Here is a 144,179-nt window from a genome sequence, read left to right as displayed (position 1 = left end):
CAAATAGGGTAAAGTGACTTGTCCAAAGTCACATAGCTAGTAAGTATTTGAGACCAGATCTGAACTCAGGAAGATGAGTTATTCTGACTCTGGGCCTGGAGCTCTATCCACTATACCATCTACTACTAGAAGGGACCACAGATGTGACCTAGTTAAACCCCTTCATTTTACAGGCCAGAAGAGGCTAAGTGAACTGCCTAGCATCATATGGTTAATGAGTGTCAAAGGCAAGATTTGAACCTTTGACCCCAGGAGCCAGTGATCTTTTTACAATACCACTCTGCCTCTCCAATTAAGTCAGAAAAGGTAACTATCGGGTAGGTAATGATGAAGGTATGTCCTGATATGATGAAGGAATGTCCAGAACCAGGTAGAAATATGTGCCTCAATCCTGGGAAAGGAGTAAGTTTTGCACAGATCCCACTCACAAATCCCCTGACAGTTATCACTGGAAAAAGGCTGTTAGGTTATCCAGGGAAGGTCCAAATGGCAATTAAATCCCCTGAATGGTCCCTTTCCATTTTCTGTTTGATTCAATTACAGGGCATCTCATTTAGCTTGGGGAAGAATTGGCTGGAGATGTGCATGTCTCCTTAGTGCCAAAGGATATTAGGCAATAAGAAATATTCTTCTACCCACTTTGTTTTCATTCCCATTGCCCCTGACCAGAATGCTAATGAGCGGATGAGAAAAATGATTCAGTGCCTTTGAAGCACAGACATGTCATCTGGACTAAGATGTCAGATCCCTAAGTGCTGGCTGGAAGTGAAAGCTTTAATTTTGAAAAATTTATAAGGCCCAAAGTGCCCACTGCTTCATCAATCTGTGAGCTTCAGGTGAAGAGGCATTGGATTTATTCATGGTCATTTGCATTCTCCCCAGCAAACACAGCTGTTAGCCTCCAAAAGGCCAGGGGCAACCCTACTGGAAATCTCCAGCTCTATACCCTTAAAAGGGTGAAAAATATAACTAGGGTGGGGCCATCAGACTTTTTCTCAGAAGACCAAAGATAAAGTGTTAACAGCAAATCTTCAGAAACTCAGAAATAATAGAATAATGCAGAAAAAAAAGTTAGAGAGAAGACTAAACCTGTGTTTTCACTGGCATTAGGAATTCCTGGGTGAGAAAACCCTCTCTACCAAAGCTGATAGGCACATTCTTTGGAATTTATCATCTTAGATTGTTGCTGGGGACCCTAAGAAAGTAAATGATTTTTCTAGGGTCACATAGCCAGAAGATGACAGACCCAGGACTTTTCCCTACATCTTACTGACTCCCTATTATTTTACATACCTTGTCTCTAGCAAGAATAAATAACTAAAATAGGAAACTACTAAAAGTGGAATGGACTGACTTCCTTCCCTGTTCTTTGAGACATTGTTCTATCTTAGTCCCCCCCCCCCAGAAATAGCCTTTTGTTGCTGTTTTAGGGTCCCTTGTTTATAGGATGGCATCCTATCATTTTACTCAATTGAAGACATGCTTCACTCCATTAGAGGTTGAACCAAGGCGAGCCCTGCCCTTTTGGAGGAGGGTCACAGTTTTGCTTGCTAGGGAACATGCAAATGACCATAAATAAATCCAGTGTCTCTTCACTTGGAGCTCTCAGATTGATGAGACAGTGAACACTTTGAAACTTATACATTTTTCAGAATTAAAGGTTGCATTTAATGTATTTTCCCTGTGTGCAAAAATTCCTAGTTGTTGCTCTGGGTGGAGGGGTGCTTTGATTGGTGGGGGCAGCTCCTAAATCCAACTGTGCCACTGATTATTTCCACTTCCCACAGTTTATCCTTTGGCTGTAGCTACCTCCAGAAACTCTGCCTCCAGTAGTGGGGGAGTTAATTTACTCAGTGGAACTATTGCCCTTGGATTGGAGTTAGATTGATTGATGAATGAGTGCAAACTCAACCAGATTATTATCTTGGGGTGAATGGGATGTTCAGGAAGAATTAGAACCTTTGTTGAGAAGACGTACTGAGCCTTTTCAGGGCTGCTCACCCTCCTTTGGTGACTATTTGTCACTCAACCCTCATTTGTGGCTCCAAGTAGCTGTATCATTGCAGCATCCACGCATTAGTAAAACAATTTTGCCAGATGAGCTAAACCAGGCTGAAGGTAACTAACAGGCTTTAAAGCTATGTGTAGTCTAGAGAGATGTCTACTCCAAACATAAGAAGATCTCTCCTAGTGGATGAGAATAATTTGTTCCAATAGCCATGAAGGTGACTGAAGCAAGTGTGGTGGAGCTTGGTCAGACATCAAAGTTGCCAAAATCATACACTGCAACCCAGACCATTACCAGTATCCTGACTTTGGTCTTGCAATTGCACTTCAAGGACTCTGGAAGACAGAATGAAGGTGATGACTTTGTGCAACTCTGCCTCACTTAAATCCATTTGACAATTAAAAACCACTCTTTGTGATATGATTGGTCTTTGAAAAGGAAGAACCCACAACAAATAACTCATTATGTCTTGGTGGCTCCAAATCATCCCTTCTGGCTAGCTACCTCAGCCACCCAGCTATCTGCCTTGATGCCACATATATGCCCTCCACCTTTTACTTCTTGCTCTAGGCAGTGTAATCAAATAAATAATATCATTTCATGCCAATCGACTGCCCTGTGGACCAATTTAACATTCCTGATTCTGCTGAGTAAGATTCCCTTCACCCAGCCACCATTCCCCTATATGTGTTATTTCCTTCCCTAAGATTAAGCTCCCTGAGGACAAGGAATGTTTCACTTTTCTATTTGTAATCCTAGTTTAGCACAGTATCTGATGCATAGCATGTAGGTAAATAGTGCTTTTTCATTCATTCATTCCTATGAAATATTCATTCACTTCAAAATCATGATGTGTTTTATAATTCTGATACTATATTGAATCTCTTCTTCTCTAGGACATCATAGCCTTAGCATTAGAGAAGCATTTCTCTTTAGGACCCAAATACTCTTAGTTAATAGTATGATACTTAACAATTAAGACTTATTTGTTGACTACTTGTGTAGCAAGGCACTATGGGAAGAGATGGACTACAAAAAAGGATATGAGACACATCCTGTGGATCTGGAAAGGATATTAAACTAAAATGGAATCTTATCTTATTCCCAGTAAGAGCAGTGGATAGAGGACCAGTCTTGGCATCAGGAAACTTTGAAATCAAATACTGCATCTGATATACACTAGCCCTGAGAAAGTCACTTAAACTCACATGCACCAGGCAACCCTCAGACCATAAATTGTAGACAAGATGTTGATATACATCAATGGAGAAAGCAGGCTTGGAAAGGGATGAAATGTCTGGTCTAGATCAAAATAAACAATGATTGAAAACTTTAATTCATATTGATCTAAAAAATTGAAATAGATATTATTTATTGGGCAGCTAGGTGGTACAGTGGATAGAGCTCAAGGCCCAGAGTCAGAATGATTCATCTTCATGAGTTCAAACGTGGCCTCAGGCACTAAATAATTATGTGACCCCAGGGCAAGTCACTTCACCCTGCTTGCCTCAGTTTCCTCATTTGTGAAATGAGCTAGAGAATGAAATGGCTAACCACTCCTGTATCTTTGCCAAGAAAACCCCAAATAGGGTCATGAAGAAAGAGTAGAATGTGACTGAACAACAGTTACCCATTATTCCTTGTGGGTCAAGAAATTTTTTTTAGTGGGAGAATAGAGAATATATATATGGGTCACAGGGACAGTGGAGATGACAATTTCTTAGGACAGAATTATACATGTAAAGGATTTGTGAAAGAGCAATGAAGCCCATATGTTCTGGCATTGTTTTGTATTCTAGGAACTGTGTAACCCTTATTCCTTTATACTTTGTAAGTTCCATGAGAGTAGGGATATCATTTCCAAGCTTTGTATACTCTCATACTCAGCCCAGTGTTCTGCATATAGAGACTTAATAATTATTTATCACATTAAATTTAATGTATTAGAATAGGCAAAAACATGGGAACAGGAAAGATCTAGCTTTGGCTTGAGTACTGGGAACATAAACATTTTTATGAGTCTTAAGGCTTTGGGGTGGCTTAGGATTGTTTAGGCCTTAAAAATAATGCTTTGAAAATGTTTTCAAAGCCATAAATTAACCAGGAAATGGATCAGATTTATTAATTCAACAATTGCTCCATGAGTGCGCCTAGAGGCCTAGAGCTGGGCTCATGCTATAAATCACAAATAGTAATAAAAGGAAAACTCTATGTTGGTTGTTGCCTTTGGGGACATCTGTCTCTTTGTCATGAACACCTAAACCATGGAGCCCTCTCTTGTCTGGATCACTGATGTCACGATCAATCAAGCAGTTTCCCTCAGGTGTCCTTGCACCTTCTACACTTGCCTTTCCTGAGCATCAGGGAGTTTGGCAGCTTCCATGCTTTCCCCACATTTCCAAAATCTCTCTCTCTGTCTGTTTCTCTGTTTCTCTCTCTGTCTCTGTCTCTGTCTCTGTCTCTGTCTCTGTCTCTGTCTCTCTCTGTCTCACTCTCTCTCTCTCTCTCTCTTTCTTGCTCTGTGTGTCTCTGTCTCTCTATCTCTTTCTCTCTGTCTCTCTCTGTCTCTCTGTCTCTGTCTGTCTGTCTGTCTATCTGTCTGTCTGTCTGTCTGTCTGTCTGTCTGTCTGTCTCTCTCTCTCTCTCTCTCTCTCTCTCTCTCACACACACACACACACACACACACACAAACACAAACACAGTTTTTTCCAGTACAAAGAGGTAATAGAACTGCCCTGAGAGAGATTTCAATCTGTGGATAAGAGAATACTTTAATAAAAAAAACACATTTTGCCCCTCAGCAGTGTCCTTCATCTAGCTCCTTATTCTGCAACAGACAGTGGCAGGCATGGTGGAGAGGAGGCAGAGCACACAATAAGTTTTTCAGGATATATGTGTGAGGCAGCATCAATAGTAGAAAGAAAACAATACAGCTGAAAGACAGGAGGCCTGTGATAGGGTGGAATCCCAGCTCAGTTAATAACTTTCAGCATGACAAAAGGCATTCGGCTTCTTTTTGTGCATGAGAGTAGGGTTAGATGAAAATATTTGACTTTAAAAAATATTCTGTTGAACAGAAGAAAAACAGCTGCTTGAACACATGGGCTGATGGGGATATTATTGGGGATGTAGATACTAAACGATAACTGTAATGGAGGATTACCAGGGAAGTTAACTAAATTATCTGTGGGTTCACAATGGGGTGAGGGAGACAGGAATGACAGATGGACAGGACCAAACAAGGTTGGGAGACCAGGTTTTACTGCCAAGGAGGTGACAGCTACTGAAGTGGCAGTTGGGCCCAACCTGCTACCCTGCAGAATCTAGTCTAGGCCTATGGAAACCAGCAAGTAAAGGCAAGAGTTTTATAACACTTTTAATCGGGGACAACTAAGAATAAGGATGGGAATGGGGGTTACTACACTCTTGAGACTAGGGGCAAACCCCAGGGTCAGGGTAGGGACTTATCTACACTAACTGAGACCTAATCAAGACAGGGCCCAGGGAAAAGCAGGATTGAAGTGGATATCCTCACAGTATAGTGTCCAGCTTCACTCCAGTGGTGCTTCTGCTCCTCCAGGACCACCTGCTGTACTCTTCCAGGTGGGTAGACTCTGGGAGCTGACCCAGCCCAAGTTGACCTGAAACTCAGGTTGGGATTAGCAGTCTCTACCAAAATCTCCCACAAGTAGGTCTTTCCACAGGATCTCTGGCAATCTGGTGTCTCCTAAAGTCAGTTGCAACTTGCCCCAACCACCATGGAGTCCTTCTTAGAGAGCAAGAGCCACTTCCTGCTTCCCCATTCCAACTTGGAATTCTCCAGCCCTTCCTGCTAGGTCTAATACTAATACTAAGCTAATAACTAAATAATCCTCACAACATAACTCTAGTCCAACTATCAATAATATAGAATTAGGTCTTAATCAATGAAGCATGTAAAACCCAGTGGAATTGTGCATTGGCTAAGGAGGGGTTAGGGGGGCTTGGGGGAAAGGAAAAGAACATGAAATATGTAACTATTCAAAATACAAATTAAAAAGATATTCTGTTGAAACTTTTAGTTTATTATACCCCAACCTTTTCCAGATGTACCCCACTCCTAATAAAAGCGCCCTTGTCACAAAGAAAAAAGTTGAATAAAACCGACCTTTAAAGCAACCATCTATTATACAGACATATTATTCCTGTATATGTACATAGATATATGTGTATATAGATATATATGCATATACATGCTGTTCAGTTGAATCGAGCTCTCTGTGATCCCGTTTGGGGTTTTCTTAGAAAAGATACTGGAGCAATTTGCCATTTCCTTCTCCAGCTCATTTGATAGATGAGGAAACTGAGGCAGACTTAAGTGATGTGCCCAGGGTCATACAATTAGTATGTATCTCAAGCCAGATAAAACTCACAAAGATGAAGCTTCCTCTATATTTCAGACAAGTATACACACATAATCTATATCTATATTTCAGATTTATATACATACATGTATATATATACAAATATCTATATACCAGAATATATACATGTATATATACACATCTACAAGTCAGGCATATGTATACATATAGATATCTATATGTCAGACAGATATAAACAAATATATCTATATATCAGAATGTTTACACGATGATGCATCAGATATTTAAATATCTTATATATTTACAAAACCATGTCTATATGTCTGTCATATGTCGGCCCTCATTTCTCTACCAAGAATAATGTTTCCTCTTTTGCCTCTCAGACCAAGATTGTAATTGCAATTGGCCTGAATTCACAGAGATCATAGAATTTAGAGCTGAAAATAGTCTGACAGCTTCCCTTTCCAGACAGAGACTGAGTAGGCAAATAGAGGGCAAAATTATGCCTGTGTAAAACTAGAAAACCTCAAAGAGTCAGAAAGAAACTCATTTAGATGAGTAGCTTCTGTAAAGTAACCAATAAATTCACAAGAATCATAACAATCTAACCCCTACATAAGGTAAACAGATAAATTAAGACAAATTCCATTCAGAATAACTATAAAATATAAAAACAGTTTTTGCACAAATTAATGAAAAATATAAACATAGTGATATTCACTGCACATGGTTGGGCTATGCCAATATAATTTAAATGACCGCATTTCCTAAATTAATTTACATATTTAGTGCAATGCCAGTCAAACAACCTAGGGAATACTTTATAGAACCAGATGAAAAAACAAGAATCACTCAGATATACGAAAGTTAGATCAACAAGCATTTACTAAGTGCCTACCATGTGCCACTGTACTTAGGACTTGGAGTACAAAGAAAATTTGAAAGAAAAAGCTCTACTTTCAAGAAGCTCATAGTCTAATGAGAGAAATAACAATATGAACGCCAATAGAAAAAAACAGATTGGAGGGAATGATAGTGGGAGAGCATCAGAATTTGATGAGATTTTTATCTGGAACCAGAAAGAAGCCAGAGAAGGCAGAAGTTGGAGATGAGGAGGGAGAGCACTCCAGGCTTAAGGGACAATCAGTGAAAATGAAGGCAAAAGATAATCATGTCAGGATCAGACAGATGATTTAGCAAATAGAGAGCCAGGCCTGGAGACAGGAGGTCCTGGGTTCAAATCTGCCTTCAGGCACTTCCTAGCTGACCCATGGGCAACTCATTTAACCCCCATTGCCTAGCCCTTACCATTCTTCTGCCTCAGAGCCAATATCTAGTATGAATTCTAAGGCAGAAGTTAAATGTTAAAAAAATAATAATAACAATATCTAGGGGTGAGGAACATTAAGAAGGCCAGATTTACTGCATAATTGGGAAGGGAAGCACAAAGGGGAATAAGATCTAAGAAAACTGGAATGTTGGGAAGGGGCCAGGTTAGGAAGATCTTTCTAAGTCATATAGAGGGTTTTGTACTTGATCCTGGGGTTAATAAGGAACTATTGAAGAATATTAAATTGGGGGCAGAGCAGGTAAAGTTTGACATATTCTTTTGGAAGATTAATTTAATAACTGATTGGAAAATGGCCTGGAAAGAGGAAAAACTTGAGGTGGAGAGACCAACCAGAAGACTATTGTAAGGGATTCAGAGTAGAGGGATATTCCAGGGTGAGATAACTCTAAATCTGTTTCAGGGTAGGAGGCACAAGGGTATAATAAAGTCACTAGAGAGAAGGGGAACATATACAAAAGATGTTAGGAAGGTAGAATCAATAGGACTCAGCAACTAACTAGATATGGAGGGTGAAAGAGATTGAGGAATCAAGAATGAAAGTTGCCTGGGAGGATTGCAATGTGTATCCTAATTGAGAGGAAATTAAGAAAAGAGGAGAGATTTTGGGAAAAGATAATAAGCTCTGTTTTAGACATATTGGATTTAAGATATCAACATGTGTCCCTTCTCCCCCACCCTTTTAGCCCCCTTTTATGTGCTATTTTTCTATATTTGAATGTAAACGCCTTAAGGGAAGGAACTAATGTCCTTTTTACTTATATTGTAAGATATCCAGTTTAATATGCCAAATTGGTATTTGGAGATGTGGTTTTGGAAGTCAAGAGAAAGTTTAAGGCTAACTGAATGAATGGACCTAAGAATCATCTGCCTAGAGAAGACAAATGAATCTATGAGATCACTATAAGAAATAGTATGGAAAGGAGAAAAAGGCCCAGAATAGAGCTTTGAAGCATACCTGGACTTGAAGGATATAACCTGGATAGAATTACATGAGAAATAATGAGGGTGGGGGAGTACAAAGGAATGTATTATCAGATCTCAATCTCAAACCAGGCCTTCAAAAAAATGTTTAAGCAATTATTAAAATGATACGATATTAGCTTAAAAAAACAGGCAAAAGACGAACACTAAAGAACCTGAGGGTCAAAGAAAGGAAATGATTTGGCTGAGGTATTTGGTTTAAATAATTTGTGAACCTAGAGTCCTTAGGCTCTAAAATCAATACCACAAATGACTTGTGAAGTGATTTTTAAGGCAGCAGAGTACAATGGGAAATATAGCATATTTGAACTCAGAGAACTTGGGTTCATATTTTGCTCTGCTAATTACTACATTGTTTGTTCCTGAGAAAGTTATGCAATCTCTCTGGGGCTCAATATCCTTATCTGTAAATTAAGGGGACTGGGTAGATGGCCTCTGAGAATTCTTTTAGCTTTAAATCTGTGATCCTATGGCCACTAAATTCTAGGATCTTAGAAAAAAATTCTCAGAGGTAGTCTTGTTCCTCTTGGACACACTCAGGGGATCTTGAGCACTATAAGATTTGCCAAACTCCACCTCCCCAATTCCCTTATAAATCTGTCCTCCCATAGAGTAATCTCTAGCCCGGATTCCAGATTTTTTCACCAACCAGTTCTGGTCAGCAGAGGTCCCCACAGGAGCAGTTATTAGCAGCAGGTCAGATTCTTCAGAATTGTTAAGCAGCTGGAGTTTCTGGCAGCCCTCCCATGATCCCTATTTCTTAGGCTGTGAAGAAGTGGGGTGGAGGTAGACAATGTAAAGTCCATAGGGAGAAGGTAGTGGCAAATCACTCTAGTATCTTTGCCAAAAAAATTCCAAATAGGGTCATGAAGAGTCAGGTACAACTGCAACAAACAAACAAATTATCCTTCTGATAATGCTACAAACAGCATGACGGAGATGTCTTGGGTAAGAATTTAAGTTTTCTTGAACACAACTAGGAAGTTTTACAACCCTTCCTTGCAAGTGTTCAAAACAGACCCTTTTAGAGGCAGCTAGGTGTCTCAGTGACTGGACTGGAGATTGCCTTGCTATGTGAGGAAGTCAGTTTACTACTCTACAGGACAACAAATTTACTAAGGTCTTGGGGAAGTGGGGTGGGACAAATTGTTGTAGTGCTCAAGACCCCATGGGTGTGTCCAAAAGGGGCATAACGATTTCCAGAAAACTTCTAAAAGATCTCTCTCTGTCTTTGCCTCTCTTTCCCTCTCTCTTTCTCTAACAGTAAAACAAAGATGAGAAAATCGTAATGCCCACCTCCCATGAGGATCAAATGAGATAATATATATATATATATATATATATATATATATATATATATATAAAGTGCTTTGCAATCTTAGAGCTTTATGTAAATGCTAGCTATTATTATTACTCTTATAGATGAATTGAACATAAATATTCCTCAGACTTGCCAAGTTCAGTTTCATGCTTAAGAATTTGTAATCAAGAGCACACATGCTGTTAGGTGGGATCAGTACATGGCTGTTCAGGGAAATCTGCCTTCTTCTGGGGCCACTTTTCTCTTGCCAGTCAGTAGTTTTATTTCCATTTTAATTTTCAGAGAGTTGGCCTCCCAGGAACAGCTTCTCGCTTGGAATCTGCGACTCTGTTGTGTGTTTATGCACTAAGCTTGCATGTAATTGACAAATTTAAATTCTGGTCATATTTCATTTATTACACCAACTCGGGAAAAATCCTGGGCGAAAACCTAATTACAGCGAAAGTGCCATGAGGTAATTGCTGTGAAGGAACTCCTCCAGCAGCCAGGCTGCATATTTCATCCACCCATAAGATGATTATGCTGACAAGGTTTTGAAAAATAATAAAATCTGTTTAATAAAAAAGAAACAAAATACCAGCATTTTCACACACAAAGTATTAAAACATCCTTCATTTTAGACAGATTCTAAGTCATTTGATTTTTATTCAAATAATGATTCATGGTCAGGTTAGTTATTTTATCGAGGACCAAAATATCATTATCCTTCATACAGATGGCATTCTGAAAGTCTCTGGCCTTTTTCCATTTAGACCAGCAATGTATCTGCTCCTCATTTGTCCACTACCTCCCTAGTCTATTCCACAGTCAAAAACAAAACAAAGCAAAGCAAAACAAAACAAAACAACAACAACAACAAAAACAGATTCAACCTTAAAAGAAGCATTGAGAATAAGGCGATAGATGTTTTCTTGATTGGTTGAAGCTCCTATCCATTCTCCAGGTGTATAAAACAAAGCAAGAATATCTCTGTGCTCACAATCCTGTTAAATTATTTCTAGGATAAGAAGATTTTTTCAAAATCTAAGCCAAAACCTATGTCCCATATATAGTATTCATGCATGCATATGAGCATCCATCATCCACTCATTAATTAGATAAAAATTCATCATCTGCATACCATGTGCTATGGGTGATACAAAGTTGAATGACAAGACCCTTGCTATTTTTTTTTTTACATCATTCCAAACAAACCTAGCCGCTCTGGAAGACTTTCATTTTTGGAATCTCAGAATTAGCTTTATATATGTACACAGCATTATATAATAAAAGTAGACTTGGAAGCTGGAAGTCGGAATTCTAGTCCTGGCTCTATCACTAACTAGCTATTTGGTTATTCGCTTGTCTCATTGTATTCTTCTGTAAAACAAGAGGGCTGAGCTAGATGATCTTTTAGGTCCTAGATTGCTCTGAAAATCTGATTCCATGAGTCATAAAAACACTTCAAATGATATGTATATACATATGTTTGAATATATATGCACACATATGTTTATGTACATGCACATGGGTATAGGCAAAAAATAGACCAAGGGAAATATTTAAATATAGAAATATATTTTTGTTGTTTTCAGAATTTTCAGTCATGTCCAAATCTTTGTGTTCCCATTTGAGGTTTTCTTGGCAAAGATACTAGCTTGGTTTTCCATTTAGATCTCCAGCTCATTTTATAGATGAGGAAACTGAGACAAACAAGGTAAAATGATTTGCCCAGGGCCACACAGCTAGCAATGTCTGAGGCAAGATTTGAAAGTAGGTTTTTCCTGACGCCAGGCCCAGTGCTCTATCCACTGCACCAGCTAGCTGACCTGTGGAAATATAATTTATGTGTGTATATATTTATACATACCTATATATGTGTACTAAAAAAAACAGAAAAAACAAAATCATTTAAATGTGAACAACTGATGTACACATATCTTGCCTTCCACTTCAGAACATGTTGATATTAATGGAATCAGGAAAAACACATGATTGCTAGGGTGCCAGGAAAAGGCTTCAAATCAAATCAGTTTCCCTTTAATTAGGTGAACTTTTTTTTTATGAATTCAAGCATATTTCTCTCTAAACTAGAAGTTCTTTACCCAAGGTCTGTGAACACTTAAAAATGTATTTAAATAATTGTATTTTAGTAGAATTATTTTCCTCTGAAATTATATGCTTTTTATATATTAAAAACATTACTCTGAAAAGGGGTCATGGGTTTTATCAGACTGTCAATGGAATTTATGACCCAGAAAGATAAAGAAGCTCCAATCGAGACCCTACCTACTTTTAGCCCTAGCTTTAATCATTCCAAATAGGTTTCATTTCAGTTCTGAATGAAGAGTTTATGGGTTCTAGAAGAGGTAGGATTAACAAGTAGTCCTCAGCTAAGAGATTTTTCGAGTTTAAAAAGGAGGAGAAATAGAGTTGGTATTAATTAATGAATAGGAGTCAATTATATTCAAATAATAGTAAACATTAGGAAACCTATGAAATAGTATAAGTAAGGACAAGACTAAAAGACATATTATAACAACACCAACATCTATTCATGTTCTCTAAATCAACATTTTCCTGGAGAAAATTAGTGACACTTTCCAAAATGCACTTTTTTATGTTTCATTTAATAAACTGTCAGGATGAGAGGGATGTAATATCAGCCTCAAAGCTCAATATTTTAAAGTCAAGGGAAAATATGTTGTAGTTTTAGAGAGCGAATGATAGAATTAGGAACATATTTTATTCTGAGGCAGAAAGAAAGAAATTTTCTGATTGGTGAACTGATAGTTATAAACACAGCATTGTGGAATGTAAATCTTACCGAGGAAGAAAGATATTTTCCAAAGAGAAAGTCACTGAGGAAATGGAGGTTACAGTGACAGTTAGAAAGCATTAACCTACTCCTCAAGCTGAGTCTACAACCTAGCTTACTTTTGAGTTACAGGAGGGAAAGAGAGAGGGAAAAAGGACACTTCTGTTTTGCCAAAGGATGATAGATTACTTATAATCAATTGTTTTAATTTGAACCTCTGGATCTAGAAATTGAAGTTATGTTGGATGGAACTGTCCAGGTACTGAACCCGAATGCATCATGTGCCGCTCCTCCTATTTTTGGTGAGATGGGTTTTGTTAGCACCAGATGTTTTCAAACTGCAGATAACATTTCAAAGTGTGTCTGTTGGGATGGGGTGGGGTAGGGTGGAGAGAAGTGATATAGAATGGTGCATATTTTCCTCCCCCCCAGGGGCCATATCATTTTAGGGGACAATGATCAGTTTTTAGATCTTTTACCAATTATTTCTTTCATAATTTTAAGAAATATTTTTTCCCTGAAGAAGCAACCAACTGTTTTCAACATAAAATGTTTTTAAAGAAGAAAATCAAGTGAAGATTACAATTTTGAAGTATGTTGTTCTTCACTCTGGGGCTGGGATCAAAATTTTGATGATGATATTGAAATCTTAATTTCTCTGGCTAGAAAGAAGACATTGGCCAGAAACATGAATCTCCATTCTTCCCAGCAGCAGATCTGTGGCACGTGCAGCAGCACAGGTAATGAGAAAAACACATGCTTCTGTTGTTATGTCCCAGACTGTTAAATATGAAAAAAAATTCTTCTAATTGTTCGCTTCCATAAAGGGTATTTTCAAAAAGGGAGTTTATGTTCAGTCAGGAAACAAGTCTGTCTCTGAGGCTTCCAAAAGTCTGCACTTTTAATTGGTAATGAGCAGACAGATGATGTAAATGAGAGCTCTGAGAGTCAGTGAAAGAAGAAGAAGAATTTACCCCAATTTGTTTTCCTGGAAACGAATGTTTCATGTCAAGAATGTGTAATAAAAACAACAAAGGCATTCCCATACCGCACCATAAACAGCTTAATTACCTTGTTGCTTCACAACAGATTTGCCCTTTATGGGAGAATTTACCAGCTCTTTAATCCCTCTTATTTGATTAACATTAGAATCAATGCTTACAACCTGTGTGGATGTCAGCAACACACTGAATTTGCAAAGATAATGGAAGATGGATTTTAGAGCATCATATGTTAGAGATATATTCTAAGGACAGCAGAGTATCTTTTAAGGCTCTCCTTTCTTGGAGGGAAAAAATGTTCATTCGATTTCAAAGCAAAAAGGGGCACTGGAAACTATGTAATTTAACCTATTCATTTTACACAAGAGAAAAGTGAGGTCCAAAGAAGTTAATTGTATATTGGACTTAAGAGTTGGGAAAGATCTTAGTTTGAATTCTACTTTTGACATGTAGTAACTGTGCGGTTCTGGGAAAGTCTCTTAATTAACTAGGCCTGTTTTTTCAGCTTTAAATAGTAATCTTTCCTTTCTTTCTTTCTTTCTTTCTTTCTTTCTTTCTTTCTTTCTTTCTTTCTTTCTTTCTTTCTTTCTTTCTTTCTTTCTTTCTTTCTTCTCTCTTTCTTCCTCTCTCATCTAGATATCTATGTCTACATAATTATAGATAGATGTAATATAGATACTTATGTATCTCTATCTCTATCTTTATATCTTTATATAGTTCCTATTTTACAGAGTTATTGGAAGTGTTTTATAAACCTAAAGTGCTATGGAAATATAGTTGATAATAATAAAGATCACACAAATAAAAAATAGATGCAGGATTTGAATTGTTGTGCTTTGATGGCAGAGTGTATTAGTTTTGCTGTAAAACCTTACTTGAAAATATAGTTATTTAAATGTCCATCTGTTTAAATGTGTTATCTCCCAGTAGAATTTCAGCTCCTTGAGGATAGGGGCTGCCTTCATTTTGTCTTTATATCACTTAGCTAACACAGTATATTTTTGCATAATAAATGTTTGTTGAATAGAATTGGAAGGGGCCAGAAGTTACCATCCTTCCCCCTGATATTTTTAGAAAAAAAACCCTAAATGATCTAAATATGTACAACATTCAGAGAACATCATTATGTTCAAACATATACTTGTTCACAGGGAACAACATTCTCTCTCCAAAAAAAAAGGCATGTTTTCACTTTCAAAAACTGTCCCATTTGAACAACACCTTATTTTTCATATCCTCCATTATGGTCATGTCTTGTTGTACCCAAATTTTAATACCTAACCCAGGTTCATGGCCGGAGGAAGAATCACACTGACAATGCAATATGCAAGAAGAGGCTCATTCTTTATTAGCAATAATAGCTAGGGTCGCTAGGCAGAGAGGAGTGCCTGAACGACCCCTTGGAATTCTCAGCCAAGAGTTTATATAGAAATGTTTGGGGAAGGGGGTTGGTACATACATAATTATCAAGATAGTGTCAGGGACAGGTGGTCAGGAAGCATCTGGGGAGGGGGGATTTCAGGGACAGGGGTCTGGAAGCATTTGGCAAACATACATTAAATAGGCAAATATTGTTAAGCAGGCAAACATAGACAAACATTCCTCAAGAAGGTTAATATCCATCAGATAAGATAGCTTCAGTTTTAGGTTTATGATAGGGAGAGATAAGGAAGACTGTGCTGGGAAACCTTGGGGGCTGGGGGTAGCTTGTCCAGGCCAGAAATAGTTCAGTAGACTGCCAGACTGATTTTTAAATCCAACAGTCTCAATGATTATAATGGTGTCAGTAAAACATTTAAGAAATGATCATCCATTTGCATATATATGGCAAAAGGAGAAAGATTCTACCTACTAAGTGATAACTTTACAAAATACCTTAAAGATTTGCAAACTACTATATATGTAAATGTATATATATATGTATATATATATACATACACACGTACAAAAAATCTCACTTGATATTTGTAAAATAGTAAAGTCATAACGTATGAATATATGATAATATTCCATGTACTTCTCTCAAGAATCATGTGACTAGGCTCCTTGGGAGAAGGAATCATTTTTCCTAAATCTTTTGTTCTTTCTAGCTCCTACAATAGTTCCAGACACACAATAGTTACTCAGTTAATATTTATTTATTGGTGGAAAGGGACAGTGGATGTTTGGAAAACTGATCAGCAAAGTATAAAATTCTTTTCTTAAACCTTTACTTTCTGTCTTAGAATCAATACGGTGTATTAGTTCCAGGGCCGAAGAGCAATAAAGACTAGGCAATGGGGGTCGAGTGGCTTCCCCAGGGTCATATGGCTGAGAAGTGTCTGAGGTCAGATTTGAACCTAGGACCTCCAATCTCTAGACCTGGCTCTCAACCCACTGAGCCACCCAGCTGCCCCCAAAGTATAAAATTCTTTAGGCCCACTTTAGTGTCAGTGTGGTACAAGGGAATTGGAGTCAGAGGAGTTGGATTTGAATCCCAGTTATTTACTACCTTGCGTGACCTTGAGAAATTGCATAGCCTCTTTTGGTCTCCTAAGTAAAAACATAGGTTAAACTAGATGATAATTAAATTTCCTACTAGTTTTTTTAACACTTACCTGTTGTCTTAGAGAAAGAAAAGCATTAAGGGCTAGGGAATTGGGGTTAATTGCCTTGCCCAGAGACACATAGCTAGTGAATATCAAGCTGGTTTTGAACTCAGGTTTTCCTGACTCTAAGCCTGGATCTCTCCCTGTCTACTGAGTCATCTAGCTGCCCTGCTTTTTCTGTCTTTTTTCTCCTCCTCCTCCTCTCCTACTAAGTCTAAGTCCTATGTTTTCCATGTAAAGAAGTGGCATGATATGGAGTTGAGGAAAGAATGCTAGCCTAAGTAGCAAAAAAGTCCAGATCTAGGCACCTCAATAGCATAATGGAGAAAGCACTAGACAAGGAATAAAGAAGATGAGTTCAAATCCTGCCTCAGCTACTTACAAGCTAGCTGTGTGACTCTGAACAAGTCATTAGATTTCCTTCAGCCTTAGTTTCCTCATTTGTAAAATGGAGGTAATGATGCATCCACCTCATACGGTTGTTGTGAGGATCAAATAAGATATTTACAAAATGCATTTTAAACTTTAAAGAACTATATAAATGCTGGTTATTATTATTTCATTGACCTAGGCATCAGTTTCCTAGTGTACCAAATAAGATGTTTGCTAGAATGTGATGAGAGAGAGAAAAAAGAGGGAGGAGAGAGAGAAAGTGACAGAGAAAGAGAGATGGGGAAAGAAAGAAAGGGAGGGAGAGGGAGGGGAATAAAGGAAGGAGAGGTGGGGGAAGAGACAGAGACAGAGAGTCAGAGAGAGTAGGAAGAGGATGAGGGAGGGAGGGAGGGAAGAGGGGAGGGAAAAGGAGAGAGACTTAAGAACTCCCACACTCAGTTTCAGACAATGGGCAGTATGGGAGCTTGTTTTGTTTGACTATGCATATTTGTTATAAGGGATTATTTTTAAATTGGGGCTAGTGGTAAGTAGAAGAGGAACAAAATTCTTAGAAGTCTTTAACCACGTATAAAATTCTCAGAGTTCATGTTCTGCACAAATCCTATTATTGCACAATATCAAAGCTGAAAGGGATCTCCGAGAGCACTCTGAAACCATTTTTATATATAAATTTTATTTAAGTTTTGAATATTTTATTTTCCCAATTACATGCAACAATAACCTTCAAAAATGTTTTCTGAAACTATAATATCCAAACTCTCTCTCTCTCTCTCTCTCTCTCTCTCTCTCTCTCTCTCTCTCTTTCCCCCTCTTCCCATCCTTGAGATAGTAAGCAATTTGGTCTGGGTTATACCTATATTTTATTGTAAAACATACTTCCATATTTGTCATTGTTTTAGAGAATACTCATATAAAAAACCAAAACCCTAAAATAAAAACACAAATTACCTTCCGTCTTGGAATCAGTGCTACGTATTGGTTCCAAGGCAGAAGAGTAGTAAGGGCTAGGCAATGGGGGTTAAGTGACTTGCCACATCAGGCCACATCACTAGGAAGTGTCTGAGGTCAAATTTGAACCCAGGACCTCCCATCTCTGAGTCTGACTCTCCATCCACTGAACCACCCAGCTGCTTCCCATAGGTAAATTAAAGTGAAAAATAATGTACTTTGGTTTGCATTCTGACTCCAACAGTAGTTTCTGTGGAGGTCGATAGTATTCTTTGTCATAAGTCCTTTAGAAATGTCCCAGATCATTGTGCTGAGAGTAGGGAAGTCTCTCTAATTTGATCTTAGCACAATATTGGTATTTTTTATCAGATTTTTATCAGAGAAATTTGCTGTAAATTCCCCCTGCAGTTTGTTGTTTCTCTTCTAATCCTGGTTCCACAGGTTTTGAAATTATCATTTTTAAGGGGGAAAAATATCTTAAATTTAAAACCTGCCTCATTACCAGCCCTATACTCCATTTTTACCTATTCTGTTAGGTTTTATCTGATATTCCCTGTTCTTGTCCCTCAAGACAAAAAAGTGAAAAGAGACCATGCAATCTCAGTTCTGCAGAGACTTATGTACTAATTAGGAAAATAAATGAATCAGATATGAAAAATGCTGTTAAGTGGAGGAGGGGGGTGCAGCTAGATGGCACAGTGGATAAAGCACCAGGTCTAGAGTCAGAGAAATCTTTTTTTCAAATTTATCCTCACACATTAGCTATATGACCATGAACAAGTCACTTAACTCTGTTTGCCTCAGTTTCTATAATGTGAGCTGGAGAAGGAAATGGCAACCCACACCAGTATCTCTGCCAAGAAAACTCTCAAAAGGGTCATGAGTTCATAGACTGAAATGACTTAGCAATAACACACATAATACACATGTGCATACATATACATATATGTAAGTACGCAATGCACTTGTATAAATGCACATATATCTGTTAAGTTGGAAATAACACAGAACTACTAAAATGGTCAGAAAAACCAAGTCTTTAATCAGGAAAGAGATAGGTGCAGGAAAGAGATAGGTGCAGTAATCAGCGGCTATCACAGAGCTCAGCACCAAAAACTATGCACTGTGCTAGATGATTTCTCCAAAGAGTGACAGAACTTGGGGGTCTTTCACACCCTCTGGAGAACTTGGTACAGCAAGCATGCATAGATGAACTGCAAGCAAGCAGCAAAGGGTAGTAGCCAGCAGCTGGAGGACCAGGGAGTGGTCAACTGTAATGAATACAAAAGGAAAGAGTCAAGCCAAGAGTTGGGATTCTGGAGAGAGGACTTTAAAACAATGGGAGAAGCTACTAAGACAAATAAGAACTCAACATTTGACTGTGTCTACTAATCCCACCCAAACTGGGGTCCCCAAAAACTTTAAGGTCTATAGTTCAGTCCAAAACAGGTATGCTTGGTACTTGAGTTCTCGAGGGGCAGGGGCAAACTTGGGGTCTTCAGATTTCAAGTTGACATACCCAAGAGTGTATGTTCATATATTTATCAACACCTATGAATACAAACTCATCCATATATGAATACACACTCATTCATTTACACGCATAATTTTCCTCACACCTCTAGGAGGAAGGTGCTATTATCAACCCCATTTTATAGATAAGGAAACCAATTCCCAGAACAGTTAAGTGACTTGCACTCAGATCTTCCCAACTGAAAGTCCCTCCCTCTAAGCATTGCACTTTCTTGCTTTAAGTTATTTTCCCAGGCAAAAGGGCTGGATAGTCCTGTCCTTGTAGCAATCTCACAGGAGCATTGGGATGAAAGCTGATTCCTTGCCTTGGCACTTCACTACTTTGGAAGCTGCAGGGATTTTGTCGGAAGAGACCAGAAAACTGACACTCTCTCCTCTTGTCTCTGATACTCAAAGATGCACTCACTAGAAAAAGCCACTTGGCGCAAGTTTTTAGACTACAAAGCCCAGCATGCATTGGGGAGAGTGAGCGACCAATCAGAAATTCTCAGGCCGTCCTGGATCCGGACTTGCTCGGACGAGGTTTGTTCAGTTCTCCCCTCAGCGTGGGGCGGGGCAGCAGGTGGTGGCTTTCCCTGAGTGGTGGAGGTGGGGTTTAGTGGGAAACGTCGGGGAAGTGGGGTCCGGTCCTGGGGGCGGGAATTGATTCTTTTGGGGTTCAGATTATCTGGAGAAAGCGTAAGCAAATTTCCCAGATTTTTCTTTCCTGATGGCTTCCTTTTGTGCCGGGACGTGCTCCGTGGGCGGGCCTGTGTGGCCAGGGCGGGGCTCTGCCTTTAGTCATCTGGTCCCGCAGTTCCACGTTCTCTCTCCTCCACACACCTGCTCCCTTTCCCGCTGACACCAGTTTATCAAATTCCTCGTCCTTTGGATTAACCTTCTGGACTCCTATACCCCTAGGTTTTAGAAAGCGCTTTTTCTCACAACTTTATCGTGAGGTATTTATTGTGAGGTAGAGCGAGTAAAGTTCATTTATAGGTTATAATTTTGAGAAACCGATAAGTAAAGTCAATTGGCCACAGCCCAATTATTACTAAATGTCAGAACTATTACTTATCAGATCTTCTTGACTATGGTTTGTTTTGTTTTTTAGTTTCTTCCATTCTTGACCTGTGGTGGAACTTCTGGTGTGGAAATTACCTCCACCCATGGAGATAAACAACTCAGTTAATTTGTAGCTTTATTTGCCCTGGGGTCTAGGAAAGGATGTTTCTGAGGAAGTACTTGAACCCAGATTACAAGACTGGAGAGTTTACCAGAGGCTATGCAAATCCTGAAATAGCTAACAACTAATTTAGATTTGATCTAGTAAGAATCATCTAGTTCTGAAAAGTACCTGCCTCAACACTTAAATGCTTAGTGACTAAAGGGAATAAAAGAGAGAAACCGATGCTAGAAGCTGGAAAGGAGGGAGTTAATTGTTTCAAATCAAGAATAGGATTATGTGTCAAATGGATTAGATTCCCGACTGATTTTTAATTAAATATCATTTCCTTTGTTATATATACATTTTATCCTTCCATAGGCTTCAGTACACATCGGATGTGCAAATCTCATTGCTGTCTGCACTAACTGCCCTACAGAGTTGAGGAAGTGTTTTCTTCAAGTGCCAGGTGCTATATAAATATAAACTATTGTTAACCAAATTCTCTGGACTGTTCCCAGATATAGGTAGAGAATTTAGCTGGCCTTTTGTGGCCTAGCCTGGTATCAAAGCATGAGACTACACACTTTCATCTCACTGTCCTCAGTTCTGATTAAAGTGTATTCAAAAGTGGGAGAGAAATAAACCTGTAATGGACCCCAGGGGAATTTTTCCTCTCCAGCCCATTTTCTCTCTCTGAAGCTAATTTTCCTTATGTGTTCTTCAAATTGTATGATAGGATGGTTAATGGAAAATATATTTGGGCTGGGAATTAGATCTAAGTTCTATTCTAAAGTGGCACTAATTAATATCGAGCAAAACACTTAATTATTTTTGACTCTGTTTCTTCATCTGAATTAATGTCAATTATATAATAGCACTTTTAAAACATCTTTTCTCACAGCCAACCTATGAATAGGTAGTACAGATAGTAGTAGTATTCACAAAGAGATTCTGAGAGCTTATGACCTTGGTTATACAAATATAAAAGGAAGATCCAGAATTCAAACTCAGGTCAGCTGACTATTAAGTCTACTTCTATTATCTCATCTTATCTCAAAAATAAAAGTGTTGGAGTTATATAATCTCTGAGAGGCCCATTTGGTGCTTTCATACTGTGAGCATCTGTAATAATTTTTCTGATCTAGTATGCAACAGAGGTAAATTGACTGTTAGTCCTCTGTTGGTTTTTAAGGATCCATTAGTGTGAATACTTTTTTAAAATAGTGCTGTAAAAACCCAACAATTAATTTCTTTTCAGATATACTTTGACTTGAAAATTGTGTTCTTATAAACAGTGGACTATATATTATATATGCTCAGGAAGACTACTTCTGAGAGAGGCAGAAGATAAAAACACCAATTTTTTTGTACTATAAATTTGTTTATTTTCACTATTTCAAGTAACAATCTTGGACAAGAAGCCTGAAACTGCTCCTTTTGCTCTTAATGAAAATATTTTCCAGCAGAGAAGATAAGACTATGTCTTGTACTTTAAAAAATATTTATTCCTGGGGGCAGCTGCGTAGCTCAATGGATTGAGAGCCAGGCCTAGAGACAGTAGGTCCTGGGTTCAAATCAGGCCTCAGACACTTCCTAGCTGTGTGACCCAGGGCAAGTTACTTGAAGACCATTCCCTATCCCTTACCTCTCTTCTGTCTTAGAACCAAAACAGGTATTGATTCTGAGATGGAAGGTAAGGGCTTAAAAATAAATGAATAGAAATTTATTCCACATAACTAAGGATAGTGTTTGTACATAGTAGGCATTTTTTGAATGCCTGCCAAATAATTTCACTTGAAATTTTTATATTTTATATTTATATTTACCAATTTTATATTTATCTGTTATGTTTATATTTGATAAATTAATTAGTATAATTATATTTATGTTATAACAATGGTTATATTATGAATAATATAATACATAATGATCTTAACAGTGAAATTAATAAAATATTTATTATATTACTGGATTTTTTGCAGTTAAAACATTTACAAATCTATAAATTATGCTCCAAAATGGAAAATACTAGATTAAATATAATTGAGCCATTCATTATATGAATAAAGTCTTTTTTCCATGCTACTCAGAATTATAGCATTCAACTATAATAGGTAATAGTTTATAATAGCATTAGGTGTTTATATCATTAGTATCTTAAATCAAAACTATTATTTTTAATTTTTACATTATGTTTCCATTGTAAGAGCCCCATCTTGTGGCGATAGTTTGATTTAGAAAGAACTTCATTAATAGCTTTTATTGAACGCTTCTCTCTTCTCCCAGGTGCCAATACCAGAAAACTAGATAGCTATATTTGATTCTTTTCTCTTCTTTACTTCCATTATCTCATTGATCATCAAATCTTGTCAATCCTTCCTCTACCTTTTCCTTCATACTGCCACTAGCCTAGTTGAGACCCTTATTTCCTTTTGCGTAGACTATCTGAAATGGTCTCCCAATTGCACTTTGCCTTTGATCTCTACTTTCCCGGCAATTTTTCACATAGCTACTAAAATAAATGTATAGATAGGACCATTTCACTGCCATATTAAATCCATTAGTGACTGTTCTTTAATTTCATCTTGCCCTTTCCCACTTGTGTATCCACACAAGCCTGGAATATTCTCAGGGCTATACTGAAGCCAGCTCTAAACATTGTGAGCATTTGTATTTCAGGAATCAATAGTAGCTACAAAGACAATTTATTGCTTTGTTGATTGTCTAGACTTAAGTTTTAATAATGTAGATTTACCGTAAAAGTGTGTGTATACATTTTCTCCTCGGAGAGCCTAACTATTAAACATCTTCCAGCACACTTCTGAATATACCTATAGTATCTTGCCTGTTGGAATTTGTCATTCCTTTTATGGCTCAACCCAGAAACCATTCTTCTAGCAACCTTCCCTTGACCTCTTATTGAAAGTGATTTCTCCTTTCTCAAATTTTCTTAGAGCACATTGCCCCAATTTTTAATTTTCCCTTAGTAATTCTACTCTGTATTGTATTTATTTGGGTATTTCTTTTTTAAGTAGTAGATTTTTAGCTCTTAAAATTCAAAAGATCATGCCATTTTTCATCTTGGTATTCCCCCATATATGAATGCCTTTCACAGAATAGATGGTTAATAAATGTTTGCTGAATTGGATAACCTATCTGTGGTAGGTATTTTGACCTGGAAAAAAATACACAAAAAGATGAAATATATCAGCTTCTAACCACATAATAGATGTTGCATCAGTTTTTTCACTTAGATTTCAAAGAAAAACCAAAAATTTGGTTCTAAGTTTAAAAATTAAATTTTATTGATATCTTTTGTTTTTATAGCATCTTCATTTGTGAATACATCTCTTCTTTCCTCAACCTAGAGAGCCATCTCTTTTAACAAATATTTTTAAAAGATTAAAAAAAGCCAGTTGGACAAAATTAACCAGCATATTAACCATATTTGATAATATATACAGTATTCCATACCAATAAACCCTGCCAGTACTAATACCATAGTTGCCTTATATAGTCCTGAAAAAATGTAAGGAGGTACCAGTTTTCATTTCTTCTTTAGGACCAGGTTTGATCATTATAATTGGACAGTATTCAATTTTATTTTTGTTACTCATTCCATTTACATTGCTACTATTGTACATTCTAAATAAGTTCATATATCTTCCCATATTTACCTGAATTCTTTGTCATTTCTTAGTGTATTATTCTATTACATAAATACACGTAGTTATAAATATATCTTTACATATTCCACAATTTCTTGGCCGATTATCCAATTAATGGGAAACTGCTCTAAAAAGATGTAGTATTAATATAGTGAAAATGAACATTTTCCAAAAATAACTTTGTAGTATTTTTTATCAGTTTTTGTTTTATTTTTCAGTGAAATGTTTAAGAATAATATTGCTAACCAGCAGTTGAGCCTGAAAGCTCTAATTAAAAATGTGGAGAAAATGTCTTCAGATCTGAAGAAGATGGATGGTAGGTATTTAATCCCTGGAAGTTAAATTGTTTGCATATTATTGTTATTTAAAGAAGAAGAGAACCAGTGTGTAGCTCTGTTCTGCTTAATTAACTTATTCCCCTTTCCTACCATTGACAATTGAGTTTTGGGGTTAGAAAGTATGCTTTTTTTTGTGGCTAACACAGTGCCACAAATGAAATCATGCCAAATTAATCATGTGATCACTAAATTTTAGAACTGAAAGGACACTAAGATATATGATATTTGCCTTAAAGTTAGGGGTCTGAGTTCTAATCCTGTATTGGCCACTAAATAGATTATAACCTTGTCACTTAAACCTGAACTTTACCTTCTTCATCTTAAGAGACCAAATGCTAAGACTCTATTCATTTTTAATATTCTGTCATTCTCTTTTATTAGTTATATATTCTCATCTCACATAATAGAACTGTTTATTAAAATGTCTATACAAAATTTTAGTAGATCAGATTTTATACTTATCAGGTTAGCTAGATTAAGACAAAACTTACATTAAAGTACTTCTTTTGGTAATTCTAAATATTATTCTTGCCCTACTTTTTCTAAATTAAGATTCATATAAACCTGGTTCCCCCTACCCCCAAACTCTTACTTCCCATCTTGGAGTCAATACTGTGTATTGTCTCCAAGGTAGAAGAGTAGTAAGTGCTAGGCAATGGGGGTCAAGTGACTTGCCAAGGGTGTGTCTAAGGCCAGATTTGAACCTAGGACCTCCCATCTCTAGGCCTGGCACTCAATCCACTGAACCACCAAGCTGCCCCCTAACCTGGTTTTCTTAAGAGTTTCCCAACCAGAGCCTAAAGCAGGAGAGGCTGAACAAATACCTAGCCAGAACATCCAGAAAAAAGACAATGAGCTCTGGTTTTCAACAGGAACAAGATTTAACCTTGATGCAGTGGAGTTGCACTCCAGAATTGAAGGAGGAGACAGGAACTTTCTCCATTACATCCAGGAATTCAAGATGGGGGAGAACTTGAAACTAAATTAAAGTCTCAATCTAGAAACTGAAACTGAAGATATGAATAAATAGAAGGAAAGTGATATAATTATGAAATACTATGGATTAAGAAAATTGCAAGCTAAAACCCTAGAAGAAGAAAGCAACTCTGTAATAATTGCAACTAGAGTCTCAGAACAAAGAATAGACTGGTCACAAGAACTCCAAGAATGGATGGAAGAGATGAAGCAAGAATTGAAACAAGAAATAAAGAATGAAATTAGAGCATTCAGAAAGAAAAAAAAGAACAGAAAATCTTACCAAAGAAGTGGACACTCTGAAAAATATAATGGGGCAATCAGAACTCAACAATTCAATAAGACAACAAAAAATATTTGAGCAAAGTCTAAAAATTGAAAAATTAGAAGAACAAATGAAGTATCTACTAACAAAAACAACTGACCTAGAAAATGGATCAAGGAAAGATAATTTAAGGATCATTGATTCTTAAATATATTTCTTAACTATATTTCAAGAAATTGTAAAGCTACCCAGAACTTTTAGAACCAGATCGTAAAATAAAAATATAAAGAATTCATAGGTCACCTCCAGAAAGAAACCTGAAGTTGGATACACCCAGAAATGTCACAGCCAAAATCCAAAACTGCCTAATCAAAGAAAAAATATTGCAAGGAGCCAGGAAAAAAGAGATCAAATACCTCACCTCAGCACCACACAAGATTATGCAGCCATTAATTTTATGAAAAGAAAAACTTGTAATGCAATATACCAAAAAGCCAAATAAAAAGATTTGCACCCAAGAGAAATAAAATTTGGTATAAACATACAGGGCAAAAAATGAGTATTTAATAGAATAGAGGATTTTCAAGTATTCCTATTAAGAAAATCAGAGTTGGGCAAATTTTTCAAAACACAAACATAGGAGATGGATACTTAGAAGGGTAAATTCATTTGAGTAGAATAAATGATCAATTTTATTTATTTTTTAAATTTTAACTTACTAATGAGGGAGAAAAGACATTCAGAATCCTCTTATTTCCAAGGAACAAATTTAGAGAATGGATGTGGTTTTACTAAATTTTTGTTTGTTTGTTTACTATAAGAATTAAGAGATGAAAAGTTAATATCCTAGAGAAGAACTGAGAAAGAAGAGGGTATATTTTAAAATAATTTTTATAATATTTCTTATATTAATTTATACATACAAATTATTAATTAATTGAAATAATTTTATATTCATATGAAATTTTATGTAAATAAAAATTAATTTTAAATAATTTTTAAAATTAATGTATCAATCATATATGATATATGATTGATATACTGTATTGATAAAATATAAAATATAATTTTTATAAATATTTATTATAAATGGGGTATGTAAATATATATATATAATCATGGAGGGTACAGAAATTTCATGTATCTTTCTAGTCTTATTTGAGCCAGGTCAAATAACATAGAACATATTGCAAGCTTTAGTGTTGAGAAATTTTATAAACAAAAGGGGATAATTAAGAATTGAGCTGGTTAGAAAATAGTCACAAGCAAAATAAAATTCATTTACAAAGATCTAGGTATAATAGAAAAAAATTTTAAATCTTAAGAAAAGATGAGACTTATCTGATTTAGATGAATATAGGAAAAGCAAAGGAGTGAGATTAGAAAACTACAATTATAGGTTGCTAGTCTTGATCTTATTCCCTTTCACCACTTTTTTTTTTTTTTTTGGTTAACAGAATAGAAGATAGTACCGATAGGATGGAAGAGGAAATATAATTAACAGGCATAACTTTGTGAATGTAATAGATTCATAAAATTGAGGAAGATAATAAAATGATGAAAGCAAAACCTAACTGCATTTTTTTTTTGTGGTATTTCCCCCCCAATTACATGTAATAACAATTTTTGATATACATTTTCTGAAATTATAAGATCCAAATTGCCCTCCTCCCTGCTTCCCACTGATGGTATTATTGATCTGAATTCTCCATGTTTTATGAAACACCTAACTTCTATGTTAGTCATTAACAATGTATTTTTTAAATAAATATAGTTGAAACAGATTCTCACAAAAATAAAATGCAATAGAAGAGAAGAATTCTTATGCTTCCGAGTGAATTTTGTTCAAAAAGCAGAATTGATAACTATGATGTCAACCAGAAGAATAGTAAAATTAGGAATAAGTTAAAAAAGATAAATAGGAAAACTGCATTATATTTAATATATAATATGCTTTATATTATAGATAGGGAATGAAATAGCAAAAATATTAAGTATTTGTTCACTAAATAATAGTTTCTAAATTTAAAGGAAAGGAAAATCTAACTGTAAAGAGAAGGAAAATAATTAAAAGAATATCTAAAGCAAAGAGGAAACCAAATCATCACTATTCATAGATGATATGATGGTTTACTAAGCTAATCCTTTTGTGTACATCAAAAATTTTTGTGTTTACAGCCAGTCTCTTAATCTTGATTCTTACACTTAATAATCAGCCAAAAATTAATTCTAGAAATTAACAGCTTCAGCAATGTAGCAGGATGTATAGTAAACCCATAAGACTAGTGAGATTTTCTGTGAATTACTAATACAAACTAACCTGAGGAGACAGGGGAAAAAAAGCAATTCAAGATAACTATTGAATATATAAAATAAATGGGACCCAACCTGCCTTTCACTGTACACTTAAGGCTTTATTGAATGCAACTACAAAACGCTTTGCTAAAATAAAGGAGAGCTTCAATTTTTCATGATTGGGTCATTTAGCTGAAATGACAATGCTACTAAATTAATGTGCATATTTAATGTCATACCAATCAAAATAGCAGGGGGTTACTTTAGAACTAGAAAAAATAAGAAAACTCATATGGCAAGATAAAAAGATAATCTCAAGAGAAATAATAAAAAGGTAAGAGAAAGATAAAATGAACAATTTTGATTACTTTAAATTGAAATGCTTTTGCACAAGCTAAGTAAATGCAGTTAGAGTTATAAGGAAAGCATTTGGGAGTAATCTTAACAGAAAATTTCTTTGAGAAAAGACTAATATCCAAGATATATAGAGAATTGGAATATATGTTTAAGAATAAGAGCCATCTTTCAATAAATAAAAGGTCAAAAGATATGAAAAAGTTCTTAAATGAAGAAATGAAAATAGTTAATACCTCATAAGAATACTACAAATAACTAATAGGAAAAAAAGAAAATTAAAACAACTTTGAGATCCTTATTCCCATTAATGAGATTGATAAAAATTAGAAAGAAGGGCGATTGTCAGATGGATTGTGGCAGAAAAAATATGCTAATGCATTTTGGTAAAGCTCTGAATTGGTTTTGCTCTTCTAGAAAAGTTTAAAACTATTTCCAAAAAGTCACTGAACTATATGTACCATTTGACCTAGCAGTACCAATATTAAAGACTATATCCTAAGGAGATCAAAGATAAAGGAAAAGGAGATATTAGGAGATACTTATAACATTCTTTCTTTCTTTTTTCTTTCTATTTTTCTTTTCTTATATCTTTTTTTAAACAAAGATAGAATAGGTGTCTACTAATTGGAGAATATCTGAGTGAACTATAGTATATGCAATAGAATATTATTCTGCCATAAAAAATTTGTGAACATAATGGATTCTGAGAAACCTTGAAAGACTTATTTAAATTAACCCAGTATTAAATAAGCAAGACATCAACAAGATAATTTCCAAAATGAAAACAACAATAATAATTTGAAGAAACAAAACTTTTTTTTAAACCTTTACCTTCAGTCTTGGAGTCAATACTGTGTATTGGTTCCAAGGCAGAAGAGTGGTAAGGGCTACCAATGGGGGTCAAGTGACTTGCCCAGGGTCACATGGCTGGGAAGTGTCTGAGGCCAGATTTGAGAAACAAAACTTTTAAAAGCTTTTGGATTCTGTTCAAAGTAATGAAGAATAATGACTTTAAAAAAGCTGATAATGAAAACATGCCTCTCACCTCTTGTCATAGAGGTAAAGGATGTGATTTGCATCTTCAGACTTTTACTAGAATATGCATACTTGTTATAAGGGAAATTTTCCACATGAATTAATAGGGAAGCAGTAGTTTAGTGGATGGATGATAAATAGGCATACAATGAAAGAGCACCCATCAAACTTATTTTAATGCAAAAGGGAAAAAACTCAGATGGGGACACACATAGCACTTTTATTAGTGCTTTGTTAAGTGTAAAATACATATGCAGATGTGCGTATATATGTATGAAAATATGTATATGCACACATATGTGTATTATGTATACATATATTGAACAAACTACTACCAATTTCACTCTTTTATACAATCCTTTTGTTTTTTCTTATATTGAAATGTTTGTGTTTGTTGGTAATTATTTACAGTAAATTCTTCAATCTGAATTTTAAAATGGATATTAAGGACAATAGCAATATGATTAATGACTTAAGCAATCTTTTTTTTTTTCTATACAGAGCTCACCAATTTACTTCTCTGTGACCTTATTTTGCATTTTAGTCACCCTGTGAAGACAGAAGTTATAGCAGAAGTAGAAGAAAACAACACTGTTTCTGAAGAGTTTAAAATGTCAGATAATTTAGAGTTAGTTCCTATTTTGAGTAATAATATCTGACATATTAAAAGACAACAATTTTTCATTTGTTTCCAGATTATTATATTTATATGTTTTATTGTTAAATTAAATAATTAAAGATGTTAAAACATTTATTAAATAACATTTTAAATGAAACTAATTTGAAAAATAATTTTTCATTATTTAGTAGTGCTTTCCTTTTCAACTTTTCGTTTGGTTAATTTCAACTGATACATTTTTTAAAATAGAAGCTAGATCAATAAATGACATGAAATTGTCAATGGGACAAAAAATTTGATCCTTTATGGACCTATTGCATTTACTGTTTTTCACTTTTAGTAATGATGTCCAAACTTCCATGTATCCCCAAATTCACCTGACAAACATTGTTCCTACCCAGTTAATTTGAATCCTGCAGTACATTGGACAGAATGGTGGATTTGAGGTTTAAAAACCTTGATTCTGACACTTTGCTATATATACTGTCTTTGTGGCATTTGAGAAGACATTTCACCATGCTGGGCCTCACTTTTCTCATCTGCAAAATAAGAGAACTGTTGTATGTGATCTCCAATGTTCTTTCAAACCATACTCTTATGCTCTGTTGGTATCATTATAGATATTAGTAGTGGAGGAGTAACACCAAAGGTCTAGATAAATAGACAAGTTCAGTTCACACATTAAACCCAGAGACAGCCAAAAGTTCATTGACTGGAGTTCTGTAGCCTATCTCTACAGTAAACAGCCTCTGTAATGACTCCCATTTTGAGAAACTCATTTAGTGTGTTTTCTTGAACCATAAAATCTTTGCATTAATGAGTTAAATATTATTGTATATCAGTTACTGTACATTCATATCACTTGAGAAAGTATACTTAGTATCAGTCAAGACAAAAGGTAAAGATTTGTTTTTTTAAATACTTTTTAGAATTAGAAGATACATTAGAAACCATATTGTCCAATATCCTTATTTTACAATAGAGAAGCCACAATTCTTTCATCGATGTCTTTGCCCAAACAAGAGTCAGTATGATATTCAATGATTCATTCATTTAATGAGCATTTATTAAGCTACTGTTGTGTATAAGATGTTTTTCTACATATTAGGAATACGAAGACAAATATTACTTTGGTGGAATCTTTATTCATTTTTCAAAAAGTTTATGTAGTGTTGGAATTAATTATTTTTAAATGTTTTATAGAATATAAAGCCATCTGGTCCTGGGATTTATTTTTCCTTTGGAAGTTCATTTGTACCTTGTTCAATTTCTTTTTTCCAAAAAATAGGGTTAAGTTTTCTATATCCTATTTTATTAATTTGGGCAATCATGTTTTTATCAATATTCATCTATTTTATATAGATTGTCAGATTTATTATCAAATGGTTGGTCAAAATAACTCCTTTTTTCCTCCATTGGTTATGGATTTATCTTTTTTATTTTTTATATTTTGATTTGATTTTCTTCTTTCTATTTTTAAAATTAGCTAGTAAAATTTTTTTCAATCCCCCACCTACTGAAAATCCTACTTTTATTCATTTAAAAAACAAAACAGGGGCAGCTGGGTAGCTCAGTGGATTGAGAATCAGGCCTAGAGACAGGAGGTCCTAGGTTCAAATCCAGCCTCAGACACTTCCCAGCTGTGTGACCCTGAGCAAGTCACTTGACCCCCATTGCCCACCCTTACCATTCTTCCACCAAGGAGCCAATACACAGAAGTTAAGAATTTAAAAAACAAAAGAAAACAATGGTTTTGTTAATCACTGCTTTGATTTCCCTGCTTTCTTCTTAAATATAGGATGTGGGGAGGTTAACTTGTTGATTTACTTGTTATTTTTTTAAGTTGCATGCTGAACTTGTTAATCTGCTCTTTCTTTCTTTTCCTGATAAGAGTTTAGAGATGTCATTTTCGCCTTAGTAAATATTTTGAATGCATCCCATAAATTTTAGTATTTTGTATCATTGTTGTCATTTCTTTAATTAAATTATATTGATTGCTTTAGCAATTTTTTCTTTGATCTATGCATTGTTGGGTGGGGGGAAGTAGGGAGGAAGAGGAAGGTAGAGGAAGGGAAAGGAAGGTAGCATCCCCAGCTCCAGCAGCGGAAAATTGACCAGAGCCCTTCAGGGCTCAAATAAAAGATCTGAGAGCAACTTTAGGGTTTAGAATAGGTAGGTTTTATTTAAATCAGAAAGGGGAAGGTCTAGGAAAAACTAGGAGGTAGAAAGGGGAAAAGGCACCAAGAGAGAGATCAGGATCCAAGAGCCTCCAGGCTCAAGAGAGGAGCAAGAGAGACTACAAGGTAGAGAGAAAAGGCACCAGGCTTTCTCTTTTATACTTTCTCCAACACCTCCAGGTGTCAGGGGAAGTTGTAGCAGAGAGCTCTAGGAGTTGTAGTCTTCCAGCACTTACAACAATTCCAAATGACACAGCACTCTTCAGGATTAATTAAGTTATTTAGTTTACAACTAATTTTTAACCTTTTCTAGAGGCCTTTTCTTTAGTATTACTTTTGATGCATTATGATTGATAAAAAATGCATTTAATATTTCTGCTTCCCTATATTTCTTTCTGAGGTTTTATGATCCAATCAATGGCCATGCCAGTGCATGTGTAAGTCTGTAATGCACATGTGCATGAGTATGAGTTCTATACACAGCTGAAAAATAAGTATACTCCTTTCTATTTCCATTCAATATTCTCCATTGAGCTATCATAACTAATTTTTCTAAAACTGTATTCAGAGACTTAATGTCTTTTTGTCTGTTTGTTTTTTAGATTTATTAAAGTCTTAGAGTGGTTAAATTGAGATTTACCATTATATATTATCACCATTTCTTTGTGTAGCTAATTTAACATTTCCTTTAAGAATTTAGATCCTAGAAAATAATAAATGTTGAAAGGGTTGTAGCAAAATTGGAACACTAATACATTGCTGGTGGAATTGTGAATTAATCCAGTCATTCTCAAGGGCAATTTGTAATTATGCCCAAAAGTTGTTTTTTTTTTTCTTAAGGCAGTTCATTTCTTTTTTTTAAATCAAGTTTATTTATTTGTTTAATTAATTTATAATATTTTTCCATGGTTACATGAGTCATGTCCTTTCCCTCCCCACTTCCCACCCCCCTCCCCATAGCCAATGAGCAACTCCACTGGGTTTTACATGTATCATTGATCGAGACCTATTTCCATATTACTAATATTTGCAATAGAGTGATCATAGATCTATATCCCCAATCATATTCCCTTTGAACCATGTGATTAAGCAGTTGTTTTTATTCTATGTTTCTGCTCCCACAGTTCTTTCTCTGGATGTGGATAGTGCTCTTTTTCATAAGTCCCTCAGAATTGTCCTAGATCATTGCATTGCTGCTGGTACAGAAGTCCATTACATTCAATTGTGCCACAGTGTATCAGACTCTGTGTACAACATTCTCCTGGTTCTGCTCCTTTCACTCTGCATCAATTCCTGGAGGTCATTCCAGTTCACATGTAATCCCTGCAGTTCATCATTCCTTTTAGCACAATACTATTTATCACCAACAGATACCACAATTTGTTCAGCCATTCCTCAATCAAAGGACATCCCCTCATTTTCCAATTTTTTGCCCCCACAAAGAGCACAGCTATGAATATTTTTGAATAAGTCTTTTTCCTTATTATCTCTTTGGGGCATAAACCCAGCAGTGGCATGGCTGGATCAAAGGGTAGGCAATCTTTTAAATCCCTTAGGACATAGTTCCAAATTGCCTTCCAGAATGGTTGGATCAATTCACCACTCCACCAGCAATGCATGGTGTCCCAATTTTGCCACATCCTCTTCAACATTTATTACTTTCCTTTTCTATCATGTTAGCCAATCTGCTAGGTATGAGGTGGTACCTCAGAGTTGTTTTGATTTGCATTTCTCTAATTATAAGAGATTTAGAACACTTTTTCATGTGCTTATTGATAGTCCACAAGGCTTTAAAAGAATGCCTTCCCTTTGATCCATCCATTCCACTGCTGGGCTTGTACCCCAAAGAGATAATAAGGAAAATATTTATTCAAAGAAATTTATAGTTGTGTTCTTTGTGGTGGCAAAAAAAATGGAAAATGAAGGGTTGTCCATCAATTGGGGGAATGGCTGAACAAATTGTGGTATCTGATGGTGATGGAATACCGTTCTTCTGAAAGGAATGATGAACTGCAGGAATTCCATGTGAACTGGAATGACCTCCAGGAATTGATGCAGAGCAAAAGGAGCAGAACCAGAAGAACATTATACACAGAGACTGATACACTGTGGTACAATCAGATGTAACGGACTTCTCTACTAGCAGCAATGCAATGAACCAGGACAACTCTGAGGGACTTATGAAAAAGAACACTATCCACATCCAGAGAAAGAATTGTGGGAGTAGTAACATAGAAAAAAAACAACTGCTTGATCACATAATTCAATGGGGATATGATTGGACTTTTGGTGTTAAAAGATCACTCTATTACAAATATGAATAATATGGAAATATATTTTGAAGAATGATACATGTATAATCCAGTGGAATTGCTTGTCAGCTTTAGGATTGGGGATGGAAGAGGTGTGGGAAAAATCATGAATCATGTAACCATAAATCATGAAAAATATTCTAAATTTATTAATTAAATTTTTAAATGTTTTTAGGGTTCTGGAGACTTGGGAAGGAGTAATGTTCAGAACAATAATAATTTTTGTTGATTAGTTATTTCAGGCATGTCCTTCTCTTAATGATCCCATTTGGGCTTTTCTTGGCAGAGACTATAACACTTTGCCGTTTCCTTCTCCAGCTCATTTTACAGATAAGAAAACTGAGACAAACAACTTTAAGAGACTTACTCAGTCACATAACTAATAAGTGTCTGAGGCTGGGTTTTATCTCAGGTAGATGAGACTTCCTGACTTCATGCCCAGTACTCTATCCACTGTGCCACCTAACTGTCCTAATAATAATAATAACTAACATTTATATAGAACTCTAAGCTTTGCAAAATGCCTTACATATATCGCATTTGATCATCAAAACAACTCTGAGAGGTTATTATCCCCATTATTATTTTTTCCCCACTTTACAGGTGGGAAATTTAATTGAAAAATTGAATTGAGAAATTGAAAAAAAAAGAGAATTTAAATTATTTGCCAATCACCAAGCTATTAAATGTATGAGGCAGATTTTGAACTCAAGTCTTCTCAACTCTCAGTCTAGCACCCTATCCACCAGGACACCTAGCTTTTCACTGAGGCAGGCATTGAATAGCGCAACAATTACTATACTCAGAGTCATGGAACCAGAGTTCAAATCCCTGCTTTGCCACTGACTCTATGACCTTGGGCAAGTCATTTCACCTCCTAGGGCCTCAGTTTCCCCATCTATAAAAAGAGAACTATACTGGTTGCTTTCTGAGATCTCTTACATCTCTAAAGGTATGATTCTCTGATCTCTCATTCCCAATCTAGTCCCCTTTACTACCTTGTCTCTCACGGTACAGACTTCCTCTCTGTGCGAAAATAATGGCTAGGGGCCTGTGGTCTGGGCATGCGAAACTCAGGTGACAAATGAAGTTGGGGAGAAGAAAGGAAAGTTTGTGTGGAGGAAAGAAGAGGTAAGGCAACCCCACCCCACATCTTTGGGTAGTTATCAAATAGAGAAAACTCAACTCCCCATCATCAAGGTGTCCCAGTTTAATGGAAAAATTGCATAAGTAGAAACAACAGAAACCTGATAAACAAGTCCATATCTAGCAGCAGCTAAACAAAATGATCTTATATTCATAAGAGCTAGGGGGATATAAAGGAAGGCTTTGAATGAGGATCATATGGGGACGGGAGCTGTTCAGCCTGCAGAAGCAGGCTTATAAGGGGACATACAGCTGCCATCTAGTATTTGAAGGGCTGTCAAGTGGAAGAGGGAACATAGGATTGTTCTGCTTGGTCCCAGAGGACAGAACTAAATGCAATGAAGAGAAGATGCAAAGGCAGAGAGTCGGGCAAGAAAAAGTTCATAACAATTAGAGCCATCCCAGAGTAGAATTGACTACCTCAGGAGGTGGGGGTTTCCCCCTCTTTGGAACTCTTTGGGCAAGGCATGGACAACTATTTGTCAGGTAGTTTGTAAAAGAGGTTTCATGTTCAAGGATAGGCTGTACTGGATAGATTCTGGGGTCCCTTCCAACTAAAAATTTCTATGATTTTTCATCAGACTTGGATGTTAGCCTGAGATGGAAAGGATTAAAGGAATGAGGGGAGGGGAAGGTCTAAAGAAGAAGTTGGATACTAAGCTCTCTGACTTGAGCAGAGGCTGAGGTGGTTTTAAGCTGTTTTATTAGAGACCTCCCAGATGCTTGGCATCAAACGGGGCCATCTTGGTATTATAGATAGCCATGAGCCATGAATAACACTTTCCTTTCCTCTCCTTAAAGAAATATAATTAAGGATGACAAGAAGGCACAAACCCATGAGACATATAAAAATGTTTTTTATTTTTAAAAAATAGAATTTCATAGCTAGAAGAGACGTTAGAAAATATTTAGGCTGTCACCTTGGTCAGTCCTTGAAGAATGCATTAATATTTCCTGCCATCCATCTTTTTAGTAGATGAGAAGGCTATAATGAGGCTCAGCCTAAGGCCTCTCATCTTTCCTCCAAAATGCCCACAGTTCAACAATTGTCACTTCTCTTTTTGTCAATAAGTAAGCATAAGCTTCACAATGGAGAAGAAGCTCTTCATCCAAGACCATACAGAGAATGAACAGCAAACTTCCATCAATGTATTCCTGGAGAACTAGACAGTTGGAGGTACTTTTCCTTTACCCTCTTGGGGACTTCCAGGATCAAAGGCACTCTTTTTAGGTGGTCAGAACTTTTCTATCCATTACAAGCCAGGGAAAAAGGCCATTACAAGCCTGGAATTGAAAACAAGGATTCAATATTTTGCTCCTGCATATCTCTCTCCCAATGTCCATTCCCTGCCTCCACCAGTAGCAATCCACCAGAGCTGCTATGGAGTGCTCCTTGAAAGCAGAATTTCCTCTCCCCTCCTGGGTCTTATTTGCTGTCTGTCTTCCATTCCCCCTCATCCCTCACAAGAATAAATGGGGATAATGAGGCAGGAAGAAGAATGAGGTATCATTAAAGGGCCCTCTTACAGGCAGACTTCAGTCCGTTAGCGAGAGGTGACTGATTTCTGCCCACCCTCCAAGCCAGAGTCCTTGTCACACATTGGCTTGGTGGAACTCATCTGTGGATTCATTAGGAGATGCTGGCAAAGCAGATTTGGGGCCTCTCTCCTCTGAGGTAAACTGTCGAAAGTTGTATAATTTTACAGGCAATTTGGTTGTGAATCTAAACGAACATTAAAGTTTACAGGGAGCTCAGACTGTTTTGCAAGCTCAACAGAAACCAGCCCAACTCTGACTTGTGCTGAGTCTCCTGTCCTCTGGAGTAGGTGAGAATCACTGTCTGGCTTGGAGGGGTTTCTTGTAAGAGCTTGTCTCTGTTATGCCACCTTTTCTGCCACAGAGGCAATAGAAGGCAAGACTCATGTCCAGGCTCCTCTGTGGGGACTAGTATCCATGTGTGACCTCATAAGGCTGCACAAGAGAATGCTTCCAGATATGCCTGTCCCCTAAAGGAAGGACATGGAGGCATAAGTTGGTAAACTTTTGCCCATTCTCCTTCGCCTCTTTTCATACTCAGGTACAACAGCAGGCTATTGGAGGAGATTTTTTTCTTTTAGTCAGAGCTGCCAAGGAATTTAAAGAGGGAAAAAAAGTGAAAAAATATTTAAGATACACAGGATTGTAGATTGCAAGCTGGAAAAGAGCTGAGAGACCAAGTAGGCCTACCTCCTCATTTTACAGAGATAAGAAAACTGAAGCCCAGGGAAGATGAGTGGATTATCTAAGGTCACCTGGGTAGAAATTGTTAGAAGTGGATTCTCTTTCCAGAACCAAGGCTCATTTCACTGTGCCAAATGGCCCACTCTAAGACTTTTGTGGTGGTAAAAAACTGGAAGCAGAGTGGTCTCCCACTGATTCAGGAATGCATGGGGAAAGTATAGAATATAAATGTCATAGAATATTGTCATGTATTGAAAAATGAGGAATTCAGAGAAATAGACAAGATTTTGAATCAACTGGCACAGGGAAACTAAACATAAATATGGAGTGGCTAGATGGCACGGTAGATGGAGTGCTGGACCTGAAGTCAAGAAGGCTCATCTTCCTGAGTTCAAATCTGGTCTCAGACGCTTTGTAGCTGTATAATTCTTGGCAAGTCACCTAACCCTATTTGCCTCAATTTCTTCATCTGTGAATGAGCTGGAGAAAGGAATGGCAAACCATTCCAGTGTTTGAAGAAAACTCCAAAAGGAGTCAGGTATGCCTGAAAGTGACTAAACAATAATGACAAATATAAATATATATATATATATGTACATGTACTTATAATATATATATGCAAATACATGTGCATCATGAGTACAGCAATGCAAATGAAAAGATTACTAAGAAGAAACTGAAATGTGAGCAATTAAAAAATCGATAATGGTCCTAGAAACAAATAATAAAACAGAGTCCTAGGGAATAATGGCAATCAGGGTGTCCCAAAATCCTTAGTGCATCTTTAAGAGCTTATAGCTTTAATAGTGGAAGAAAGGGATACCACAAATAACATGTAAAATGGGGAGGGGTGGAAGCTTTAATTTCCTTTAAATTATGTTGAAACTTAAATTTAACCTTTAATAGTTTAAAGCCACACAGAGACTTTTGGGACACCCTGTAAATGTAGCATCCCTCTTTGGCTGCCTCCTCTTACTCCTGCTCTTATTGGTAGTCAGGGTCCCTAAAGGTAGCTAACTCCTAATCTCCAAGGATTCTATCAAGCAACTCTGAAGCTTAGTAGCTTCTAATTCTGCAGAGATAACTAGAGGATGCAGGGAATTAAATGCTGCCTCTGGAGTTAAGAAGACCTGAGTTCAATTTCTCTCTGAGACACTTACTAACTGTGTGTCCCTAGTCAAGACACTTTATAAAATGGAGATAATAATAGCACCTACCTCCTAGAGTTGTTTTGAGGATCAAATAAGATATTTATAAAGCATGTAGCATAGTGCCTGGCACATAGTAGGTATTTAATAAATATTTGCTTCATTTCTTCCTCCTGAGCCCTTGCCATTGTACCTACCCATTACCAATCAACAAGTTGAACTCCATTAGCTCTTGGAAAATACATGTGGCCTAATGTAACTCTTCACTACTATCCCTTCAAGGTCTTTTCCCCCTTCCCTTCATCCTTAACTAATTCCCCTTAAGCATAACTCCCTCCTGGGCTCCAAGGATCAGGCATTCTCAAAAGCCCAAAGCCAACATATCTCTCTCCATGATGAGGGGTCACAATTTCTCAAACTGCTGGTGTCTTCAGGTGTCTGTCTCTTTCCACATCTTTCTATAGGTGATATTGTGGGCCACTCTGATTCTGGGGACCACCACTACAACCTCCAGTGGCCAGTGGGGCCTCTGATAGGATCTCTAGATCTCCAAATGTCAGAAGATCACTGCTTGGGTATTCCCAGCTCAAGGTTGCTGCTCACTTTCAGACTTCAGTGGTTATTGCTACTGGCTGTGGTGACATCTGCTATCAACTTTGGTCAATGGAGTCTCTTGATCTCCTGAATTCAGCACGTCACTGGGGTAGTCCATCTCTGACTATTCATTTACCCAGAAGTAGGTTGACCAAAGTGTCCTTGTGTTTGATTGAAACTAAGCAGAGAATATCTGTGCATTCTATAAAGACTGAAAAGTCATAAAGTCATTCAATATCTGATGGAAATTACTGTGCTATAAAGACAAAAAAACATCCATAAAACTTATAAAAAAATTTAAAAATTTGTTAAAAAAAAGCAAAATAGATACAACTGATTTAGACCGCCTCCAATTTGTCTAGTGAAACACTTCAGCAGTGGTCCTACCTGGAAATGTGGAGCTAGACTAGGATCATAGAATTTAAAACTAGGAAAAATGTTACAGATCATTTTGTTCTACTCTACCATTTTACAAGCTCTCTGGAGCCTTTTCTTCCTCTGTTTCCTAATCCCTATTACCAAGGGTTTCTGTGATCACAGAGACTAGGTTTGATCCTAAATGATTGAGCCTAAAGGGATCAGATTATCTCTTTGATTCTATTCTCACCCCAGTAAAACTCCAAGGAAATTTATAATCCACAACTTAAATTTGGCTATTGTCTAGGATTTACTCCAAAGTGGGTAACAATGTCCCCTCCCCCAAAAGTATTGTCTATGAATCAGCTTTTTATTTCTTCCATCTTGGAACATATGGAAGGTACAAAGCATTAACAGGTATACACGAATAAAAACATAATCCCTAGATCTAGTGACTTTAGCAATTCTCTAGTCCAACCCCCTCATTTGAACAGATAAGAGAACAGAGACCCAAAGAAATTATGCTACCTCCAAGGTCACTTGGTAGATAAGCATGTATGGAAGGACTTAAACTCATATCCTTTGATTATACATTCAGTGTTCTTCCCACTCTACTGTGTTATTTCCCATTAGTCTCCCCCAGATAGGTAAAGATATTTTGTGGGACGATTGAACAAATACTACCTATTTACCCTGGATCTTTACTCACTACCCTAGCAATTCACAGTAGTTCCAGGGAGAATGGGTAAGGTACAGACTCCTAACCTCTCCAGGCATGGCTTCATTTTTCTAGTTTCAAGGCTATTCTTTGGCTCTACTTTTCTTTTGCTGAGATGGGCCCTGTTAAGGAAACTCATCCTTGGAGGCCAGTGCCTGAAGCTTAAACTCAGGAACTCTTGAACTCAAGACCTCTCAAACTCAGGGATTACTCATGAGATTATAAACTGAAATTTGAAAATATCTATTCTCAGGCAGAAAGAAAGAAAGAAAGAAAGAAAGAAAGAAAGAAAGAAAGAAAGAAAGAAAGAAAGAAAGAAAGAAAGAAAGAAAGAAAGAAAGAAAGAAAACAAAAGAAAACAAAAGTGAAGGAACCCTGGACCTTGTTGTTAAGTCATTCTGTTGCATTCTACTCTTTGCTTTTGTTTGTTTATTTAGCTTTTTAAAAACTTTCTTTTAATTTCATCAATTACATGAAGAATCAGTTTTTTACAATTGTTTTCTGACATTTTATGATTCTGGTTCTTTTCCTCCTCCTTCCTCCCATCCAAGGTGGTAAATGGTATGTTAAAGGTTATACCAGTACTTTCATGTAATGCATATTTCCATATTCCCCAGGCTATGTCTAAAGACACATATTGCACAAACAATAAAAAACTCATAAAGGAAATAAAGCAAAAGATGGTATGCTTTGATCTGTAATCAGATTCCAACAGTTCTTTCTTTGGCTTTGGATAGCATTTCTTATCATGCATGGTTCCCTTGAGGTTATCTTGGGACCTTGTATTGCTTCTAATAGTTACACCTTCACAGTTGGTCATCATACATTATTTCTGTTACTATAGACAGTATTCTTCTGGTTCTGCTCACTTCACTTTGCATTAGTGCATATGTGTCTTTCCAGGTTTTTCTAAACTCATCTTATTCATCATTTCTCATAACATAATAGTATTCCATTCTAACCATACACTACAACTTGTTCAACCATTTCCCTGTTGATGGACACCATCCCCACTCCCCATCCAGCTTCCTGTTCTTGATCATTAAAAAAAGAGTTGCTAAAAATATTTTTGTTGAGGCAACCAGGTGGCCCAGTAGATTGAGAACCAGGCCTAGAGACTGGAGGTCCTGGGTTCAAATGTAGCCTCACTTCCTAGCTATGTGACTCTAGTCAAGTCACTTAACCCCCACTACCTAGCCCTTCCCACTGTTCTGCCTTAGAATAAGACAGAAGGTAACATTTTAAAAAAATATATTTTTGTGCAAGTATGTCTTTCTCCCCTCTCTCCAGCTTTGTGGAGATACTATAGACCCAGTATGTCATAATCCTGGTTTGACGGTATGCAGAGTTTCATGGCCCTGTGAGTGTGATTCCAGGTTCCTCTCTAGGACAGTTCTATCAGTTCAGTTTCACCAATAGTGTATTAGTGTCTGGGGCAGCTGGGTAGCTCAGTGGATTGAGAGCCAGGCCTAGAGAGGGGAGGTCCTAGGTTGAAATTTGACCTCAGGTACTCCCTAACTGTGTGACCCTGGGCAAGTCACTTGACCCCCATTGCCTACCCTTACCACTCTTCTGCCTTGGAGCCAATACACGGTATTGACTCCAAGACAGAAGGTAAGGGTTTAGAAAAAATAGTGTATTAGTGTCCCAATTTTCCCTCATCCTCTCCAACATTTATCATTTTCCTTTGTGGTCATGTTAACCAATCTGATAGGAGTGAGGTAGTATCTCAGAGTTGTTTTAATTTGCATTTCTTTAATCAATAGTGATTTGAAACATTTTTTCATATGATTAGAAATAGTTTTAATTTCTTCATCTGAGGCCTGCCTTTTGATATTTTTTGGCCACTTATCAACTGAGAAATACTTTGTATTCTTTCAGTTTGAATGTCTGACTCTTTGTGATCCCATGCACAATAGCCTGCCAAGTCCTTGTGTACTCTACTATTTCCTGCAGTTTGTCCAAAATCATGTTCATTGTTATGACACTATCTATCCATCTCATCCTCTATTATCCCCTTTTCCTTTTATCTTCCTTGCTCCCAACATCATCTTCTTTTCCAATGAGTCCTATGTTCTCATTATGTGGCCAAAGTATTTATGCTTCAGGTTTAATATTTGACCTTCCAGTGAATAGCCTGAATTAATTTCTTTAAGCACTGACTAATTTGATTTCCTTGCTGTCCAAAAGACACTCAAAAGTCTTCTCCAGTATCATAATCCAAAAGTGTCAATTCTGTGGCTCTCAGTTTTCCTTGTGGTCTAACTTTCACAACCATATATTACCACTGGAAAAACCATGACTTTGACTACATAAAACTTTGTTGGCAAGATGATGTCTCTGCTTTCTGATATACTATCAAGAAATTCCACTTTCAGAATCATCTAGCCCTTATAAGTAGTCATTTTATCTTTCTAGAGGGGGAAACGAGAAGTCTCTTTCCCCACTCTCCATTTCCCCACCCCTTTTGCTGAACTATACAGTCTAGAAGCCTGAGGAGGAAAAGTGAAGAAAAGTAGAAGGGACAAAGTATAAAAAGGAGGGCAGTTTCATAGCTTACTTACAAATGGACTCCCCTCTGGGTGAATTCTCAGGTGACAGGGGCAAACTTGGGGTATTCAGATTTTAAGTTGATAATACTATGCTTAGAATGTAAGTTTTTTAAAGGTAATGACTTTCTCTTTGTTGTTATATTTCCAGTGTTTAGTACATTATTTGGCACCTCAAACACATTTCCTAACTATTTACTGATTAAGAAATCAATACTAATTAACGGAGTGTCTTGAGTAAGAAATAACAAGAAGTTGAGTTTGAATGGAGAAAAGAATGTATGAATGGGAGTAATTAATCATAGGTTTAGAAAGGCAGACTGAGGCTGTGAAAAATGGCGTTAAATTCCAAACCTTAAGTTTCCGATGCTAGAGTTAAATGCAGTGATTGGACCTTATTGAGGGATCTAAGGCTCAAGCTTTAGTTCTCTAGATACAATTTCCTGGTGGTCTCTGCTCTTGTTGGCCTTATGTTTTGACTTTCTAGCTACCTAAGGGCATGGAAAGGCCCACCACATAGAATAAGTTGGATGCCTCAAGACTGATTCACCATATGTTGCTCTTCTTATTGGATGTGTTTCCATATTTAGTGAGGAAGGTTCTGTCCATGCAAGTTCAAGTTCTGAAGTTTTCTTGTTGAATATTCTTTTTATATTTTGAGTAGGCAAACCTCTTTTTGTTAACTGCTGGAAAACTAAATTAAAAGTACAGTGGCCTGAGTCTAGCGCATCCAAATACAAAGGGGTAGGCATAACTTGGAGAAAAGAAGAGAGTTTTGGTCTGGGAAGTCAGAAGGTTGCTGTCCTCTTCATATGGGAGTTAATTAGTAATGTAGGAATCAATTTATATTCCTTTTCTAGAATGGAAGAATTGATTTGATGACATGGTCAGATTTATGTTTAATCTTAATTTTTCATTTTTTCGGACTCGCACTTTTAGAAAAACACTTTGATGGCAGTCCGGAGGTGTTAATGGAGTGAGAAGAGAAGCACAGGGAAGACTAATTAGAAAGCTTTTGCAGTAGTACTGAGGAGAAGTGATGAAGGCTTGAAACAGGAGGGTTGCCATGGCAATGGGGAGGAGACAGGGATAAGAGAAGTGGTAGAAGTAAAATGAATAAAACTTGGCAACTGAATGGATAGATAAGGTGAGGAAAGGATGAGTGAGGGGTGGAGAGGATGGCTCTGAGGTTACAAACCTGGATGACTGGAAGGATGATGGCATCCTCGACAAAAAGAGAGCTAGCATTCTTTAAACCTTTTCCTTCTATCTTAGAATCAATACTGTGTTGGACAACAATTTGGAGTTATGCCCAAAGTGCTTTAAAAGGATTCCTACCCTTTATCCAGCAACAACATTACTAGGCTTGTACCCAAAAGAGATAACAAAAAAGGGTTGTACAAAAATATTTATAGGCATGCTCTGTAGCAAAAAATTGGAAAATGAGGGGGTATCCCTTGATTGGGAAATGGCTGAACAAATTGTGGTCTTTGGTGGTGATGGAATACTATTGTGCTATAAGGAATGATGAACTGCTTGATTTCTATGAATTGGAAAGACCTCCATGAACTGGGAGTGAAATGAGCAGAACCAGGAGAATACTACCATACATAGTAACTGAAACACTGGAAGGATCAAATGTAATGGGCTTTGTTATTAGTAGCAATGCAATGATCCAGGATAATCCCCAGGGACTTATGAGAAAGAACACATCCAGAGAAAGAACTGTGGGAGGAGAAACATAGAAGAAAAACATGATTTATCTATCACTTGTTTATATGGGTACATAATTGGGGGGTTGGGTTTCAAAATATTATTACAAAAATTAAAAATATGGAAATAGGTATCAGGTGATAACGCATATATAACCCAGTGGAATTGCTTGTCAGCTCTGGGAGGGGGGAGGGAAGAAGGGAGGGAGAGAAAATGAATCATGTAACTATGTAAAAGGATTTTTTTAATTTAAAATTTAAAAAAAAACTAATACTGTGTATTGGCTTCAAGGCAGAAGAATGGTAAGGGCTAGGCAATGGAGGTTAAGTGACTTGCCCAAGGTCACACAGCTAGGGTGTATCTGTGGCATGGTATCCAGGGCTTTCTCTGGACATCCCAAACTCCAGAAGTATTTCAGGTCAAAAAGGAGGTAGGAAATTACTTTCTGATACCTTTCTGATATGAAAGTCCCCTTGGACTTTCCCCTAGATCCCAAATTAACATAGATATTGTGACATTGATATGGCAGAGTGGAATTCCAGCTGCAAGATAGGGGATCAAGCCACAGCTCATAATTCCAGCCCCCCCCCCACCTAACCGCCCCCCAGAACTCTGGGAGAGGGGGCAGTTTAAGCCAGTTAAGAGCATTTGGTTCTTGGGTTTGAAGCAAGCAGGTCACTCTGTTTGCTGATCCCAGATCTTGGTTGCTCTTGCAGGGCTAGAGGCTTGAATCCGAAAAAAGCCATTTTAGTTCCTAGCTGCCAACATGCTTTACCTTGATTTGAATTTCAGTCAACATCACAGTTATCACTATTTAGTTACAGATATAAGAGAAGATTAATTATAGGCTTAGAGGGCAAACTAGCTATAAAAGATACCCTTCCCCTTTGGGGGGAGGGGCTGCTTGGATATAACAGTTTAGGGCTTCCCAGACCTTATCTACCCTTGTTTAATCTCCCTTCCTTCCCTTGCAAACATATCATTAAACCTTTAATCAATTGGGAGCAGTTGCCTGGTCATATTTAGGGAAACTCTCACAAATTTCTCAAGCTGAGTTCCTCCTGCCTGTAGCCCAAGGCAAGGCTTTTCCTCTGTGCCTCAAAAGCTTCAAAGACACCAAGTTTCTCCTATTCTCTCCTACTCAAACCTGTGAGGAAATAGTTTAGAGAAATTTAACATCTTTAGGAGTTCAGCCTTTCCTAAGTTACTGACCTGGCCCTGCAATTAATAAGTCTGCCCACCATCATCTTTCAGTAACAGTTTTCCAACTGCCTAGTGGGAGAGGGGAAAGTGAAGGAGCACTCAGCAAGATCCTACCCCTCCCCTCAGTCAAGCTTGTCTGTGGGTGTGAGTGAGACCTGATTGCTACAAACCACTGGCATTTTATAGCTTCCCACAAATATAACAATATATACCTCCCAGTTTCGGCCTGATAAGCATTGGGTGGTACCTACTCCAATCATCCCTTGAACACCACAGATCATTTCTTGTGCTCTGGGGGTACAAACCATCACCAGACATTCCTAATGCTGGCTCTCAATCCACTGAGTCACCTAGCTAGTCCCTGACAGAAAGAAAAGTAGTAAACTTTTCCTGCATTTTCAGATGGAAGGTCATCTTCTATTGCACCTACTGCATTTTCTTCCTTTCCTGTACTTTTAAGGTTTCTATGGCACATTTCTTCCCAGCATTGATATTGAAGCCCATTTTGGCCTCTATCAAATGTTTGATAGAAATTTTGAGTAGCTGACTTGTTAACCAGATACTCCTTCTACCCATAGTTTGTGTTGTATTCTATCAGGAGCTTCATAAAATTGTGTAGACTAGGAAAGCCAAAATGATCCCGAAAGAACTTAACATCTGAGTAGGGGGATGAGATGGCAGCTGTTATGGGCTTCTCTGGTTTTGGCTCCACCAAGAATCACTGATTTCTTCTGAAATTGACTTATTCCCAAGCCTGATTCTGAGATTACTTATATACAGAGCATTTGGGGAAATTCTTCAAAGACCTTGCATGAAGACAGAGAAAAGGAGATTCCTTCAAAGCCAGAATCCAGAGAAAAAGTTAGATTATAGCTTTCTTAATTGGATGGTGCTGCAATTGATCTATCCTTGTAATTTCCTAATAAGGAGAAAACTTCCCACTCTGGGCTGCTCAATCATTCTATTAAATCCCAGAACAAACACCAAGAAGTTATCCAACTTTGTCACTTTAAGCTTTTCAAAGGGCAAGAGTTGGACTTTGAATGCAGACTCAATGATTGCAAATCAAGCTTTTTGGGGGGCTTTGCCACAGCCAGTTGCTGGGGGCCTCAGAAGTATAATCTTTTCCTTAGGATTATGCAGGAAAACATTATGTTCTCCAAAAATTAATTAATTAATTAAATCAAGAAGTCCATTACATTTGATTGTGCCACAATGTTTTAGTTTCTGTGTACAATGTTCTCCTGGTTCTGCTCATTTCACTTTGCATCAATTCCTGAAGATCTTTCCAGTTCACATGGAAATCTTCCAGTTCATCATTCCTTTCAGCACAATAGTATTCCATCACTAATAGATATCACAATTTGTTCAGCCATTCCCAATCAATGGACATCCCCTCATTTTCCAATGTTTTGCCACTACAAAGAGCACTTCTATAACTATTTTTGTACAAGTATTTTTCCTTATTATCTCTTTGGGGCACAAACCTAGCAATAGCTGGATCAAATGGTATTCATTCTTTTAAATCCCTTTGGGCATAGTTCCAAATTGCCTTCCAGAATGGTTGGATCAGCTCACAACTCCACCAGTAATGCATTAGTGTCCCAATTTTGCCATAACCTCTCCAACATGTATTATTTTCCTTTACTGTAATATTGACCAATCTGCTAGGTTTGAGGTAGTACCTCAGAGTTGTTTTGATTTGCATTTCTCTAATTATGAGAGATTTAGAAAACTTTTTCATGTGCTTATTGATAGTTTCGATTTCTTTATCTGAAAACTACCTATTCATGTGCCTTGACCCATTCGTCATTTGGAGAATGGCTTGATTTTTTGTATAATTGACTTAGCTCCTTATAAATTTGAGAAATTAGACCTTTATCAGAGGTCTTTCTTATAAAATTTGTTCCCAACTTGTTGCTTCCCTTCTAATTTTGGATGCATTGGCTTTTTTTGTACAAAATCTTTTTAATTTAATATAATCAAAATTATTCATTTTACATTTTGTAATATTCTCTGTCTCTTGCTTGGTCTTAAAATGTTTTCTTTCCCATAGGTCTGATAGGTATACTATTTAATGTTCTCCTAATTTGCTCTTTACTCTTTACACCTAATTAATCTCCCTCTTTATATTTGCCATTTACCCATTCTGAATTTTTCTTGGTAAAGAGTGTGAAATGTTGATCTAAACCCAATCTCTCCCATGCTCTTTTCCAATTTTCCCAGCAGTTTTTGTTAAATAGTGGGTTCTTGTCCCAAAAGCTAGGATCTTTGGGTTTATCATGCACTATCATGCTGAGGTCATTTACCCCAAGTCTATTCCATTCATCCATCCTTCTATCTCTTAGCCAGTACCATATTGTTTTTATGACCACTGTTTATAGTACAGTTTAAGATCTGGTATTACTAGGCCTCCATCCTTCATTTTTTTTCATTAATTCTCTTGATATTCTTGATCTTTTGTTCTTCCAAATGAATTTTGTTATAATTTTTTTCTAATTCTATAAAAACGTTTCTTGGTATTTTGATAGATATGGCACTGAATAAGTAAGTTAATTTGGATAGGATTGTCATTCTTATTATACTAGCTCATCCTACCCATGAGCAATCAATGTTTTTCCAATTATTTAAATCTAGTTTTATTGTGTGGAAAGTGTCTTGTAGTTGTGTTCATATAATTCCTGTGTTTGTCTTGGTAAATAGATTCCTAAATATTCTATATTGTCTCTCTTTCTAATTCTTGCTGCTGAGTTGTGTGGGAAAAATATAGAAATCCTGATGATTTATGTGGGTTTATTTTGTATCCTGCAACTTTGCTAAACTTGTGAATATATTAGCCTTTTAGTTGATTTTCTAGGATTCTTTAAGTAAACCATAATATCGTCTGCAAAGAGTAATAGTTTAGTCTTCTCATTGCCTTTTTAGTCCCTTAAATTTCTTTTTCTTCTCTAATTGCTACTGGTAGCATTTCTAGTACAATGTTAAATAATAGAAGTGATAATGGGCATCCTCACTTCACTCCCGATCTTATTGGGAAAGATTTTAACTTATCCCCATTGCAGATGATGCTTACTGATGCTTTTTTTTAAATTTAATCTTTCATTTATTGACTTGTTTGTTAATTTTAATTTATTATTTGTTTGTTTATTTTAATTTATTTTATTGTATATTTATTTGTTTATTAATTTGTTTGTTTATTTTAAACCCTTACCTTCCATCTTGAAGTCAATACTGTGTATTGGCTCCAAGGCAGAAGAGTGGTAAGGGCTAGACAATGGGGGTTAAGTGACTTGCCCAGGGTCACACAGCTGGGAAGTGTCTGAGGTCAAATTTGAACCTAGGACCTCCCATATCTAGGCCTGGCTCTCAATCCACTGAGTTACCCAGCTGCCCCATTGCTGATGGTTTTAAATATACATTATTTATTATTTTTAGAAAAGGCCCATCTATTCCTGTACTTTCTAGTGTTTTCAATAGGAATGAGTCTTGTATTTTGTCAAAGGAATTTTCTACATCTATTGAGATAATCATATAATTTTTGTTGGTTTGCTTGTCGATATGGTCAATTATGTGGATGGTTTTCCTAATATTTAAATCATCCTTGCATTCCTGATATAAATCCTACCTAATCATAGTGGATAATCCTCATGATAACTTGCTATAGTCTTTTTGCTATTATTTTATTTAAGATTTTTGCATCAATGTTCATTAAAGAGATTGGTCTATAGTTTTCTTTCCCTTTGGAATCAGTACCATATATGTATCATGAAAGGAATTTTGTAAAACTCTTTCTTTGTTTATTTTTTTCAGAAAGTTTGTGTGATATTCTGATTAGTTGTTCTTTAAAACGTTTCATAGAATTCACTTGTGAATCCATTTGCCCCTGGGGATTTTTTCTTAGGGAGTTCCTTGATGACTTGTTCAATTTTTTCCCCTGAGATAAGAGTGTTTAAGTATTCTATTTCTTCTTTTGTTAATCTAGGCAGTTTATATTTTTATAAACAATCACCCATTTCACCTAGATTGTCATGTTTGTTACCATTTAAATGGACAAAATAGCTCTTAATAATTACCATAATTTCTTCTTCATTAGAGGTGAGATAACCCTTTTATCTTTGATACTTTGATAATTTGAATTTTTCTTTCTTTTTTTTATTAGATTAACCAGTAATTTATCTATTTTATTTGTTTTTTTCAAAGTGCCAGCTTATAATCTTATTTATTAGTTCAATAGTTCCTTTACGTTTAATTTTATTCATTTCTCCTTTGATTTTTAAGATTTCCATTTTAATTTTTATCTGGGGATTTTTAATTTGTTCTCTTTCTAGTTTTTTAAGTTGCATGCCCAATTCATTGACCTTTTCCCACACTGCTTTGTTGATATAGGTACTCAGGGATAAAAATTTTCTCCTAAGTATTATTTTGGCTATATCCCATAGGTTTTGATATGTTTTATCCTCATTGTCATTCTCTTCAATGAAATCAGTAATTGTTTCTTTGATTTGTTCTTTGACCCACCAGTTTTGAAAAATTAGATTATTTATTTTCCAATTAATTTTAAATTCACCCTTCCATAAGTCCTTATTAATTATGATTTTTATTGCATTGTGATCTGAAAAAGTTGCATTTATTATTTCTGCTTTCCTACATTTGTTTGCAATTTATTTATGTGCTAGTATATGGTCAATCTTTATATATGTGCTATATGCTGCTGAAAAGAAGGCATATTCCTTTTTATCCCTATTTTTTATCCCTATCCCCCCTCCAGATATCTATTAGCTCTAATTTTTCTAACACTTCATTTACTTCCCTTACTTCTTTCTTATTTATTTTTGGTTCAATTTCTCTCGTTCTGATAGGGGAAGTTTGAGGTCTCCCACTAGTATAGTTTTAATATCTATTTCCTTCTTAAGCTACTTTAGTTTCTCTTTTAGAAAACTGGTTACTATACCATTTGGTGCATATATTTTGAGTAGTTGTATTTATTCATTATTTATACTGCTTTTTATCAAGATGTAATTACCTTCCTTATCTCTTTTAATCAAATCTTTTTTTACTTTAGCTTTGTCTGAGATCATAATTGCTACTCCTGCCTTCATTGTCTCAATTGCAGCCCAGTAAATTCTGCTCCAATCTGTTACCTTTACTCTGTGTATGTGTACCTGCCTCAAGTGTGTTTCTTATAGACAACATGTGGTAGGATTCTTGTTTTTAATTCATTCTGTTATCTGTTTCCTTTTATTCTGGGTGAGTTCATCTCATTCACATTCAGTTATGATTACTGTTTGTATATTCCCCTCTATTTTGACTTCCTCCATTAATTTTATATTTTCTCTTATCCCTCTTACCCTCCCCTCCAACTTTTTGCTTTTAGTCAGTTTCTCTCCCTTTCCCCTCCCAAATGTTACTCCTCTTACCTCCCTTCTTATCATTCCCCTCTTACTGTAGTTCCTTTTAAATGACTGCCCACCTCTCCCTCCCTTGTATTGATTTCCTCCCTATCAACCTGTTTAATACCCCCCTACATCTCTATAGGGCATGATACAATTTTCTTCCCCAATTGATCTGACTGTTCTTCCCTCTCGGAGCCAATTACAATGAGTGTAAGATTTAAGTATTACCTGTCCCCAACCTCTTCCTCCCTTCCATTATATTGGTCTTCTCCCCCCACCCCCACCCCAATGTGCACTTCTTTATGAAATAGATAATTACCTAATTTTATCTCTTTTCCCATTTCTCTTAGAATTAACCTCCTTTTTACCCCTAGTTGTTTATATTATTTTTTGTCATATTGTCCTATATAGTTTGCCACTGTAGCCTCTAAGTGTACTTCTTCTAGCTATTCTGATGATAATAACAATTTTAAAAGGTACCAATATCATCTTTTCATATAGGAATACCAATCATTTGACCTAATTGAGTCCCTTAATTTTTTTTTCTTTCTTAATTACCTTTTTTTGGTTCTCTTGAGTTCTGTATTTAGGCTTCAAATTTGCTGTATAAGTCTGGTCTTTTCTGCAGGAATGCTCGTAAATCTTCTATGTTATTAAATGTCCATACTACCCCTGCAAGAATATACTTGATTGGGGGCAGCTGGGTAGCTCAGTGGAGTGAGAGTCAGGCCTAGAGACAGGAGGTCCTAGGTTCAAACCCAGCCTCAGCCACTTCCCAGCTGTGTGACCCTGGGCAAGTCACTTGACCCCCATTGCCCACCCTTACCAATCTACACCTATGAGACAATACACCGAAGTACAAGGGTTTAAAAAAAAAGAATATACTTGATTTTGCTGGGTAGTTGATTCTTTGTTGTAAACCCAGTTCTCTTGCTTTCCATAATATCATATTCCATGCCAGGTCCTGTGTTATCCTGACAATGACTCCATGATATCTGAATTGTTTCTTTTTAGCAGTTTGTAGTATCTTTTCCTTGGTTTGGAAGTTCTTGTACTTGGCTATAACATTCCTGAGCATTGTCAATTGGGGATTTAATTCAGGAGGAAATCTGTGGATTCTTTTAGTCTCTACTTAACCCTCTTGTTCAAGAATATCAGGGCAGTTTCCTTGGATAATTTCCTGTAGAACAACATTCAGGCTTTTTTTTTGTCATGATTTTGAAGTAGTCCAATAATTCTTAAATTGTCTCTACTGTGTCTATTTTCCAGGTCTGTTGTTTTATCAATTACGTGTTTCATATTTTTGTCAATTTTTTCATTCTGTTGTTTTTTTTAAAAGACTCTTGCTTCTTTGTGAAGTTATTTGCTTCTAATTGTTCAATTCTAGTTTTTAAAGACTGAATTTCATCCCAGAATTTTTGATCCTCCTTTTCCTTTTGATCTATTTTTCTTCATAGGTCATTGTTTTTATCTTTTACTTTCTTTGCCTGTTTTTTGAGCTGGTCAATTCTGGTTTTTACAACACTATTTTCTATTTTTATTTTGTGTGCCTCTGTTTCCAGATGACCTATTTTGCTTTTTAAGTTCTTTTCCCAATTTTCTTCAATCTCTCATTTGTTTTTTGAATTCTTCCAGAGCCTGAGTCTCTTTTGCTGGATTTTCTGAGTTTTTCTTGCTGTTCCTTGGTCCTCCTCTGTTCCATTTGTTTTTTGTTCATTACTAAACAGAAGCTATCAATTATAATTTCTTCTTTCTTTTTCTGTTGTTTACTCATATTTTCCCCTTCTTTCTCCCTCCTTATTGGCTGTATTCTTGCTCCTCTGTTTATTTGCTGAATCTGTGAGTTGGCATTTTCTGCCCTGAAGGGACTTCCTCTCTGCTCCATTGATTAACTGCTTTTGGCTAATCATGCTAACCTGTTGTATTAATGTGCCCTGAGGCCAAATCTTCCCCAGCTGCCAGCAGAGGCTAAAGGTGAAGGTGAAAGTGTGGAGACTGTGGGTAGTTACCCTTGGTATTCCCTTCTTCTCCTCTCTGCAAGCTGCCTCCCTGACAGCTGCCTGGTCAAAGCTCTGAGCTTCCCATGGTGGTATCAAGGTACTCCATTGTGGTTGTAGCCTTCATTCTGGGATACCAGTCAGCCCAAGTCCTACCAGGAGTCTCAGTGCAGTAGGTGGGAGAGGAGTATTGGATCTTTCCCTTATACCTGATAATTCATCTTTTTCTGCAAATCTTTCAGGTTGAATTGGGTAAAAGAGACCTGTGTCTCTCTTGTTGAATTTGGCTTTCTGTCTATTTTGTACACTTGCTCTTCTGGTTGTTCGCTAGCTCTATGATTTTGAGGGGTTTTTTTGCACTCTAGAGGCTTCTTCTCTATAGTACTGATAAACTGGATTAAGCCAGTTTTGTGATCTACAGAACAGAATGTGCCCTGAGTTTCGTGAAGTTGTGGTCGCAAAATAGGCTGTCCTGTTTGGAGCCCTTTCCCTGAAATGCTACAGACTGCCCAAGTCTCAGCACAGTAGGTGGAGGAGGGGCACAGGGACCTTCCTTCTTTCTTTTCCTTAAATTTGAGAATTCAACCTTCTCTGTGTACCTTTTAAGTTGAATCAAGCAGGAGCATCTCATAGCTCTGCCTTGTTGTTGGATTTGGTTTTCTGTCCCCTTTGAAGTGCTTTGTTTATGATTGATGTGGAAGGGCTTTCACAGAGGAATTGATTTTTGCTGCTTTTAAGCCACCATCTTGACTCTGCCCCCCAGTAGACCTTATCTTGGTATAGGGTGTGAGATACTGCTCTAATCCTAATTTTTTCCATATTGTTTTTCAATATTCCCAACAGTTGTTTTTTTTTTATTTTTTTTTTATTTTTTTTTTTTTATCAAATAGTGAGTTCTTATCCCAAAAGCTGGGATCTTCAGGTTTATCAAACATTAAATTGCTGAGGTCATTTACCCTTACTGTATTTCTTTGATCTACCCTTCTATTTCTTAGCCAGTACTAGATTGTTTTGATATTTACTATTTTATAATACAATAGAAGAATGCAAGGCCACCATCTACATTTTTTTCATTAGTTCCCTTGATATTCTTGGTCTTTTGTCTTCTATATGATTTTTTAAATTATTTTTCCTAGTTCTATAAAATATTTTTGTTAGTTTGAAATATATGGCACTAAATAAGTAAATTAATTTAGATAGGATTGTCATTTTTATTACATCAACTCAGCCTTCCCATGAGCAACTAATGTTTTCCCACTCTTTTAACCTAACTTTATTTGTGTGAAAAATGTTTTGTAATTGTTTTCATATAATTCCTATGTTTGTCTTGGCAAGTAGATTCTCAAATATTTTATATTGTCTAGAGTGATTTTAAATGGGATTTCTCTTTCTAATTCTTGCTGCTGGGCTTTGTTGGAAATATATAGAAATGCTGATGATTTATGTGGGTTTATTTTGTATTCTGCAACTTCATTAAAGTTATTATTTCAACTAGTTTTTTAGTTGATATTCTAGGATTCTCTAAATATACCATCATATCCACAATGAGTGATAGTTTAGTTTCCTCATGGCCTACATTAATTCCCTTAATTTCTTTTTCTTTTCTTATTGCTAATGCTAGCATTTCTAATATAATATTATATAATAGTGGTGATAATGGGCATCCTTGTTTCACACCTGATATTATTGGGAAGGCTTCTAACTTATCCCTGTTGTAAATTATACTTACTGATGGTTTTAAATTAATCATTATTTTGAGGAAAGGCTCCTTTATTCCTATGCTTTCTAGTGTTTTTAATAGGAATGAGTGTTGTATTTTTTTACAGGCTTTTTCTGCATCTATTGAGATAATCATGATTTCTGTTAGATTTGTTATTGATGTGGTCAATTATGCTGATAGTTTTCCTAATATTAAACCAGCCCTGAATTCTTGGTATAAATCCCACCTGGTCAAAGGAAATAATTCTTGTCATATATTGTTGTATTCTCTTTGCTAGAATTTTATTTAAGACTTTTTGCATCAATATTTATTAAGGAAATTGGTCTGTAATTTTTGTTCTCTGTTTTTGGTCTTTTTGGATTAGGTAGCACCATATTTATATCATAAAAATAATTTGGTAGGACTCCTTTCCTTATTTTGTCAAATAGCTTGTGTAGTATTGGGATTAATTATTCTTTAAATGTTTGATAGAATTCACTGGTGAATCCATCTGGCCTAGGGTGATCATTGATGGCCTGTTCAGTTTCTATTTCTGAGATGAGAGTAGTATTCTATTTCCTCTTTTGTTAATCTAGGCAATTTATATTTTTGTAAAGATTAATCCATTTCACCTATATCATCAAATTTATTATCATATAATTGGGCAAAATAACTCCTAAAGATTGTTTTAGTTATCTCTTCATTTGAGGGAAAATCACCCCTTTCCTTTTTTATAATGGTAATTTAATTCTCTTCTTTCCCTTTCTTAATCAAATTAACCAATGCTCTATTTTATTTGTTTTTTTCAAGAACCAACTTCTAGTCTTATTATTTCAATGGTTCTTTTACTTTCAATTTTATTAATTTCTCCTTTGATTTTTTAGGGTTTCCAATTTAATCTTTAATTGGGGATCTTTAATTTTTTCTTTTTCTAGTTTTTTAGCTGCATTTAGTTCTCCTTTTTCCCTTCTTTTATTGATATAAACATTCAAGGATATAAATTTTCCCGAGTACTGCTTTTACTGTATCAGATAAATTTTGACGTCTCCTTACTATCATTGTCTTCAATGAAATCAGTGATCATTTTTATTGATTTATTCTATTCCACCCATTTTGAAGAATTAGATTATGTTTCTAGTTAATTTTTAATTTGCCTTTCCATGAACCCTTATTAATTTTAATTTTAACATATTATGATCTGAATAAGTTGCACTTATTATTTCTGCTTTCTTGCATTAGTTTATGAAGTTTTTATTCCCTAGTACATAGTCAATTTTTGTGTATGTACCATGCACTGCTGAAAAGAAGGTATATTCCTTTCTATCCCTATTCAATTTTCTCCAGATATCTATTTACTTTAACTTTTCTAAAATTTTATTCACCTTCTTTACTTCTTTCTTATTTCTTTTTGTTTAGATTTATCTTGTTCTGTAGAGGAAGGTTGAGGACCCCCCACTAGTGTAGCTTTACTGTCTGTTTCCTCCTTAAGCTCTTTTAGTTTCTTCTTTAAAATCTAGATGCTATAATATTTGGTGTATATATGGTAAGTACTGACATTACTTTTTTGTCTATGCTACTTCTTATCAAGATGTCACTACCCTCCTTGTCTCTTTCAATGATATCTAATTTTGCTTTGTCTGAGATCAAAATTGCTATTCCTGCTTGTTATCTTGTTTGAAGCCCTGTAGATTCTGCTCCATGTCCTTACCTTGAGTGTGTGTCTGTCTGCCTGCTTCAAATGTGTTTCTTGTAAACAATACATTGTAGGATTCTGGTTTTTAATCCACTGTGGTATTAACTTCCATATTATGGGTGAGTTCATCCTATTTCCATTCACGGTTATGATTACCATCTGTATATTCTGCTCCATGTTATTTTCCTCTTTTAATCCTGCCCTTTCTCCTTTCACTCTGTCCCTCCACATCAGTGTTTTGCTTTTAATCACTTCCTTCATTCCTCCTCCCTTATATTACTCCCTTTCCCACAACAACCTATCTTATTCCCCTCCTATTTCTCTATAGGGTCTTTTAATCCAACACCACCCCTCACCCCACCATTTCTCCCTACCTTATATTGCTCACCTCCCTACTGCCCTGTTCTTCTTCTTCTCTATAGGGTAAGACAGGATTCGGTACCCCAATGAATTTGGCTGTTATTCCCTCTCTGAGCCAATTCTAATGAAATTAAGGTTTAATTATTACCAGTTACCACCATCATCCTCCCTTCCATTGTAATAATTTTCCCCTGTGCCTCTTTATGTGAAGTAATTTACCCTATTGCACTTCTCTCTTCCCATTTCTCTTAGTGCAATCCTCTTTTTCACTCCTTGAATTGTTTTTTGCATATCATCCCAAATAGATTACTATCCCAAATAGATTACTACCACAGCCTCTGTCATGTATACTTCTTCTAACTACTATGGTAATGAAAAACAATTTAAGAGTTAAAATATCATCTTTTCATATAGGAATATAAACAATTCAATCTTATTGAGGCCCTTTTGTGCTTCTCTTGAAATCTGTATTTGGACATCAGATTTTCTGTTTAAGACTGGTCTTTTCTTCAGGAATAGTTGGAAATCTTCTATTTTATCAAATGACCATGTTTTCCCCTGAAAGAATATAGTCAGTTTTAATGGTTAAAGATGATTCTTGGTTGTAAACCCAGTTCCCTTGCCTTCCAGAATATCATACTCAAAGGCTTCTGATCTTTCAATATGGATGCTGCCTGTTCTTGTGTAATCCTAAGTAGGGCTTCATGATATTTGAATTGTTTCTTTCTAGCTGCTTGCAGTTTTTTCTCCTTGGTCTAGGAGTTTTTGAACTTGACTGCAACATTCCTGGGATTTGTAATTTGGGAATTTATTGTGAGAGGTGATCCGTAGATTCTTTCAATTTCTGGTTTACTTTCTTGTTCAAGAATATTGGGGCAATTTTCTTTGGTAGTTTCTTGTATTATGATGTCTAGGTATTTTTTTATCATGGCCTTTAGATAGTACAATAATTCTTAAATTGTCTCTCCTGGATCTGTTTTCCAGGGCAATTTTTTTTCCAATGTGATATTTCATATTTTCTTCTATTTTTTTCATTCTTTTGATTTTGTTTTATTGTTCTTTGATGCCGTATGAAGTCATTAGCTTCTATTGGCTCAATTTTAATTTTTAAAGAATGTTTTTCTTCCATGACCTTTTGATCCTCCTTTTCCATTTGGTCCATTCTACTTTTCATGGAATTCTTTTCTTCATTGACTTTTTTGCATTTTTTTCAGCTGTTTAATTCTAGTTTTCATGGAACTCTTTTCTTCAATGGATTTTTGGCCTGTTTTTCCAGTTGGTCAATTCTGTTTTTTTTTTTAAATTATTTCTTCATTGAATTTTTGTGTCTCTTTTTCCAGTTTGCTAATTTTACTTTTTAAGATGATATTTTCTTTTTGTTTTACTTTCATTTCTTTTCCCCATTTTTATTCCACCTCTCTTATTTGATTTTTTAATTCCTTTTTGAGTTTTTCCAGGGCTTGAGACCAATTCCCATTTTTCTCTGAAGTTTTGCCTGTGGTACCTGGATCTCACCATCACCTACTGACTGTTCCTTGCTCTTCGTCTCCATAGAAAGTTCCTCTGGTTAGATGTTTCTTTTGTTGTTTGATCATTTTCCAAGCCTTTTAAAAGTTTTTTTGCCTATGGACTAGGAGTTCTGAAAGCTGCTGGTCCTGTCTCCTCTACTGATGGCTTGTAGGACTTAGCATGTGAGCTATTTTGCCCTGGGAGAGCCTTCACCACAGCTCAGACTTGAAACGACCAAGAGCTAAGGACTTTGGGACCTTACTTTGGACTGGTGCCAAGGCTTGAGACTTCAAGAGTGGGTGTGGGGTACTCATTGGTATAGGCAGGGTCCTGGGATTCTGAAGTTGGCCTATGCCCAGGCTCAAAAGCAGCTGTAAAGGGGGTGGTGTTTGGGGTGGGCAGCCTACAGTCCTCTGTGTGCAGTTTTACTGCTGGTTCTCCCTTATCACATGAAAATCGACTCTCACTGCTTACTTTTCAAGTTGTTTTCCACAAGAGAGTACCTTCTCTCTGTCTTATTGATTTTTGACTCTTCTCATTTTGAGGTGCTTTTTTAAAAGTGGGTTTGAAAGTATTTTTAGAGTGGTTTCAGCTTTCTCTGGTATTAAGTTGCAATCTTGGCTCCTACCTTTTTTTACTCTTTAAGAGATTGTTTTGCCTCTGACTAATCCATCTCTCAATCTACTCTCCTTATTCTTAATGTACCCTTCCTTAATCCTTTCTCCTTCTATTTTCCTACTGGGTGAAATATATTTCTGTATCCTACTGTACTATGTATGTATATGTATTCTTCACGCCTTTTATTACTTCAGATAAAAGTGAAATTTAGCTGTCACTGGCTATCCTCTTAGTTTACTTTTTATGTTTGTAATCCCATTTTATGTAGGATAACTTTCCCAATATTCTTTTTTTTTCTCCTCTCTTCAGATATATTCTTCTCCACTTTTCCACTCTTCTTTTAAGAATATCAGGAAATAACAGAAAAACTCCTAGTCCTTCTGTTAAATTAGATTCTATGAACCCAAATAGGATTGGACTTCTAAGGGAGTATATCTGCCTTGGGTTATAATAGAATGAGTATAATTGAAATTTTGCTAGATTGAAGATCTAAGACCTTCCATAGCCTGTTCCATGATCATCCTGGAAAGCTTAAAGAACCCAGAGTCAATTCTGGGCCATGACAAGGAATTAGATTAGGACTTTATTTGCTGGAACTACATTTTATCTTCAACATGGGAAATGAACAAGTTTTGTGACTATATACTAAGGTTTAGAGGTAACAATCATTGCACAGTGAGATTATCTTTTAATAAATACCCTTCAATACACCAGTAACTTTTTAAAAAACAATATTTTGATGGATCTGGGATCTGATGAATATGAGTTCTCCATTCATACAATTCATTTACATCTCATCTTATTTGACTCATACCATGACCTATGAAACCTTTGTGGGGGATCAGGCTGGTCAAGCCTAGACTCCTCAGAATAATGTTTTAAAAATATTAAAATAAAATATTTAAGTGATTGCAAAGGAAATAAATTGTGCTGAAATATAGTTTTTTATTTATGTTTTTAAGTACCCAGACCCCAGATAAGAACTATTGCTCCAGATGGTTTTGTGTCTTGTGAAAATCAATAGAATATGAGGATAATCAGTTTCCTGTTTTTGACATGACTGGTCCATCACTTTATTTTCTATTCATACATCTCTCTATATCTTTTATATTGCTTGTCTCAAACTGTAATTCCTTCATATCATGGTGCAGCCTAACCATACCTATCTTGAACCCCATTATTGTTCTTTTGTGATTTAAAACTTTAATTCTTTGAAGACCTTGGCATCCTTTCCTTTTTTAGCCATAAACTATAACTAGTAGAATCTTGATTTAAACAAAAAAGATGGACTTTTGTTTTAGGGGAGAAATTTGACATAATTAAAAGCACTTTGAAACTTCCCAAAAGCAATCTAGCCCACTCTTCTCTTCTTATTTAATTCTGGTCCCAGTTCATTGTATATCTTCAAAGTCTAAGATCTAGAAACTGATGGAACAATCTACTTTAGACAGGAGGCTATCATTACCTTATTTTCCACAGTGTGCATAGTTAAGATGAACTTTTTTTGAGACATGAATATATAATTTAGAAGGAACTACAAGGTAACAGGACTTGACTTAACTAACACAATGTCATTCAAAAAGAAGGAACATCTGAAGGACCTCACTATCTCTAGGGAATTCACCTTGAAACTATTCCATGCCAGACATTGGTCATCATTTCTCCGTGTTTATACCTTGTTTGATATGAAAAATCCTCATCAAACAAATTATCTTTTTTCTTCAAGGTATGCTTATGAGTAAAATCTTGTTGAAGAAATGCCTTTAAGATCAAAATATTTTTTGCCAAATGAAATGCCTTTTATTAATAGTCTGAAAAAATATTAGGGTGTTGTAGTATGCCTTTCAGTTATTTGTATGATAGTAAAGAGGTGGTCTGCTGGAGAATATTCTTAGTGAAAGTCTGCCTATTTTCTTCTCCCATTTTCATTCAAAATCTCTCTATGTTTGTTGTTTATCCCTTGTTTCAAAGTGGAATAATGACATCATGGGGTGTTATCTTGACTTGAAAATAAATTGGATTTGAGTAAGGTAGAGTTGCAAAATTATTAGCTTCACTCTCTTTTCTAGTCATCAGAGTCCATTGGCAAGACAAAAGTCAGGACAACTGGAGATGGCCCAAGATGCAGTGGATGACCTTGTCTTCTTTGCTGTCTGATCATGTGTGAGGCACTCCACAGTGCCTACTTCAGCCACTTATATAGCCATTGGAAGAAATTGTTCTCATCTACCTATTCCACTGAGGGGTGTCTTCACATGCTTGGGTTAGACATCCCTCTAGTCACAGAAAGATTTGAGGCTTATCAGTTACCCTCAATCTGGTGTAGCCCATCTATGAAGATGATTTTCCTGGCATGTAGCCATTGCCTATGTTACAGCTTCTTGGAGTCACAGATGAGACTGGGGGGACAGATTACATGGTGGATGAGAAGCCCTGAAAAAGGCTTGGCAAGTCCTCACACCAGAAGTATTAGTCTTCCCTACATACTCTGTGTGTATGTGTGTGTGTATTTACATATACATGTTTCTCATGTATATTTCTCAAAGAGAATTTTTAGAAATAAGAAAGTAGGATTTTACATTGGAATTATAGTATAGTGGGTTCAGAGCTGGTCCAGAACAGAGGGCTTAGCTTCTCAGGATACCAACAATTCTAATATGGTAAATTGTCAAGCAGTTGCTTATCAGCATTGGTAGAGGGAGTTGCTACCTGGTGAGTTCTCTTTACCAATAAAATTACATGTCCAAGGGAAAAATAATAATGCAGCTAATGTAAGCAAACTAAATTTCTAGGAAGGAAAATGAAGTATTACGATTAAGAGGACAGGTCTTAAAGAAATTTCTAAAATATTCCAAAAGGTTTATAAGAAAGTATAGATACAAGAGATTATTTTACTTCTTTAAAAGTCTTCACGGAATCTTTTATAGCTGCCGTGCAATGAAATAGCAGACAAAATTGCATACCAATCACAGTGGAAGCACAGATTATAGAACTATCATCAAAATAAAGTATGTTGTTTTTAAAGGTCCAATTTTCATAGTGATAATGTTTCTTTTCATTTATATAGTCTTTCACATGATAGTAAGATAGGGTATAGCCTTCTTTCTTTCCCACTCTTCCTCATTCCCCCACTCTTCCACAATATAAGCTATTTCCTTTTCTAAAAGCTAAAGAAGTTCTCTCCAACACTTAATTGGCTTAAGGGGTTAAGTCTCAAGCCACCTGGCTATAGATGCCAACTTTCTGCTGACCTCAGCTCAGACAAAATGAAGTCTCAATACTGCCTGAATCACCCACTTCTAACCCAGCTACCTCCTGTTTCCATATGGAGAGAAGGAGGGCCAGGTCTACCTGAACTGAATTCTATGTCCTTTATTTAATTATCCTTCTGATGCTATGGTTAAATAAAATAGTTTTCATTAACTTTTTTATTTTTCAACTGTTAACTTCTATCTTAGAATTGATACTAAGTATTAGTTCCAAGACAGAAGTATAGTAAAGGCTAGGAAATTGGGATTAAGGGACTTGCTCCCTGTCATACAACTAGAAAGTGTCTGAGGCCATATTTTAACCCAGGACCTTCTGTCTCCAGGCCTGACTCTCTATCCACTGGGTCCCCTCAATACGCCTCCTTTCATTAACTGTTGACTGACCTACAAATGTCTTATTTTGTTCTAGACCTAAATTACCAAAGGATGAATCTGAGTCAGGCTCAGCCCATTATGCATACCTTTGTTTAATGAGATTAGACACCACAATAGAGGGGAATCCCTGATTCTTGTGAATTATGTGTTTGCAAAAAAAGAATAACATACAACTCAGAATCCAGCTTATCTATTTTTAGTTATACAAGCAAAATATAATTAATAATTTTAGCATTCTTCTTTGGGTTTTTAATCCTAACATTTTCTTTATAGCCAAGAAAATGGGATTGTGGATTGAGCAATATATAGAAAGAACAATATAAATCAAAAGAACAAATTCAGACCAAATGGAAAAAAGATACCTTTTATCTTTTAACAACAACAAATGATCTGGTTCAAGTTTTTAAAATTACTGATAAAAGTAAAGTTTATTTCCAAATATTGATGATTGCTACTTATTGGCATAAATTTTATCTATAACAAGTTTGTGACATATAGACTTTTGGACTTTCAATGTAATTAAGTATTAATGTTGGCTAGAAGTTAGGTGTAAAATACACATTAACTAGGTGTTCAAGAATACCTATATCAGATCAGTATAAATTGAATTATTAGAATGCACTTAAAGTGTTAGCATCATCATTTATACAGTTTACTGACATTGAAGAATAATAAATAATTGGAGATATCATCCTTAATAGTCTTCCTTTCAAAAACATCTTTCAATGAAAGGAATAGAACCTTATTTCCAATAAAACAGAGCTTTTCTGTTTAGTTTGAAGTCTCTGTCCATAGTTTTGCAGGCGTTGGATCATCTTTCTGTGCTGACAGATGCGGAAGAGGCTAATATTTTACTTGATAGTTTCCTAAGGATACCCTGCAGCATATATTAGCATGCATTGGTTTCTGGAGTCTCGGTTTTTTCCATCAATAAGTAGAAGTGGCATTCTTCTGAAGTAGTCAATGATATCAGGCACTGACAAAAAATCCTGAGGATTTAAAAACAAAAACATGTTCTGGATTAGAATTAATAGCATGAATTGAGGTAAAATAATTCCTTAGGCTCAGTATGTACTAGTAATAGGGAACCTGTCACATTTGCAGTAATAATACTAGTAGTCTCTTCTGTTTCGCATTAAACTCTTAGCAGACCATCTCAAATGAATCTTATTTTTTCATCCATCTAAAACAAGTCACTCATGGTATACAAAAGAGAAATTACTTTCTAACTCTGCCCAACTTGTTAGTGTCATTGAACCTTGTGGCCATTGTTCCTTGTAATACAGCAATTTATTATTTCTCCTTCAATAATAGTCTGGTTTTGGGGAAAAATAGATTGACTAGATATTAGGAAACCAGGTTTCTGAAACTGGAGACCATTAGCTGGACATATATCCTTGAGCAAATTATTTGGCCTCCCTGTCTTACTTTTCTGTTCTTAGATTAGGAATAGTGATAGTTCTGTCTCTATTATGCCATTCTACTCCATGAAAAACATTTAAGTTGTCTATAACACACTCATGGACTCAGATATTTGATCAGAAGTTCTTTGATGCCCAACTGCATGGTAGTTACAAAGATATCTCTGGGGCAAATCAATAAATAGTATTATAGGCATACCATTTTATATCCCAAAAGTATTCAGTGTTTGTCACCTTTTGGAAAAGATTGTCATGTCTGAGGAGGAAGGAAGAGTTAGAAACTTTCTAAACTGGATAAATTTCAATATCTACAAACCCATCAACTCATTTACTACAAATAGCTGATTAACAAAGGAACGTGGCACTTCTACGAAGGGCCAATCAAGTTACTCAGTACAGAGTCAGCAAGATCTGATTTCCAATCCTGATTCAGATTAGTATAACACTAACCCCTTTCTTTCATAGATGAAGAAATGGAGGCTGAATGAAATAAAGGGGTTTGGGCTCTGAGGCTTCTAACATTTCTTTAGCTCTAATTCCATGGTCCTCTGATAAGTGACAAGCCTGGGAACTTTGACAAGAGGTAAGGAAAGGAAAGCCCTGGATGACATTTTTAAGATAAGCAAATCTTGATTTTGGGGGGAGGGGGGAATGAACATTTTCATAATTACTTAATCAGCAATTCTGCCATCATATTCATATGTGCTTCCACCAAGTCCTTTACCAGTGCCTTTTAATGTGGCTTTGATCTTTTTGGAGAAAAGGCCTAAAACTCTGTTTGCAGTAGCATAATTATTGACTAAAAATATTAGTTAAAAACAAAAAGAATACTCTTATTTAGTAACCTACTGCTTGGCACATAGTAAGCACTTAATAAGTACTTTATCTAATCTAATATTTGGCTCACAGCATAAATGTCAAAGAATATGTTAACAGTTTTGTATATTGGTATACAATGTTTGCATATTTAACATTATTGTATTTGTAGTTCCATGTGTATTTAATTTTTCCAGAAAATTCATCTGAAAAGGAGAAATCTGAGAAGTTACTTTTTTAAAAAAGCATTTATTACCTCTTTCCCTCGAAGTCCAGTTCCCAACAAGTAAACTTGACTCTCCTCATTGTAACGAATTTGAATGTTATAAACTTTATTTTTGTACAACACCATGAGTACATATGGGTTGGTAACTGTTTTCTTAGAGCTGTCTCTCACCAGGAAAGTGCCATCCTACAAGGAAATGTCAAAAGAAATTTTTATGATGATGTTAGGAGTAGGTGTCAGTGTTTTTGTTGCCACTGATGTTAAGGAACAAACACCTAGGAGACAGCAGAAGCTGTCAATAGAGAAATGATTTAGGAAATTCATACCCCTGAACTGTAGGAAAAATCCCTAATATTTTATGTCTTTCATTAATGGATTCATTTTCCCAGTGAAAAATATATAGTACAAATGATTGCAAAGGGAATGACAAAACCAGCTTCCCTGAAATCTTTTCATCAACAGGGTCCCATTAAAAAAACACACACATTATGGCAAAAATTTAGCTGGGGAACAAGGAGATTGAGAGCCAAGAAGGTGCAGCAAATTAACAATGATTTCAGTCACTAGAAATCATCTGATTTGAATCAGGCATTTTCATGACATTTTTTATTTTGTTTGTTTTTGGCAGATGGAAATCTGCATCTATACCCAAGAAGGTTTTGAAGAGAATGGCATCTCTCAGGGAATCAGTTTAGTTGCTTTGACTTGTTGATGTGAAGAAAGGACCTTGGGGCAGCTGGGTGACTCAGTTGATTGAGAACCAGGTCTAGAGACAGGAGGTTCATATCTGGCCTCAGACTCTTCCTAACTGTGTGACCCTCAGCTAGTCACTTAACCCCCATTGCCTAGCCCTTACCACTCTTCTGCTTTAGAACCAATATGCAGTATTGATTCTAAGACAGAAAGTAAGGTTTTTTTGTTTGTTTGTTTGTTTTAAATAAAGGATCTTGTCTGCTCATGGGGAAGATTCAGGAAACATTTCATTTATTCATTGAGCAAACATTTATTAAGTACTAGCCATAACTAAGAATTGTCCTAGGGATTGAGAGAATATTATTAATACATGTGCTTTATGCATAATTATATAATGGTTTTTGTATCCAAGGAAATTGTAATCCCTTAAGGGAGCTTACCACCTACTACTTAATCAATAAAATAATGACACTATATATTTGTTATGGTGTCAAGAATTTTAATAAGTCATAGGATAATACTGACAGCTTCCTTCTGCCCCCCCAAACCCCACACAATTATCCCATAAGTCAAATGACTTTTTTGTTTGTTTTTTGTTTTGTCTTGTTTTTGTGAAAAGATATTGGTTAGATTGATCATTTATTAGTCTATATATGATACCAATGGATCACCAAATATAAATATGTAAATTAAGTTTTAAAATGGAAAATTAGTCAAACCAGTAATTTTGACTGAAATAACCTGGGAATATTATAAGTGGACACAGTTTAGAATTTTGTTGTTTTTCTATTTGTGTATAGTTTTACATATTGAATCATGGTTTAACTAAACGTATGTTCATCCCCAATCTGAACCCCATCCCTAGCAAATATTAGCACTGTACCTTGTTTATTTTCCTAAGAGCAGCTTCTGCTTCTGTTCTAGTAATGTATGAGACATACCATTCATTATTCAATGAGTTCTGAAATTTTAAAAGAAAAAGTTACAGATGAATAAGTTGCTCTGATGTTGCTAATATACTAGAGAGTAAAAAGATGAGCATTTAAATGGTACTTTGCCCCACACTGAGCTTTATGCATGGGAGTCATCACAAAAATTCCACATAAATTGAAATGTTTTGTTTACAAAAATGTGGAATTGTTTCATTTTTGAAATACGGGATGAAGCACTATTCTCAGGACTGAGATATAGGCATACATATGGATATGTATATCATGGTCCCCACATTCTCAGAAATTCTAATCTCTTAAGGAAGCTTAGTTAACAAAATCACAAAACTGTATTCATCAGAGTTTCAAGAATTTGAATGAATTCAACAGAATGCAATTCACCTGTACTATATCATGACTTCTATGACAATCATAAAGATGAATTAGCACTCATTCTATATAGAACTTATAGGAACCTATTACATAGATAGACGTAGTACAATCATGTACATACAAGCATGATGGCAAAGAAGATGATGAAATTGATGTAAAGAGTTCAGAATCCTGTAAAATAGAACAAGTCTGAAAATGTATAGAAATAAGGAATTATTTTTCTTTTTTGGGGAAAGAGAACAGGTTTGGAAACCTCTGTCAGAAGGGCTTTGTTTTTCATCAAAATTTGGATGAAAATTGAAGGAGTCCAGATAGAGAAGAATTCATTTTTTACCTTCTTATCTGGAATCCCTTATTATTATTTTTTTATTTTAAAATTTTACCCATAAAATAATTTCAAGACTGTAGAACAGTGGTACCAAACTCAAATAGAAACGGGGGCTACTAAATTGTGTATATGGATACTTGTGGGTTCATATTGATTGAGAAAACCACATACTAACATTATGTTTTATTGTTTTTTACTAATATTATTAAATATTTCCTATTTCATTTTAATTTGATTCTGAGGATATTTAAAAGTGTCATAGTGTGTTTGACACTTCAGTTCTAGAAAAATGAAATGTATTTGAAAATAGTTTGTTGGTGAATCCCTCTCTACAAAGAATGACTTGAAGGTCTGGCTACCTACCTCTTCATCCCCAAGATATTGTTGCCTAACTGGAATTGGCAAAGGTCTTCCCTCAGCTGGACCTCTAGAAGGTGGTCTGTTGAAAGCACCTATAAAATCACAGATTAAAACTTGTCAAGATAGTCCATTCACAGTAACATTTTAAATACTTCTGTCAAATCATATTTCATTTCCTACAAATGCCATTTTAACTATTCTGATGAATACTTCCAGAAGTCAATGATAAAAATATTTTCTATAAATCATAAACCAGAGCATCTACTCAGATGACCACAGTACAGTACTACTGACCATAGAAAAAAAGAAAATATAATTTTCAAAGATTTCCTAGATGTGTGTGTTTTAAAGCTACTAATACAAGCTATTTATCATTTTGATCACATGAAAATGAAGATTACACAGAAATATTTAGGGGACTAGTCTTTTGTTTAACATGTATACATTCGTATAACATTATATATTTTTGCATAATACTATTTACATTTTGTATAATACAATATATATTTTAAAATATAATAGTAATGATAATTATTTTTCTTCATTTTATTCAAATAAAAAGTTGTTAGCTAAAGCAGCATAAAATTGTTTTTGACAGAGTATTTAAAAGACATTGATTTTTCTGTTTGATATAACCAAAGCTACCATCTCGTTCTTCTCTAAATTTATCAGTTAGATGAATTAATAGATAGATAGAATATTAGACTGGGAGTCAGGAAGACCCGAATTCAAGTCCCAACTTGACTAGCTGTCTGACCCTGGACAAGTCACTCATCTTTCCCAACTGTAAAATGGAAATAAAAACATCATCCATCTCTCAGGGTTATTGGGAGGATAAAATAAGATGCTTGTAAAGCATTTTGCAAACCTCCAAGTGCTGCATAAATGCTATTATTGTTATCATTATCACTATTGTTATTGTTACCATCATTATTCAATGTTCTATAGGTCTAAAATGATGTGCAATTTTTGACAACATACATACAAAAATATAATTTGCCCTCTTCTACAAGGTTGTTGTACAAATCAAATGAGATAATGTAGAGTATTCCAAATGTCTTAGGGCCATTTTAAAGTGGCCCTAAGACTTTTGGAATATGTATATGTATATGTATATATTAATAAATTGAAAAGTGTCATAGAAATATAAGACCTTTTAAAATCTTTCATGGATTTAAAAAATTCTACTCTTAGTAACATCAACTAAAATGAACACTTTCACATATGTGAAAGAACAGAAAGAGATAGTTGCCCATGAAACTGCAAATCTCTATTATGAAATCATGAATCTATATTTCAGCTCATTATTCTTTTTTAAATACATAATAAATTCAACATGTTACTTTCAAAGTTTTCCTGCTTATCTGTGATTCCTTCCTTCTCCAGTCTTTCTCAATGTTTTCTTATTTACATCCCCCGTACTTGGCATCATGTTTTGCACATAGTAAGTGCTTAATCAATGCTGTTTTGTTCCTTCATAAAGCAAGAGGAGATTTGGAACAAGCACCAAGATATTTATAAGAATTTCCTGTATGGAATGTGAATAACCAATTCAGTAGAGATATTGGTTTCTTCCTAATGCAAATATGATGGGGGAGAATAATGACATGGATTACCTCACTGGCAAATAAATTTCAGAGGATCATTTTATAATTTTGTCATTTATATTTACTACACCGGAAATTTCCCTCCTGTCTACTAATCTGAATCCTATCTTTCTTTAGATATTTAAATCCTATATTCACACAGAATCTCAGAACTGTAGAGAAAGAACTTTAGAGAACATCTTCACTCCATAACCTTATTTTATAGTAACAGAAACTGAGGCACAGAGATATTAAGTACCTTGCCCAGGTTCAGTAAGTGGAAGAGTTTAGGCTAGGCTCCAGGTATTCTGACAGCAGCCCTAAATTTCTCCCATTTTTTTCAACTGCTAAAATATTGCCAGCACCATGCAAACTAGTTATATAATTCAATTACGTATGGAAAACATTGAATGAGAGCAAGATCCTGTGCTGTCTTATTTTTTTTTTTGAATGCATCATTAGCTTGCATTGTTTCCTAGTTACTTTACGTAGATAAGTTTTTACTTTCAACCAAATTATAAGATTCTTGACATTAGCAACTGTTCTTAACAATTCAACATATAACTATGTGTATAGCTTACAAAATGCAATTATAGCAATAATAATGCTTTCATGTCATTTTCTTCATTATTCTGAAATAGGCAAAGTATATATTAGCCTCAGTTTGGAGATGACTACACAGGTTCAATCAATGCTGTTTTGTTCCTTCGTAAAGCAAGAGGAGATTTGGAACAAGAATGACCAAGGTCATATAGCAAGGAAGTTTGAAAGAAGCCAGCTCTCCTGAATTCTGTCGAGTTCAATGATCTTTGGACAACAGCACTCTGATTTTCAAAAAATAGGGTTCATAACTGTAAGAGAATGTGTGTGCTATATAACAGTACAAACAGAGGTTTTACTGTTTGTCTAGAATTGTTCTAGATACCGTGGAGGCTACAGCTAAAAAAGAAACACTTGCTTCCCCAAAAGAAGTATATTAAGTTTTTACTCTTTCCCACTCCACTCCACCCACTAAGCCATGATTTCATCAGTATGGATGACAGCACCTGGTGTTGAAATTCTCTTTAATAATGAAGATCAATGACTCCTCTACTTGAAAATCTTAGAGATTTGTCTTGGGAACTATGGAGCTGAGAGACTTGCCCTGCGTCCTAGAGGCAGAAGCAGAGCCAAGGTCATCCTGATTCCAAGACCCATCCTTTATCCTTTATACTATGTGGATATAACCTGTAGCCATATAATATCACACATCATATGTAAAATTACACATTACGTGTACAGTATAGGAATGTAGCACTATATATGCTGTTATACCACTTAGATTCTTTCATGCAATAATGTTCTTTCATTGTTGGCAGGAAAACCCAGATCTCTTTTAAAAAAGTTATCACAAAATGTCTATTGCAGGCCAAATATGACATTACTACCAGGTCAGATATTTGGAAATAAAAATTTGTCAAACCCAAACCATTGTGGAGTCATGGATATTTAAGTCCCCTTCTTAGTTTTAATATAACATTACCTCAGCCTGCCAGGGAGCCTTTTGTTGAAATAATTTTTAAAAGAAAAAATGGCTTTCCCTGTCAATAAGGTTGTAATGCTACACTATAGTTTTTTGTTTGTTTTATTTTAAAAATGGTCTACTGTAAGTTCAGAACTATACTAGGTTTGGTAACAACTACAAAAGAAATTCTAAACCACATACGCACCTTTTGACAAATATGGTGGCAGGGATGCACTTGATGGGAAATTACTGTGGAGATAAGAAATAGAGATCCATAAAACAATGAGCAGGGTTGTCAGTGTGGAGGGAGGGGAAATGGTAAAAATTCTACTTCAAAAATATCTGCTTACCCTAAATCCAGGGGAATACAGTAAGAAAGGGATTATGATTACTCAAAATGCTTTTCCCAGGGTAGCCCATTCTAGGTGTAGATAAATATCTTAAACCTGATAAATTAATTACTGAAAAATATAATGAATCAATTGCTAGCATCCTGTGACCCTTTTATAGTTATAATTGGAAAAAATATTGTTGCTATTGTGACTCGATCTCTTATGCCATGAACCATTGGATGACAGCTGTTCTTGCCACATTGATTACTATCTATGATATTTATTGATTATCTATCTCATCTTGTCATTTCAAACTGTAAGAGATTGGGGGGTGCGGCAGCTGGGTGGCTCAGTGGATTGAGAGCCATATCTAGAGGTCTTGGGTCCAAATCTGGCCTCAGACACTTACTAGCTGTGTGACCCTGGGCAAGTCACTTGACCCCTACTGCCTAGCCTTTACATAGTATTGATTCTAAGACAGAAGGTAAGAATTAAAAAAAAAATGTAAGAGATCTTCAAGCTCCTAGGCCATTGATGTGTGTGTGTGTGTGTGTGTGTGTGTGTGTGTGTGTGTGTGTGTGTGTGTAAAATTTTCAACTGTTTCTAAATTATTTATCTCTTTTTTTTAAGTTTCCTCAAATCTTTTCCAGGTGTCAATTCTATTGTTAGGGTGATGACATAGGCCATCAGCATTGTGGAGTGGGGAAGCAGAAAGAGCAGGACTGGTCAAGATTTAGTTTCACTGACCCTAGCTATGATCTGTCCCCCCAACCCCATTAATCCACCTAGCAAAGAAGTTGTGCCTCACCATGCTCTGAATTGGCAACAGATATCATGTTAGCTTGAAACCTTTGAATAAGCAATAATGAGGACAAACCTTGCTGTGATTGGCCCAGGCATACTGTTAGATCCTGATTGAGGAAACCTGGATGGTGGCTTGATTGATCTTGAAGGGAAAGTATTGGAAGTGAAAGAGGGAAGAGCTGGTTGAGGCAGTGGCCTTTGTTGCACTGTGGTGAAGAAAAAAGAAGAGTTAAGATAACCATGAATAAGTGGATTCACAAGGGTTAACTACATGATCAATTACTAACACTTCTGCTTGAATGGTTATAATTTAAACATGATGGGTGTAGAAAGTGATAAGAGGAAACACTGCCTCTAATCAGATGATAGTTCTGAAGATTTGGCTCATCCTCCAAGAACATTTTGGCTAGTTCTTCCTCTTGGAATGCCTACATGATATAACTATAAAGATAACATCTTATATAAAAGTTGATTTTGCTTTCTCTTGATAAGTTTTAAGTTTTATATCACATGAAATTTTTCTCTTTTATGCTAGGTTGGTAAAAATAACCTATTTTTAGAAATAATTGATTTTTCAAAAATTTATTATACTTCTAGATTGATTCTATCTTAATTCTTTCCATGTATGTTAGGAGAAGTGTAGGAGTTTGGGATCCTGTTTTAACCACCAACCAGTGCATTCATTTTAATAATTAGATTGTAAAATTCAGAAATCATATTGGATTACATTATGTATGAACTCAACAGTTTTTTTTCTTGTTGGCTTAATTATGGGAGGCAGCATGAAATAGTAAGTTGAAAGGAAACCTTGGAATCAGGCAGTCCACATATACTAGCTATGTAACCATGGGCAAATCAGTTACTTCTCTGCCCTAGGTAACTCTCCGAGTCTATACATTTCTGATGAGATCTGCATTAGAGGAGATAATTTCTATACAGAGAATCACTATGCTGATGAAATTTTAGGTCCAGCCTCCTTCCCGACTTAAAAGAATAATGATATGATTTTGTCTGATTTCATTTTATATCCATATATAAACACTGTATGACTATCATCAGACCTTTGTTTTGCCTACATTAAACATCTTCATTTGAGGGATAAGTTGGAAGAATAAAAGAAATGGTTTAAGTGGCATTTTCTTTACGTACCATCATCTTCTTCCTGGAATGGGGAAGAAAAAGAATAAGATGTTATTTTTTAGTGGTATGAAATTCCCAAAGCATTGCCATCTTTATGATATCTAATGTGGACCTATCTTTTTTTAATCAGCATCACATTAATCTACATTAAATGTATTATGATGAATGGTAGAATTCTCTATAAAATTTAGAAAGTACAAGTGGCAATGCTTATAACATCTCTTTCATTCTTCTCTAGGCTCCATTCCTGACTCTAGACTTTTTCTTCCAATAATAGCTAATAATAGCTATCATTTCTATACTGCCTATTATGTGTCAGACACTTTGCTTTACACATATCTCATTTGAGAGCTTCAACAACTCTGGAGATAGGGGCTATAATTGCCACCATTTTATATTTGAGGAAACTGAGAACAGAGGTTAAGTGACTTGCCCAGCTTACCTTGTAAATATTGTAAATATCTGAGGTTAAATTTAAATTTAGGTTCATCCAGACCAATCCACTGTGCTACCTGGTTGCCTCTTGTTAGCATTACTATTATTATTTTCACATAGAAAGCTTTAGTAAAAATTAATGATTGTTGTCATTGTTGTTACTAGTTGCTAAATGGTAGTTACAGTGGATGGAGTGGAGACAGTGGATTGACCTGGAGACAAGATTAGTTCAAATCCAGCCTCAAATATTTCCTAGTTATGTGACCCTGGGCAATTCACTTAACTTCCATTTGTCTCAGTTTCCTTAATTATAAAAATGGTGATGATTATAGCACAGACTTCCTAGTTTTGTTGTGAGAATCAAATGAGATATTTGTAAAACACATAGTAGGTACTTAATAAATTATTGCTTCCTTCATTCCTTGTTATATCTTTAATTCTGTAAGGAGAAAATTTAGTCTGAGAAAAAGCAGGATCTAGCAAATGATAGTAACAGGGTGAAAATAGTCTTTGTACTTTGCTCTAGCCAGGCTTCATGACAAATACAGCTCTTCTTTTTTGATCTTCTTTTATATATTATATTGATCTTTAAAAGCAATATTCTAGCAATTCTGAACCTTATTTTCTTGCTGCATGTAGATAAGGACCAACTTGAACCAACCAACAGAAGTTTTCTGTAGTCCTATTCTCGTTTAAGCATTAAAGAAAAGAATTGTCCCAAACATTATCACTGAGCCCACCAGGGGAATAATGAAGGTAATAACTACTTACTATGAGCTCAACACAATCCTAAGTGCTTTACAAATATTATTTCATTTGATCCTCAAAACAATGCTGGGAGGTACGTGCTGTCATAATCTCCATTTTACAACTGAGAAAGGCTAAGAAGGTTTGTTTATAGCAGACATTTTTTTTAAACCCTTGTACTTCGGTGTATTGTCTCATAGGTGGAAGAGTGGTAAGGATGGGCAATGGGGGTCAAGTGACTTGCCCAGGGTCACACAGCTGGGAAGTATCTGAGGCCGGGTTTGAACCTAAGACCTCCTGTCTCTAGGCCTGACTCTCACTCCACTGAGCTACCCAGCTGCCCCCTATAGCAGACATTTAGTGACTTGCCCAAAGTCACAGGGCTAGTGAGGACCAAGCCAGATTTGAATTCAGGTCTTCCTGCCTTAGACCCTGTATTCTATCCACTGCACCACCCAGCTGCTTCTAGGTCACATGTAGTTCTCAGGAAAAGGCAAGAGAACAGTTATAGACCCCAAATGCCCCCTTAGCACATGATAAGGCTCTCTAAAACACAATCTTCCTTTTATCATATTAACACCCTACTTGAGAATACATGCTTGCTTCATATTTTCCTACCACATTGTTTACATTCCTTTTGGATTCATAGTTTGTGTCTATCCTAATCATATTAAGATTTATTAAGCCTAATCTCCCACAACCACTGCTCTCTACCCCCCAGCCCACATAGCATGTTGCTATGGTTATAAATATTTCCACAAACACGCCATACTCATTTCTATTTTTGTTCAAACTTCCCTTTCAGCCTGTTTTTACTCTTTAGTTTATCAAAATCCTTCCAGTCTTTCAAGACATACTACCAGAGCTATAACTAAGTTGGGGAGAATAGAGGTTTGTCTCAAAACACTAAAATTTAGAAGCTGTCAACAGTATCATCCTAAGACATGCTTTTGTCCTCCCAACCAGCCAGTCTTTAGTAACAAAGATGGCGACCCAAATAATGTTTCCTTTTCCCTTGGCAACCACACCTCCACCTTCCTTCCCATCTGCCTCAGGTTCAAAAATTCCTAATTACAATTCTGCCATTCACTTGTGTAAACTTTAGATGATCTCCAAAGCCCCTTTTCTAGCTCAAACTTGATATGATTCTAATTCAAAAGCAATTAAAGATATGGTTTCCTAAATAAACAGTATTTTGACTATTTTTTCCCTTTGGTAACTGAAGACAACTATTCTAGTACATATTGATTTCTAACACCCAGAATAATTGTATCACAATGCAGAACTTAATTAGTTAAATCTGATGATGATCCTTAATTGTTTTAAGTGCCTCTGTCTTGTCTCTTCAAATAGATTGTCTATTACTTGACAGTAGAGATACTGACTTAATATTCTGTACATGACCCTTTCCCACCACCCAGTATGAAGCATAGCCTGGGGACATAGTAGGCATCCAATAAAATTTGATTTATTGATTAATTAAATTAATCATTCTCTGGGTGACCTTGGCATAAGCTGTATATCTGGCATTTCCAGAAGTCAGGAGGGCATAGCAAAGATCTTGAAAACTGGGACAATTGGCCTAGGATCATGGAGATTCTCTTGTGTTGTTTCATATGGACTGATTGCCCTCCCCAAACCCTACCCTCCAATGACTTATGGTATATTTTACTGCATATCATATTGACAGCAAGTTGCTTTGTACTTACATCTCCTCTTCTGTCTGCTACCCATCCGTGTCTGAAAATGAAGTAGGAAGAAAAAAAATTAGCTTCATCCCCCATGGAACTGGTTGAAATTTGAATCATTAAGTTTTTGTTTTAGGATATTTAAGTTTAAATCACCAAAAAGCTAACCCATTTAAAATTAGTTAAAATGTGAAATAAAACCACTGGGAGAAGGAAGGATGTAGGGAATTGGTGTGTAAAGAGAGTTGCAGCAATTAATTTTTCTGTCAACATCATAAGCCACAAGAAGAAAATCCTCTTTTTAGCTATCAATGGAAATAATGGGCAAAAAAAGCTATTTATTCAGCAAACCATATCTATAGTTGGTATTGAATTTGAATCATGTAAAGTTAGAGCTAGAAAGGAACCTTAAAGATCATCTAAATCTAACCACCTTATTTTAGGGGAGAAAACCTATATAAAGAAATGTCAGGTGATTTGCCTAAGGTCAAGCATTTAGTAGTGTTAGAGTGAAGACCAGAACTAAGCAACCTGACTTCTAGGCCAGGGCATACAAGCAACACAGAAAAGATGTCCCTCAAAACAATTGAAAAGATTTAAAAATCAGCACTCTCCTTCCTTAACACTGTTAAGTCCAAGACTATGTTCCCTTATATTGTGAAGGGAAGAAATTAAGAAAATGCTGCTGCACAGGGGATTTTCTACACTGGCTTAGCCTGGTTTTCCCAGAGCAACCCTGCAGCATAACAAATTTTATACCAGCTGCCTAAAAGTTGTTGCTGACATCTGCATTCAGTGGAGATTGCTGCTCTGAGACCGTAGAAGCAGCTTTGGACTAGGAAACAGAAAACATCATGGGCTTCAGCTCTGCCAAAATTTTCTTCACACTTATAGAAATCTTCCTGACCTTGTTCAAGTTACTTGACCCCTCTTTAATAACTTCATTTATAAAATGAGGGAGTTGTAAGAGCTCATCATTGAGTATTCTTCCCTCTCTGTGATCCTCTGATCTATATTCTTCTTTAACATTCCTTCCCCTGGAAAATGTGCCAAAAATTTCTCTTCAACAAATGAGGACAACAAAACCACCCAAATATGCTCTAAGATACTGCAAGTTGGACAGTGGAGAAGGCTCCTATAGAGAACTGGAGGAGTAAACATATCCCAGTTATTTCTACCACTATAGGAAGATAAAATGGTGGTGAAAATTGGTCCTCAGGAACTGTGGATATGGTGTTTTGCTAGAAATACTCTGAGAAAAATGTAAGCATAGTAATTCTTACTATCTCAATTAAGACTATTTGTTTATCCGTCAGGGATTTCTTTTTCATCTTTGTCTTCATCTCTCCAAATCCCCATCTAAGTTAAGACAGCCAATTGGTACAATAGAGTATAGAGTTCCTGACCTGGAGCCAGGAAGACTCATCCAGCCCCAGATGCTTACTAGTTGTGTGGCTCTCAGCAAGTCACTTAACCTTGTTTTCCCCAGTTTCCCCTTCTATAAAATGAGCTGTAGAAAGAAATGGCAAACCAGTATCTTTGCCAAGAAAATGCCAAATGGGATCATGAAGAGTCAGAAATGATTGATATGACTGAATACCTTTTGGAATCAGAACACTCCTAAACTCCCAAACGTGAAACCGTGCTATTTAATACCAAATGCCTTCCATTATTTTCTTTAAATGTCATTGGTTGTAACTCAGCTATGTTTTTTTTAAATTATCTTCAATTATGTGATTCTCATGCTCTATTAGAGAGATAAGCTTACTTTGGTACAGGTGGCTTCTTAAAATTTCTCTCAGGTCTTTCTCCAGGTGGCAAAGGAGGCTTTTGTATCTTAGGTAAGTGATCACCAGCAGTCCTGAGGTATTTAAGAGAGCAGATGTATTAAAGAAGATCAACTGAATCCTATAAGTTAGAGTTCAACAGTGTGTATCATTTTAATCCCCCAAATCTTCTCCTTACCTTAATGCAGGAGCTGAAGGCTGAAAAAAAAACAATAAAAATTATATTAGAATCTTTGGCAAGTTCCACTGGATAAATATGTATTGTGTTGTCTTAGAGTAAGGGATATCTTACCTTGTCAGGAAAAAGTGGTTTCTTCCCTGCAAATTACAAATGAAAAAAAAATTATGGATTGAATTCAATTCATAGTTCTTTAACTCTGAATCCTAGAAATATTCTAATGTATAATCAAGCATTTCTAATAACTACACACTTGTGAGGGGCAGATAGTTGGTGCAATAGATAGAGTGTCAAGCCTGGAGTCAGGAAGATTCATCTTCATGAGTTCAAATATGGCCTCAGATACTTACTAGCTGCATGAGTCTGGGCAAGTTATTTAACCCTGTTTGCTCAGTTTCCTTTTCTATAAAATGAGCTGGAGAAGGAAATGGCAAACCATTCCAGTACCTTTGCCAAGAAAACCCTAGATGGAATCATGAAAAGTTGTACACAAGTGAAAAATAACAACACGTAGTTATGAAGACTTCCAGAATATAAGTATTTTCCTTCAATTTAAAATTATTAGATGGGGCAGCTAGATAGCTCAGTAGATTGAGAGCCAGGACTAGAGATGAGAGGCCTTAGGTTCAAATCTGACCTCAGGTTCTTTCTAGCTGTGTGACCCTGAGCAAGTCACTTAACCCCAGTTGTCTGGCCCTTATGGATCTTCTGCCTTGGAACCAAATCACATTATCAGGTTAAAAAAAAGCTTTTGAAACAAGTAAGAAAGGTCCTTCAAGGTCATCTCATCCAACTTTTTCATTTTATAAAAATGAAAACTGAAATCTAGAGAGAACTGATTTGCCCAAGGACACATAGTTTTATATGAATGCAAAGAATATTGAGGTTCCTGGAGTTCCTTTTCATATTGTACATAACAATTCATAAATATAACAAGCATTTCCTTCCTTTCTTTCTTTCTTCCTTCCTTCCCTCCCTCCTTTCTTTTTCTTCCTTCATTCCTTTGTTCTTTCCTTTGTTCCTTCCTTTGTTCCTTCTTTCCTTCCTTCCTTCATTCATTCCTTTACTTGGAGTTATAGAACCTGAGTTTGAATCTGCTACTTATTATTTGTGTGATCTTGCACAAGTCACACATTTCTTTCAATTTTCACCTGTAAAATGAAGAATGTTAGAATTTATGACCTTTACAATCCATTCCAGCTCTATATCTGTGATTAGCCTTTTTTTCTTTTTCTGTCCATATCTTCAATATATCCATTCATGTCTGTAATGATGAATACCCAGGCAAGTAAAAAATTCTTTAGCAGCACTAACTCCATTATTTACACATTCTTTCCCTAAAAATAGAATTTCCAACTTTCTAGTTCCCTCTAAAAACAGGAAGTAAAAAAAGTTTTCTCTGCTGAAAAGGAAGGAAATAGGATTTTACTAAAATCTATGGTAAAAATGTAAAAGTAGAATTAAAGAACTTAAAAAAAACCCCTCCAAAACAAACAAAAAACCCTAGCAATTTTATCCTTAAAAATGTAGAAATGACTATCTCCTCTTTTCCCACCTACCCTTTTCCTTCTCTTCAATCTCCATCTCCCTCAGGAAAAAAATCAGATTTAGAAAAATAGTTTGCTCTTTGCTTCTGAGAGATCTAGTGAAGAGTTTAAGTTATGCCATTATAGGCAGCAATCTTGATTTTCCCATTGCATCATAGCATCTTAGAATGACAGAGCTGGAAAGCCCAACCTTTGATCCCTTCGTGTTCCATATGAAGCAAGTGGGGTCTAGATAGAGTAGTATAGCAGATGTAGACCCAAGGCCATAAAAATAATAAGTGAGGATTCAAGTCTATGTCCTCTGACTCCCAACCTAATGTTCCCTTGCATTGTGCTCCCAAGGCAAGAACAGCTTTTACACTGAGTTAACCAATATGATTTTTAGTATGACTTTTATCTTCTTTGTTTCCTTAAGCAGACTTTATTTCCGAATGCTTTGCATAGTTCAAATTTGGTTTTCTTTTGGAACAGGAAATTACTTCTCCATTACCTGCAGGCTCTCTGGATAAGTGTGGGATTATAAGAATGATGGTTAGGATTAGCATATTAAAAAACCATTCAGTGAAATTTCTTTGGTATTTTTTATTTTGTACAAAGGCTGTAGCAGCCTTGTTCTGGAATAATGGAGTCCCAGGGCTTCAGGGCACTGGAAATGGACCTTTCAGGACCTCAGAGTGATAAGCCAAATGCCTAGAGCTTCATTTAGCTTGTTTTTTTCTTATTTTTCTATGATTCTTTTTTCTTTTCATAAAATCTGTTTTCTAATTTAGATGAGTCTTGCCAAGGACATCATACCAAGGATACCAAAAAATGAACAGAAACTGATATAGCCTGTACCCTGTGACCCAAATAAGTTGTTTGTTTGTTTTTTTTTTAAACCCTTACCTTCTCTCCTTGTATTAACTCAAAGACAGAAGAGCAGCAAGGGCTGGGAAATTGTAGTTAAGTGAGCTGTCCAAGGTCACATGGCTAGGATGCATCACATTTGAATTCAGTTCCTCCTGACTCCAGGCCTGGCTTTCTACCCACTGTGCCACCTAATTGCTCCTCCTAAATAAGTTTTAATTAAAAGTCTTTTGATTTGCCCATGTTCCTGGTCAGCAGTTCATTTTCTAAGACTTTACATTTTGAAGGAGATATTTGCATACCTAAAACATTAATATCGAGGTAGGAATCTGGGGGTAGAACCTCTGGTTTAGGTACTAGATAGGAGTTGTTTTGTTTTGTTTTGTTTTTATTCAAGAACAACTTCCTGGGAAAGTTAGCTATTTTTGTAAGGAAATGATTAGTAAGAATCTAAAGTCATTGCTTAATCATTTATGGGTTCAATTATTTCAGAGGATAGTTTGCATTTGAAGATAAATCAACTTGCCTTCTTACCTGTAGTGTAATTTCTGTAGCCCCAACCTAGGGTCATGCAAACTAAAATATTCATCATCATTTCTTTAAATGCCTCAGCATAACTATGAGCTAAGTGGGAAATGACAGCAAGTAGGGTAGGGCTAAAAAAATGAAATGATAGTTCAGGAGTTGGAAGGGAACTCAGAGACCATCTAGCTAGACGCCCTCATTTTTAGAGAAGGAAAATGGAACCAAGGGAAGTTAGGTGACTTGCCAAAAGTTATATAGCTAATAACTGTCAAGGGTAGGATTTGAACCAAAATCTTGTTAAATCCAGAACCAGTTTTCTTTCCATTAAACCATAATAGCTAGAGTCCATGCAAGATGTTTGAAACCTTAGGTACTTAGGCTATAGCTCTCATTTGGGAACCATTTTCTCAAGTACAGTGAAGAGTGTTGGCCGTCCACTAGTTTTGTCAGTCCCACAGAGTTTAAGTAAATGAATCAAATATATATTGAATGTGTATTGAGTATGAATCCCTATGCACACTGGAGATAGGAAGATGAAAAATGACTTTCCCTGGCATCAAGAATATTCTAATCTGATTGGGGAATAAATGTACAAATAATTATGTAATACTGCAAATTTTAAATATTGTAAAATGTACATTCAGACAAAGTGCTATGAAAAAATTCAAGAGCAAGAAGTCGTCATTTTCACCTGGGAAGAGCAGGAAAATAATAGAGAAATTGATGCATTGGTTGGGCTTTGAAGGAAGGTCAAGATTTTAATGGTCAGAAATGGGGCTTCATCCAAGGGAATGGATCTTTGGAGAAGGGACCAACTGTTTTTTCCACTTCTATCAACTGCTAACCACCAGCTATCTATCAGCCCTGGGGAATAATAGCCTCTCCCCTCTTTTTGCATCGATTCCAACTTGGTCTGCAGCCATTATCCAAGGAAGTAATCCATGTGGAAGCTAAGCAACTGCCTCTGCAGGAGTTACAGCCCCTGCTTCCTTGATAGCACAGCCCTAGAAAATCAAGTTGTAGATGCCAAAGTCTTTGGCACCATCAAATAGTTTAACATCAGAAGAGGATATGGTTTTATTTTATTTTTTATACCTTACCTTTCATCCTTAAAATCAATCCTGTGTTTGATTTGTGAATTGATTCCAAGGCAGAAGAGTGGTCAGGGCTAGGCAATGGGGGTTGACTTGCCCAGAGTCACACAGCTAGGCAGTGTCTGAGACCAGATTTGAGCCCAGGACCTCCCTTCTCTAGGCCTGGCTCTCAATCCACTGAACCAACCAGCTGCTCTGGGATATAGTTTTATTAATGGAAATTATATGAAAGAAGATGCATTACTGTCTGCTTTGTTGTACCCTAAGGACCACCAACCTTTCTCATTGACTTTCAGCTAAAACCACTCATATATGTTCTTTCCCATTGTGAGCTCTTTGAAAGAAGAGATTTTTGTATTTTTCTATTTGTATAGCCAACGCTTAGACAATGCTTTACATATAGTATGCACTTAACTCATGTTTTTCATTCATTCATTCCAAATATTCCATTCAAGACATAAAGTTGAAAAGAGGATAAAAAACAGGGACCCCAAATAGACCTGAAGAGAAGCTAACTAAAACAAGGTTGGAAAGATGGGTGGAGATAAAGTGTGGAAGCCTTGGATGCCAGGATACTGTTTAGTTTATTTGGGAATCAGTGGAGTGTCACTGAAGGTTTTTTAGTAGAGGAGTAACCTATTCAGTCAGAACAATACGTTAGGAAGATGTGAAGAGCAGATTAGACAGGGGATTCATCAGAGGCAGAAAAGGTAGCATATTATGACAAAATAATCCTGGCCAGAGGTGATGAAGGTCTGAAGTAAGATGGGGGAGCTCCATGAGTGGTAAGGAGGAGTGGAGAGTCACAAGTTATATTGTGGAGATAGAATGGACAGCATCTTGTAAGCAATTGGTTGCAAGAAGACAAAGGAAGTAAGAGTCAAAGATGACCAATTTTGAACTTGGATGATTGAGAGAATGATGGTACCATGAGAGAAAATTTAAGTGGAGAAAATGGTCTTGAAACTTGATAAAGTGGGGGAAAGGTAACAAATTCAATTTTGGACACACTGAGTTTTAATTGCCAGTGAATCATCTAGCAGGATGGTGGAGATGGAAGCCAATTTACAGATAATTGAAGTGAAACAATGGGAGGCTTCTAAAACTGTATTTAGTAGTTATGGGGAGAAAAGAATAAGAACTATATTTTGAGGAGATAGCAAGGTCAATGGGAGAATTCCCCTCTGCCCCCTACTTGGGGATACCTAATCATTTTTGCAAGTTAAAAATGAAAGCATTAGCAGAGAGGGGGATACTGAAGATCCATGAGGGGGGCAGCTAGGTGGCTCAGTAGATAGGGCACCAGGCCTGGATATAGGAGGTCCTGGGTTCAAATATAGCCTCAGACACTTCCTAGCTGTGTGACCCTGGGCAAGTCACTTAATCCCAATCGCCTTCCCCTTATCACTCTTCTGCCTTGGCACTAGTACTTAGTATCAGTTCTAAAATATGAGGTAGGGGTTTAAAAACAAGAAGAAGATGCATGAGAAATGGGATGTATGATGAAGCACAATCAGAGGGGAGACAAATAAGAATGGGGATCAGGAGCACAGGTGAAGGAGTTAGCCTTATCCCTAAGGAAATCCTCTTACTTTGGGACAAAGGGAAATGTGGGGAAGATTAATGAAGTGGTAAGTTTAGAGGAGTAGAGAAGGCAGAGAGGGATTTTGTCAAACAGTAAGCAAGACCAAACGTGCACCCTAAAATCGAGAGTGAAAGTAGAGTTGAAGGCTTGAAGAAAGAAGAGATGACAACCATCTCTGGCAGGGGTTTTCAACTAGAGAGGACAGAATCATGGAATCATGGAATGATACATCTGGAAGGAACCCCTAATGTAGCTTCCTTTCCCCAAAGCTTCAGGCTTATACTTCCAACTGCTTTGTCATGGCTTCAGTATGGCTAAAAGTAAATGCACAATTGCAAAATCTCCCCCTATCCAACTCAAATCTCTATTTCTATAGATAATGCCACCTTTTTTCTAGAAACTTAAGATCATAACTTCTTGACTTTCCTCTACTTCACTCCCCACATCCAATACGTTGACAAGTCTTGTTGATTGTATTTCTGCCATATCTCACATCCATACCTTCATCTCATCTTTCACTGCAACCAACATTGTTCAATTGAATACTATTTCAACAAACTTTTTATTAAGTACCTACTATAAGCCAGTTTTTGTGCTAGGTGCCAGGAGAAAAAGACAAAAATAAATTTACATGGCCTTTGAGAACTTCTGTTCTAGGAAGAGGAGTAGAGGGGAAGCTAGGTAGGTTAGTGGATTGAGAGCCAGGCATAGATCCTAGAGGTCCTGTGTTCAAATCTAGACTCAGTTATCTCCTAGCTGTATGACCCTGGGCAAGTCACTTATCCACCATTGCCCAGCCCTTATCCACCATTGCTTGTATGCCTTGGAACCAATACACAGTATTGATTCTAAGATCAGAGGTAAGAGTAAGCATATAATAAGAGTGAGCATGTATTAGGACTTCGAGGTTTGCAAAATGCTTTATATATGAGATGTTGAAGTTTATTGGCTTAAATGGCTCTAAGACTTTTCTAAAAACTCACCAATTATCATCATCATCATAGCTAATATATATGTGTATATAGATATATATTTATATATTTATAGTTTTTTTCTAGATAGTGTTTTCTATGTGCCAGGCACTGTACTAAGCCTTCTGCAATTATTATCTCATTTGATCCTCACAACAGCCCTGGGAGATAGATGCTATTATTATTCCCATTTTACAATTGCAGAAACTGAAGCTGGGAGAGGTTGAGTGATTAGCAAGGGTCACACAGTCAGTAAATATCTGAGGCAGGATTCAAAGATAGGTATCCAAGGCCAATACTTTATCCTCTGTGCCTCCTCGCTGCCTATTAGGTACTTACTTGGTAACTGTATGTTAAGAGTATTTAGGTGGCTTAGTGGGCAGAGTGCTAGGCCTGGAATTAGGAAGATTCATTTTTCTGAGTTCAAATCTGGCCTCAGACACTTAACAGCTGTGTGATCCTGGGTAAGTCACTTAACCTTGTTTGCCTCAGTTTCATCTGTAAAATGAGCCAGAGAAGGAAATGGCAAACCACTTCAGTATTTCTGCCAAGAAAATCCCAAATGGGGTCACAAAGAGTTGTATATGACTGAAAATGATTAAATGACAACAAATCATTTGTTAAATTAAATTTAATCTAACCCAATTTGGTTTTACAATGGAAGAAACCAAGTCTTAGAAAGGGAAGTGATTTAGTGAAGACCACTTAGTGTCAGAGACTGGACAAAGAGCCCAGTGGGATCTCCTGACTTCTGACCCGAGTCTGTTTTTACCCTATCAAAGGTATATAGAATTGTAGAAAGGACTTTTATCGATAACACATGACATAAACTCACCTATTGCCAAAGACTCTCTTTCAAATTGAGGCAATGTACGATCCAATGGGGGTTTTTTACTTCTGTCTATGGATGGTGCAGGGACTGAAAGAAAAACAGAGATCAGCTAAACAGAGAGATCTAGTTACTGGAAAAGGATAATAGAGAGATAAGGATTTGTTCTTACAGTTGGGTGTTCTATGGTTTCTGCCTCTAATGGGCTCTTCATGACTGGGTTGTGGAAGATGAGGAGGCTGTTCAGAAAAGAAGACAAGTAACATTTGTGGGGTTAGGCAGAGGGAGGGGAAAGTTTTATATTTATGTTTAAGCTAAGGCTCATGCTGACATTTGACTTTGTCTTCAACCTAGCATCTTCTTTCTGTTCTCCCATTTGTCATCTAAACAGCTATCTTTCAACCATTTCCAATGTCCCCATTAATATCTCCTTTCAAGGATTCCTACCAGACATTTGTACCTCAGTAGGAATTTCAAGTAGTTAACAAGACTGTGTTAATTAGAATCATAGGATTTTTGAACTTTATACCTATGATAAGGGCACTTAGATTTAACTAGTCCAATTATACAGATGATAAAAACAAGAATTATAGAGAGGAAATGATTTTCCCCTAAAATGCATATATACATTTCATGTTCTATTTAATTGAAGTGTGAAAAATTTTAGCTCCTTTTTCTTTAGCCCTTACCATCTGTCTTAGAATCAACATTAAATTAAACATTAAAGGCTAGACAATTGGGGCTAAGTGACTTGCCCAGGGTCATACAGCTAGGAAGTATCTGAAGCCAGATTTGAACCCAGGAACTCCCATCTCCAGGCCTGGCTCTCTATCCTCTGAGCCACCTGAATTTTATCTCTTTCTAAAAAGGAATTTCAGGCATCAGCCAGAAATGGAGGAATCTGTAAGGAGAATCTAGGGACTTTCCTGGTGACCTGAAAACAAGTCATATAGACAACCCCATATATTATTATTATGTTAAGCTGGTCCTATTTATATTTATTTTAAGGTAAATTTTCCCACTCATTTTCAATATTGAGAAATTGTGACCCAGTAGGGGATTTGTGCTTTACTTAAGGCTAAGGAGACCTTTGGAACAGAATAAAGATGAAGTCAGTTAAAAGCAAAGAGAACCTACTGTATTGTTTCTGCCACCAATGCCTGGTAAGGGTCTCTGAGGAGGAACTGGAGGTTGTTGAGGGGTTTTCCCAGTTAGGGGCCTGTCTGAAGGGAACGAAAAAAATGTCTTAGAGAAAACACAATAAAATGAAAAAAAGCAATGAATAATAACTTTTGCTAAACAGCTCCTTAAAATGAAATAGAGTGACCCTGAAAGCCCAGTTGGGTTCCCTTGTCTTCCATATGCAACTTCTATACTTATATTTGCATATTTTGGAAAGGACCTTAGGGTCTTGGAGTAGCATGAAGGAATATGAATTAGACCAGTAATTTCATTATTGTAGGGTTCCCCTTAAATTTTTCTTGGTAAGTATGCAAGTTGATACCTCCTTTGCAATTTGTAGTCAGAGAATTGCCTCAGATCCCTGAGAAATTAAAAAAAAAACTTGCCCACAGTCACACAACCTGCATATGAAAGAGGCAGGATTGCAAGATCTCCCTAGTGCCCAGGCCAGATCTCTATCCACTATGCTTCTCACGAAGCTGAGGAACCATGGAATGGTAGAGGGGGAGAAAGCTAGAGAGGGAAAGAAAAATGAATAACCTGGCTGAGTCACAAAATGGATTAATGACAGGACTACTAGATTTACTTTCTTTTTTTTTCTGAGAAGAATATCAGTGGTATAGGGAACTCTGGGTGTGGAAATGCTTTTCTCCAATATAGAGTGGCAATCCATCTATGATTCATCATTTTAAAGAGTTACGTGGGGTACTAAAAGAATAAATGATTCCTCATATTTATATAGCTAGTGTGTCTCAAAGATGAAGTTAAGTATTTTTTATTCCAAGGGGTGGATACTCTCCATCCACCACGCTCAATCTCCTTTGTCATACTCTCTCTTCTATAATAATGAAGAACTTAATAGATGTCTTAATTCTACTCGCCAGAATTCAGGAAAAGGAAACCCATTACCTATGTACATGGAGCCAGAAGGGAGCTTGGCAGGAAGGATTGTGTTCTGCATGGTGTCCTCATCATTGGAGGGAGGGGGCTCATAATCAGCATCATCCTCTAGGGCAGGTGCCTCCTCCTCATTGGGAGACTCATAATCTCCATCTTCCTCTCCATCTGCAGCATCGTCATTTGGGCTTTCATAGTCATCGTCCTCATCCTGCCAATATATGACAATGATGGCAATGGATGTTTTACACTTATAGACTCAGAACCAACCCATCTGCCTACTATCCCATCATTATTAAATCTTTATGAACATCATCTTTGCATAATTTCTTGGTAGAAACATGAGACAGGACTTGAAAGTTTTTCCCATAGTCTTGTACAGCTGACCTCATTTTCATCATCTCAAAATTCACAAAGTGGTAGAGAGAACACCGAACTACTTGGTGAATACTGAAATGTATCTCACTAAACAGAGGGAAATTCAGCTTGAAAATCTTTCTTCTGGCTATGTGTCTCACATGAGTGAACTGGAGCCAGATATGAATAGGGAAAGAATAAATCACATTTGGGCAATTATGCAACACTTTTAAGAATCCCAAGCTATTCACTGATGCAAAATTCTGTCTTTGTAATATGAATATCTTCCACTGATGCTAATAGGCTAAGAATCTTTTGTTACTAGGATTCTAGGAGACTTAGAACTATGGCTGACCCAAAGGTATCCCTAGTTAGTTATAAATGGTGGCTATAATTAGATCTTTTAGGAATAATTGCTTACGTGTGAGAAATATTTTTAAAAAAATTCAACCAGAAATGGACGGGGACTGGTCATGTGGTAAGAATGATGGAGAAAATATAGATAACTAAAATACTGCACGAATATCCACAAATTATTAAAAGAATTAATGGAAGGCCTCTCATTTGTCAAATAGGCCCTCTGTGGAGGAACTATGGAATATCTGGGCAAGAATTCAATAAGGTGAAGAGGTATGACTGTGTTATTATCAGCACTAAACAGAGAGAGTGCTAATACTGAGGATGTTACAGATTAAATCATAAAAAGAAAGGATGAAACATTCATTAAGTGTCAAGCATGATGCTAAATGCTAGAGATACAAATAGAAAAGCAAGATAATTCCTGGCCTCTAAAAGACTGCATTCTAATAGGAAAAGACAACACATAAGCATTCTGGAAAGTTCCAGGAAGAGTAAGTTAATTCATAGGGAAATTGATTGATGTGCCTTTTCCAGAAACAGTAGTAGGATAGAGTCAATTAAGATTATAGAGGAAGAGAAAGGAAGCAGGGTATGCATGAAGAGACTGGAAGATATGGGAGGGCTGATGGCAAGAAGATGGATGAAGGTGAAGTATGGCTTAGGTTAGCTATATAAAATTGGCCATGAGAGTGTCATTCACTATGGCTTGGATCTAGAGAATGGTATCTGAAATATCCTAAACAAATTTAAATGAATAAGAAAAACTTGTGATGTTGAAAGAATAAGAGCAATAATACACATCATATTCAAATATTATGGAAATTTAAATTGCATAAAATCATATTACAGTCATCCTTTGCTGTCAGGAGAGCATGATCTCCAGGTTTCAGATTCACAGAATGTAAGAGATGACATAAGGGAGATCTAAGAAATTGGTTAATCCAACCCTGACAATAACTCATGTATGTAAGAGCCAAATCCCTCTTTGAAGACCTACCCTCACTAAGACCCCAGAGAACTGTGCTGGAACGGGGCATGGAAAATGTGTTCAGAACATATCTTGGCCAATTTTCCAAGGATATAAAAAATTTCAATCTGAGGAAGAGTGGAATGAGAAAGTGAGGCAGTGCAATAGATAGAGTATTGGACTTTGAGGAAGTTGAGGAATCCCAGGCACTTATTTTAGGAGCCTGGGCAAATCACTTAACTTCTTTTAGGCTTGATTTCCTTGTTGCTAAAATGGGGATGGCCTCACAGAATTGCTGTGAGGATCAAATGAGATAATAGATTTAAAATATTTTGTAAACTTTAAAATGCAACATAAATACTGGTTATTATTATTATTAATACCAGTGTTGTAACTGGTTTTATTATTATCATAATTACCTCCTAAGGCAGGTCATTATACTTTTGGAAAGCTTCCATTTTAAAAAAGCTTTTTCTTAAAATGAAGCTAAAATCAACTTCAGTACACCTCCCAGCTGTAACTTCTAGTCACTGCCCTCTGGAGTCAAGTAGAACAAGTCTTAATCGCTCTTGCACATGATAACCCTTCAAAAGCCTAAAGACAGTTATTATGTTCCCTCTAATTCTTCCATTTCCTCTATTAATCAGCAAACTCTTATTAAGTGCCTTCTTTGGACCAGGCACTGAGCTAATTGCTGGAGATTATAAAGACAAAGAATGCCTGTCTCTGCTCTCAAGGAACTTACTCACTTTCCTTTCATTTTACAATGCCTCGAAAATCTAGCTTCTGGCCTTATTATTCCACTGAAACTGTTCTGTCTGAGATAACCATCAACTAGTACCATTTCCCCCTCATTCTACACTCTTCTTTACTTCTTTGCAGCTTTTTGTAGTATTCATCACTCTCCCTACCCTTATCTACATTGCTCTTTCTTAGTTTTTCCTAGCCTGTTGGGCTATTTGTTTCTCATCATCTTTTGATTCATCATCATTCACTGGCTTTGCATTAAGCACAAGTATCTTGAAGACATCATCCCATTTCCTTCTTTCTGTACTGTCTCTCTCTCTCTCTCCTCTCTGTGTGCTATCATTAGACCCATAAGTTCAAGTATTATCTATTCCCAAATCTATACATACAGACCAGTGATTCCCAAAGTGGGTGCTGCCACCCCCTGGTGGGTGCTGCAGCGATCCAGGGAGGTGGTGATGGCCACAGGCACATTTATCTTTCCTATTAATTGCTATTAAATTTTTTTAAAAATTAATTTCCAGGGGGTTAAGTAATATTTTTTTCTGGAAAGGGGGCAGTAGACCAAAAAAGTTTGGGAACCACTGATACAGACTGACTCTGTCTCCCAAACTCCTGTTACCTATCATCAACTGCCTGCTGGTTATCTCCAACTGGATGTCAAATTCAGCATGTTTAAAATATAATCCATGGCATTCCTTCCTAGGTTCACCCTTCTTCCAGAATTCTTTCTTTATATAAAGGGAATAACTTTTTTCACAACCTTGGAGGTTTCCTTAATTCATCCCCATATAAAATTATTTCCTACATTTTATGGATTTTTACTTCCACAACATTTCTCACTTCAATCTCCTCTACATTCCCATAACTACTACATTAGTTCACCTCTCATCTGGACTAATGCAATATTTTCCTAATTTATCTTTCTGCTTCCAATGTCTCTCCTTAAATCCATCCTTCATATTGTTGTCAAATTCATAATTCCAAGACTCAGGCTTGAATTTGTTCCTCCCCTACTTATTCTTAAAAAATCTTCAATGCTTCTCTCTTATTTTTAGGATAGATCACAAAATCCTAAGCCAAACATTTCAGGTCTTCCACAACCTGGCTTTCACCCTCATTTTCAGAGATGCTTCATATTACTCTTCTCCTATTTGATGTTCCAGGCAAAATGGTTTAGTTTCTGTTGCCAAACTTGATATTCATCTGTCTTCATGCCTTTGATAACACTGTTCCATATAGTCCTTCAATTCACTCATTCTTTACTATTAGCTCTTAGAATTACTAGTTTCCTTCATGGCTCAAATTCAGCTATCACATCCCTAAGCTGCTAAAACTTCCTTATTTATCAGGTTATCCTTTATTTACTTATTACTTGTAAAGGTTGTTTCCCCTAGGAGACTATAAGTTCCTTGAGAACAGGGAGAGTTTAGTTTTTGTCTTTGTGATGCACATACCAGCTTCTTGTATAGTACCTTATCTCTAACATATTGAATTTATATTCATAATAGAACATAATCCCCCAGATCTGGTATGCCCATGATAGTATACAGCCTGATTATTATCTTTCTCTCTCTAGACACAAGGCCAATAATAGATTATAGCCTAAGATTGTGTTAGCTTTTGTGGTTGCCGTGTCATGTGGATGATTCAGACCACTAAAACTCTCATATCTTCTTTTTTGACAAGTACTATTATCAGGCCATGTATACCCCATCTTGTACTTCAGAATTTTTTCAGTATAACTTTAGGACTTTATGTATATCTTCATTAAATTAAATTTCATCCTATTTAAGTCAGCTCTCCATCCTAGCCTGCTGAGATATTCTTGAATCCCTAATCTTATCCAAGATACTATCTCTCTCTAACTTTGTTTTATATGTAAATTTTATAGGCATCAAATCCATGTCCTTAATTTAATGATATACACAGGATTAAGGATAGATCACTGTGGCATTTCACTTGAGGCCTCCCTCCAACTTGGCATCAAACCACTAATTACTATTCTTTGGGTCTGATTATTCAGTTATTTCTGAATTCACCTAATTGTCATATTGTACATAAGATAACTTGGGCAGCTAATTGGCACAGTGGATAGAACACTGGGACTGGAGTCAGAATGATTCATCTTCCTGAGTTCAAATCCAACCTCAGATGCTTACTAGTGGTCTGTCTCTGGGCAAGTCACTTCACTGTGTTTGACCCAGTTTCCTCATCTATAAAATGAGATGGAGAAGGAAATGGCAAGTGTCTCTGCCAAGAATACCCCAAATGGAGTCATGAAGATTCAGACGTGGCTAAACAACAACAGCATATAAAATAGCATAAGAGAATTTGTAATATCCTTTGTTAATATTTAGGCAAAGTGTGAATGTCAAAAGAAAGAGAGAGAGGATTAGAGACAGAAACTGAGAGACAGAAACAGAGGCAGAGAGAGAATAGTCTTATATAGATTGAACCTGAAAAAATCTTGCTGACTCTTCATGTTTGTGACTTCTCTCTTTATGCCATCTCTTTAATAATGCTTAGTTACTTTGAGGATTTCTAAGGATTTGGACTTTGTCCTGGACCAACACAGACTACAACCTTTCTGCAGCTTAGTAGATAATTTGATAGTTTTTATGGATGGAATTCTATCACCTTGTGGCCAGGCTGGTGTGGAATCTCTCTGACTTATCTAGGCTGATCCTCAAACAGTGGTCTCTAGGCCATCACTTGGCTCTTTTCAAGCCTTTCAAGCTTGGCAGAATCTGACAGATGACATTGTCTGCTAGAATTGACTGAAAAGCCCAAAGGCACCTGTTTGCCAAGAGAAGGCATTATTAGAAGAGGGGTAGGGTAGAAGTATTTTAATCATATAATTTGGAATGTTGTTAGTTGATGTTAAACTCACTTGCCTACAATTTGAAGACTCCACCATTATAGATAAGAAAAGTTATATTAGAACTATAGATGAAAGACCTACATATAAAAAAACTGAAATTCAGGGGCATGAAGTCACTTTCCTAGGCTATTTCAGAGTTGAGATTCAAACTCAGGATTTCTGACTATATTCTATTGCTCCAAGAAGGTGAAAGTATTTTGTCTTCATTGAGCTCTCTCTGTTAGGATAAAGGCCTCTCAGAGTGATCTCCAAGAATGTCATTTTACAAAAAGAACTCATAAAGCCATACTTACTGAACAATATAAATATTAGAGCTATAAGTTCAGTAAAAAAGAAGGTCAAATGGGGTCATGCATTTTAGCCATTCTATGTGTGCCTTTCATTTAGCTATGGAACATCTCCAGTGAAAGAAATAACATTTGTCCAACCTACTTTGGATGATTTTTTGTACTTTATTACCAAAAGAGAGGATGTGTATGACAGGTATTTAAACAGTAGAAAACACACATAAATATAAGATGTCATAAATAGAAAAATCATTACTTCATTCTTGAATATCACATCCTTTCTCATAGACCTCTAATATCTTAAAAGCAAGAGAATTTTATTTTCTTTCAAATGAGGAGTACTTCTAATAGCCACCAGTGGTCAGAAGATATCATTGGTTATCTGTTCCAATTGTTACTGACCAAAAAATTTACCTAGAGTCAGTAGGAAAGTTCATTCTTCATTGAGATAGCCCTGTTGTGATGCCTGGCTTTTAGTTTATATCAAAAGTCAATTCATTTAAACCAGAAATGAAAGTAGCAGCAACAGCAGTGATGGTGGTAGTAGTAATAGTAATAGTAATAGTAGAAGTAGTAGGAGTAGGAGTAGAAGTAGGAGTAGGAGAAGGAGTAGGAGTAAGTAGGAGCAGAAGGAGAAGGAGGAGGAAGAGAAGTAGAAGTAATGTAATTAAACCAGGATGGATAAATGGCTCAGGATGTCCTCACTACAGGTTCCTGCATCTCTAGATCTCAACAGCTCACAGAGTCTGCCAAGATGGAGATTTGGTTTAAGTAATGTATATATCCTAGCCTATGTGGCTTGGACCAAGGAACTTCACACACACAGACTTAACTAAACAAGGGTTTATTAACTTTGAGGGATTGGGATGGAGGATAAATGTTTAGGAAAGAGGGAAAGATAAAAACTGTCTAATATCTTCAAATGTTGTCAGAATAGCTTCCACCAGAGGGGAAAGCCCCTAAATTAGAGACTTTCTTTCTTAACTACTTCACAAGCCAAACTGTATCTTTATATCATGTAATATCAAGTGCAAGATGGCTGAGAGAGTTTTGATTGAAGACCTGTAGATGTTTAAGGTTTTGCTGAGACACTGCTGACAGGATTTCTCTGCAACAGCAGTAGAATCAGTATTGATTAGACAGTCTTGATGATTGCCTATCTGGGTAAATAGAAATAATCCACCCTGCTCTTCAGGTCAGAGATAAGCAAGGCTTAAGGAGAAATAGCAATCCTACCCCTCCTTCCACCCAGCACCCTCTTTCCCTCAAAGAGTGAGTCACTCAAGCTTGGGTTGCTTCTTTTATACTCACATTCTTAACTGCCCTAACTGCTCCTCTCTTGGGGTTCTGTGGGGTAGTTCGCCCCACTTAAGATCCTTTAAGTTACAGTAAGTAGCAGTGGCAGTAGGAGGAGGAGAAGGAAGAGGAGGAAGAGGAAGAAGAGGAGGAGGAGTTTTACTGGGAAAACTATTTTCTATTTAAAATGTCAAAAACAATGTAAAGAATAATTGATTAAAAAATATGGTACTTCTTAGAAAGACAAGTTAAGCCAATTATGGTTCTGCAGTTTTAGCAGAATTAAGTGTGACTTTCAAATTAAAGAGAAAGGTGGATCAAGACATCACATTAATCATTTGATGTACATGTGTGATGTCAAACTATATGTTTCCACTGGAAAACACATTAAACCCTAATAGCTTTAAGGTCCATAGAGAGAGATTAAAATTATAGACGGCCTGTGGGTATTGTGTTCTGTTTTAATGGTTTAAGAAGAAAACAAAAACAGTAGGGACAAGCAACTATACTGTGGAAGAAAGGAAGAGAAAGGGGTAGGGAAAGCACTGTCATCTTAGAGAGATGCAGAAGGTGAACGTTATACAATCATGGAGAAAAGGGAATAGGAAATCTGTTTTCCATGAATTTTACTTTCATCTAATTTGGATAAAGGAAGATTGAATAAATCACACACACATAAATACACACATAGAAATTTTGATATAAAAATACATTAAGTTCTAAAGGAAAATGGGTAGAGACAGAGACAAGAGACAGGGAGAAAAGATAGAATAAAGGAATAGTCTTAAGGAAAAGAACCTTGGATACCAGGAAGAGGAATTCAAAGAGTTAAGGGAGAATGAAAGAAAAAAGGGAAGAACAAAAACCTCATATCAGGGGCAGGGCAAGGAGAAGAGAAGAGCTATAATTGGGAAATGGACGGTTTCATTTATGGATTATTAAATTTTAGGCAAACGCCTTTTCTTTTATCACCTTATTTGTACAAAGGGGAGAGGGAGCAAAGAGAAGACAGAATGGAGGGAAGAACACATCTAAAAATTTTAATAGAGAATAAGATTCGAACCAACTCAAGTATGAAACAGAAGGAGACAGCATAATAGATTAGAAAACATAATCTAGCAAAATGTTGTGTATAAGATGCATACTTGAAATATAAATTTTAACACACACAGTTAAAATGAGGAGCAAAAGTTATGCTTCAGCTGAACCTAAAAAAATATGGTTAGCTATTATAATTTCAGATAAAATTACTGTAAATGTAGATATGATAAAAAGAGATAAGCAGGAAAATTTTTGTTTTTAAGTTGTTCAGTCACATCCAACTCTTTCTTAGGCATATAGAAGCTAAGTGACTTGCCGAGGGTCACACAGCTAACTTCAGGCTGGATTTGAACTCAAGTCTTCCTTACTGTGAGCCCAGTGTACTATATATCCACTGAACCATCTAGCTGCCTAAAGCAAGGAAATTACATTTTCTGAATGGCACTATAGAAAATCAATATCAATCCTTACATGCATGTCCCAATAACATGACAATTAAAAAAATAAAGGAAAAGCTAATAATACTGGAAGGAGAAATTGATAGTACAACTAAAATAATGTACCCCTTTTGATCTAGATAAATTTAACCAAAAGTTAAAAAAGAGAAAAAGTTGTGGGCCTAATTAGAACCTTAGAAACATTAGAGATTATAGGTTTCCATTTAGTTAATGACTAGCAATAGGAAGGAATTTACATAATTCTCTGTACATGCTGTACACAGGGTATTTGCAAAAACTGATCATGTATTGAAGCATAGAAACCTTCACTGAAATGTAGAAAAGTCAGAATACTAATCAAATTGCTTAGTGACCGTGATGCAATAAAAATATATTAAATAAAGTATCCTTAAAGAAATGTTAAAAGTAATTTGAGACTAAATACTATAATTTTAAAGAAATGGTGGATAAAAGAACTAATTATAGAAACAAAATTTTATAAAAAAAAGTATAACAATGATACAACATAACAAAATGTATGGAATGTAGCTAAAGTATTTTAATAGAAATTTTATATATCAAAATGTTTTCTTCAACAAAAAAGAGAAAGAACAAATCAAAGAATTGGAAATATAGCAAAAAAATCAACACAAATCAAAAATCCTCAATTAAACAAGGTAAAAATCTTAAAAAAATAAAGAAAAGATTATTGAAATAAATTCAGAGTACAAGGTTATTGAATTGATAAACAAAAATAATAACTATTTTTTAAAAATAAGATAAATAGTGAATCCTATTTTTAAAAGAGAGAGGGAAACTAAGTTATTCACATTCAAAATGACAAAAAGGGAATAAACAACAATTTAAGAAGAAATACAGGAAATTATCAGCAATGATTTTGCTTAGTAACATGCTAACAAAATTGATAAATTGGAGGAAAAGGAGAACACTTACAAAATTATAAAATACTTAGATGAACTAAAGAAGAAAGATACTCTTCAAATAACTCAATTATCAGAAAAAAAGAAAATTAACAAGCCATAAATGTAACCCCAAAGAAAACCTCCAATACCACATGGATTTACAAGTGAATTCTATAAAACCTTCAAAAAACAATTCTAATACTACATTAACTGTTTGCAATATAAAGAAAATATATCTTTGATTTTTGATACAAATAGTGTCATGACACAAGAGAAAATGCTGAGAGAAAACTACTGCCTAATATCCCTAATAAAAACTGAGGCAAAAATTTTATGTAAAATATTAATAAGCAGTCTGTCATATCATAAAAGAAATATTATTCAGTTCGATCAAGCTAGTTTGATGTCAAGAGTACAAAGTTGGTTAAGCAAAGGAAGGTTACAAATATAATAAACCATGTAAAAATAAATAAGCTAAAAAATCAAAAAGTTATGGGAACACTTTTGGAATAAGCATATATTATCAGTGGGCCATAGCAAAGGCTAATAACAAACACACTTGACTTTGTCACTTATAAGTGGAAGTAGTTTATCTACAGATTACAAGAATAGAATCAAAATGCCCTTCATGGATAACATTCATATGAATTCAATCAACAACATATCAAAAAAAAATAACAAAATGGTTAAATCATGTAGATTTGTTTGCGGAAATGGATGAGTTGGTGATAGCAGTTCAGTACTAGAAATTATAGAAGGTTTATCCTCAAGGATACTTGACAGTGATCTGTATAGTTTATGTAACAGAGTATTTCCCAACAGAGAATTCTTCTGAAGAGTTTATTTACTTAAAAAGTGACTGAACAAAAAAAGTCTCTTTGTTTCAACCCAGCATCCAGAATCCCCTTACTTGTGTTGTATAACACTCAAGTGTTTAAACACTTTTTTCAGTTATTTCAGTCATTTTAACTGTCACCTCATTTAGGGTTTTTGTGGCAAAGATACTTAGTGGTTTGCTATTTCCTTCTCTAGCTCATTTTATAGATGAGGAAACTGAGGCAAATAGGGCTAAATTATTTACCCAGAATTACACAAGTAGTAAGTGTCTGAAGCCAGATTTGAATTCATAAAGATAAGCTTCCTGACTTCAGGTCCAGATCTCTTCACAGATGTCCCCTCCTTTTCACTCATGCTACTACTAACTTAGTTTAGGTTCTCATCGCCTCTTTCTTGGACTATTTGGACTCTGCTGAAAATCTTACCTTATTCCAGCCCATCCTCCTTAAGACTTCAAAAACGATTTTCCTAAAATCCAAGTCTAACCCTCTTATCCCTCCTATTCAATAAATTCTGATGGCTCCCTCCTTATCGCTTCTGGAGTCAATTAGAAACTACTGTGGTCTAACATTTAAAGATCTCAACATTGTGTCCCTTGCCTATTTTTCTTGTCTTCTTAATGTTATTCCCTTCCACACTGTCTACATTCTAGGCATATTGGGCTATTTGTTTTTTTCACACATGACATTCCATTTCCCATCTCTAACCCTTTGCACTGCCTATCTCCTGTCCCAGGAATACTCTTCCTCCTCACCTCCATCTCTTGGTTTTCCTCAAGCCTCAACTCAAGTAGCCTCTCCCACAGAAAGGCTTTCCTAGATCCTCCATCTGCTTCTCTATCCAAGGGAACCTTGTACTTGATTTGTCTTGTATAGACCTATGAATGTATATGATGTCTCCCCTATTAGAATATAAGCTCCTTGAGGGCAGAGACTGTTTTACTTTTGGCTTTGTATCCTTAGCACTTAGATGAAGGGTTTAAATTTTTGTTAATTGATCAACACACAAATCACTTTTAAAAATTTAAGACTACTCTCTCTATATCAGCCATTATAATTTTTTAGGTTCATATTGGGTGTTGGGAAATGGTGCTAACAGTATGCATTCATCTGAGCCAGTGCTCTTGCCCCTTTTTGGATTTATTACTTTTCCAACAAGAATTGTACATTGCTCAAAAAGTTTCTAAAGACTAAGGGCAATAATTGATATCAAGCAAGCAAGAAAGCAACCTTTTAAAATGCCTGTTCCATACAAGGCTCTGTGCTTGTAATACTCACAAAGGATGACCAGCCACCATCTTCTTCTTCTTGGAACTCTAGAGGAACAGTGAATATAAATCATTGGCATCACATAAACATAGCAAGGAAAGTCAGTCTTCCCATCCTACCCTCACCCAGTTCCCAACTCATCCAATTTTGGCTCATGTTCCCCAGACATACTTGGAAATTGTTCATAAATATCTCTAGGGTGTTTCCTTGGATTATTCAGGACATTCCCTTGCTTCAAGGCTCAATATAAAAGGGATGACGATATCATAGAGATGAAATTTCTGGAAATTGGGAGTACACAAGGCTTTGGGGGTGGAAAGTGATAAAGACTTTCATGGTATAGTGGAAATGACTCTGAATTTAGAGACAAAGGATCCAAGTTTTAATCCCTTATTTTTCAAATGAAAGGGATGGGCTAGAATCATTGAGGTCCTTTCTAATGTAGTTCTTTGTTTAAAAAAAATTTTTTTTAAACTCAGACCTTCTGTCTTAGAATCAATATTAAGTTTTGATTCCAAGGCAGAAGAGTGCTAAGGGATAAGTAATTGAGGTTAAGTGACTTTCCTAGGGGCATATAGCTAGGAAATGTGTGAGGCCACATTTGAACTAGGACCCCAAATCTTTAGGCTTGACTCTCTATCCACTAAGGCACCTAGCTGTCCCTAAATTTTTTTAATTAAGGGGAAAACCCCTTACCTTCTGTCTTAGAATCAATACTAAGTATTAGTTCCAAATCAGAAGAACAGTAAAGGCTAGGCAATTCGGATTAAGTGATTTGCCCAGGGTTACATAGCTGGGAAGTATCTGAGGCTAAATTTGAACCCAGGACCTCCCAATCTCCCAGCCTGGCTCCAATGTTGTTCTAAGACTTTGAGAGGAAACTGAAGAAGATAATTTATTGGTTATTTCCAATTTATCTTATATCTTTTTGCACATAGTTGTTTGCATAATTTCTTTACCATTATACTATGAGTTTCTTGAGAACAAAAATTGTATTTTACTATCCTTTGTATATCCCCAGTGCTTATTATCATGATGGCTGGCATGCTTGATGGCTGACTAACTACATGTAATTATTTTAGGGGCCATTTTCAAAAGAGTTTCAGCCACTTTTTAAGCTTTGGAACTTAAATGCATTGTGTGTAACTTAGTCTGCTCATAAAATGATCAGTTTCAGTATATGTAAAAATGTGAAGGTACTAAAGAAAAATTACTAGAAAAAATTTGAGGGAAATTCTTTCTCCCTATTTGCTTATTAGTGGAAAAAAAAACCTGAAGTCTCAGAAAATATTTTTCTTTAAAATATTTTCCTGTGCCTTCATAGCTTTAGTATATGTGAAACTTCTAATTCTTTTTTTTAACCCTTACCTTCCATCTTGGAGTCAGTACTGTGTATTGGTTCCAAGGCAGAAGGGTGGTAAGGGCTAGGCAATGGGGGTAAAGTGACTTGCCCAGGGTCACACAGCTGGGAAGTATCTGAGGTCAGATTTGAACCTAGGACCTCCCGTCTCTAGGCCTGGCTCTCAATCCACTGAGCCACCCAGCTGCCCCCCAAAACTTCTAATTCTTAAAAGTCTGTTTTTAAACACTTTTATGAAGCCTTTTTTGGGAGCCCTTCCCTCTCTTCACTCCTCCTTATTCTCCACTTCCACAGTCCCCTTGCCTCAATCTTTTATAGCACTTCACACACATATAAATATATATATATATATACATCCTAGCATTTTGCTATATTTTTACTATATGTTGTCTTGTAGGTATATATGGGCATTCTTTCTTGATTGAAATTTGCCTTAGGGCATCCTGGACAGCATCCTTATTTCTCTCTATTTCCTACTCTGCTTACTCAAATGTTTACTAAATTATTTGTTGATTGGACATTAACTGAGTAGGGCTGCTGAGAGAGATCACAGAAAAGAGAAGTCCAGAGGAGGGAAGCATATTGGAGACTGGTTAAACCTAGAAATACCCCTGGCAAGTACTGATGATCAAATACAGGAAGCAATTGTTAAGAATGGGGGTATTGACAAGAACTTCAAGAAGAAGAATAGAAATTTCACCTAGAGATATAGGGATGATTTTGTTTCTTCCCAATGAGGAAACAAGTCCAGAGATTTATCCAAGGTCAACTAGCTAGTTACCTACAGTTGTAGAGCAAAAAATAGAATCCAGGGCTTCTAACTTCTCAGTCAATGTTCTTTCCATAATATTACATAATAAAGCTTAAATTCATAGGGTAGCAGCAGATATTTGGATCCTAAAACTAGGTAGAAGAAAGACCAAATTCAGTTATCTAGGGCTGCTTCAAGGTTTTTCTTCCTGAAATTCCAGATACTGTTTCTCAACTGTTTTGTTTCTTCTTTTTTTTTTTTAACCCTTGTACTTCGGTGTATTGTCTCATAGGTGGAAGAGTGGTAAGGGTAGGCAATGGGGGTCAAGTGACTTGCCCAGGGTCACACAGCTGGGAAGTGGCTGAGGCGGGGTTTGAACCTAGGACCTCCTGTCTCTAGGCCTGACACTCACTCCACTGAGCTACCCAGCTGACCCCTGTTTCTTCTTAATCATCATCATTTTAGAGCAAAAAGGAACCTTACAAGTTATCTAGTTCAACCCATCATTTTTTAGAAGGGAGAAATCAAAGCCCCCCAAAGTAAGTGATTTTTCTGAGATCATTCCCCTAGTAGGATGGGAGAATGGCATCCTAGCCTAATATAAACCCACTCCTAATTTCTAGGGGGTAACTAAAGATCAATTAGAAGATAAATTAAAATTTCACTCTGAATCCCCATATTTTAAACCAAGTGGGAGATAATTTCAAAGCAATTCTCTGAGAGGACATGGAAAGATGACACTGGATTCTGGCCTTTCAGTAGTTACATAATTTTCCACTTTTGTCTCCTGTGGGGAAGGGTCATTGCAAGAAAGAAAACCTGGGAGTAGAGATTTAGAAGGATGAGAGGCTGAAGGATGAGATGGCAAGTTTACTTTTCTCACCAAACTCTGCCCAAATCCTTACTTAGGGAAGCAATTCGATAACTAGACCACTAAAACTACTTAAATGATAGCCATTCAAGAACTTGAAACCATAACTTAAATATTAATTGCCAATTAAATCAAAGAGTTACTCAAATAATAAATTATTACCTCTCTCTTCAGCAAATCTTTGTGGATGGGGTCTGAAATGACAAATGACATGGATATTAACATTTCTATTTTCATGAATAGAAAACCACTATATCTTGAATCCAACTAAGCAGGAATAAAGGACCTGCTAAAGGTTTGTGTTATATGTCTTCTGGCTACCACTTAAAAAACATGCCAGTCTGGTGGTAGAGTGAGCCATAGATTGAGGCTATCACAGAAAAAAAAAAACCATAAATAATAAGGTAAGAAAGGCACTCCTTCCATTTAAACTGTTTGAAACTTTAAATGGTTAAATTGAAAGTCATTTTATAAAAATATTTCATAAAATATAGAATTACACTAAACTGAGAAAGGATTATGAGAAAAAGAAATATGTAAACCAATATCACTAATCAACATTAATGCAAAAATATATAGAAGAACGAGAGAAAAAGCAAAAAAAGACTAGAATTCTATCAAAAAATGTTCATTTTAGCAAGTTATGGTTAGATGAGGAATGCAAGGATGAAATGATATTTCCTCAATACGATAAAGCATTTGTCTAAAACCCAGAGCTAGCATTATTTATTATGGAGAAACACTTGGAAATTTCTCATGAAGCATAATTATTCTTTGATATGACATTAGAAATATTAGTTCTAGGAATAAATGAAATACAGAAATTAAGAGAATAATCATTGACAAAGAGGAGCATAAATATTTTCATTTGTAGTACTATGTGTTTTACTAAGAAAACCCAAGAGAAGAAACTACAGTAACAACTAAATATATTAACAAATGCCTTTAGCAATTTTTAGTATATAAATGAAATCTCTTAAAATATCCATATTTTTACATGCCACTTTATTGACAAACATGGGTAGTAAGTATAAAAAGAAATAACATTTAAAATAACAAAGCATGAAATTTGTGGTAATTAACCTACCAACATATAAACAAGACATGCAAATCCAACTGTATGATTAAAAAAAAGAAGAAGAAAATCCAAATAAGTAGAAAGGTATTCAATGTCATTGGCCAGTTGGTGATCTTACGGTAAAGATGATGGAATTGTCCAAATTAATTTACAGATTTAATGCTATATTAAGACGATAACAATGAGATTTTTTTGGAATTAAACAAAATAATAATCTAATCATAAAGAACAAATATTTAAGAAAATCAAAGGAAATAATGGAGGCAGGTAAAAGTAGGACAGAAGGGAAGATAGAATTTCAGCCTCTCCTGTTATTTTATTTAGCAGTAATTGTCCAAACAGATAGTGGATTAAAAAAAAAAAGAAATCTAGTGCCTAGATTAGCTATGGAAGATTTAGCTACAAATATTCACAGCAGTCTAGAATTCAATAAAATGAGAACACAAATTCCTGGGGAATGAAATTATTCAAGAAAAACTGAACAGGGAGTTTGATTAAAATTGTGTTTTGATCAGCATTTATATAATACACAAAACTAAATTCCAAATGGATAAAGTATTTGAAGATTTTAAAAATCAGGCCATAAAATTAGAGAAGAATGTCATGTAATAACTTTCATAATTGCAAGTGGGGGAATAATTCTTAACTCAGGAAACTGAGGGAATTGAGGGGATTAGAACAGCAAGTGGTTAATTGTGGGAATTGAGTGAACCACACTGACTCCATCTTGTGACTCAGTTCTGGAGCTAGCTTAGTTTCTATTCAATTATGGACTTAGGCCAATTTCCTCCTTGTAAGAAAACTGTATTCATTTGTGGGAATTGGAAGAAAACCTTATTGCATTGTTTAAATCTAGCCTTGTGTGGCTGAGAAATTGGACCACCTTTTCCTGATACTTAGAGACCCTTAACTAAGGACTTAGGTTATGCTGACCAGAAACCCAGTCAGCTCCAAATATTGATATAATGAGTTTTCTGACAATTGTATATCTCAAGTAATCCATATATCTTCTCTAAAAACAGACTCCATACCAATCAATCAATTGTTTTTTCCATGTCCTTTGGATTGTTTATAGTCACTTAGAGGGGATAGGATACTTCTTTTTCTGATTTCAGGGAAATGGACCTCTTCACTCAGTAAGTCCCTGAACTTTTTTTAAATTAGAAATCAGATTAACTAATGTTGTATTGCTTCCTTTTAATTAATTTGTTTTATTAGATTAATTGTTTTAATGCATGAAAGTCTGTTTCTCACTGTATTCGAGTTCCAGTCTTAACCTGAGGAAGAGGTTAGTCCTCTGATTTGTTAGATATATAGCACACATTGCTAAACAAATCTAAATGCTCAGAAGCTTGAACCTTTGTTTCCTCAGTGACTTCATCTATCACCCTCTTCATAAATAACATTTTAAAATAAAATATGAAAGACAATTTCAATGATATGAAAAGAAAATATTTTTGTACAAATAAAATTGGTACATCCAAAATAAGAAAAATGTGTAAATTTGGTGGGGGGATATTTGCATTAAATTTCTCTGAAGCAATTCTGACATCCAAAACCAACAGGGAATTGACATGACTCTAAGATTAAGATTCATTCCTCAATGACTAAGTAGTCAAGGGTGTGAATGGGAAATTTTAGAAACACAAAACAGAAACCATCAACATAGTTCATCAGTCAGCTAAAAAACAGAGAACAGAAACCATCTTAAGTAAAACAACAGTTTTACTGTTGTTCATCAGTCAGCTAAAAAACAAACAAACCAGAAGCTATCACCATAGTATTATCAGTCAGCTAAAAAAAATGTGTTCAAAATGTGAATAATGAGAAAAATGCAAATTAAAAGTCCTAGGTATCACTTGATAATCATTAAATTGTCAAGATAGTAAAAGAAGTATATTTTCAATGTTGGCAAGTTTGGCAGAAAACAGAAACAGCAATTAACTGCCAGTAATGCTGTGAATTAGTCTGTTTTTGAAAATGATATAGAATTGTACAATAAAACTTAAGAAATTGTTTTTTCCTTGTGACTCATATATTCTACTACTGAATTTATACCTTAATAAGAAGAATAAAGCTCTCTGAGTAAAAAATATTCATAGTTGCACTATGAATATAATAGCAAATAGTTACTATGTGCCCAATAATTGGGAAGTGATTGAATAATCTGTGGCATATGATATAATCAAATATTTTATCCTTCAAGAACAAACAAATATGAAGAATTAGAGGAAATATAGAAAGACACATGAAATGACATAGAATGGAAAAAGTACTTTAAAAAAACTTAAGAGATCAACTATAATAATATACATGGAGATGTTAGGTGACAAAAAAACACAAGTGAAATAACAGTCAACAATGTAGCTTGTAAAAATCCAAACCTTCTCAGTTTTCCTTTCCTTTAACAAATGGTAAATTACAAAAAATATGTGGTTTTATGTGGGTATCTAGGTAGTATAGCTGATAGAGCAGAGTTAGAAAGACTCATCTTCCTAAATTAAATCTCTCCTCAAATGCTTCCTGGTTGTGTGACTCTGGGCAAGCCACTTAACCCTTTTTGCCTCACTTTCCTTATCTGTAAAAGGAGCTGGAGAAGGAAAGACAAACTACTCGAGTATCTTTGCCAAGAAAACTTCAAATTGGGTCAATAGAGTCAGACATAACTGAAATAACTGAATAACAACAAAACTTGTAAATACAATGAGTTACAATTGTGGTTTTGTATTGTTTTGCTGAACTGTTTTGGAGGAGTGTTCTTTTGTGATTTCTATGTGTATATTGGCATATATTTATTTTGTTAAAGTAAAGTTGTCATTTTAAGAAATAAAAAATCATTATTATACAACTCACTTTCTTGCAAATAAACTTCTTCTTTCTTCATTCTTGTTGATTTCTTGACTTAACTTGCTTAAAATTCTGTAAAGCAAACAAAAAATACATATAAATATATATACATACATATATATATATAACATCAAAACTACAAAGCCAAAGTTTATAGGTCATTCAATAACTCAGTTTGTGTAACTAGCTTCATAATGCTCTTTTACTTTTTAAACTCTTATCTTCCATCTTAGAATAAATACTAAATATTAGTTCTAAGGCAGAACAGTAAGGGATAGTAATGGGGGTTAATTGACTTGCCCAGGGTCACATATCTGGGAAGTGTCTGAGACCACATCTGATCCTAGGACCTCCCTTCTTTAGGACCTCCCTTCTCTAGGACATGCTCACTGTCCACTAAGCCACCTAGCTGCCCGCTCTTTAGACAGTACAAAGGAAAAGTTGCCGAGTAGATTGAGTTCAGACTTTATCTGGCATTCAAAACACTCAGAGTCCAAACCTATTTTATTTGTCCAGCCTTAGAGAATGAGTGCTCTAAAAGGGACATGAGACATCATCTAATCAAATCCCCTCATTTTGTAAGAACGGAGATCCAAGAAAGTAAGAAGATCTGCTCCAGACCATGAGACAAAAGAGCAGCAAAGCCAAGAGGGAATCCCAAGTCTTCTGGCTGCTGGATGAATGCTTTCTCTACTATCTCATAGTGGCTTTCTGCTCCCTAGCAGGATCCGTCCATCCTTGTCAAACCTTTTTTAACCTTTTATCCCCAAATATGCCATAAACATTCCTATAGTAATTGGAGGTCTAGTATATTTACCTCTGATGGCATTCCCCTCTGGAGATGCAAGGAGCCCTGATTTCTGCTTCTGGGAGAATCATGATGCTGTACTTTAAAGCATGCCTGAATATTATATAATTGTTTCTAGCCAGCTACAAATGATCAAAAGGTGGTTCTTAGTTTGGTTGAAGAGGTATTCAATAAAGACTTTCAACTTCAACTCCCTTTGGTTTTGTGGTTTTTAAAACCTTACCTTCTGTCTTAGAATCAACATTGTGTATTGGTTCCAGAGCAGAAGAGCAATAAGGACTAGACAATGAGAGTTAAGTGATTTGCTCAGGGTCACATAGCTGGTCTGAGGCCAGATTTGAACCCTGGATCTCCCCTTTCAATTCACTGAGCCACCTCACTGCCCCCAACAACCACTTCTTTATAACCTCAATGCTCTCAAGGGATCTTAGTGACTACTTCACTTATCACTGTGAAGGGTGAGGAGAGTGAAGCCTGAAGAGGGGAGAAAAGGAGCCTATGACAATGTGAGTTTGAGTGGACAGCATCTCAGCATCCTGGCTTTCCAGAGTTTGAGTTTATAGCCAAGACAGCTTTGATGTTTAAGGTATGAAAATGTTATCCCTCAGTATCTTGCCATTCCAGAGGCCAAGTGTGCAATCAGTGCCTTGAAGATGAAAAAATAATAACTTGTGGGCCCCCATCCCAGTGGTGGATGGTAGATGGGCCAAGGGGCCATTTAGCATCAATGCTACCTCTGGGTGTTGCCTATGCTATGTAGGAACTGGGCTAGAGCCTACTCTTCACTGAGACCAAGATGCTCTAGAGGAGAGTATGCTGCTAAAGGTATTTTTTACTGTATCTTCTCAATAAATACCCCATTGCAAAAGCTAATTGATAGTTTGTACCCCAAAGAGATCATAGATAAAGAGACTTGTACGAAAATATTTATAGCTGCACTTTTTGTGGTGGCAACAAATTGGAAAAGGAGGGTATGTCCTTCAATTGGGGAATGGCTGAACAAACTGTGGTATATGCGGGTGATGGAATACTATTGTGCTAAAAGAAATAATAAACTGGAGGAGTTCCAGGCGAACTGGAGAGACCTCCGGGAACAGATGCAGAGCGAAAGGAGCAGAGCCAGAAGAACTCTGTACACAGAGACTGATATACTGTGGTAAAATTGAATGTAATGGACCTCTGTACCAGCAGCAATACAATGACCCAGGACAATTCTGAGGGATTTATGGTAAAGACGCTACCCACATTCAGAGGAAGGACTGCAGGAGAGGAAACATATAAGAAAAACAACTGCTTGATCGCATGGGTCGGGGCGGACATGATTGAGGGTGTAGACTCGAAACTACCACACCAATGCAACTACCAACAATTTGGAAATTGGTCTTGATCAAGGACACATGACAAAACTAGTGGAAATGCTCATCGGCCATGGGTGGGGGGGAATGTGGGGGGGGTGAAGGGGAAAGGAGGAGCATGAATCATGTAACCATGTTAAAAATAAATATTAATAAATGTTAAAAAAAAAGCTAATTGATGACAGGTGGTTAAATGGAACTGAGTATCAGTTGTTAGCCCCTAATATTAGGGGAACACAACCCATTGGGACTCCAGCCAATAATAGTAGAGATACTCCAACCAAGGTTACTTGCCCTGGAACCCTGAGAGGAAGATGGAATAGTCTGACTATGGGAAAAGGAGTCAGCACATACAAGATATACTGCTTCTACATTTTGCTTATGATATCGCCTGACCTGGAATAATCCTTCTCTATTTTTTACCTAGCTAAATCCTACCATTTCTTTTTTATTCTATTCTATTTTTTTTCTCAATAACATAAAAAATTAACCTTTTTTTAAAAGTTTGAGCCAAATTCTCACCCTCCTTCCTCCCCTTTCCTCTCTCTGAGATAGCAAATAATCTGGTATATTTTACATGTTTAATATAGTCCTACCCCTCTTTCAATAACAATCACCACAGTCACCATTACCACCAGCCAAGAACTCCTACTTACATAATGTTTAAGCTTAACATGAAGGCATGGTATATAGGGGTGGAGGAATTCGTTTATATGTGAATGAAAGAATGCATGAATAAAAAAGCATCCATTAAGTGCATGCTATTTGCCAGATACTCTACCTAGAACAGATCCAAGATACAAGCAAGGGTGGAGGAAGAGGATGAACTTGAATAAGGGTTTTAGGGAAACTTCTCAAAAAAAAGTGACTTCTGAGACCAAGGAAACAGAGAATTGGGGTTCCTATTTGACTTTCCTTGTTATTGGTAACAGAATGACCAAGACTTATGCCAAATTTTAAAAGAAGCCTCTGCCATTTTTAAGATTATCTGCCAAAAAGGGGAATTTTAATAAGATCAACCACAGAGAAATACATTTCCCCTCATGATCTAACCTGACTGTTAGCAACATCTGTCACCCAAAGTTTTTCACATTTTCCCCCATTTCATTTTTTCTGATTTGGCTGTATACTTAGTGTTAAGCTATAAAAATCCAATCTCAACCTGAAGAAGTTAATGCTGCTACTACCCTGAGCATGGCCCTGATATGAGCTTATACATTTATTTATGTATAATGTGATCTTGGCTACTGTTCTCTTTATTTGACATCTAGCATGCAGACCTTGCAGGTGAAAGAGATTCTTCCTGAGCTCTCAAAAAACCCAAGGTAAAACTATACCCCAACATGAGATAGATAGCCTCTACATTTAAGGGGTTGATATTCGAATGGGAGAAGACAATATTTAAGAAAGAGCTAGATTTGTTTGAGTGTTTCGGGGGGCAGGTAATTAAACATGAATCAGAATGATATGGAAATGGCTGGGAAATGTTGGGCTGGTCTGGGCAAGATAAGGCAAAACCCCATTTGCTAGAGCCCCAAGTCCCAGGGACATAATTCAAAAACTTCTATTAGAGCTCTTTCTACCAAAAGTGAAACAATTAATGCATCCTAGTTTTGCCTCAATGACAATGTAATACTTCAAAAAAAAAAAAAAAGAGGAAGTGACAAGGAGAACTGTTATTCTGCTCTGATTCTGATCAACGAGAAGGAACTTGTCACTGATGTGGAAATGATAGGAAAGAGTTTTGAAGGAGGAGTGATCATTCAGTCTTAGAATGAATCACAAAGAAGGGAAGGCAATGCCAGAGATACCTTAGGTTTGGGTAGAGAAAATTTAAAAGAGAAAGGCTAGTCAGGCCTTTAGGTACTTAGCCTACTACTCTATAGGCTACATAGACCTAAGAAGCATGGGAAAACATTCAAGAATGAAATTTTGAAAACACAAATATAGACTTATGAGGTAGAAAACAAAGAATTGTTGAAAAGGACCAAAGTGGATGCACTGGAAACTTATTGTCCAGTTTAGATTTTTTAAAGTGTATGTAGAGAAACTGAAAGGAAGGATAGGTAATAAAGGATGAATACAACAGCTTGATATGATCCTGTAAGAACTGAGCCAGGACCACTAATACTCATAGTAAACTGTAATTGGAAGTGAATATTAAAGACAAGAGAAAGGTGGGTTTTTTTTCAGTTAGATTGGGAAAAAGAAGAGGATCAAGAGAAATATCTCTCCAGGGAGATGGGGCCAAGATAATAGATGGCAGAAAGGCAGATATATTCAATCATGAATTAATTTTTGCAAAGTTCAATGAGCCTTGGTCTGGAAAGGACAGAACAAAAATGGTTAACAGGACTTGAAACTCAATATAATTGAGCAGGTAGAATATTTAACTATAATTGAGTCAAAAGTCATTTTTAAACAAACTAAATCTTGAGGTCCTAAGACAATTTGCAGGTTAGATTATGGAGCCATTGTCAGCAATCTTTGAAAGAAATGAGAGGAAATATTGGAAAATTCGAGAAAAGCAAATGTCTTAGTTTTCAAGAAAGAAAAGGGAATTCCAACAATAGGTTGGTGAACTTGTTCTTGGATTCTCTTAAAATTCTAAGAGGTAATACTAAAGGACTGGCTGGTGAACTTTTAGGAACAAAAGCAACAACCACTTAGGACCAGCATGTTTTCACTAAGAACAGGCCATGTTAGACTAACCTCTTTTTGATTTTTGATAATGTTACTAAACTGGTAAAACATTTCTCAGTCTACTTTTCAGGGTCTTCAATGTGCACTGGAAACATTAGCAATGCACTTGGCAAATTCTATGAAACCAATCTTATCAACAAGATGGTAAGACATGGTCTAGATGACAGTGAGTTAGATATATTTGGAACTGGTTAAAAAAATGGAACCTAAACATAATCATTAATGCCTCAGCGTTAACTTGGACAGAGGTATCTAATGATTTAAACAGCAAACATCTTTGCTGTTTAATGTTTTAGTTAATGACAGGTGAATTGTAGAGATGCAATTTTTATAAAATTTATAATTGACATATAAAGTTGAGATAGCTCACATATAAGATCTCAGAATTAGGATCCAAAAAGATATCAAACAGATAAAACAATAGTGTGAACCTAATAATGGAGATATATGTGAAAGTCTTAAGTAAAAAAAAAAATCTTCACAAATACAAGATAGAGTCGTGCCCCTACTAGCAATGTCTGAAAAAAAAAATCTGTGGCTTCTAGCCAGATAGTAAGCTCAACATCAATCAACAAGCAATATGCAAGAGAGCCAAAAATCACATAAATAAAAAGGAAATTGTGATCTTAAACTATATACAATGTCCAGAACAAGGGAAACAATGGCCTGGTCAGACCATTCCTGAACTGACTGTTTCATTCACTTCTGGGAGCTCCATTTTAAAAACAGCATGGAGAGACTTCAAAGTCTGCAGAAGAGTGCAGGCCAGCATGGGAAGGGATATTTAAATTATCTGTTGAAGGAACTGGAACCCAAATGTTCTAAAATATTTTTAGCAGCATTCTTTTTAGCATTCTTTGTGGTGGCGAAAAACTTGAAATTGAGCCAACACCCATCAACTGAGGAATGGTGAAACAAATTGTGGCATATGATTATGATGGAATATTACAGTGCCATAAGAAATGATGAGCAGATTAATTTTTTAAAAACAGGAAAAAGCCTACATGAAATTATAAAGAGCAAAATAAGAAGAACTAAGAGAACAATATATACAGCAATGGAAATGTCTTTTGAAGGAGAACCTCCAGAGAAAGAACCAATAAATAAAATAAGCAAGAAAGTTTATACATGTTAAATTAGTATATTATTATATATACATATATATATATATATTATCAGATGATGTCTTCTCTGGTGTGGAGAAGTGTTAGAGGGAGGGAGATACCTGAGAACTTTAATGTAACAAACAAACAAATTGATTTAAGAAATAATAAAAATGAAAGAAACTGGAATGTTTAGACTGGAGAGGGGAAGATCTGGGAAGAGGTAGTCTGATAGCGATTTGCCTCTAAGTATTTAATGGCTGTGTATGTATATGCCTTATTATTATGTCTATGTAATATGTATTATTATATTTGGTCCAAGAGCTAGGAGCAAAGTGCGAAGGTTGCCATGAAGCATATTTTAGTTGTGCAAAGTAAAAATTCCCCAAAACAAGATCGTTTCCAAGTGGAATAATCTATTTTGGCATATAGAGGGCTCCCCTCTTCTGAAGAGGATGGACCTGACCACTTGTTAGGAGTATTCTATCCCTATTTAGGCAGAGGTTGGACTAGATGAAGTGTTATGCTCCTTCCAATTAGGAGTTATATTACTATGAAAATTCATTCACAAAGTAACTTAGCTATCCTGTTAGGTGGTAGTGCAATAATGTTATCTATTTCTCTCTATCTATCTGTATTTGTCTGCATATTATCTATCTATCTATCTATCTGTCCATCTTTCTTTCTTTATTTCTATCTATCTGTTCATCTGTCCATCCATCTATATATCTATCTTTCCTTTATATATCTTTCTTTCTTCTTTGTTTCTTCTTTCCTTTCTCTCTCTTTTCCTTCCTATCTATCTATCTATCTATCTATCTACTTAATTGTGCATGTCAAGAAGCTAATACTCAGGGAGGGTGACTAGCCCAATCATGCAGTGAATAAGTGATGGAGCTAAAAATTGAACGCAGGTCTTTGTACTTTCAGTACAATGTTTTGATTACTATACCTCCTTGCCTCTCTAGAGAGTTCTGGATTTCTGTAGAGTATATAATTCAGAGAAGAATTTCTGATGTAGTCCTTTCACCCAGAGGGAAGAGAGGACATAGCAGAGAAAAACAGAATTTTTGGCCACTCTGACATTCTGTCAACTCCAGAGTTCGTCTTCATCTAGCCTACTTGTGAATGTGGTTGGTGTGTTCAGGAGCTGTCTGCTCCCCATCAATTGGTAAATTTGTAAAAGGCTCTGGCCTTCCTCTGGCCATCTTAGTATAAAAGCCTCACAAAGCCTCAAGTCTCTCCCTTCTTAAATGCAGTTTACATAGAGCTAACAAAATGATCTCATGCATACTGTAAGGTCTAACCAGACAGGCCTTCTTTGCTATTTCTTGAATACAGCAATCTCTTGCATCTCTGGGTCTTTTACCTTGGCTATCTCTCATTCCCTCCTCACCAACACTTCTTAGAATTCTATTATTCCTTCCCTTAACCCCCTTTTTTTCCTTGTGGAAGCTTATTTAACAAATGTTTTAGTTCAACTAAAAAAGATTAAGACATGGCTATTTCTTTAGTCTAAAGTCCACTCCAAACCTTTCCCCTTTCTCTTATGCCCAACTAATCTCTTTCTCTTAGGAAGTGTGAAAATGATCAAGAATGAAAGTAAGGGCTTGGGAAAATGGATAAAAGGTGGTAACAAAATTTAGAGTAAGAATTACCTCTTTTGAGGCCCAAATCATCAACTTTCCAAACCCTTGAAGGGAGTAACATCACTGTATTAGCAGTAAATATTTAGCAACTGACTATAGGAAGAATAATTTTTTTAAAGTGATGCTAAATTTTTAACTTTAATTTGTATTTTTACCATTTTCTCCATTACTTTTTAGACTACATAGTCTTCTCAGAGAATATTATCTATCTTAAATAATCAACAAGACAGTAAGTTTACTCATTTAAAAAAATTAAGTTAGCTCTGCCAATAGTTAGCTATAACACCACCCTTAAAGATAAAAATCCATCTACAGTCAGTGCCCACTTTGCCCATTCTGATCAAAAGATGCCTTTTGGTCTCTCTAGATTTCTTCCTTCAGATCCTGAGAGAAATAGCCAAAGAAAGATGAGTGGCTTTAGGATTCTACTTCTCCCAGGATGTTCTGGAAAGATAAAGGGATTATTGTTACATTAGATGGGAGTAGAATATAAACACCAAACTTTTTTTCAGTTTTTTCTTTTTTTCTTTAGAAATTTTCCCATGGTTATATGATTCATGATTCCCCTCCATCCCTGCTCTTTCCTCCCCACTCCTGAAGTCAACTAGTAGTTCTACTAGATTATACCTGTATCATTGTTCAAAACCTATTTCCATGTTATTAATATCTGTAGTAGAGTGATCTTATAATATTAAAACCCTAATCATATACTTATCGCACTATGTGATCAATCACATGTTTTTCTAATGTATTTCTGTTTTCACAGTTCTTTCTCTGGATGTGGACAGTGTTCTTTCTCACAAGTTCCTCTGAATTGTCCTGGGTCATTGCATTTCTAGTAGAAAAAGTCTATTACATTCTATTATGCCACAGTGTATCCGTCGTCTGTTTATAATGTTCTCCTGGTTCTGCTCCTTTTGCTCTGCATCAATTCCTGGAGGTCATTCCAATTCACATGGAATTCCTCCAGTTTATTATTCCTTTCAGCACAATAATATTCTATCACCAACATATACCACAATTTATTAAGCCATTCCCCAATTGATGGACACCCCCTCACTTTCCAATTTTTTGCTACCACAAAGAATGTGGCTAAAATATTTTTGTACAAGTCTTTTTCCTTATTATCTCTTTAGGGGTACAAACCCAACAGTGAGATGTCTGGGTCAAAATGGCAGGCATTCTTCTAAAGCCTGTTTGTTTTAAATTCAGGGAAGTGTCTAGCAGACTCCCTATGGATACGTGGGGACTTTGAGACTACATTTCCCGTGATCCCTATAGGTTTCTGGTTTCTGGTTTAAGGCGTGGGGACGTCCAGCGTCCCCACGTATGGGGCAATTTAAATTCGGAGGAAGGCCTAGAGAAAGCCTCTTTCTGGGCTTTGCAGAGTGGCTGGCTGGCATACAAGAGGGACAAGATGGGCTCCGGTGGTAAATTTAAAAGATAGGCGTGGTCATATATATATATTTTACCAATATGGCCATGGCTTTAATTAAAATACTAATTTTTATTATTATATCAGTCTTTATCATTTTTAATCTTAACAAGCCCTTTCTTTGCACATAGTTCCAGATTGCCCATCAGAATGGTTGGACAAATTCACAACTCCACTAGCAATGTATTAGTGTCCTAATTTTGCCACATCCTCTCCAACATTTATCACCTTACTTTGCTGCCATATTGGCCAGACTTCTAGGTGTAAGGTGGTACCTCAGAGTTGTTTTAATTTTTGTTTCTCTAATCAGAAGGGATTTAGAACACTTTTTCATGTGCTAATTGAAAATTTTGATTTCATTGTGTGAAAACTTCCTATTCATGTCCCTTGAACATTTGTCGATTGGGGAATGGCTTGATTTTTTTGTAAATTTGACTTAGTTCCTTATATATTTGGAAAATTAAACCTTCATCAGGGAGTTTTGTTATAAAAATGTTCTCCCAGTTTGTTGCTTTCCTTCTAATTTTGTTTGCATTGGTTTTGTTTCTACAAAACCTTTACAATTTGATATAATCAAAGTCATTCATTTTACATTTTGCAATATTCGCTATCTCTTGCTTGGTCTTAAATTCCTTCCTTTCTCACAAATCTGACATGTATACTATTCTATGTTCACCTAATTTATTTATGATTTGGCTGTTTATATTTAAGTCATTTACCCATTTTGAATTTATCTTGGTATAGGCTATAAGATGTTGATCTAAACCTAATTTTCCCCATACTGTTCTCCAATTTTCCCAGCAGTTTTTGTTAAATAGTGAGTTCTTGTCCCAAAAGCTGAGGTCTATGTGTTTATCAAACACTAGCTTACTGAGGTCACTTACCCTTAGTCTATTCCATTGATCCACCCTTCAGTCTCAAACTGTTTTTCAAAAAATTATATATAGCGTTTTTTGTTCAATATTTCAATAAGTGCTACTTTAAATTTGTGGTACAGAGAAATCTAAAAGTATGAAGGAATTCTGCCAGTTTGGACATTTCTCTCTGAAAAGGGTAATGCTTGAATTTCAAATAATGTTAAATTAGTAAAAATTATATCTGACTGCCTTGTGTGTAAGTACAGTATTAATATTTTTCTTCAACACCTTTAAAGCTCAGTTTAAGCACAGAAACCTTTCATGATCCCCTTTGGGATTTGTATCTTCTTCCTCTGCAAAATTATCTTGTATTTATTTTTTCTTCATATATGGATATAGATATAGGTATAGATATAGATAAACATATGTTATCTCCATTGATGAGGTAGCCTAGGTGATGCAGTGGATAGAACACTGGGCTTGGGGTCAGAAAGATTCATTTTCCTGAGTTCAAATCTGGACTCAGATACTTACTAGCTATGTGACTCTGGACAGGTCACTTATCCCTATTTGCCTCAGTTTCTTCATCTGTAAAATGATCTGGAGAAGGACATGGCAAACCACTCCATTTTGTCAAGAAGACCCCAAATGGGGTCACAATGAGTTGTACATGACTAAAAAAAGACTGAACAAGAACAGTATCTCCCTTAATAGCATGTAAATCTTTTGAAGGGAAGTGAAAATAATTCATTAAGCACTTTGTGCTAGATACTGTGCTGTATCTAATATTGTCCTTCCCTTCAAGGTGCTTACATTCAAAAGTAAGGGACTATTACTTTATTTTTTGTACCTTCAGAGCCTAACACAATATGTATTCTTGTTAATCAGTCATATATAAATTATTTTTGACTCTGGACCATATCATACCAAAACTATCCATGAGGTTTTCTTGGAAAATATTGTTATTCTCTGGAAGATTAAGTCAGAAGTTAAATGGCTTGCCAAAGTCACACAACTAATATTGTTGTGAAGTAGGATTTGAACTCAGGTCTTTCTCACTCGAGGTTTAGTGCTCTATCCACTGAGCTGTCAAGCCATCTCCAGTTTGGGGATTTTTGCATGCCAAAGAAGGAAGGGGATGAAACGCTTTGGAGGTGCTGTTTCTGAACAGTTGCTTATGGATTTATAGTAATTGTCATTATAAAAAATTATAATAGTTTGATTTTTTCTTTTTTTACTTGATTTTTTTTGTAACTCAGGGGATTACCTGACAAATTACCTGCAGATAGAATATTTCATGGATGATTCTCCCCAACCTAATCCCAATCCCAACTCTTCATCTCAAAAACCTTTAAAGATGAACCAACCCTTTTCCTGGCTGTTGCGTTTAGCTGGAAATCTCTTCCAGTTCTCACCATCACTCCTCCACCAGCCCACACCTTGGGAGGTCTGTTATCTTTGTGCTCTTTTCCAGAGTTTATCAAAATACGGATTTTCTAGAGAAGCAGGGGGAAAGGGGAAGGAGGAAGAGAACCCAATTCTTCATAATAATACACTGGCCACTTTAACTCCAGAGGAGCAGTAGAGTACACTGGCCCAACAAATAGAATACAATCACATAGATATTGGAAACTTACCCAAAGTGCACACAGATCTTAAAAATCTCCATTCAATATGAATCATGTCTTGGTAACTTAAATCTAACTCTAGCTCACTTGCATGTAATTTTAGTTTGAAAGTTTACTTTGAAAATTAAACACTTGCCCTTCCTTCTTCCCTCCTTCCTCCCTGTCTTTCTTTATTCTCCTACCAATCAAGGTTCCCTAGTAGAGTTGACTATACTATAGGTAAAATATTTTTTTCACATAGCAGACAACAGTGGGGAGGCAAAGAGAAACCTTCCCAAATTTTTTACTTGCAATTTTGCATTAAATATGTTACTAGGTATAACCTTTTGCCTTTTAAAAAATGAAGAGCAACAAAACCACAAAATATTCTTTATACCAATTCCATGCTAATATTTATTTAAGAGCTAGAGCTGATGGGACATCAGACCACACCAAGTGACATTTTGGGGCTTCTTTTCCCCTTCATTTACCCTTTCCCTCGTGTGCTATCCAGTGAGAACATTTGTGACCTCAGTCTCAGAAATGTACACTGAAGGGCAGGAGCAAAGCAAAGACTCTCCAAATGAAAGTGAAGTAGTAGATCCATAGTTATGAAATAATATTAACTATTGACAATGACAAAGCACCCTTGTTTCAGCCTTGCTCCCCATTCCTTGCTCTGTGTGTATATCTCTATATCTATCTATCTATCTATCTATCTATCTATCTATCTATCTGTCTGTCTATCTATCTATCTGTCTGTCTATCTATGTCTGTCTGTCTATATCTATCTATCTATCTATCTATCTATCTATCTATCTATCTATTTCTCTCTCTATCTATCTTTCTATCTATCTATCTTCATATATGTATATGTATGTATATGTATATGTATGTATATGTATATGTATATACTAGTTTGTCCTTGCCATGTGAAAGATCCAGTGCTGGAATTCTTTTGTGTAAATAAACTTTTGGGTTTATCAGGGTTAGGTTTTAAAAAATGTTTGCTGATTGATTCTGACATCCCAAGAATCTATGAGTTCTTCAAAACTCTATTAGATGATGTAAATGTACTCTAAGTAACAGTTATTTAAGACTACTTGCTATTGTCAGATTTTGTTGTTCTTAAGTAGTTCAGTCCACTTAAGAACACTTTGATCTTAAGTTTAAAAGAGCAGGATACTACTCTTTGTGGTCCCAAACACCATAGCACACCAGGCTTTTCTATCCTCCACTCTCTCCCCAAACTTGTTCAAGGTCATGCTTGTTCCCATTGTTAGAACTAACCTTCAACAACAAAATAGGGACCAGATGGCATCTCCTCATGTCATTTCCATTGGAGGCCATTCCTTCATTGTCCTAGCCTCAAAGAGACAGGAGGAGAGATGCTTGACTTTGCTCCTTCCCTGACTATTATTTTCTATCACCGTCAGTGAAATTCCATCTTCTAAGCTCTCTGCAATGCTATGTTCTCCTGATCTTTGTGCCTATTCTTCATTACCGTAGCACTTGGCTTGTGTACTTTCTGGCCATCTGCCTGGAAGCTTCAACATTTATTTTTTAAAAACCCTTATCTTCCATCTTAGAATCCATACTAAATATTGGTTCCAAGGCAGAAGAGTGGTAAAGGCTAAGCAATGGGGATGAAGTGACTTGCCCAGGGTCACTCAGCTAGGAAGTGTCTGAGGCTAGATTTGATCCTGTGACCTCTTGTCTTTAGGTCTGACTCTCTAACTACCCAGCTGCCCCATTCACCATTCATTTTGACAAGCTCTCACACAACCTTAGTGTAGGAATCCTCAACCAAAAAGTTTTTTCTCCATTCCACTTTAAATTTATATCCAACATGGCTACTATTTGTGAGTTTCTAGTTAAATACCAACTCAAATTAAAATGCTACTTCTTGGAAAAACTGCATGTTCTTACATTAAAACGTTTGCTTATGCTCCTATATGCAGTATGTGTTTACATATGTGTGAATGTGCATGTGTACATAAATATATCTGTGTGTGTTTACACACACACACACATATGGTAGTACTACATAGTTTTGTATAAGTGTGGAGGGATTGTGTGTGTGAGTGTCACATCATGAGGCTGCTAGGGCTCATGTAAGCACTCAAGGAAGGAAGTAGCAAACCACAGAGCCACATAGTGTTGCAACCAAAGGGGCTAACAGAATTAGAATTGGGCCAGACAATTGCATTTGCAGAAGCCTTGCTTGCCCAAGTTTTCCACTTATTCAGGAACATCCAAGGCATCTGGGAGAATGCTTGCCAAGCCAAGGTATGGTGAGATTTTTCCTGCTAGTCCTTTCTGAAGTTGGCTTGGTGAAGCCTTACCCTGAGAACTAGCAGCAGCCAGTCCAATATTCCCTTCAATTTGCCTTAAAGGGTAGTAAATAGTTGGAGGTGACTCATTTTCCCTCCTCCCCTACAAATTCAAGACCCTGGAGATCAGAGAAAGAAGCAGGGGTGGGGTGTAGGGACAGGTGAGTAAATAAAAGGCAGCAATCCCTCTTTTTCTATTGAGTCAAAAAGATGGTGCCAGTAGGTTTCTTTGTTTCCTCTGGATAACCTGGGAAGCAGAATGGGAAGAAACTCAGAACGAGGACTGGTTATTTTTGTTTAGTTGTTTTTCAGTCAGTGCGACTCTTCCTGACCCAATTTGGGATTTTCTTGGCAAAGATACTGGAATTATTTGCCATTTCCTCTTCCAGCTTATTTTATAGTTGAGGAAATTGAGGCAAATAAGATTCAATGACTTGCCTAGGGCCACACAGCTAATAAATGTCTTAAGTTGAATTTGAACTTAAGAAAATGAAATCTTTCTGACTCCAAGCCCAGTGCTCTATCCACTGAGCAACCCAGCTGCCTTAAGGTCTATCTAGGTCCTGACTAGTTCTCAGGAAGCTGTGTAAGTCACCTGAATAAAAAGATCAGAAGATTCGTGTCCTAACCCCAGCCCTTTTACTGACATAGGAAACCCTAAATTAGTCAGTGGATTTCTTTTACCACAGTTTGTTCATGTTTAAAATGGAGATCACAAGACCTGGCTATCATTAAGGTTTAAATAGCATAATATACGTGAAACTTTTTTTAAAAGCCTCGGAGATGTCAGAACAATGTTAAGACAGTAGGGCCACTTCAATCATACCCCTTCCACAGCAGTCAGTATCCCTTTTATAAGGTCTCTGTGTAGAAATAAAGAAAAGGATGCTGGTGAGATTTTCCCCCCTCATGTTTTCTTGGACAATACAGATATGTCTTCTACATCACAACTTTCCTCATCATGGTTTCACTATGTTGTGAGCTGGCATAAGAAATTAAATGAGAATCTTTAATGAGTTTTAGAGAGGCTGCAGACAACAAGCAAAAGCCAGCAGATGACACAGAAAAAGTTTAGAAACTCAGAAATGCATAAAATAGCTTGTGACCAAATACTAAACCCAAATTTTACAATAAAGTACTGTAAACCCCCTATAAAAGAAAAGGAACAAATTCAGGCTCCTCTGGTATGAAGGGAGGGCCCCAAATTTTCATGTAAATTTTCCACATCATGGAGGTGCTGCAACCCCTAACCTGGGTGATGTGAAAGAGATGTCGTTCGATTTTGCCTATATAAGGTCAGTAGTTATATCTCCCAGGATGATTTTACAAATTATTATGATGTCTCAATTTTATGTTGTACTTAAGGGCTTGTAAAATGTTTTACTTGCTATCTCATTTGATTCTCCCAAACATCCTGTGAAGTAGGTGTAATTATTGCTATTTTACAGATCAGGAAACTGAGGATGAGAAAAGTTGAATAACTTGCTCAGAGCCTGATAGCTGATAGAGGATTTGAACTCAAGGCTTCCTCAGTCCAAGTCGAGCATTCTCCACTGAGCCTCCTTTCTTCATCTATAAATGAGCACAAATGACCATTTTCCTGTTTTCTTCTATCCCTTGCATTTGTGGATAGAGAGCTGGAAGTAGAGTCAGAAAGACCTGGCCTTGAATCTCAGACCAGATGCTTCCTAAATGTATGACATCAGAAAAGTCTCATGAGCTTACTTAGCCTCAGGTCTTCTGTAAAATGTGAATACTGACAATAAGGACCATAGAACTTAGTTCACAGGGTTGTTGTGAGGCTCAAATGAGATAGTTTGTAAAGAACAGGCAATAAAGTGGCAAAATAGATAAGAGTATTAGCCTTGAAGTCAGAACACCTGAGTTCAAATTCTCCCTTTGAGGCTTAGTAGAAGTGACCCTGAGGAAGTTTCTTAACCTCAGTTTCCTTGTCTGTAAAATGGGTCTAATAATATGAATTTCCTTTTCCAGATTATTTTACAGTTGAGGAAATTAAGGCAAATAGCATTCAATGACTTGCCCAGTATTGGGATTGTTGTGAGGGTTAAATGAGACCATATATATAAAGTATTGCATAAATGCTAGCAATTGTTATCACTGTTATTATTATAGAGCTTTGAAAATCTTAAAGTTCTCTAAGAATGTTATTATTTCTAGAGACATTTCCTCCCAGCAAAGCTTCTCTCCCCAAGAAATAACTTACCCAAAGTCACATAGGCAGGAGAGAGAAGAGCCTTCATCTAAACCTAGTCCCTCCCAGGCCTGCTCTCTTCGGTTTTCATACTTAAGTGGCTTACTCTAATCTATTATATTTACAGCTCCTCCAGCTTTTCCATCCCTTTTTTCACAGCTCATTTAGAAAAATTCCCATCTTCAATTACTCCTCCATATGGATGAGGAAATGAACTCAGTTATTCTGAAAGCATCATTTGTGTTTTCCAGATGAATGTTGGTCCTTTAATAAACAGCTGACAACAACCGATACTTGTGAGCCAACTTAATCCATTAAACTTAATTTTAAAATAGTGAAGGGGTTTACAGAATCCCTATAAGGCTCAGTATCCTCTGCAGAGCCTCATACTTCTACACATCCAAATACGTACCTCTGGAGGGCTCTTCTTTACTAGTTAGTCTTCAAGCTGTAACAACTTAATTTCAAGAAAATACCTTTACCTGAGATAGTCCCACAAAGGGTTTCTTCCAGTAACCCCAGTGCTTTCCGTCTCTCTCATGTTCCCTGGTAATCCCCACCATTTTACTTTGGACCAGCCTCAGAATTTGGAATTTTTCCCCTGTTCTACCCTCCTTCAAGACCCTCTCAAGCCCCAATTATCCCAAGAAGCCCACAGCATCCGTCCACAGCTACTTTGGTACTCTCTCTTTTTTTCCCATTAGTTTCCTATATTTTAATCTTGTCTCCATGAGCAGAGTTTAGGCTCTTGAGCCCAGATGAAAATGTCCCATATTTCTGCTGTTTGGAAACTCCCATAACCCTCAGCACAGGGCAAGGTCTGTAGTAGATTCTTTCTAAATACTCACATATACTCTATATACTGAGCTAGTCAGAAGCACACTTCTGGCTCACAGTCAGGAAAACCCAAGTTCAAATCTTCAGACGTTCACTAGCTGTGTAATTTTGAGTAAATGACTTAACTTATCTAAACTTCAATTTCTTCATTTGTAAAATGGAAATAATAATAACACTCATCTCTCAAGTCTAGCATTATCTGTTGAGCCACCATTATTCATCTATAAATGAGCACAAATGCCTATTTTCTTCTTTTCCTCTCTATCTTGTAAGGATCAAATAAGATAAAATATGTGTTTTATCAACTTTAAGGTGCCATCTAAATGCTACCAAGGCAGTGACATAGTGCAGTGGATAGAGAATTGGATTTGGAATCAGGAAGACTCTTTTTTTCTGAGTTCAAATCCAGTCTCAGATACTTATTAGTTGTGACTCTGAGCAAGTCACTTAACCCTGTTTGCCTCAGTTCCTCATCTGTAAAAATGAGCTGGAGAAAAAGGAAATGGCACACCAGTCCAGTATTTTTTCCGAGAAAACCCAAAATGGGGCCACTAAGAGTTGGACATGACTGAAATGACTAACCCACAAAAAATGCTAGCTGTCACACACTGTATGCTTGGTGGGATATAGCAAAAGATGTCTCAATAGCGAGAGCAAGCAGACAGTTTTGGGTGGGGGTGGGGGGATTGTACCAGATAAACTCACAGGAATAGAAATGCTGTGAATAAAGACAAAGGAATGGTCTCTGTTTGGGCTATGTAACTTTACACAGGGAAAATCTTTAAGGCTGAGCTATGTTAGGAACATTGCATATAGTGTGGGCAGAGAAGGCACCACTGACAAAGGAAGTCCAGAGGCTCCCTGCCTGTTTTGCCTTTGGTCCAAGGAAAGAAGAAAAAAAAAATTTCCTTTTTGTTGGATAGTGTTAACAATGCACATGGAAGAAAAGAAGAGAGCAGAAAAAGACAGACAAATTGTAAAAGATATTGGAAGTCAAGAGACATTTGTGCTTAAGCTAACACACTGGTGACTTTAGGCGAATTATGTTTCTTTTTTGGCCATAATACTGCAGCATAAAATGAAAAAGATGGACTAGATCAGGCCCATAATGAGCAGAAGAGGTAGATGGGGGTGCTTTGACCAGAGGGCACTGGCACAGGGTAAGCACTGGACAAGAACCTTATTTTTCTCCATAACTACTGTCCCCAGGTCTTGCCTTAAGTTCCTCTGGAGGCAAAGTGGTTCAACTGTCCCTGGGCCACCCCATGCCAGAGATCCATCAACAGGACGTTCCTCTCCCAGGGCCCACCTTACTACTAAGCCCCTCAGGGCCAAAGGCCAGGATTTTCCCTGAATGGGTTAGGGCCCCATTCTGGTAATGATTGAACCTGTAAGTGCCCCAACTCCTGTGCCTCCTCCCCCTTCCCTCATGCTCTTACATACACCTCATATACATTTAATTGAATTTGCCTCAGGCACAATTACCTCTAGTTATGATTCTAGATTAAATTATTTTAAAAGCTCCTTCTAGCTCTAATGGTTTACAGATCTGAATTCCTAGTCTGCTCCAGGCATTTCACAAATGTTTTCCCTTAGTTAGAGATGGAATCATAGTATAGTAACATGGTTTTGCTGCATGTACCCATCATCTAAAAGGGAGGGGCCCATGTTAGAGACAGCAGAGCCTGACTCCTGAGAGAAGACGCCCTTTGTTCTCCTGCATTACACATGGGGGGAATTGGCTTCTTTCCACTGACTGTGGAACTTGGAACTGGCTGCCATGTTTAGAAGCAGAAGGGCTGCCTCCCTACTTCTCCCTTTTAGACCCTGGGGCTCCAAGAATAAATAGGATTTGTGATTTTGGATTGTTTCATTTGTCTTTAGGATCTGCTGACCCAGGAGCAGATGAATGTAACCTTGGAAGCAGGATGCCAGGTCGGATATTCCTGCCAGCTGCATAGAAGCCAGGGTGCCAGCACTGGAGCCTGGTGCAGCATGGAATTTGGGACTTGGTGGGACTATGCTACATAGGAATTGAGCTCAGCCCTGAACCTAATCTCTTACTCCACTCAAGACACAGGGAGTGGTTTATACTCCCCAGGTATGGGGTGTGAGTAGAGGGGCATTTATGTTTGTTTTTGCTATATATTTGGAAGAAATATTCTTTTCTAAAAGCCAATCTGGGGCATCAAGGTAGCTTAGTGGATTGAGAAATAGGAGGTCCTGGGTTCAAATCTTTCCTCATACACTTCCTAGCTGTGTAACACTGGGCAAGTCCTTGACCCCATTTGCTTCACCCCCTTGCCACTCTTCTATGTTAGAGTTTAAAAACAACAACCATATATTTGAGACAATGAGGTAGCACAGTGGATAGAGAACCAGGCCTGGAGTCAAGAAGACTTGGATTCAAGTCTGGCCTCAGACACTTCCTAGATGTGTGACCTTGGGCAAGTCACTTAACCCCCATGGCCTAACCCTTACCTTTCTTCTGCCTTGGAACCAATAGATAGTGTTAATTCTAAGGCAGAAGGTAAAGGTTTAAAAAAATAAATAAAAGTTACTCTGACCATTAAGTGGTCAAATGGAACTGGGTACTTGGACCCCTTAAAATTAAGGGAAAGATTATTGGGGGCTTGAGTCAATGACAGAGAGAAAATTATTCCCAGTCCCCACTTCAGGGTTGTGGAGAGCTCTGGGAGAGGGCTGAAATGTACCTACTCTGGCTTGCAGATAGAAGAAGGCAGTGGGGTCACTGTGACAATAGGATCATAAATCGAGAGGAAGAAGGGACCACTTCATTTTACATAATGGGGAAACTTTGGAATGTATAGAAGAAAAGAAGAAATCTATTCTCATTACCTTATAAATCCTCTCCAATTTCGGTAGCAGACCTTCGAGAAATAACCTAAGTCACCCTCCTCCCCATTTTACATATGAGAAAACTGAAATTCAGAGAGATTAATTAAGTTGCCCACCTTATTCAGAAGAGGAACATGAACCCAGTTCTTCCGATTTCAAATCTAGCACTCTTTCCAATGGTGGTGGTGGGGGGGAGGGGGCGGGGAAAGGCATGAAATCTGATACCCAAGAATGGCCACAATTTCCCTAGCTTGATCTAGGCCCTTGCTGCCTCCCCATAGCCACAGTATATCTTGTAATCAACTCTGTGAATTGTGAGCTGCCATTACTCATTGAGGGAGAAACTCCATTTCCTTTCTTCTAACACTGTGCTCTGTGCTTGTCTTTGCATCTGTCTCTATCACTAACCATCTTGCCCCAGCTCTCTCCTCTCTCTCTCTCTCTCTCTCTCTCTCTCTCTCTCTCTCTCTCTCTCCTCTCTCTCTCTCTCTCTCTCTCATTTCTCTTCCTTGCTCAGCCAGGAAGAGAGGAGGCTAAGCAATACATATGTTGTAATATACACTCCTGGATCCTCAGCGCTGGAGGTGACCTTAGAGATCATTGAGTCAGGCCCCCTCATTTCACAGACATGGACACAAACTTCTTTTTCTAGTAAAACAAACAAACAAACAAAAAACCCCAAAACAGTATCCACTTAAAAAGCAAACTGCCTAGCCTAGAGAGCCAAACCCTTCCCTTCTTGTCATTATCTAGAAGCCAAAGGATTTGTGACATCAAAGGAGCTCTTCCAGAGTCATCCCAGGGGAACAGCTATCTTCAGCAGAGCCCTTCTGTGGAGTTTACCTTTTCACAGACAGCTCTTTGTCTGTGAGGCAGGCAATGTCTACACAGTGTGACTTAAAGGTATGGAGTGAGCTCTTCTACTCCTCCTAAATGCCTCTTCTTGCTAGTCTTAAATCAGCCTGAAATCAGATTAGAAATTCAAACCTTTTGATCAAGTCAGAGATCTAGATTCAAATCCTAGCTCTTATGCTTGCTATCTGTGCAGGTTGCTTAATTTCCATGGCCATTAGTTTCTTTTTGAAAAGAAGGCATTGGTACAAAAATATTTATAGCTGTGCTCTTTGTGGTTGCAAAAAAATTGGAAAATGAGAGAATGTCCTTCAATTGGGGAATGGCTGAACAAATTGTGGTATCTGTTGGTGATGGAATACTATTGTACTCAAAGGAATAAAGAACTGGAGGAATTCCATGTGAACTGGAATAACTTCCAGGAATTGATGCCGAGTGAAAGGAGCAGATCCAGGAGAACATTATATACAGAGGCTTATACACTGTGGTACAATCAAACATAACAGACTTCTCTACTAGCAGCAATGCAAGGATCCAGAGCAAGGCTGAGGGACTTATGAGAAAGAAAACTAGCCACAGAGGAAGAACTGTGGGAGGAGAAACACAGAGGAAAAACAACTGCTTGAACACATGGACTGATGGGGATATTATTGGGGATGAAGACACTAAATGATAACTCTAGTCCAACTATCAATAATATGGAACTAGGGCTTAATCAATAATACATGTAAAACCCAGGGGAATTGTGCGTCGGCTAAGGGGGGTTAGGGGGGTTTGGGGAGAGTGAAAGAACATGAAACATGTAAATATGGGAAATATTCAAAACAAAAATAAAAATAAAAAAAAGCTACATTTCCACCCTTAAAAAAAAAAAAGGAAGGAACGAAGGTATTGGACTAGGTGCTTTTGAGATCCCTTTCAGTTCTAGAGCTAAACTCCTATGATGGTCAGGCACAATCCTCTGCTTGAATACCACTGGATGGGATGACACAATAATGGATGTCCTTAAAAGTCTTAGGGCAATATTAGGCTTCAACTGCTTAACATTGCATTAAGACTTTTTGGGAACTCCCTGTATTTATCCATTATGTCAGTCATCAGTGCCTAGCATGCCTGAATTGGTTTGTGAGGTCCTTTGACTATGGGAAAGAAATATATGAGGTCTAGATGTTGGAGTACTTTTAGAGGGATGAAAGATGGGAGCAGTCTGAACAGCATGACAGCTAGGTACCTGGATGGGGGTTCTAGATGGGAAGGAATCTATAGAAAGGTAGAATATAGAAAAGTTCTGAAAACAGAAAATAGGAAAAAAGAAAAATGTCACAGCTTTCACAACTTGGAAGTAAAACCGGAGGAACCAATGATGGGTATAGGGAGACTCTCAGCCCCTACTTCCTGGGTCTCACTTCTATACCAATGAGCTCAGGTATCCCAAAATGGGCTTGGGAGGGGGTAACTGAGGGAGGATGCCTCTTGTGACATCCCTTTTCCGCTCCCTAGGCTTCCTTCTCTGCATGGAGCACTGCAGGCCTTGATGTTGTCTTCTGAGCTAAAGCTCTGAGTGTGGTGACTCATACCACAGGCCCACCTTCTTTTTCATATTTTTAAATAACTACAAAAGTGTTATCTTCCTGCCTCAGGCTTGACTCTCTTTCTACTTGACTGGGGAGCAGTGTCTCCACCTCCCTCCCCAGCAGACACACTCACAGAGCAGCTAGGAGAAGAGACAGGGTGCTTAGTCACCCACACTCTTAGAAGGGCCCTTAGATCCCACCCAGTCTCATTCTTTCCACATATAATGGACAAGAAATAATACTCACCAATCCTTTTACCATTCTGATTGTCAGCTTGTCATTATCTCTCCTAAAACATGGTGCCCAGAATGGGACAGAGAGTTCTTGGTATGGCTTAACTATCTAGAGTTCTCCTGAATTTCTCTTTCCTCAACTATGCAAAGTTATAGTCCTTGTATTAGAGATTTGGGTTCTCCATTTGAGATGTGGATTGATGAGTTCTGTACTAGAGATATGGGTCCCCATATTAGAAATGCTATAGATTTCATACCAGATATGAATCTCATGCTGCCTAATAGAACATAAGCCCCTTGAGGTTAGGGATAGTTTAATTTTGCCTTTGTATCTTTAGCATCTAGAGTAGTGTCTGGCACATAATAGATACTTAGTTCTGGTTGAATGAAAAAGTATATAAATGAACTTTTCTCTCTCCCTTTAGGCACTCAATCAACATGACTAAGACTTTGGGAATGAGTTTCATGTATTTTATTTTAGCCTGACCTCATCTCTTTTTATCCTCTCCCTTTACTTTCTTACTAACCCAGCCTACTTTTCCAACTTTATTATATGTTAATTCCCTTTCTTACATTCTAGTTTACTGGAACTAAGTATCTTCTTGGGTCCCATGATAGACATTCCCATTCATGGTGGATTTTCTCAAAGGCAGTGCTCCCAGAGTCCCAGAGCTTGGCTCTATGTGGTGTTATGCATGACTTTGTTGTGGTGGTCATAAGACCATTGTCTCCCTTGTCCCAATTAAAGACTTGTTCTTTTATAGCTACTTTGGTCTTTCTGTGTTTTTTCAGGTTGATACCATGAAACCTTGTATGATCCCCCTGGCTGCTATCATCTTCCTTTCCAAAAATATCTTGTATTTATTGTGAATGTTTTAAATAGACCTCTCTCTCTAGAGAGAGAGAGAGTTAGATAGATAGATATAGATATAGATATCCATGTTGCCTTCACCTTCCCTAGCTTGTTGTGCGCAGGGACTCTCTTGCTTTTTCCTTTGTATCCCCAGGCTCCCTCCCCCCCCCCACATTTAGTTTCTGACACAAAGAAGGAATGTAATATGTGTTTGTTGATTGATTTTTTTCCTCACTTCTTAGTTACTAAAGCTTAGGGTTATTGATAACTTAGCCAGAAAATCTGAAGAAAGCACTAAAAAGTGGGAGGTTCAGAATTCTAGTCTTGGCCCCCTTTCCTGGTACTTCTCCATATATCCCTGGATAAGCTTCTTAAATCTTTTGGTTTCCCTATATAGAACATGAATTCAACATTTCTAACTTCTTCGCTGCTCAGGATAATATTTGGTAAGAATTCTAATTCTATCATGGTGACACAGGGGAAGAAATTCCACTTTTCACAACTTAATATTTTTTATTGCTTGGTTTGTCTATCATGTGGTCTCTTTTGTCTTTCATATTCTCTTTAATAAAAATAATCACAAAAAACGAGTTCAGGTAGGAAGGAACTAAGTGGATCAGTGGATTGGGAGCCAGGCCTAGAGACTGGAGGTGCTGGTTCAAATCTAGCTTCAGACAATTCCTAGCTGGGTAACCCTGTACAATTCACTTAACCCCCATTGTCTAGTCTTTGCCACTCTTCTATCTTGGAACCAATGCTTAATATTGCTTCTAAGTTGAAAGGTAAGGATTAAAACAAACAAACAAACCCTAATAGAACTGGACTGAAATTCACAGATTTTGTTTTTGTTTTTGGCTTGGATTTGACTCTACATTTTAGGACTTTTCTCCTGAGAAGAACTTTTCCTTCAGTTTTGACTGGCTTGTCCATTCTCCTTTAGACCCCACCACATCAACATCAGGATTCCAAACTGCATTTTCTCATCCTCAAGAAAGAATTATCTAGGATAATTCTCTCATTTTACACAAGAACAAACTGAGGCCATAAGAGGTAATGTTCTCTTCCCTAAGTTCCCATATCTAGGTCTCCTGTTCTCAGTTCATTGTTATTACAACTTAAAAAAAGGGGAGGGGGAAAATGTGATCCAATTTTAAATTCACCCTTGTTGATGGCAGACAAACTATGAACGTAGTTCAAGTAACCTCTGTCTATGCCTTTCTTTAACCTCTTACTTAATAGGAGGTACAATAGAAACAAAGATGGATTTGCAATTAAAGGACCTGAATTCAAATCTTGACTGTGATATCTGGGCAAGTCATTTAGCCTTTCTAGGACCTAGTTACCTAAACTGTAAAATGAGAAGGTAGGACTAGGTGACCTCTTAAGTTGTTTTTAGTTCTAAATCTACCTTAGTTACTCAATACAATGTCTCATTTCCATTTATTGATTCCATTCCTAGACAATCAAATAGCTTTCCAACTCCAAAAGGATGACTCAAGACACAAAGTGTAGGGTTTGACTGTCCCTAAAACAATCTGGGCTTTGATAGACCATAAATCCAACAACCATCATTAACCTAATGAGTGATAAATATTCTATCTCCTAAACAAGCTCACGATATGAGGCCATAAAGGCCTGGATACTAGTTACTACCCCCTCTCCCCTCCTCCAATTATCCTCCCCCTTTCAGAAGTAAACACATAAACCTTATGGTTCCCCATAGTTTAAAATGGCTTCCCTTATCTTATTCAGCCTGACTGGGCCACTTGATAAGATATGAGTACTTACGGAACCCGAAGCTTGGGAAATTTCTGAATGTCATTTTCAGACAGGTTCTGAAACAAAAATATAAATGGAATATAATTAGTGAAGAATAAAGAAATTAGGGACTTATACTCTTTCAGCAGGGCTGGTAGGTTAGGTTGCAGTGGAATTACTCCTCAGGAGGATTTGAAGAAGGATTGACTTTTCATTCTCTTCATCAAGAAAAGCTCCAATACTTGATTTATTTGAATATTCCTCAAATTTATATAGTGTTCCCCTTATAGTTTTATGGAGGCAATTTCTCATCTGTCTGACAATTTTATCAATAGCCACAATGCTGAACTTTTGGAAGGGGAAAACCACTTTAAGAAGACATAGGATCATAGATTGTTTGGAAATGATCTTAGAGATCTTCCGATTCAACGCTCTCATTTTATAGATGAGAAAACAGAGACCCAAAGAAAGGAAGAGACTTGCTGAAGCTAGCATATAAAAAGTGATACAGATGGCATTTTTATCCAGTTGCTCTGCCTCCAGATCCTACATTCTTTCCCCTGCCCCTGCTGCCACTGTTTATTTCCATCCTTTTTTGTTGAGTAAATAGAAGAACATTTAATCACTTTAAGTTCTCACTTATTCAACCCCTTTTATCAAGCATTCACACTTTGGAAGAGGCAGTTGCTAGTCACAATATTTAATATTAGCATAGCTTTATTTTTCATTTGATGTTTTCTTTCACTTTTACTGTCTCACTTAAATCTCTTACGAGTCCTGTGAGTTGAGCAGATGCTATAGTTTCCATTTTATAGAAGGATAAACTGAGGATAAAGGAAGTTAAGGAACTGGCCAGAGGTCATGGAGATAATGAATTGGCAGAGCCTGAACTGCAGGCCTAGTCCTATATTTCCTTGTCCATTGCTCTTTATGCTTGTACCCTACTGAAATCAATACCCATCAGGCCAATGGAAAGATGAAGTGCAGTGCTGCTGCTGTGTCCTCTGTCTTCTTTTAACAGTAATGAATAACAGGGGCTGGGGCTGGTGGAGGCTACAATTCAGGAGAGCCAGCCAGAGTGACCCAGAACTATTCATCCTTCAATCAGTCAACCAATCAAAAAGAATTTACTAGGCACCAATAATGTGCCAGGCACTGTTCTGGATACAAGGACAAAAATGAAGACAGTCCCTGCCCTCAGAGAATTTATCTTTTATAAAGGGAGACGAAATTTACACTTACAAAATAAATACAAGGTATTTGGAGGGTAGAGAGATACTAGCCACCAAGGGCATCCAGAAAGACATCATGTGGATTGTGCTTGAACTAAATTTTGAAAAGAACTTGGGATTCTAAGAGGCAGGCATGTGAGAGAAGAGCGAGCTCCAGGCTTTTGAAAAACACACAAAGACCTTCTGGAAACAGGCATTAAGCATCTTCTATACATAGTTCCTCATTCATTCTTTTATTCATTCACTTATTTGTTCAAAGTAGAAGAGACAGCCTGATACCATAATGGGATGATCTCAGATTAAGGAATATTTTGGTTCCAATCCCTTCTGTGACATTTACTAGCTTAGCGATGATACATAACTGCCTTCCCCTAATTTTTTATTGCTCCAGGCAAATCTGTAAAAATATAAATTGCTTCTCTTGTCCATCCACATTGGTGGCAGGAGTTTCCACATCTGAAATTCTGTATAAAGACGGTACCATGAGTTTGGACTCCGTCTACCCTACTCACCCCCAAAAAGTTAGATTGTGCCCTGGGCTGGGATGATGAAGAACTGGACTTGAGAAAAAACCCTTTTCTGGTATTACCCTCAACTATTTGTATGCTTAGAGTTCCGCTTCAGTGTAGAGTGGTCATGGAAGTTTCTTTCCCTTATTTCCCTTTAAATGATTGCTTGTTTGGGACACAGCTCATTTTCCAATTTTCTCTGAGAGTCACAGACATTTGCCATATGAATTTGCCTGCTGATTGGTCTGCAAGGATTATGGGCTCCAACCTTTGCTTTTTGTGATCAGGTGAGCAAATACAGTAAGAGAGAGAAAAAAATATCTGAACAGCAAAAGTAGCAAGAGTAGGTCCTTGATGATGTTCAAAGTATCATATGTATAGTCTCTCATAGGACACTCAAAACAATTCTGTGAAATAGGTACTGTAGCTATTATATTAATACTCATTGTTACAGATGTGGCTGCTAAGTCCTTGAAAGTTTAACTGACAGAAAGAAGTGAAAGAGAAATCATTACAGAAACAATAAAACTGTTTACATTCCTATATGGGAAGATGATAATAGTAACTTGTAAGACTTTATTTTAATCAAATCTCCCTTTATTATTTCCCACCTCCCTCCATATCTTATATCACTTTTTCCTCCTATTTCACTATTGGGTAAGACAGAGTTCTATACCAAACAGAGAGTGTATATAAAAATATATGTATAAGTATGTGTGTATGTATGTATATATGTGTGTATATATATATATATATATATATATATATATATATATGCATGCAGCCTTCCCTCTTTGAGCCAATTTTCATATGAGGTTTGAGTATTGCCCACCACTTTTCCCTCCACTATAAAAGCTCTTGTGCATCCGTGAGAAAATTTTCTCTATTCTACTTCTCTCTTCCCCCATCTCCAAGTGCATTCTTCTTTCTCATCCCCTCATTTTTTTAGATTATCCTAATATAATTGATTTGTGCATTCCTTTCCTCTCTTTAGACTTCTTCTAACTGCCCTAAGATCAGAGGTCAATAGTCAGAAGCTAAATGGACTTTTAATGAGGGATAGTTTTTAAAAGAGAGAAAAGGATTAAACAGAAGAAAATAGGATGAAGGGAAATACATCTAGCACTCATAACTGTGAATGTGAACAAGATGAACTAAACCATAACATGGAAGAAGAGAGTTGAATGCATTAGAAACCAGAATCCAAGAATATTTTGTTTATAAAAGATACACCTGAAACAGAAAAACACACAGAGTTTAAAATAAAGGCAGTTTCAAATCCGGCCTCAGACACTTCCCAGCTGTGTGACCCTGGGCAAGTCACTTGACCCCCATTGCCCACCCTTACCACTCTTCCACCTATAAGTCAATACACAGAAGTTAAGGGTTTAAAATTAAAAAAAAAATTAAAAATAAAATAAAATAAAATAAAGGCAGTAAAAAAGGCAGGGGTAGCAATCATGACCTCAAATAAAGCAAAAACAAAAATAGACCTAATTAAAAGAAAAAAATAAGGTAAGCTATATTTTGCTAAAAAGTACCATAGATGATGAAGTGATACCAAATTTTTTTTACATTTCTCTGATAAAGGCCTCATTTTTTCAAATATATCAGAAACTGAAGTCAAATTTACAAAAAAATACAAGCTATTTCCAAATTGATAAATGGTCAAAGAATATGAATAAGCAGTTTTCAGAAGGAGAAATCAAAGCTATCTAATTGTCATATGAAAAAAATAATCTAAATCACAATTGATTAGAGAAATGCAAATTAAGCAATATCAGAAATGACAAATTCTAGAGGGGATGAGGGAAAATAGGTACAGTGATGAACTGTTATTGGAATTGTGATCTGGTTCAACTATTCTGTAGAACAATTTGTTATCCAGCCCAAAAGACTATACAACTTAGCATACTCTTTGACCCAGCAATAGTTATATGTGACAAAGAGATCAGAGAAAAAAGAAAAGAACCTATATGTACAAAAATATTAAAGAAGTTCTTTTGGTGGTGGCAAAGAATTGGAAATTATGAGATTATTTATCAGCAGGGAAAAGGCTGAATAAGCTATAGCAAATGAATGTGATGTAGTGCATAGGAAACAAAGAGGAGATTTGGTTTCACAAAAAATACTTGACAACACTTGCATGAACAGATTCAAAATGAAATTAGAAAAATGGGGAGAACATCATGCAGATCAACAGCAATGTGGTAATAATGAGCAGCTGTGAAAGACTTGACCACTTTGATCAGTACAATGACCCAAGACAATTCCAAAGGAGTCATGATGAAAAAAATGCTATTCGCTTCCAGAGAGAGAACTAATGAAATCAGATTGCTAATTGATGTATAATTTTCTCACTTTTTTCTTTTTTTTGTGATGTGGTTAATATAAAAATATGTTATTCATGTTTTCACATGTGTAATTGATATAATTTTGCTTTCTTTCTCAGGGGGAGGGGGAGGGTTGTAAGAAGGGAGAGAATTTGGGACTCATTTTAAAAGAAAAATATTGAAATATATAATGAAATTTTTGGAAAGGAAAAAATGACAAAGATGGTTGCCCAAATGGTTTCAGAAAAACCTGGGAAGACCAACATGAACTGATACAAAGTGAAGTAATCAGAACAGAACAAAGTACATAGAAACAACAATATCTTAATGATGATCAATTATAAAACACTTAACATACGATCAAGACAAATCCAAAGGACTTAAGATGAAAAATACTACCCATCTCCAGAAAGAGAACTGATGAACTCTGAATGCAGATTAAAGAATATTTTTCTTTTTTTTTTTTTGCTTTTTGGAGTGTATCTTTTTTCATTGTGATTAATATGGAATTATATTTTGCTCAACTTCACTTGTATAATTGACATATCGCTTGCCTTCTTAATGAGTGAGAGAGCAGTGGGAAGGAGGGAGAAAATTTGGAACTCAAAATTTTAAAAAATCAACATTAAAAAAAGTTTAATTTAATTGTTAAATAAATATTAAAATAAAATATGATACAAAAAGTGCTCCCCAAAGAAAATTTAAGTGATTTCCAATTTTCAAATAGTTTGTACCTGCAATATATGTATACCAAGCAGAGCAGTAGCTGAAAGGGCTACAGATGACAATGGAAGAAGCTTGCAAATAGAAGGTGTGAAGGAAGGCAATTCTTAATTAAAGTCTGAGCTCCTTGTAGGTAAAGATTGTCTTTTGCCTCTTTTTATAATCTCAGCACTTAGCAGAGTACCTTGCCCATAGTAGATATTTAATAAATGTTTATTGATAGATTGATGTCTGGACCTTCATTTTCTTATCTTTAAAATAAGGAGGCTAGATTATATGATCATTAAAAATCTCTTTTAAAAACTACCTCCATATGCCTGCCACACTTAAGCTGAAGTAAAGAGAAGGTATATACGACAATAACTTCTTTACTTAGCCATTATTTGGAATTTCCAACTTAGAATAATAACCTGTGAAGGAAACAATTTGAAATAGTAATGAAGGGAAGAGAGTGATTGAATCACAGAATGCTAATATCTATATAGCATCATGTATCAGAAAGACTCCGAGGCTCTTCCAAAAACAGTACATAGCAACAGCAGGTTGAGTCCACAGTTTGACATTTAAAAGTTGGGTCACTATTGCCAAATCACTTAATCTGCCTCATTTGTTTTTTCATTTGCAAAATGGTATTAATATACCTCACATGGTCTATCTGAGTGTGGTTGTGAAGAAAGATTTTTGTAAACTCTAACACAGTGAATAACAATGATATAATATATATAAATAATAATTGTAAGCATTAATATCTCATACTACATGCTAGTATCTCAGTATCCATTGGTTGGGGAAAAGGGACATAAACTTTTTATCCATTTAAGCCCTGGCCCCATGTAATTTAGGGTCTACAAATGTTTTAATCTCTCAGGATACTCTCATCCTTGTGGCAGCTATCTTTAAACATGGTGCTCATTTCTGAACTAGGGAGATGAGTGGTATATATTTGGAAGGGTTGGAGATGTGAGATTAGTGGCTAGTGTCCAGGTCCCATTGCATCATTTAGCCAATTTGTTTAAAGAATAGAAAAACATTTACCATCAACTCAGTTGATTGACTGTCAGTGCATGGATATCTTGCTTCTCAAAGCAGGGGTGGAATAGCTGTCTATCAGATAATTCTTATCAAACTAGTAGAAGAAGGGCCTGAGTCTTCCTTAAATGTCTAAGACAAGGTTATGTGGAGAGTTACAAAGATTTTCCAAAGACTATGGGAAGTCATATTTTGGGTTGTCTGGGAATGTTTTTCAACTAATAACACCACCAACACCCCCCCAAAGAACACACACATAAATCCAAGTTTTAAGTATATCCTACGACAAAAATCTTTGGTCCATTGTCCATTTCTTTCATTCCCTCTTTTACTTTCCCCAGTTTCTTCATTTCATGGACAGCCAGAACATTTTCTAAGGTGGCCAGAGCCAATTGGCACTCAAGTAACGGTTGAGAGACAGAAAGATCAGAAACGACCATCTTGATGTTCTCAGAGTAGTAGCAAAGGAAACTTTGTCTTCATAGAAGAGTCTGAAGGAAAGCTGAGACCCACAGGGGGACTTCTGGAGACGACTTTAATCATATAATCTTAGAATCAAATCGTGAGAGAGCATATACCTTAAAGATCACCCCACATTTCACAGGGGAGGGAATTAAGGTTCAGAAAGACTAAATGTCAAGGGGGTCACACAGCTAGTTATGGTCAAGAAGAGATAAGACAAGTTTCCAAAGTCTAGTTATCTCTTTAAATAACTCTGTGCTATACCAGCATAACCCATAAAATGCAAGTGAGAGGCTAAGGAAAGGGAGATGGTGAAGGAGGCTTAGAATGGGGAAAACCTGGCTTGAAGGCAGTTTATATGGGGAAAAGCCTGGGGTTTTCAGTTGATGACACACTCAGTATGAATCAGTCATGTGATGGAATCTGCTAAAGCAAATAACACACACTGAGGTTGCATTGAGAAAAATACAGTGTCCCAATCATGGCAAACTGCAGTCTCATTGTCTATTTTGGTAAGGATTAGGTTCAATCCTGATGCCACATTTAAGAAAGATTCGGACTTGTTTTGGTGTAGGAACTAGCAACATTTAGTAGAGACAGTAGAAGAAAAAAAAGGACATAGAATAGACATGATACTTTTTTTTCTTATATGGAAGAGAGAGGGTTGTTCTGTTTTGTTGTAGTGGATAGAGTATTGGTCATAAATTTAAGATCTAAATTCAAATCTTGCTTCAGATACTTACTAGCTATGTGACCCTAGACAAGTCATTTAACCTCTGTCTCAGTTTTTTCATTTCTAGAGAAGACTAGAATCTCTCTCAGAGAGTTATCATAAATATATATATATATAAACATATATATTCATATATGTAAAATTCAATGTAGATGTTTGCTATTAACTATTAATACTCCAATACTCTGGTAGAACTTTGATTTCAAGCATGCAGATATTCTTTCATGGCTGAATTCAACCCATTCATGCCTTTCCATTCTGTCTAACTCTTATCCATGTCTCTTCCCATAATTTCAACACACAGAATCTACCTGAACTTCTGGGAGCCTTTCTGGCATACAAGTATATCAGTGGAGTATGTATTCCTCTTGTCACATGACCTGGATTTTCTTCTATTCTCATCATTTTTTTCCTCATTAGACATTTCATTTCTCTAATGGCTTCCTGAACATTGCTTCTTCTATATAATTCCTTGCTTGTGAAATATTTCAATCTGCTTAAACCCACTCTGTATCATAGGTTTGGGATCAGTTTAAAGAAAAAAAACCCAAACTTTGAGCAGCTAGAGCTATCAAGAAATGAAAAGGATTGTTTTGGGAGAAATATTCAAGTAGAAAGGGTTTATGAGGTTGGATTATATCATTGTTAAAATCCTTTCTGATATGGATTCCATGACTAAATTGCTTCCCCAAATCCCATCTTGCACCTTTAAACCTTCCCCAATCCTCATTAATTCTAGTGCATTTCCTCTGTTATCTCCTATTTATCAGTTATATAGCTTACTTTGTATATATCAGTTTGTATGTTGTCTCCCCCACTAGATTGTAAACTCTGTGAGGGCAGAGACTCTTTTGCCTCTTTTTGTATTCTTAGAGCTTAGTGCAGCACCCAGCAAATAGTAGGCATTTAATAAATCTTTATTTATTGATTGACTGATCCATATGCAAGTTGCTTAGGGCTAAAGAAACTTCCCTGTCCCAAATTCTAGGAGGATACACATGCTCTTTGGATAACTTCAGGGCAATTTGGCAAAAAAAAAAAAAAAACCCTAATTCATGCTTAGTTATACAACTGTCAGGGGAAAATAGTTTGGAAAGATGGTTTAGTACAATCATAGACAATCTTGTCAGTAAGTAGATTAGACTAGGTTACTATTGTGATTTCAGTGCTAATTCCTATAAATTTATGTTACTAATTCTTGAGATAGTATCATTATACCTAAAGACTCTGATCCTTATAAAAATGAAAATTGGCCCAGAAGAGGAACCAGAAACTTTTAGTACAAATTAGTTCTATTAACCTCCTTCACTCACAGTAGAGAGAGAATGTCCACCTAGTAAAGTGGTGAATATCCACAAGTATAGGTCTTGACTCCAAAAAAGATCTTCCAACCCCTGAATTTTTAAATTTATCATGATCACAGACTTCAAAGACATCTGCAGTTGATTGATCCCAAATTAGAACATCAACATCTAGCTACCTTGATCTAGCCTGGTATATAAACCTCACAGCCACAAGACACCTGCAGGCCATCCAGAACCAGTCTTGGACCAAATTGTTTTCCTGGGATTCAGTTAGCTATAAATGCAACTTTACTTGGCCTAGGTATGGCAGTGAAGTAAAGAATGGGTCTTCATTGTATTTCAGTATCTAATTTCAGTCACCTTCCTCATTACCTTTCTTCTTCTTCTTTTTTTTTTTTTGCTATTGTATATGCACCTTTTGTCTCCTCTAAAAGAATGTTAAGTTCCATAAAGACAAAGAATACTTCATTTTGTCTTTGTATATCTAGTTCCTAATGCAGCTATTGACACAGAGTAGGCATTTAGTGAAGGCTTCCAATTGTTTTGAAATTCCAATACTATTCCAATAAGTATTATACTAGTGATTCACATATATGCAAAAATAACCTTATAATCAGATTAGGTTGAGAGTGTCTTCATTCCCTATTCATTGTATTTCCAGAAAGTGGCTGTGATTGTTTGGTCATATCAGTTGTATTCGATTCTGCATGACCCTATTTGGAGTTTTCTTGACGAAGAAATGAAATGATTTGCCATTTCCTTCTCCAGATCATTTTACAGATGAGGAACTCAGGCAAACACGGTTAAGTGACTTGCCCAGGGTCACATAGTTACTAAGTATCTGAGGCAAGATGTGAACTTAGGGAGTCAGGTCTTCCTGATTTCAAATCCAATGCTCTATTCACCATACCATCAAGCTGCCCCTAGAACATGTCTAGTTTAGCTGTTATCAATTAATGGTATCTTAGTATGAGTACAAAATTTGAAAGTAACATTTTATAGTGGAAAGGAAAGAGAGAGAGCACTGGGCACTGAACCAATGATGCTAAGAGTGGAGTGGGAAGGGATGAGGGCATTGAAAATAGAATTTTCCTACTTCTCCATTTTGCCTCAGCTTGGTCTAGGATCACTGCAGAGCCAGCAGGGTGAGGCAGTGGGGAGAGAAGCTTTCAGACGTTCCAATTCCAAAGAAAAATCCAGTCTCACAACTGCCCACACTTACCAGAAACCTTGGACCGCTTATGTGGTGCTTCTTCACAACCTTCTCACAATCTTTGTAGTTAAGCTAACAACAGAAATGGAAAAGCAGTGTCACAAACAGGCAAAAGTTGTCCTTTGCTTCTTTCCCTCCACCTTCAGATCAGCCTAGGAGCCTAGCAATGGGGGAAGCAGCAACAGAGCCAGTCCCTCTCTTCCCCAAATGCTGGAGACTTCTCAAATTGCTCTAATAGGCTTTCACTACCTCTCAGACTGCAGTAATGACTAGTTCTCCATTGCAGAGGGTTAGAGGGCCAAGCCCATGTGGGAAGAGATTGCTCTCATATTGCTTTATGATTAAAAAACTGGTATCATTGCCTGACTAGCTACTTAAAACTGAACTTTCCAGATGAGCTTTCATGTCCTTTACAGGTTGTTTCTCTTATAGACATATGCCTAATGATGTTTGTCAGTCTTTTATTCTTGGGAAAGTAAATTCAATTCTTGTAACTTAGCATCATCAATAACTAAAGGGTATAGAGTTTAATAGTAAATAGTATATAAAAGCATATAAAGCATAGTTCTGGCTTTCACTGTAATTCTAGAGCTGTAAAGAGAAAATCCTATCAACTGGAATCTAAAAACCACAAATATCTCGCCCATGAATTCCATTCAGAAAAAAAAAAAAAGTTCATAGAAGGAGTTTTAAAAATCATTTTACCCAACCCTTCTTCCCATTTTATTGATTGGAAAGATAAGGCCCAAGAGTGAACAAAGTTGCCCAAAGTCACACAGGAGGTTATGGGTAGAGTTGGAGGTCGCATCTCCTAGCTCCAGTTCTAGTGCACTTGGTCCTCTCTAACCTTAGAGGGCATTTTGCTTCCACTTTCTCCAGTGAAAAACAATCAACAAACACAGTGTACATAGCACAGAGGCTTTGTGGGAGAGGATGGGTAAGAAAGGGGATTATCAAGAAATAGAAGACCTCTTCCCAGCTTTCAAGTTTACTGTTTAATTGGGGAGACAAGATTAAGCCAATAAAACAATCCAACAGGGGCATGAAAGCTCCTCTATTTTCTTAGACCTCCCTATCTGGGTAATTAGGGAGGTGAATAATAGCATTTATAGAGAGCCTTAACAGTTGCAAAGTAATCTACATATATTATCTCATTTCATGATTAATGAATGTTTCTTTTGTGGGGGGAGCCTGGGGAAGTCTCTTGCTGGCACTTCTGTAAGAAATGTTGCTTACCCTTCTCTCTCCTTCTCTACCTTCCATGATTAAAACAGCCCAGGTTCTACCATCTCACATCTTTTAATAGTTCCATTGGCTCCAGGATCATTCCCAGCCTTTGACCCTGAAGGCTTATTTGACAATTACTTGGTTCCCTTTGTCACTTGGTTTTGGCTTCTAGGCATGGGAGTCTACCTTTAGATGATGGGAGTCACCAATAGGTTTTTGCCAGTGCCTTCCCTGCTCCTTAGAATTAGACATTTCCCATTCAAGATAGGCACTTCTTTGTCTTTACCTGCCCCCACCAGTCTTTCATTTCCCCATGGGAAAACTAAAGACCACAGATTGCTCATTAGAAGCCTAGTCTAGGACTCAGGAGACCTGGTCCTAAAGCCTACTTTGCCACTAATTAACTATGGTTTTATGCAAGTCATCTATTCTCCTCTTGGGGCCTCAGTTTCCTCTTTTATTAAGTGTTCATTGAATAGAACGATCCCTTTCAGCTCTGACATTTTATTATTTCTTCCAATCCCAGTAATAATTTGTAAAATCTTTAGTTCAGAAGAGAATCAGAGATACTCAGAAAGTATCCCATTGCATTAGCATTTGTATGATATCAAATCAAACAGGATAGGAAAAAAAAATAGGCTGGCCATTAAATAAAGATAGGATTCAGATCTCTGGATTTCTCAAATATCAGGCCTTTCCTAAGTCCAGTATCCAAGAAGGATTATTGATTGATCAGCTTCAAGGACCAACCATGGTCTTACGAGACATGCTTCATTTCCTTCTCCCCCTTCCTCCCCCCCCCCCCCGGACATTTTTATTCTGTAGCTCTTTAGAGGAAAGACCCTCCCACCAAAAGGAAAAAATGCTCACCTTCTTGAAGTATTCTGCCAGCTCATCAGGGCCCCAGGCCAGGACCTCGGACCGGTAAGGTACATTACTCAAAGCCATTTCTGTCTAATTCTTCAGAGGACCCTCACATCCAGGCCATGAGTGGAACACCCATGGACAGAGATAATAGTAAAAGTCAGAGTCCTAGTTTCAAGCCAGTGCCTAGACCTTCTTCATGAGACAAGACTACTTGGTGTCTGCATTGCAAGGCAGTTGTAGCCCAGACAACAACGGCTTCCTCTACGAACAAATATGGTCTCTTCTCAGAAAACCAGCTAGCTCGTTTCCTTTACCACTTCCTTTGCTGGGTTCTAAATAAGTAAACAAGGAAGTTCAACTCAGGGGGGGGGGGTGTTGAAATTTGGAACACATATTCATCATTTTGCCTGGTAATTTCCCAAGGGACTAGAAAGAGTCCCTCCCCAGTTATGATGAGGAGCAACTAAAGGGCTTAAACCTTTACACATGCTTTTAAATATTAACTTGAGTCTTTTTCTATTTAACCTAAGCCACATGCACATATGCATAAACAGAGGGCAGTTGGTCAATAATCATCTTTTAAAGGGCTTACTCTGAGGTTACAAAAAAAGTAAAAAAAACCACAAATGCAAATTAATTAACATATGTTTATGGATATTCACACATATATGTCCTTGGTAGGCAATGGCTTACTAAATAAACTATTCTGAGACTTTACCTGAAATAGTGATAAATGTGATAAATCTACAGGGAAAATTATTATTATTTTTTTATGATTTCTGACAATCCCCAAAGATTTATCAAAGAAACATACCACCCATGATAACTTGAGATTCCTTTGACTCCTCCTTAGAGCTAACAATCAATCTATAAAATGTATTAAATACTTACTGTTTCAGGAATTGTGCTAAGAATTGACACAAGATATCTTAAGTCTTAGTTTCCCCATGTATAAATTGAGGTTGGATTGCACTATGTCTAATATCCCCTTCCAGTGCCAAATGTGTGAGGGTGACCCTTCCAGTAGCCTTCCGCAAATCAACAACACATTCCAAATTCTACAAATCACAGAACTCTGATAAACTATGTTTGTTTGGAGTTAGAAGGAAATTCTGTGACCATCTGGTTCAACTCAGAACTGGAGATCCTTCTCAATAACAGAGTTGGTGACTGGCTACATGGCCTTTGCTTAAAGAGCTACAATAGGAGGGATTTCAACACTGTCCAAAATAGCCCTTTCTGTAGTGGGGCACTTTTACGTGTTAGAAAGTTTTTTCTTGTATCAAATCTAAATTTTCCTCAATTCTACTATGTCTTCCAATGGCAAGACA

General features: G+C 36.5%; 2 protein-coding genes across 2 annotated transcripts; one reads left to right on the top strand and one right to left on the bottom strand.

The window, feature by feature from the left end:
* Positions 1–9,634: 9,634 nt before the first annotated feature.
* On the top strand, positions 9,635–30,024 carry C2H5orf58 (chromosome 2 C5orf58 homolog). Its single transcript, XM_044659839.1, has 4 exons — positions 9,635–9,652; positions 13,489–13,562; positions 24,319–24,416; positions 29,867–30,024. Exons 1-4 carry the CDS (start codon positions 9,635–9,637, stop codon positions 30,022–30,024), a joined length of 348 nt encoding a protein of 115 aa, XP_044515774.1.
* Positions 30,025–63,170: 33,146 nt separating this feature from the next.
* LCP2 (lymphocyte cytosolic protein 2) lies at positions 63,171–142,970 on the bottom strand. The gene is made up of 21 exons (XM_044664455.1): positions 142,852–142,970; positions 140,764–140,826; positions 131,247–131,293; positions 106,195–106,260; positions 102,426–102,457; positions 99,291–99,328; positions 87,890–88,088; positions 86,936–87,021; positions 85,971–86,037; positions 85,805–85,888; positions 78,516–78,541; positions 78,402–78,421; positions 78,205–78,297; positions 76,458–76,488; positions 73,576–73,588; positions 72,500–72,632; positions 71,496–71,539; positions 68,204–68,292; positions 67,074–67,151; positions 65,528–65,683; positions 63,171–64,023 (listed from the first exon to the last, which is right to left on the bottom strand). Exons 1-21 carry the CDS (start codon positions 142,927–142,929, stop codon positions 63,901–63,903), a joined length of 1,566 nt encoding a protein of 521 aa, XP_044520390.1. The 5' UTR covers positions 142,930–142,970; the 3' UTR covers positions 63,171–63,900.
* Between the last annotated feature and the right edge of the window lie 1,209 nt (positions 142,971–144,179).

The sequence above is a fragment of the Gracilinanus agilis genome, chromosome 2 (assembly GCF_016433145.1).
Source record: "Gracilinanus agilis isolate LMUSP501 chromosome 2, AgileGrace, whole genome shotgun sequence".
Taxonomy (NCBI): domain Eukaryota; kingdom Metazoa; phylum Chordata; class Mammalia; order Didelphimorphia; family Didelphidae; genus Gracilinanus; species Gracilinanus agilis.
This window is presented reverse-complemented; position numbering and strand designations above follow the sequence as displayed.

Coding starts and splice junctions, on each gene's coding strand:
- LCP2 (XM_044664455.1), bottom strand. CDS start 142,929: ATGGCTTTGAGTAATGTACCTTACCGGTCCGAGGTCCTGGCCTGGGGC. Junction 71,540..72,499: donor CCTGGGCCAATCACAGCAAG/GTTTGTCCTCAT, acceptor TTATCTCCACAG/TAATTTCCCATCAAGTGCAT. Junction 67,152..68,203: donor AATATCTTGGGGATGAAGAG/GTAGGTAGCCAG, acceptor TTAAAATTTCAG/AACTCATTGAATAATGAATG.
- C2H5orf58 (XM_044659839.1), top strand. Junction 13,563..24,318: donor TGGCACGTGCAGCAGCACAG/GTAATGAGAAAA, acceptor TTTATTTTTCAG/TGAAATGTTTAAGAATAATA. Junction 24,417..29,866: donor AGATCTGAAGAAGATGGATG/GTAGGTATTTAA, acceptor TTTTCTATACAG/AGCTCACCAATTTACTTCTC.